Source organism: Aplidium turbinatum, chromosome 18 (genome assembly GCF_918807975.1).
Source record: "Aplidium turbinatum chromosome 18, kaAplTurb1.1, whole genome shotgun sequence".
In the NCBI taxonomy this organism is placed as follows: Eukaryota; Metazoa; Chordata; class Ascidiacea; order Aplousobranchia; family Polyclinidae; genus Aplidium; species Aplidium turbinatum.
In genome coordinates, this window is record NC_137489.1 from 14,493,919 (window position 1) to 14,638,097 (window position 144,179).

Consider the following 144,179-nt stretch of genomic DNA (forward strand, 5'->3'; position numbering starts at 1 on the left):
CCTTCAACTGAAATAACATCAAACCACCCTCAAACCTTCTAACGCCTTTTCTCGAACAGAGGAATCTTGAGAAAAACAAATTACGTCATAAAGACAATAAAATGTGCTTAATTCCAACTGTGGAGTTATTTTTAAAAATCCTTTTTTAATTTTGGAGAAAACAAGGGTGGTCCATCTCATGCGCTGGTCCAGGTTATGGCACTTTCCCCTATATAACCGACTTCCAATTTTTTTTGTTCTTGTAAGATCACTTCAGCAATAAGCATTGTTTTACAAACTCTAGAAATTTAATCAATGTGGCAAAAGAAATATTCCGCGATGGATAAACTACAACTGATTCATTATGATTTTACATCTTGCAAATAACGATGTTTTGGTAACCCTTCCACTTACTGCGTAGCCTATTCATCCATACAAGTTATTTATTCGGAGAGTTGAAGTGAGTCTGCACAGCTCGATTTCCTAATCACGGAAACGTATTTATATTGTAGACAAAGTGCATTTTTTTTTATTAACCGTTTATCGATGGATTAAAGCAATATGATGCTTGCATAAAGGAAATTAACCAAAGTATGAAACTTCAAATTTGTGGAGCTGTTTTCGTGCAATATGTAGGCTACATTGTCTGCGTAATAAAAGTTTTAGTTTGACCAAAAGCCTGAGAATGTTGTAAATTGAGCCAACCAGATGACTGGTGTTGGTTGGTTTTGAATCTTTGTCCTCGGTAAATTGAGCCAACCAGATGACTGGTGTTGGTTGGTTTTGAATCTTTGTCCTCGGACTGACAAAGCCTTGATTGGTTATTCCTGGTAGTTTCGCATACTTGTAGAGGCTTTTGACGCAAGGCCGGTTACCGAGATTGGCAGAGTAAAGTTTTCCGATTGTTGAAGTGTTGTTGCCGGGGAATTATTCCATTCACTAGGTGCCGCTGAATAGAGAGCAGTCCTGAAATGCGTTGCTCAAGCGCACACCCCGAGAGTCGAACAAACGCTGCTTGATCTTAAAGCTTCTTCGTTTACGAAGTCACGTACTGAGCTTTCTTTTCGTGTTAAATTTAAATTTTTAGTTGTCTTTATTTTGAAAGCGATGGCAACCCTGACTATACAGAAGACACCAGAATAGGCTACTATGATGTCACAAATTGCATGATCTTGCTTTAAACGCACACAGAGTCGATCTAGTCTGCGTTCGGGTTAAAAGTACTGTATTTTATTCGAATGTAACCAAAAAACGATGATCCAAATTATCTCCCCATGAGAATTACCTCTTTAAGGTTATTTACCCACCGCCACAGGTAAAAAACCAACTGCACTATAGCAGGTTGACAGGGGGTAGCCTACTTTTGAACCCGGGATGATTTTAGAGGCCCGGAAGCCTCTAGAAATCACGTATTGTTTGGATGCGGTGCGTTTTTCTTAGATGTGTATTGATTTGGGGCCCTGATTTATTTGGTACCGGGCCTAAAATATTCTCTCGACGGCCCTGAGCAGGCGCGGATTTATGGGGGGGGCCCGGGCCCCCCCCAAAATTTTGTGAAAAATTGTATGTTTCCGCATCAAATGGTTTGATATGCTTCTAAACAGCTGATATTAGTCCCTCGGCATCACAATTGATGAAAATGGTTGTTTTAATGTCTATTTTCTAGCATATCGTATATGTCGTAGTATCATTGTTCATATCTTCGTAGTATCATTGTTCATATCTGTTTAGCTTTTTCTTTCTTTTTAATTGATTTTCAAATTTTCTGGCCCCCCCCGAAAAAAACTCTTAGATTCGCGCCTGGCCCTGAGTATCACATTCGAGTAACCATTACCGTGCTTACACCAATACATTTTTAGTAGTTACGACAAACGCTGTCTATGTATTCTAGAAGCGTAGAATACAGGAGAATGAAGTGATCGAGTTTTGGGTATTTACCAAAATTAAGCGTTTAAAGTGCAGAGGATTTCCTAGACTGCCAGAAAAACCAATGTTTAAATCAAATCAATTACTGAGAATCTACTGAAAAATATCAAAGTAAAACAACTTCAATTTCTAGGACATGCGCAGCGAAAAGGAAAATTAGAACATTTCTCTCTCACAGGCAAAATGGACGGGAAGCGTACCGTACCCAAGGAAAAGATAATTAATTATGGCCCGGTAAAAAATTTTAACATTAACATTGGTAACACAAGCATTCAACAAAAAGATCAAATAAAATACCTTGGCGTTTACATAGATAACAAATTAACATGGAAATATCACATAGATAAAATTTGCGGAAAAGTAGCAAAAGGTTCATGGGCGTTGCTTAAACTGAGAAATTATGTCAACACAGACACTTTAAAAGATGTGTATCACGCTTTGATTTACTGTCATTTGCAATATTGTATTTCAAGCTGGGGAAAGGCCTGTGACAGTGCACTGGATCCATTAATAAAATTACAAAAAAAGGTTATAAGAATAATTACGAAACAAAATTACTATGCTTACACTAATTTTTTATTTTTCAAAATGAACATCTTGAAGCTAAAAGACATACATAACATTGAAATAAAAAAACATATGTACAAAGTTCATATGAATGAGTATCCGTCTACGTATTGTGATTTATTTACAAATGCTTCATCTATTCATCAGCATAACGCAAGATATCAAACAGGCAACAATTATTTTATAAACAGATCAAACACAGAATTTGGCAAGAAGTCCATGCAGGTATTGGGACCAATGCTTTGGTCAGAGGTTCCAAGTAGGCTAAAAAACTTATCATTTCATTGTTTCAAAAAAGAGATCAAAACGTTAATTTTACAAAGCTACAGTGCATCGTAAGTGATATGTTATGGAAACCAACTTGTCAGTTGCTTCGGAAACTTGATTATTCTCTGCTTGCTTCATGGAATTTTGTGTTTTGGCCTACGTTATCATCAATATGTTTTTTTTTGTGCGTATGCTGTTGTTGAAGCGCGGGAACGTTTCAATTATTATTTTTCTCTTGTAAGCTTATTTTAAATGGCAAAATCGTAATTTCCGTAGGGTGGCAATTGACTAGTAGACCGTATGGTCGTCTCGTTGTCTCCCTGTCGGTATGGGAACTTGTGTAACTTTTGTACTGTGTATATTGCATATTTCAAACATGTACCTATGTTCCTGTTACTGACAAATAAAACATTGATTGATTGATTGAATTAACCAAAATCAACATACACCCAATAGTAGGTACATACAGAAAAAGACCCAAAATCGTGGAAGTTTTTTTATACAAGAGCGTTGTCTGTCAACGCTTGGAATCAAGTACGACAATGAAAAAAGTTCTGTTTCAAGTTTTACAGACTGGCCAGTCCACAAAAACTTAAAGCATTGAAGTGAATTTTTGATTGAGACGAGAATGCTGGTAAGTGTCCTTTCATCCAAGACACGTAGATCTATATTTAGGGGTTGTGTGACGATGCTGTCGGTGATGATGTGGTCAATGCGAGGTCGGGCAAAAGAACCAGACAGTATGGGCATTGGGCATGGTGATTATTCTGTGAAATTGTAGCAGGTATCTAGGTTGTCCTAAAGTTCTACCACTTGTAGATATTGGAAGAAGTCGAAGCTGTCCATTTGTGGTGGCCACATTATCGCGGTTCAGCAAAGGTTACATTTTATGTAGTATCAACGTTGAAACCAATCTTAAAATGTTTTGCTGACTGTGACAAAGCTTCAATCAAAATGCCACGATTTCAAATTACAACCTTTTATTAATCATGAACACTTCACAGCGTAAAACACAAGTCCCAAAACTCTAAGGTGGAGTTTTAAGAAAAAGAGCGATGCATAGCGATACGAGAAATTCCCATACAAAAAAACCCGTCATTTTTACATTGTAAAAATCAATGTAAAAATGAGTAAATGGCGGGTTTTGCTGTCTGGGTTGGTGTTGATATGAATTTTTCAAAATTCTCATGCAAACTTTCTGGTGCTTGCAAAAAAATCGCAAATTACATTTCCAGAAGCATTCAGAATATGATCTTACTTGTTTGAAAGAATGTGACTAATCTTGAGTCTTTCATTTCACAAAGCCATCAGCACTAAGTCGTGTCACGTTGTGACAAAATAAAAAAAGTGTGATGTTAGTTGACCCGAACCAACAAAAATTATACCGTACCTTGTTTTCATTGACGCAACGTCTGCAGACGATGAATCAGCGTAAAAATGACGAAGTTGCAGACTGGGAACATACTAGTTAAAGCTTTGTAGCACCAAACCCAATACACGGGAAATGCTAAGAATCTCAACACAGCTATCCCAGACAGCAAAATCCGTCATGTTTACATTTTTACGGCAAACGTCTTTAAACGCTGAATCGTCTTTAAACGCTGAATCAATGTACAAATGACGGATTTTACTGTCTGAGTACTGTATCAGTTGTTCACAGTATACTACTATACTTACTGCTGGCAATTCAAGATGTAGTCTGAAGTAAAACACGTCTATATAATATATATAATGAAAAACTGGCGTTGTATAAACTATTATTCGCACACTGGAATCAACAATAAATCTTTGAACATTCGAATAGATTTTTCAATGTAACATTTCTCAGGAAAAGCAACAAGAACATTTAAATAGTTCATTGAACATGGAGAAGGCTACCCGAAAATAAATACATACAAGACTGCTAATTCGCTGCGAAAACTATTTAAAAATACACACAAGGGAATAATAAAGTTGAATCAATTAATTTACGCTTCAAAAAGAATTCAAACTACGTACAATTAGGCAAAGATGGTCGCCTTTTACTTTAACAAAGAATCTAGGCGTTTTGATTCGGCGAAAGATTACGAAAATTTCCGAAGTTCTCCGTTTCAGAATTGTGCAAGACACAACTGGCCGAGTGCGTAAGCTTTACCTGCTTATGCAATTGGATTGGACAAAGAGTTTATATGCGACTGAAATATCACTACAGATTTTGACTTTCAGTGCAGCATGTTTTCACGAGGAACCTTTGAAAGAGCATTTCACTTTAAGTAATGGAAAACGTAAGATACAAAAAAGCTTTTCTTGCATTGAAGTAATGTCACCTTTGGCGTTGTCCATGGCTGATACAGAAACCACTCTAACAAAATAAACCCCCGTCATTTGATGTCATACTATCACCTGCCAATCAAACGTTTTTCATTTGAAACATATTTTTTGAAAAAATTAAGATTCCTTTTCCAGACTATGCCAAGTGGCCATGGAGAGTTACGCCTGGGGAAAATAGCTTACTCCCGATAGTCATGTGTATGAACCAATGCTGCATTTCTGGCACAATAAATCAAAAGTGAGCGAAGTTAGCGGTTTACTCCAAGAGGTTGGAAATCGTGCGCGGACATTTTGCCGAAAGGACATTATGCCGAAGGACATTTTGCCGAATGGACAAATTGCCTAAAGGACTAATTGCCGAAAGGACTAATTGCCGAATGGACAAACTGCCGAAACAATTTGGAAAAAAAATACTTTGAAGTGACACAAAGTCTCGTTACTATGCAAGCAGTGCTTTTGAAATAGAATCACTTTGCTACTGTTTGTTTGCCTAAAAATACTTTGAAGCAACACCAAGTCTCGTTACTATGCAAGCAGTGCTTTTGAAATAGAATCACTTTGCTACTGTTTGTTTGCCTAAAAATACTTTGAAGCAACACCAAGTCTCGTTACTATGCAAGCAGTGCCTTTGAAATGGTAATTATTTTGAAGTGACACCAAGTCGCAAGTCTCATTGCTATGCAAGCAATGCCTTTGAACTGATAATTATTTTGAAGTGACACCAAGTCTCGTTACCATGCAAGCAGTGGCTTTGAAATACTGTAGTAATTACTTTGCTACTGTTGTTTGCCTAAAAATTGCTTTATATACAGTATCCACAGTTTTTGGAAATCAGTATTAGTTTGAAGTGACACCAAGTCTCATCTATAAGTATAGGCTATAGGCTATGCAGTCTCCACAGGCTTTGGAGATCAGTATTAGACGTTCGCTTATACATATAACACTTCTGTCGGATACTTACGCGCTGTCGCACATAATTTGTGAGTGAAATCTGTTTGTGAATGACATTTATGTGTTATTAGGTTATGATAATACATAAAATGCATTTGTATAATTTCGGCAATTTGTCCATTCGGCATTTAGTCCTTTCGGCAATTAGTCCTTTCGGCAAAATGAGTTTCGGCAAAATGTCCATTCGGCAAAATGTCTTTCGGCAAAATGGGTTTCGACAAAATGTCTTTCGGCAAAATGTCCGGGTACCTTGGAAATACAGGCGAGACAGTTGGAAGTCCAGTCTATATTCAAGTATGTCGTGAAGCCATTTCTTAACAAACGCCAAGGCATTCTTCTGCCTGCTCCGGATGGGTGCCGAACCGACAGCTTGATGATTTGAACCTTTTGTAAAAAAAAAACAACTTACAGGAACCACTGCTCTGGATTGCGAGTTAGTGTCAAAATAATGACGTAAAACTCACACATTCGATTCAAAAACTTAAAAAAAGCGCGGGAAATATTAGGTCCGTTCGAATCAAACCCAAGTTAGGCATTTTATCAACGTAAAAACTAACAAACAGAAAGGTACCGGCTCTTGAAAATAAAGCAAAAATAACGCACAAAAAAGAAACCAAATACAAAGTATTCGTCAATCGGTGACGTATGATGAATGAAAAAGATTCATTGTATGACGCAGTATTTCTTAAATTCAGAGTTGTAATCGTCATCCATGGATGCTGTGTCCACGGGGTCCAAGCCTCGGGTGTCAGGAAGGAATTCGTCGCAGTCCAGATCCTGTCGTTGATAGAAAAGCGTATATGCCGTCTCCACACTGATGCTTTCTGCTGGCACCTGTGACAGAAGATCGCCAGTCAAAAACTTGCAAAAGAAATAGTTGTACAGTTAGAATGCTATTGAACAACCAAGGGTGAAGTAATTTTCAAGTCGGCATTACTCATCAACTCACACGGGATGTAGAAGCGTCCCGGGGGCGAAAAATTTTTTCCCACGAGATTTCTGTCTCATTTACATATGTTGGTAAAAGTTTGGATTAAAACCGTGTGAATGCAACATTTTCTCGTTGGCACGGTTGGTTCAGTGGTTTCATCCTCGCCTAGTGATCGTGAGAACGAAGGTTCGACGCCCGACGAAGTCAAACTTTTTTTCTTCTTTAAATTAATTTTTGCGGTGCACAAAAGCTTTTCAAAAAAAGTAGGGTTAGGGAAAGCTTATATTTTATTATCATTGCAGAATTTGATTGGTAAATAGTTATTTCGCAATGTGAATCAACCAATCTCTTAACACTTTCGGAAAATCTTACTTTTAGAGTGACTAGAATCAATGATACAGAAATCTCGTGGGAAAAAAAATTTCGCGTCCCGGGGGAGCACAACCTTTTAAGGTCTGACCACACCATGTTGGCTGCATTGCCGAGTGGTGAAAGCTCTGACACGGACGTTCAAAAGTGCGCCGGTTCGACACCGCTCTAGAGCATGTGGCAGTATCTTTGGCAAGACATTTAAAGGCATGCCTGAAGGTGGTCACGAAGATTGGCTTCCTTGCCTTCCCGTCCACATAATCTAAATCTTCAACTACCAAGCGTAAGCCTGGATACGACAAAAAACACACAGCCTGATATTTATTAACCAGCAGCCAGCAGCAAACCGATCAGAACAAGTTACACCTCAGCCACATACCTCCTTGCAACTGCTGTCGTTGTAACAATACCATTTCTTTGTGTGATGGTTTTTGGCAAAAGCGACATAATGGCCGCCACCGAGTATACCGGAGTGACACTGAAACATACAGGTGGTGTTAAGTTACGCACCTCACAAAAGTGTTGCTAAGGTTGTTAGATCTGTGAAGAAGTGGAAATTCTTTCGTGATCAAGATATCGAAAATGATAGTTTTGATGTTGATTAATCGTAACCATTACCATAGACTCATTACTCATAGAGAATCATACTTAACAAGGTCTCAAGGTTGCAGAGAGTGCTTTAAAAAAAACGCAATGCAAAGTTATTACAATATCGTCTTGTCCAGAAACATTGATTTGAAGATGATCTATATCGCAATGTAAACTTAGCCTTGTAATGACAGGAGCATCACCTGGTGCAACAAAATTTCGTTTGAACCTTCCGCATGGTGGATTTACAAGGCATCACTCAATAGGTAAGACTGCCCACGCAGTGAGGTGGATTAGCCACCATTTTCCTAATATTATTTCACATTGTATCAATGCATAAGAAACATTACACAGTACACAGGTTTGGGTTCAGATCAATATAAAATATAAAATCCAGCACATCAATGACTTCACTCACCGAAACAGCAAAAAGATCGTACAGAGGAGCGGAGTTTTCCCGAAAAGAAGGTTTCCTTGTGCGAGCTGTGCCAACACCGTGGGCGGGTTTCGAACCTGGGTTTGAGGTACTACCTTGAGGTCGCGAATCGTTTGCCGTGCGTTTGGAGTTGCTCTCTTCGGCAGATGCGTCATCATCAATGACGTCATTGACAACGTCATCAAAGCTGATGTGGTTTTTGTTTTCTTTTTTCAACACTCCGTTGCTTTTTTGATCCCCATCGGCTCCTCCTTCTTCCGATATGGTGGCGGATTCCGTATCCTCGCAAGGAAGAGGAGTGGTGTCTGCGAAAGATGCAAAATCTAAAGAGGGATCAAAAAATGGCTCAAGATTAGCAACTCTTCACGAACGAATTAGGTCAACGACCGTCGCAAGTGTCGTTAATTTAACGTTGAGGATGGTGGAAATGACGTAAGTTACAATCAATGTCAGATCGAAAATCAAAAGCATCAAAATATCTCTAAAAGTTGAAAAATGATAATAAAGTTATTAAAATATTAGAAAAACCTGTTTTACAAACATTTGCATTGCATAGGAGCAAAATGGTCTGATTAATGGAATCAAAATGAGTTTAGTATCTACGTTTTGCATTGTATTTTTTTAATTTTCATAATTTTTTGATCATGAAAACATAAGTTTATTTTCACTGACCTTGCCCGTCGCGTTTGGTCATGAAGCTCGACGGATCGAAGTCGGTACGCGGGAAGTCGACGACTTTGTGAGACTTGATCCATCGCCCGTTCACGTACTGGAACCTCTTCAAGTGGATGATCTATAAGCAGAAAAACAAGTCAAGTAACTTTACCACTGATGCGAATGCATGAGCTTTGTATCTCGACCATGTGCGGCTGCCGCGATGGTTAGAGCTTTGGTAAAATACCGAAACTAAAGTAATAACTTATCCCAGATAACAAAATCCGTCATTTTTACGTTGATTCAACGTCTGCAGATTTCAATGTAAAAATGACGGATTTTCCTGTCTGGGATGGTAAGGTAACGTCAAGATCTAGGAATCATTCTTTCCACAATTCGGTGTCAAAACCGATGCCTGGGTAGCTTGCTGGAGTGGGCTTTCCCGTGTGAGAATACGTCTGCAGACGTTGAGTCAACGTAAAAGTGACATATTTTGCTACCTGGAGGAGTCACGTTTTCTACGCAAAAACTTGCAATTATAACGTCACTCCTGGAAAGTAAACGTCAGCACAAAGGTGCATGGATTGCTGCAATGAATCAAATGAAAATGGTGCAGGTATCACTGACAATGAGCAGAAGAAAATTAACCTAAAACCAAACGTAGACCTGAAGAAGTGGAGACTTTGAGATCACGCTATCATATTATACCAGGATTGGGGGCAGCCTCCAGATGTCCAATTTCTTCTTTGCAAGTTGCGGTTTCTTGCACTTCCCACAATGATACAACTCATCCTTTCCTAGCTCCTCCTCCTGAGTAAAGGCACGCAGGCAGTGATTGAGATCTATCCTCTGCTGCTGACCGCGGTGTCCCTCCTGAACGCTCGCATCATCTGTGACATCCTGATGAAAAAGATAATGGATAATTGCTGGTAAATAGTTTAAGCTAACATAAGTGGCTGCGAAGGTGCATGTAAATTACAAACAGTTTTTTTTTCAGAAGGATGTGAGGTAAGATTTATATACATTTGGTCTGAGACCTAGTAAAGATGTCACTGCTTTGGTGGGCAATGGTTGGTTCAAAATCAGATGCATTGTGTACAATATACGTTTTGTCTTGTTATGAACCAGCCATGGCCCATCCAAGCGTTGGCAGCATCGTTGTAACACAGATGCTAGACTTCTTAACAAGACCAAATACTTTGAACAGTTTCCTGCTTGCCAAACCAACAAGCGAACATGGAAGAACCGAAAAAATATAGAAGCGAACGTTTTCAAAGGCAGCTCGATAGAATACGGTTAAAGATATTACGCTTGATTGCTCGCCATCTATTCTCTATGTTGAAACCAGCTCTTTTCAAAACTAATTATTACTCAACGTTGCGAGATGTAATAAAAAATGAAGGCAATGCACCTTTTCAACAGAAGGTTGGTATCGTAAGTGCAGAGCGGTTGGGTCCCAGTCGATGGCGATATATTCGCATGGTTCATTCCACGGCTCGTCGTTGCACGGGATGAAGCAACCTTTGCAGAAGCGGAACCACGGACAATTGTTACCACAAGCCATGCCGCTCCGTGTGACGCTTTGCAATGTGAACGGATATTGCGAACCGAGGCTGTCGTCGCTGAAATATAAAATGCGGTTTGCAGTGAAACGCAAAGACAACGAAAATTGACATAAAGTTTGTAGTCACACATTCAGTTAACTGAGCCTCTGGGAAAGACAACAAATTTTTCATTTTACTCGGTCTTCAGCTATAACGAGAGTAGGATGGCCAGTTTCAGGGTAAATCTGAGCGTTTCTTTTTTTTTCAAAAGCCAGCTTCAGTCGGGAGCCGAACCAGGATTGCACGATTGGAAAGCGAGCGTCTACTCTTATCCGCTGCGACACGTAATAAACCGTAAAATGTTACATCAGATGTTTCGAATGAAAACTGACAAATTATTTTATCGCAAGCTTTTTTATTTAACTGAGCAATAACGACCTACCAGTCTTGAGCATGATTGACAGCGGCGACTTCTGCTGGTGGAAGAGGGCTCACAAATCTGGACACTAGTTTCCACACAGCGCTGTAGAGCATGCGCTTTGGTTGGCCCACCAGGTAAGGGACAACAATGGGGAGCCCAAACAAACTGGGGCGGTGTTTTTGCGAGGAAAGAAAATAAACATCCAGATGGAGCTGGAAAAAAGCAGAAGGATCTTGTTGAAACCGGTTGACGCAAAGAAACTACTTTGCTGCAAAACATGCCAACTGTTGTACCAGGTCTGCATTGCTGGACGTCAAGGGGCTAACCCACCAGGCTATCTTAAGAGATCAAACAAGCAATACAGTGCAGACGTATATGAAAATGGATCTACGGCTCATAGAAATTAATGCAATGTAATGTTGATTCAACACAAAACTTACTATCTTTCGATGAAAGGCGATGACGAAGCCTGGAAAGTTGTCGATATCAGAACAGTAGCTGGGAAAATCATCGGTGTCGGTGTCACCGGCGCCGAGGGGTCTGGAAAGGAGGTTGGTCAACTCAAGCTAACGTTAACATGACATCTTCGACTTAGAATTGCTTCATAAGAACATTTTGGATTTGATAGCAATTACGTTCATGGCACAACAGTTGCTGTTGTGCTGTGTTTGTTGAAAGCAAACACGGCACTGTGCAAAATCAAGTCAGCTATTTAAAAGCTGAGGTGTTAGAAATACTATAAACATTTTCTGCGATGAAAGAAAAGCTTCGACTAGAAAGTTTTAAGTTTGCACAAATACATTAACGTCAATTCTCCAGCAATAAAAAGGAAATATGACGAAGCCAAACGCATTTGGAAGACATGCTTCAAAAACGACAGTTCGTTACCAGTTAATTTAATCGGTAAGTTTAATCCAATACCTCGATGTAGAAACCAAACCTTGTTTTAAAAAGAGTGACAAGATGAAGAGACCAGGGTTCGACTCCCGGTGCATAACGAAACAAAACATTGGCGACAACTCATTTTCAAGAAAAGCTTTTAGATTTTCAGAAGTTTACATACAACTGACTGAATATACAAAAAAAGTAATTTACTTCATCGATGAAGATCTTGGAACGGCAGGATTTCTATTGTTTCCGTTGACACTGCTTGAAGAAAAACTCGAATCTCTTGCAACGTTCTGGGTGGCTTTGCTTCGGAAAGGCGCCGTACTGTTTCCTAATTCACTTTCTTTGTTGTCACTGGCCTCGGTTGACGATTCGATGACAGCCGGGCTACTTTGACTGGTGGGAATACTGGAAGGTTGGATGTGCAATGCAGAGTGATTCGTGATGGTACGTTTCGATGTTTCATGAACAGAAGAACCGATGTGTGATTTGAAGGACGTGGCCACTTCAGCGTTCGACGCTTTGACGTCAGAGGTCGCTAAAGGGTGGCTGACGAGGCCGTTAGATTTTTTATCGACATTCGGCGAACGGGATCCGAGGACTGCATTGGATCGTTGAGGAGGTGGTGGGATTTCGTAGGCGTAGAGGCTTCCAAGCGTAGAAGTACGAACTTTGAGATGGTCGGAGAGAAAAGTCTGAATAAACGAAACAGTTTTTTTTATATATACAAATAAAATCAGCTGTTTGAAAGGCAAAACAGGTGCATAACAATGTAGAGCTTATGACCTGACTTTCATATAGATTAAATAAAGAAGTACCGGTATGGCCACTGAAACTACGAATATGATCAATGATAACTACGGTATTACGTTAACACGTGGTGTCAGGTATGCCAGCCACAAGACTCGACTTCTGAAGTCTCTCACCATGTATCGTTCCAATGCTAACTATTATAGAACCTATAACGGCAATTGAGAGTTTTCTTCTTGCAAGATCAAGATATCCTGATGTTTATGAAGTGGCAATATTCAAAAAGCTTAACTTCTAGCATCAGACTAAAGCTGAAAGGGCAAATGTGTTACGGTTGACCCGCACAATAATAATAATGCTGATGATAATCCTCCATTGGATATTCTTTTTAAAACTACATGAAAAAAAACTAAACAAAGTGTTTATGTAAATAGAAATAAAACCATGTATTGCTTCTATGAAAAATTTATCCCTGTACCTTGATAGTGGCCCCCAGCACCTCTGTGAGGAGGATAGCTTCAATTGGCATGTCGCATTTGCTAGCGAGATGCTTACGCACCTCAAGGAAGGTGTCGTCCATGCTCAGTCGCAACCCATACCGGATGGGAGTCTGTCCATCGAGCCGTATGACTGAAAATAGATGGATTTTACGTTGCTATTAGATCGTGAATTATGACTCAAACTCAGATAGCAAAATCGGTCATTTTTACATTGATTCAACGTCTGCAGACGGATTTTGTTGTTCAGGAAAAGCCACTTCTAAAAGAGCATGAAGGGTTTGTAGTTTTTTTAAAGCATTTCGTAACCTGTGAACGAGAAACTGTTCACCAAGACTCACCGATGACGTCAAAGTACATGAGGTTGTCCATAGGGAGGGGAAGTGACAGGAACGTGAAAGGATCAAACCGGACACTAACGGCACCACACTCCATGCAGTGCACGCGGGAACGGATCTGGCCGTGGAACAGGTCGATGATGATGGACTGGTTGCGAGACAAGTGGTTCTCCCAAGCCTGCAAGACAAACGATGACAAGCTCATGGTTCAAAGTCACGTCATAATTTGTGTAGAAAAGAAGGACGGACCGTGCACCAGGCCTGTAGTATATTTTTCTTCATTGTTGATTGTACTGACATTTGCAAGCAGGGAAGAGAGAAGTTTTCTTCAAAACGCATTGACTTTAAAAGTAGATGGAAAGAGGACACGGGGACGAAAAAGAGCAGATGAAGAATGAGACAAGCAAAGTCGGACTGAAGGAAGATGTTCCTCTCTTTCCTGAACAGAACGAGATGGAGAATAAGAGTGGAGACAATCGCTGCAAGGAAAGAATCGGCCACTCCTACTAGTAGGAGCATAACCGAATTTGGATGATGATGCTCACGTCGCTAAGTTACTGTTGTTTCTATTGCACTGTTTTTCAACTGTGAAGTTTCCGAGAAGAAATTGAATGAAGATGTGGATCAAGCCTATGTACAATTACTGTAACTATAAATTCACTCAACATTCAACTATAAACGAAGGTTCCACAATAAATTTTCCATCTCTAATGTGATATCTATGTTAGAACAAACCTCTTGTGCCACTTCCTCATCGGGTCGTCCATCGCTGTCCTTCAACTCAACGTAAGGCTTCACGTGGACTCGATTTAGATCCTCGTGGAGCCCATCAAGTAAGAAGGCGAGAAGCTCTTGGGAGTCATGCTGGGAGAAGCCGTTGAAGCGAGGAGCGTATTTACTGATAGTCCACTGTGGAAAACCAACGATTTTTGATTAATCTAAGATCATGGAACAGAACTGCACAAATAGAATATTTTTCCATATTTGTTTTCATCCCTTTGATCCTCATCCATAATCGCATGCTCATAGCAAGTGTAAACTTAACAAAAATTGTAATAAGACTTTTTCAAATGCTAACTTGATGCAACTGAGTAATAACACTTTTCGGTTTTTGTGAACCAACCCAGCAAACTGTCCACTTGAACCGGTTGACTGTCTCGTATCATTACTATAAGACTTGTTACTCAACGCAACAAACAGTGTACCAGCCTCATTTTTTAATATATTTTAATAGTATTTTTTATTGATGCAACTGATGCTAACTTCAATCAATCTCTTACCCGAACTTTTAGTGGAGCAACTGTTTTGTTCGTTCCGCTCCATAGATCTTGAGCGAGATCGCTGTAGCGTTTTGCGATATGACCTTTCATGCCTGCAAATATTAGATTGTCTGTTATCACCGAACGACAATGTGGAAAATGTTCTATTTCAATCCACTCCTTAATTCTAGATTAATGGCATGAAAATAGGATATACATCTCATACAGTATGAATATTCAACTACGATAAAATTTGCCTCACAATTTCTTACCCAAGGGATTTGTTCTGTTCAGCTCAAACAAATGCTTGTTCTCGACGAAGTACTTGGTCAGGGGCTCTGTGTTGCTGATGCACTGCAGACTGGAGTTCATGAAGCAAGTGTTGCCGAGGTTGCTCAGCCCAGTTGTTCCCTTTGCTATCACCACTACCAATGCAATTTGTTTGTCGACAAAAGATCGTAGCAAGTGTTGGATATTGTTCATCAATCTTGTTATTCTTCTCGGCTGCCGATTGTAGAAAGAACGGACAGCGATAGACACCGTTTCACCTATCAGGTTGGGCTCGTCAGTATCGCACCATTAAGTCTGAGGCAGAATTAGTGGTGCGACACTGATGAGCCTAGCTTTATGGGCGAAGCACGGTGTCTATCGCTGTCAATTCTTGATACATTCGGCTGCCGAGAAACATAACGTGGATTGGATAGTCTAAATGGCTAGCGTGGAAGCTACGCCGTTATGTCCGTTATAGTTAGCGAATCACAATTGTTCGCTGTACTGGTGAGTGCTAAGCCTAAAGCTGATGGCCAGGAAAAACACTCCCTTCTTGTCAATCTTGTTATTTGAAACGTTTTATCGATATCGAAAGCGCGGGTTTTTGGTGAAATCAACAAGTAACTTCTGTAATGTTATTGCTAACAAAGTGATAGGGGAGGTTAGTCGAATTTACATACAATAGTTCACAAACGAAGTGAAACCGAAAGTGTCATATCTACATATAACAACGTAAATGACAATTCTCAGCTACTGCACAAAAATATTGGTCGAAGCTAAAGCGTGGTTGTTAGTTCGGTAGTCGGCATGCAAAACAGCTTTTTTGCATTGATTTCACGATTGAAAATTGAACACTCAGCTGCACAGTTTCATCAACTAAACTTACCTACTGAATAAAACTGTTATTCCATAAAATTAGGTCAAAATATTGAGTGAAATAAAATGTACCTTGATTGACCCCCGACTGTCCTTGCTTCAACTTTTGTTTGTGATTTCTCGCTATCTGCGACAATTCCTCAGGCCAGCTCATGTCCATGTTCCGTACTGATGAGTAGATAAAAAAAAAATACATATATAACTTTGCACAAGTTCTATCTTAATTCGGGTTGTAATGGTTTTCAAAATATTCTCTTGCTAAAATTTATTTTCACAAATCGAAGTTGTAGTGTCAAGAGAGCATTCAATACACAGGTCACAGCAGAAGACGTGTTCATTCCAATAATAAACTTCAAATCTGGTTTCATCCGGATTTAGCAAGCTCATAGCATAATCCGTCATTTCTACATTGATTCAACGTCTGCAGACGTTGAATCAATGCAAAAAATGCGGGTTTTGCCCTCTGGGTAACTGTCTTTACACTCACTAAATCCAAACTAAACTGTGGCAAGGGCATATCAACTTAAACATATCTTGCCCCAACTAAAAGTACATACCTTCTAATAAAATCTGCGAGTTATTACCAATGCCAATCGCTTCCAGCTTGACGTTTTCATCGTCCAGCAGGTTAGCGTTATTCTGTAAAGTGTAAACAAATATCTTTCACAGAGTTTCGATCGCTTAATCACAATGATAAACATAACGTTATTCCAACGTTTTCATTGCTTAATAATCTAATCAGAATAAAAAGAATCGATTACTCTCTAATAAGCTGATAGTTCACACCATGGCACTAGGTTCGGCACCAGCTCTAACATTTGTACACCAGGCCTATAAAAACATCTTCATGGTGATCAGGGTCGCCTTCTTTGTTTTTTAGCGTTGAAGAAGCATATCGTATGGTAAACAAAACGTAAGAATTTTAAAAACAGTAACTGAAACCAACCTGGTTGATGTATACCATCGCACTGACATAAGCGGCACAAAACCAGACAGGAAATCAGTGGGTTTTCACATTGATTCAACGTCTGCAGACGCAGACTGCAGGCACGTCTATAGACGTTGAATCAATGTGAAAAACGACTGATTTCATGTCTGGGTACGAAGCAGTTCTGAAGCGCAATCTGAATCTCAACTTGACAAACCTCATCTAAGAGATGCCAAAGCCGCATGTTGTCGATGGGAATCCTCAAGCGGTTTGAAAGAAAGGAACTGACTTGACCGACAGTGTGCCGCTTGCTGAAGGTTGCTCTGTGGGAGGGGACTCGTTTTGGGGTGCTGTTCAAGCCTGGATTGATAAAGAAATTGACATTGAATTAGGAGTACCGTCATGAGTGTGTGTGATTTTGTGATATCTAGACTAGCGCCATTGCTTGCGGTTAGGAGAGCATTTTAGATTAAGAAGTTAATACGCTGAAATAAAACCAGTGGTTGTATTTTAAGCTTTACAAACAGTTTTTATTATTGTAACTGTCTCCGCCGCCAGTGTAGCCAAATCGTTTGGCATCCGCTGGCTTCGATCAGTCTTTCAACAAGGTTGATAGGATCTCCATTCTGTTTTGTCCTTTGCGAAATTTTGCAATCGATGGAGATGTGGTGTGCTGAGCAGGGATCCCAGGCCAGCTTTTCTGATGTCAGATCTCAGCAGTTGTAATAAGTTGGTACGGTGACGTCCGGTTCGGCCTTGGTACTTTTTGCTGCCAATTATTGCAAATTCAAGGGCTTTCTGGGGAGGTGAGTCCTGGTGAAGTCTCAGAATGTGTCCAAACATGTTCCATCTCATGGTGGAGATCTTGCAAGACAATGGTTCACTGTTGCATATTTTGTAGAGGTTTTTGTTCGAGATAAGACTGTTTGGCCAAGTATGACCAGTTATGACACGTAAATGTCTTCGATGACAGGCATCCAATCTTTCAAGACTTGCTTTGGTAACAGACCAGCTATTAAAGTTGTAGATCATAATTGGGATGCAGTACGCGTTGTACAATCTTAGTCGCAACCGTAATGGGATTCTCGATCTCTTGCTCCATAGTTTCCAGTGTGATCTGAAAGCGACATTGCCTAAATTGCAGCGAGATTTGACATCGGCAGTGCTGCACAATGATGATCCCAAAAGTTTGTGTGTACGCCATTTTTCGTTTCCTCGAATCGGTAGGCTATCAGCATCAGTTTCATTTGTGTCTGCAAGAAATATGTGGGTGAATTCAGTTTTAGTCTCATTCATGAAAAGATTGTAGTTTTTCAGGTTCTTTGTAGCAATAGATTGTAGCATATCAAGTGGCTGTCTTTCCTCATCCAGAAACTCAACATCGTCTGCATACTCCATTTCCAAAGGCATGCATGTATCAGATATAGGGGGGTTTGGTCTGGAGGACTGCTCTCGCACTGAGCTCAATGCTGCAGATAGGTAGCAGGTGAAGAGTATTGGGGAGAGGCTGTCTCCTTGAGGGGAACCGATGGATGTCTCAAAGTTTGCGGACATTTCGTTGTTAATGCGCACATACAGTTTCGTGCCAGCTAGCAGGGTGCGGGTTAGTCGCAGTTCATCTTCATCACAGCCAGCTTGGTCTAAAATTTGAAGAATTTTTTTGCGTTTGATGGTGTCAAAGGCTTTGGACATATCTATTCCCATTTTGTGGAAGTCCCATTTTCTAGCCATCACCACTGAAACGAGCATACGTTGTGCCCAGACAATGTCAGCACAGCTTCTGCCACGTTTGAAACCGCTTTGGAAGGGTCCAGTGAAGCTGTCAATTTTGTCTCTAATCCGATGCAAAATGATGATGGAGTGGATTTTTCTGATGCTATTGAGGAGCACAATGGGTCGAAGATTAGCTGGTGGTCCTTTTGGTTTCTTGGGTTTTGGTATAGCACTTAGTATGCCTTCGCCGATGGTGTCTACTGGTTTGTGTTGTTTGAGAGATTCATTAATAGTCTGTGATATTAAACCGGAGGTTATGTCTTTGGAGAATTTGAAGAGTTCGTTGTTGACGTTATCAGGGCCAGCCGCACGACGGTTTTTCAAGGAAGAAATTGCTGCAGACACTTCCTCAGTGGTTATTGGTGTTTGCAAGGGTCTTGCTTCTCCGGTGAATGGTTGTATTGGTTCATCATCTGAATCTGTAATCTGTAGTTACAAACAGTTATGCATTGCAAAGTTAAATTTGTATTCGAGAAAGATATTGGTTGTTTAAAAGAGGGTGCGAAAATGAACTCCCTTGCATTCCCACCTACATAATCTAAAATTTTAATTGTCAGCCGCCCATCACCCTAAATTCGACATGAAAAAGAAAATAAGTTTAAAATGGTGAGATAATTCGTCGCTGTTATATAGTTGCCATAGATATTCACCAAGCTTGTGAAAAATATAATATTCCATTACCGGCAACATAGTTGATCGATTGCTTGAGCACCCCGAGAGTAGTGTTGCCAATTCCGGACATGGTACCACTGCCAGGGAAGGCGACTTGAGACAGTTGCTGTATAGAGGATGGCATCTGGAACGCAAATAAAGCGCTTATCGATGATGTTGAGAGATGAAAATTGTAGGTCGTTTTGGCAATGCACGTCTAACCAACGTTTTTAAAACACAATAGCCTGGTAGATAAATTTACTGAATTCATACCATTTACCATTTCAGAAAGGATACTTTCCTTTTATGAAGAGAAAAAACTTAATTAGGGAAATTTACTGAACAAAGTTTGGCATAAATATGAAAAAAAGTAGTATATAAACATATTCTCATAACACACAAACAACATCAGCTTCCATGTGCTGCACAACCAAAAATCTTTTTTTTGCAAAAACTAAGACGACACTGGCGAAAGGCGATAAACGGAAACTCGAAAGATGAAGATTTGCTCTCCACAGCGCAACAACAAATGAATAGTACCTGATGCCGCAACAGCACCACATGCAACCTGTGCAGTTCAAGCCATGGTTTTTCACCAGGATCAGGGGCGGGCACAATGCGTGGCAACTCAGGGGTGCCACCATACCTGCAATGCAAAACCATCAGTTTGAATAAAGCGAAAAAACAAGCTGCAAGAGAATGCTCTACACCGAAAATTGTGCTGCGGACTAGCTTACCCTTGGTGCTGGTGCCCACGCTTACTTTAAATGAACTCCATGATACTTTCTCGCGATAAACTAACTTTTCCGGTTGCTTTGGTAAAACTTGTCAACATCCCAAGTGCAAGCCAAGTAATGAGAGGTAAGATTGAACGCAGGAAGCAGTTCAATTAAATCAGGGGTTCCCGACCGTTTTTACACCGTGGCCCCCTTTGAAAATTTCAAAAAATAATGCCCCCCCTATTTTTTCAATCTTTTGGAGCAATTAAGAAACGTCATTTTAATTAAAAAAACTTGTTTATTTCATGAAGAGTTGGGAAAATGTACTAGTATTTTTATTAAATTTTAATTTATTTCTTTTTTTATATACTGTTGGAGTGGACTTGGAGACGATAAATTAAAAAAATTATTAATTTTCAAATTTTTCTATGGCCCCTTTGAAAAAGGCTCATAGCCCACTAGGGGGCCATGGCCCCCAGGTTGGGAACCCCTGAATTAAAAAGAAGTTTGGCGCAATTCGGACGTGCAGAACAGTTTGGAGTGAACCCACGTCATCAACAGCTTTTTGTAAATGTTAAAACTTCACACACGTCACTTGTGCGATACATTACCACAACAGACCCTGAGTAAAGGACCAAAATCTAAGGACAAGTTTTGTTCACGTTCTAAACAAGGACATACCACAGATGTAGGGCTTTCCATACGGGTTCGGGGAGGATGTCGAAGTCCACGCCTTCTCGAAGAGTCTGCTTCAACTTGCCCCCTTCGTCGGTCAACGTCAAGATCTGACCAGTGAGAAACGATCGTGTTTGTAACTTCATTACTTTTATGTTTGTATGGAATATGTAAGCTGTCTTTGCTAATTCTGATCTGAGAATGTGTAAATTGTAACACCTCACGTTAAAGTTTCGAAAACGAGAAACGACAACTAACTTTGGTGCTTTCTTCCACAAGAATCTCAGAGTTATTTATTGGGCCAGGGGAAGAGGAGGTGGCGATGTTGCCAGGCAACCGCTGTGCGCCTCCTGGTAGTTTGTTTCGGATCTTCACAGACTTGGAGGATGAGCCTGAAAAGTGCAATGGATTGGTTACTGATTAGGGATGGCAATAATTATGTAGGTGATTAAAGCACACATCATAGGAAGGAAATAAGGTAAATCAGTATTCCGCACAGTTCTTAATCAAATGGCCGCGTGTTCGATTCTCGGTCTCGTCACATCAACACGTCCATAACAAGGTCATTCGTTGTTTTTGTTTACTCAAGTAGTTGAAAAGCATGTGAGGGCTATTTGTCAGGGCACGATGAAAGACTTACTGTAGTTCAGAGCGAGAAAGTTAATTGTGGCAAAAATATGTCAAACCAAATTTACATCAACGTTAAACGCAAAAAAAATGTATTCTCTCTCAGCCGAAATGTTGCTCGTGTTGAAAATAAGCAGAAAGCTAAAGCGGTTGAATGAAGTTGTTTGGAAAAATAAATATTTTTGTTGTTAAATGCAAATGGCCGGACGTTTGTTAATATTATAGTTAAGGTTTTGTAGAATCCGATTAATAAACCGACGGATTATAAATCGACCCGTTTTTTAAATCCAATTTGCTTTTAGACAAAATTTTTAATATTTTAAAACATAGCATCAACCGCTTATTAAATCCAAAATCGCTTCTGATCGAGTTGGATTTATTAAGAGGATTCTACTGTAATTAACTAATAAAATAAAAATTCAACGCTAGTGAAATGGTTTCATAACATACAAACCTTTCTCACTCGTATGTGGCATGACCTCAGTGGCTTCGTGGGCAGAGCCGATGGTATCGGATGACAAGGACCTTGTGTTGTCTCGGTCAGTTTCCTCCCCAAAATGTTCCCAACGCGCGGTCATCGTCGGCGACAAGGTGGGCTGTTGTGATCGACACAGTTTCAATCACAAAACATTGAAAAGTAAAAAGATTTATCCAAATTTTCTCAAAAATTTTGATGCAGACTCCTTTGTAAACACTGAACAAGTTTCAGAAAAATTCTAAAATCCGTTGTGTTTTAATCGATTGAGACAAAGCTTAATTCCGATAATTTTTCAAATCTCAAAAAAAAGGAGTCTCTAATCACAAAAACGTGTAATTTTAATAACTGCGTTTTAGGTTAGCCTTTAAAGAATCAAACAGAACAATTTAAAAAAATATGTGTCCTGTTCGATAACCTCACCAACAAACTTGGAGCTGAAAGGAGATCTAGTTGAAAATTGAAATATTAAGCAGCAGAGTGTTAGGACACAACATCAGTAGACAACAAAACTGAAAGGTGTAGAATTAGAATTGCTCTCACATCGTAACTTGTGTGTTGCTTCCAGGCGTTCCACCATTTTCCAGATATGACGTACCAAGTATCGTTTACTTTATAGTCGCAGTTGCTCGCCCTGTGACGCAGAATTACATACAGGTTGAACCTAGATTTCATATATAAACCTCGCGTTAGTTTTCCATCACTATTCGTCTGAGTTGCTCAGATAACAGTAACACTATGATCTAGAAAAAGTTGCCTAATGTCCAGAGTCCGGCTTTATAAGTACTGTAAAAATAAAAGTTATAAGAAATATTGATTATTATAAATCTTTGAAAAACTTACGTTTCATCTATTTAAGAAATTGGGTTTAAACCGAGAGAAAATAATTAATTATAAAACGTTGAAGTATTAAATACATCGATCAAGTAATCCCTCCATTGACAAGTAATCATGGCGAAACAAAAGGAAAGGATAGATTACAAGTTCAGATTAAAAGATTATCCGCAGTTAACAAGGTAATTTTCAAGCTTTGTTGAATGCTAAAATGTGAAAGCTTCCAGTCTACGATGCAAAGAGAGCTAAGCTGTATTGTAAAGCAAAGCTGCCATGCAAACAAGGCACAAGATTTAACATTACTGCAATATCCACTGCACAGCAAAAGTATTTTAATGGAATAAAAAAAAGATAGTAAATAGTACTTTCTGAGCGATTAATTGCACCTAAACCATGAGAAGAATTAAAGCGTTGCAGTTTTCTTGAACCACTAAAACCAAAGCCATTGCTAAAAATAAGAAAACGCGTTTCCGTATCTTGTAATCAACTCCCATTAATTGGTGCCTGCAAAGAGACACAACACTTGACCAGTGCTGACATTATCATGACAAATAATCCGCTCGAAAGCCCATCCTGTTCAAGCAATTTTCCACAAACACAAATGCTATTTTGGGTGAGGTTTTAATATTGGCTGTAGAGGTACTACAAGAAGCTTTTTTTTAATTTCAAAATTGAATAATAATGAAGCGATCAGCATTCAGCAATCACCCTGTTTTACACTACTTTTTAACCCCATTCCTTTTTTTCTAAACAATCTATTACATCTACATCTTCATCCTGAATGTGTTCGTTTCAGCTAATGGTAGACGTTTATTCTCATCCTTCCAGTCCTCACCTGTGCATCCACCCACGGATGATGGCTCCTTCCTCGATGAGGGAAGACGGACGAAGCCCAAGAACAATGTGACAGATCTCAAACACCATGTTAAGAAGAATAGTCGGAAGAGGATCTTCCAAACTCCACAACTGATACTCCTCCAGAGTGATGCAATCGTTCTTTAATGGAACAAATTTTACCTTTTTTAATTTGGTAATAAACTATAGATCTAACAAGACTCTGAAATACAAAACAAACCTAATGGACAATAGGCTGTTGAAGATCAAAGTAAACTTCGGAGTAAGCATACAATCATCAAACAAAATAGCAGTTACAGTTTCATAAACACCATGTAGCTTTGCAGCATCGTATGTTTCTCACACGTGTAAAGAAGTTTAGCCTTGTGGGACAAGCTAATCCTCAACAGGATCTTTCTCTAGAAGCAGAGTTAAAAACACGAACCGGATCTTACAAAACTGGAGCATTTGAACAAGGACTCACCCCATCAATGGAGTGTTTTAATACGTGTGAGACGATGCTGTTCACGATACTTTCTGTGGTCTCTTCATTTTGCTCTATCATCTGAACTTCTCTGGAGCAGTTTGCCTTTTGAACTTCAAGCAGACCAAGAGCCATGGAACGGAGCTCCGTGTTGTTCAACCTGTTATCCTGGTCGGCGTCAAACATTTTGTAGCAAACTGAAACGACAAGCATTAGATGGAATGAAGGACTATCCTTTGCATGAGCAAATGAATGTCTACTTGTAACATCTGACCAGTTGGAAAGAATTTACTTAGTAGAATGACTCATCGTTGAAACACAACCTTTAAAGAAGACATGAATACAATGCGAAAAAAGCTTGAACCAATGACGTTCATTAAAGTTGACAGTTTGTAACTTTTATCATCATGCAAATAATGCTGCCAGCAACTACTTCAGGTACCAGGTTCAACTGAACAGCGAAGTGCTCTACAAGCAGCTTGTATAACAAGCTTAGATCGGAACCCACATTACCTGTTACTATCCTCTATGCTGCCGCGGTTATTTCACATACATTATAGAAAGGTAAGATTTTGCAATGTTATAATATCACGTGAAAATTCACTTAGTTGCTGAATCAGTGCAAGATGACTTACATTTCTGCCTTTCTGCCATGGGCCCTCGACAGCAGGCTGAAACTCCGCATGATATTTCCTTGAAATCTATATGGCCATCCTGGTTCTCATCGAAGGCATTAAATAAACCTGGAGATTTAAATAGGTTGATATACTTGACGCTTAGACAAGATGAATACTTTAGATTTCACTAAAAACAGCTTTACTTGTGTAGCCTACTCAGTACATAACCACTCAGTTGAGTTTCAGAAAACTTGTTTATATTACACAATGCTGTTTTCGGTAATGGAAATTATTTCCTTGCATGGCCTCTCACCTTGAAGCAAGGATTCAGGGAGAGGAGGACATACAAACGCTTTCAGGGTTGCCATGTCGAACTTTCCAGTTTTTGACTGATATTTTATATGCCAATATCTTTTCTCGAGCTCCGTTATATCTGATTCATCCACTGAAAAAAAAAATGAAAATTAGATATTGCAAGAGTGCGTGTAGAGATATAAACACATCAATTTTTTATGTGGATTGAAGAACATGTATATTTATAACAACTAAATTTACTGCATAGCTGATGGGTCTTGTGAGCTGCGGTTGGAATAATTCCGTTTCAGGTTAGGATTTTAGGTTTAGGAAAACAACATTTTTATTGCACTGAAATGACACTAAAAATAACACTGGGGAACAATTTTGAAAAATTTTTTTGTTGACTTTGATTTAGCACTTGATTTAGGCTAATTCCGGTGTGCTGATTTCAAAAATGCCGCCATTTTTCTTCTATCACGTCAAGTTTTTGCTCTACAGCATACATCCAAAATATGCAACTTTTCACGAGTTTAACTGTAGCCTATTGCTTTTCCATACGTAATAGGAATGCACAAGCTAGGCCTAATCATACAGTAGGTTATATACAAGGAGGGTCAACTGAATTATTAAGCAAAAAAGGCACAGGCATCGATTTAGGTCCATGATATTTCCCCCTTTTTTGGTTGGAGGATGCAAGCATCCAACGAAACTAGATTAGAATGGTAAAATTGAAGTTAGTTACTTTCCACTTTCAACCATGTATGTATAGGCTACTACATGTTTGTTTGTTAGAATACTATCTTGTCTGCGAATGCGTCTGCTGTTTTTCGTCGTCAGTGTCTAAATAGCCCGGATTCCTTTTGCTATATTTGTGGCAGTTTTACTATTCCTAGCCAAAAAAAAGACGTCAGTGCATTTGTCAAACAAACCTACTTTGCATATTTTAAAATAAAACATGGTGATCAAGATAAGTCTTGGGCACCCCACAAGGCATGCAAGCAATGTATCGAGAGTTTGCGGATGTAGACCAAGGGAAGACGTGAAAAATTGGCATTCGGTATAGCCTACACTGTAAATGAAAAAGGTTCGTTTAGGGTTCTTTTTTCGAGAAAAACCCTAGGCTTAGGGTTCTTTTAACAAAAAAGGTTCTTTATTGCAAAAAGAACCCTTTGCTTGCCAAAAGAACCCTAAGCCTCTAGGGTTCTTTTTCGAAACTTGTTTCGAAAAGAACCCTGCAGAAAGGTTCTTTTCGAAAAGTTTTTTTTAATACTCATGGTTTGGCGAGAGCCTAAAGATCGTTACACAGACTGTTACTTTTGCTTGGTGCAAACTTCAGGGTATAGGCTATAAAAAGAAAAACAAACGTAAAATTGAGTATCCAAGTCTTCCATCAGCTATACGTCCAGTGCCTCATTCAGTTGAAATCCCAGTTCCAGTTATCGTTCAAACACCTACGCTCGAAGATTTGGATCATGATGAATGTTTTAGTGATGGCAGGCCTAATGATGAAGATGATTCAGAACGTGGAGTATTCTATCAACATGAGTAGAATGATTTGGCACGAGATTTGGAACTAGGAAAAAAAGCTTCGGAACTCTTAGCATCCAGACTAAATGAGAAAAAATTACTTGGAATAAGAGCAAAGGTATCATACTTTCGATCGAAAGAAAGTGCGTTTTTACCGTACTTTCGAAGTGACAGTAGCTTTGTGACCGAAATCTGACCTTAAACCTGGTGATCCCAATATTTTACATAAGCCACTTGTTGACAGAGAAAATTATTTTCCCACCTCTGCATATAAAGCTCGGCCTAATGAAGCAATTCGTTATAGCATTGTCAACCGAAAGCAGCTGTTTCAATTCCCTCGTTTTGGCTTTTCCTGGCCTGTCAATACAAAAAACTAAGACTGGTGTATTTGATGGATCACAAATTCGGCAACTCATCAAAGATGAACGTTTCAGTGGTTCAATGTCAGAGTTGGAAGAAAATGCGTGGATATCATTTAAAAACTTTGTCAAGGGATTTATTGGGAATACACAGGCAGAGAATTATATCGAAATTGTTCAGAAGCTATTGGAAAGCTACAAAGAACTCGGCTGCAACATGAGCATCAAGATCCATTTTTTGCATAGCCATCTTGCTAATTTCCCGGAAAACCTTGGTGCGGTCAGCGATGAGCAAGGAGAAAGATTCCACCAAGATCTGAAGGTGATGGAGGAAAGACATCGGGGAAGATGGAACTTGCATATGCTGGCTGACTATTGTTGGAGTATTAAGCGAGACTGCCCATAGCTTGAACATGCCAGGAAAAGCTACAAGCGTAAATTTTTGCCCTAAAACTCGCTCTTTATTTGTCTTGCAGAAGCACTATCCGTTTTAAGGAACAAAATATTGCGGTACAAATGTTTATTTGAAAACCATGGAGTTACTTTCGATTGCTTGTAGTTCTTAAAACGTTTTATACAATAAACGCAGATGTCTCAAATGTTGTACTTTTTGTGGGTTATGAGTCAATTCAAAAACTTGACGTGATAGAGAAAAACTGATGTCATTTTTGGATTCAGCGCCCAAAAGTTAGTCAAAAACAATTGTTAGATCAAAGTCAACAAAAATTGTGTTCCCTTGTGTAATCTATGTCAATAAAATCTTTCTACTCCTAAAACGCAACTGTCTGCTTGAAGCAGTTGACTGATTAACCATCAGTACAACTACAACACGGAGCTCCGTCACTTTCAGTTACCATGGCTCATATTAACGAAAACTCTCTCTCGCTCTGAAATTAGAGTCCGACACTTCTAAACTAACTCAAGGAAATATTTTATACATCGGAAACTGACAATGCTCTAATTTTAGAGAAATATGTACTTTTCCAACCAAATTGGAGGCTCTGTAATTGATTACATCAGATTAGCAGCTTTCTATTTGAATAAGCCGCATTTACGGTGGCAAAAGTTTAATTATAAATTACGCAATTTCCTAACCTAACTAAGAATATTTGTGTAACTTTTAATTCGCATCTAGAAACAGAAGTTAAGGGACATCAGAGTTATTGCCTCTCCTTCTGAAGTGTGCGCAATAATCTAAAGTTCCCAAACGTATACGTATCACACAGCTGGGTCTGCTACTATTCGGTGAGTCCGATTCGGTGAGTTCCTAACCTCTAACCTTAACCCTAAAACGGCAATGATAATTAGGCTACGGTACCCGATAATTAAAAAAAAAAATGAAAAAATCCCCCGTTAAGGGATCGGACTCACCGAATCGGACTCACCGAAACGGGCCATTCCGCACACAGCTACACGTAAAATCTATTGTTAATCGGAAGTTGTGATTGAGGCTTGGCGGACGATTAAACCGGCACGCTAAGTAACAGCATTCAGAGTGACTGTCGAGAGACAAACCGCACCCGTGTGCCACTAAGACTAACTACAACATGCACTTGTTTCAAAACCATTATATGAAGTCGCACAATCGAATGACATTGACTTTGCATTGTTACGTAATCGAGTTTTAAACAATAGTTGAACAGTTCTTCTTTGCTATCAGCAACGCTATGAACACTGATTGGCCATCTGAAATACGCTTGCAAGTGTCTGTAACCCTAGGTCAGATAACGCGGTGAAGATGAAGCTTCATCAAGTGATTCACGTTTAGCTGCTTCTACCTCCACGGAATGGCCCGTTTCGGCTAGTCCGATTCGGCTGATCCGATTCGGCTAGTCCGATTCGGCTATTACCCTTTTCGGCTACAGCCCGATTCGGCTAGTCCGATTTGGCTGATCCGATTCGGCTAGTTCCCTATTGGGCTACAGTCTTTAGCGGTTAGTTCCCTATTCGGCAATTTTTTGAAAATCCAACGATAATCCTTCTGTAATCCAACAAAATCCAACATCGTTTCTTTTGCATTCCGACAAATTTAGCGAAAAATGTTTGAATAATTAAATTTTTTTTACAGTTGAAATTATCGAAGCTTTAGATGAGTGGGGTTTTGACCTAACCATTGAGATCTTAAAACTAAAAAGCGAATTAAATTTATTTTTGAACTATTACTGTTTGCTCAGATGAAATTGACATGTATCATGCGTCGCCGTCTGCATGCAAACTTAGAATATATTAGAATCCTCAACTATTACAAAATTCTAAATCCAACGACGCTTTCTGTTTATTTACTGTAGAGAATTTTGTATTTTGATCTCGAAGCTTTAGATGAGTGGAGTTTAGACCTAACCACTGAGATCATAAATCATATTTATGACACCGGTTACATCCCTAGTGATATGGTACGTTCCATATTCATAACTTTACCAAACCAAATCGGAGCAACAGAATGCTCACTCCACAGAACAATTAGCCTTGTGAATTACGTAACAAACAGCTTACTCCAAATCATGTTGATGCGATTGAGACCAAAACTACAATCGGAAATTTCAACAGCACAATTTTTATTTGTTCCAGACAAAGGGACCACAAAAGGAATTTTTACATTAAAAATGATAACAGAGAGATGTGTCCGATCTCCAGATCTTATCAACGCTTACAGTGAGATGATTTTGAGAGACATCGAACATATGAATGGAGTAAAGGTTGGGGTACAAAATGTAACAAGCTTGAGATACGCTGATGAATGATGATACAGTCCTGATAGCAGAATCTGCAAACGATCTACAGGACTTATTAAATTGTGCTGTCAATAACAGTACACGAATGGGTAAGAGTTAAATTCAAACACAGAATGTATGACCGTATCAAAAATGAAAACTTATCCAAATTGCAACCATACATTCAATGGTGTGTTGCACTCAATGGTGTGAAACAAGTTGATAAATTGAAATATCTTGGGTACACTATAACTTGCGATGGCAAAGTGACACTGAAATTAAAAAGAGAATCGCTATAGCAAAGGATACTTTCAGTAAAATGAGCGTAGTCTTCAGGAATCGCAACATGACAACAAAGACCAAAATTAAACTTTTGAAAGCATATGTAATATCAATTCTAACCTACGGATGTGAATGCTAGACAATAAGTAACGATATGATAATAAGAACAGTTAGAAGGCGCCAGATGCAATTTGTAGGTCATATTTACAGACAGGGAGATTTGGGATGGGAAAAAGAAGCAGTGGCCGTCAAAGATTAACTTATTTAAACAGATTGAATCAATGGGCCACAAACACAACAGTTAAAACGAACGATTTTATACGAATGGCAAATGACAGAAAAGATTGGAAGACCATGATCGCCAACGTCTGTATCAGATGAGACACATAATCATCATCAATCGTTTCTTTTGCATTCCGACAAAGAAAAATAAATTGAATTGAAATTTAGCGAAACATAAAAAGCGAATTGAATTTATTTTTGGACTATTAAATTAAAATGTTGCTCACATAAACTTGACATGTATCCTGCGTCACCGTCTGTATGCAAACTTAGAATATATTCGAATCCTCAACTATTACAAAATTCCAATCCCTAGTTTAACAAGTCAATACAATCAATACGGTACATAACAAGTAGGGTGGGTCGAAACGGACTTTTTCTCCGATTTCATTGCTACAAACTTTCTTTCTTGCGAATAATCATAAAACGACATTCCTGAAAGTTTGAGCTTGATCGAACATCGTCTTCATTTCTAAAAATGCTGATTCTTGCCAGTGTTCACTACCTGTGAAATAAGTAGGGCCAGTAAAAGTCATTAAAGTCATATTTTTTTGGTAATGCAGAAAGTTGTCAAACCGATAACAGTGAAACAACGACGTTTCTACGGTGTCTATTTAAGAAGTTATAAAGTCATAAAAAGTTATATTTTCTGTTTTGGATCATAAAATATGACTTCATTTTTACTTCAAAATACAAAGATTGAGCCGGAGTAACTTTGTAAATGCAGTTCAAACAGCTCCTGTAGACATTGAACTTTGATAATAATTTGTGGAAGGGAGGCAATGAGAGTTCTCACGCTGAGTCTCACTTAGCATTGGAAGCAACATTTTTATTACTTTCTGTAGCCTAGTAATAGCGCTTGCTGTTTGATGTTAATTTGCATTGTGACATCATCTTGACACATTATTTTGCAACACACAATCCAGTCTCTGAACATTATAAACACTTGCAGTAGGCCACTACGTCGCTAATAAGCTGAACCGTCGTAACTCCAAAAATGCAGTTTTGAGAAGTCAAGGGTACTTTTCGAGTACAGAGCTTTGACTCGTACTACTAAGTAGCTGGTTTGGTAGGTAGGCCTACACATAGGCGCCGACTTTTATTTTTGCACGGGGTGGCAGATAGCACAATATGGCAACCTATAAACTTTCAAACTGCATGTTTTTGTTTGATTTTTACTAAGCATTCGAAAATTGCATTTTTTTAATTTGAAAATAGATATTCATTTAGGGGGTGGAGCTAATTTTATTTCCGAGTATTTTATAGCTGTCATAATTTATAGCGATATTAAGCAGTTTAAAATTTTTCAAAAAAGATTTTTGGGAGAGGCAATGGAAAGATCGTATTTTATTGATTAATAAATCCCATTGTAAACCTAACAAATGTAACAATGACTTATGAAAAGTAACAAATAAAACGATCCCAACAACAAGGAAACAAATCGTAGCCACGTGTTGCGTAATCTTCACGTAGCTTGCTTGATGTTACGCAAGTATCATGCTTGTGACAAAAACAATCATTTTCTTCGCAATACTGTATTGGTTCACCTCTTGCTTTACGTTGACTTGAAGCGAAAACCAATAATCAAAAAAAGATTTAAACGTCCGTTCAAATTACATTTATTTGCAGTAAGTAATGTAACCTAAACGGGGTGGCTGCCATCATGCCATAGAGGTTATGGGGTGGCGTGGCTGGCCACCCCGCAAGTCGGCGCCAGTGGATGCATTAGACATTTGAATTTTTGTAGTGATTTTCAAGTGAAATAGAAGTGTTTTGTTAGTTGTTCGAGTGTGTTATTGTTCAAAATACATGTAAAAACTTACATACGAGTTATTAATTAGAGATTAGCATAAATTTGATGCTTAAAACAAAGTCATATATTATCATATATTTCAAAAAATAAAGTCATATTTTTCAATTTTTTAGGTAAAAAAATGGCCCTAGTAATAAGTAATAGCACAACGTCACTATCAAAGCAGTTGTTATTATTAGGGTAGGGCAGTCCGTGGTGCATTCCCAGGTCCAACGTCAATGCAGGTGAACAACGGTTGCAATTATTACAATTCAAGTACTTGACATTTCTTGGCACATTTTCTCAAATGATCAAAATATAGTCATCATAACACACATTATTACCTGATTTGTTGCCACACAAGTGTTGATGCGAGCCTTGCATTTCTCATCACGTCGGGAACAACGCCAGTATTTCTTAAGCCCGTCTGGACTATATTGAGCTAGTTGAAACATGTAGCCATCATGTAGAAAAACCTCACCTTTGCGCTGCGTACTAATCGATTCCTCTGCCATGATCAAGTAACATCAACTGAGAGTCTAACGAAGGAACTAACCAAAGGAATTTCAGGTCATGTAACGCCGAAACCCAGGTTTACTCTAAACTGCCACTTAGGTTTTAACTTCATCTTTTATTGCAAACGCTATTTGGCAACTGTCTTTTTTTCGTTGACACGTTTTCGCTGAGACTTTATCTCATTAACCCCTATTGGTAATCATGAAAACTGTTGTTTTCATGTAAAACACATATTTTGAACGAACCCAGACATCAAAACTCGTCATTTTTACATTGATTCAACGTCTGCAGACGTTAAATGAATGTAAAAATGACAGATTTTGCCGTCTGGGAAGGCACTCAAAGGTAAACACTGGATAAAATGCAAGAATGCAAAAGATACCATATTGTCGAATTAAAATACAAAATTCTCTAAATAAACAGAAGAACCGGACATACATTTCTCTGTTATCATTTTTAATGTAAAAAATTCCTTTTGTGGTCCCTTTGTCTGGAACAAATAAAAACTGTGCTGTTGAAATTTCCGATTGTAGTTTTGGTCTCAATCTCATCAACATGATTCGGAGTAAGCTGTTTGTTACGTAATTCACAAGGCTAATTGTTCTGTGGAGTGACCATTCTGTTGCTCCGGTTTTCTTTGGTAAAGTTATGAATATGGAACGTACCATATCACTAGGGATGTAACCGGTGTCATAAATATGATTTATGATCTCAGTGGTTAGGTCTAAACTCCACTCATCTAAAGCTTCGAGATCAAAATACAAAATTCTCTACAGTAAATAAACAGAAAGTGTCGTTGGATTTAGAATTTTGTAATAGTTGAGGATTCTAATATATTCTAAGTTTGCATGCAGACGGCGACGCATGATACATGTCAATTTTATCTGAGCAAACATTGATAGTTCAAAAATAAATTTAATTCGCTTTTTAGTTTTAAGATCTCAATGGTTAGGTCTAAACCCCACTCATCTAAAGCTTCGATGATTTCAACTATAAAAGAAGCGATATTACAACATTCTCTAAATAAACAGAAGACGTTGTCTATTCTATGTGAGCAAACAGTTCAATTTAATAGTTCAAACATTTTTCGCTAAATTTCATTTCAATTTGTTTTTCTTTGTCGGAATGCAAAAGAAACGATGTTGGATTACAGAAGGATTATCGTTGGATTTTCAAAAAATTGCCGAATAGGGAACTAACAGATAAAGACTGTAGCCCAATAGGGAACTAGCCGAATCGGATCAGCCAAATCGGACTAGCCGAATCGGGCTGTAGCCGAAAAGGGTAATAGCCGAATCGGACTAGCCGAATCGGATCAGCCGAATCGGACTAGCCGAATAGTAGCAGACCCCTACCTCCAATACCTATCTGAATCTTCCTTGCAATGTATATTTATGACCTCAAAACAAGTTTAATGCAACTTCAAGCGTTACTAAAGCGTGAAACAATATCACGAAAAGTGTGCATCCGAGAATGTAGAAAGATACGCTGCTAAAACTAAACTGATACCGACTCAGCACTCACAGTGTGTAACTCCAGCGAGGGTTTGATAGAAATTAGGCATTTCCATGTCATCAGTAAGGCTCACAGTGATGCCACTGGAGTTGACCAGCCATCGTGTCACTGATGTGATGTTTGGATAGTCCATGACCCAATTCCGAAATTGGTCGTAAGCCACGTTGTCATTCTGCAATTGAACGAAACTTTTCGATAATTGGGTTATTGAGTTAGATGGGAACAATTACAATGATATGTTTTCCGAATGTATATATAAATAGTTTTTTTTTGTAATTTCAGGTGAAATCACAACTTCATAATTCAAACCACTGTTTAACTATCAACTTCATTATTATTCTAACACATACATCTATAACATCTACAGTACCGTAACTTAAAGGAGCACTAACGTTGAAACAGAGCTTTCAAAGGCTTAGAGAAATACTGTATAATTTACTGGGATTTATTCAGCGCAAGTACAAGAAAAAAACCATTGTTCTGTAAAAAGTTTTTAATATGTAGGCCTACAAAGTTTCATTGCAACTGCAAGGCACAATACAGTGAGGTCCGATAAAATTAGACCACCTTTAAAAAGAAGTGTTCATAAATAATTCACAAAAGAAATCCTATTCCGTTCAATATCAGTTTATGTTCTTGGAAATCCAACTGGACTTCAATTAGATGCATTTCAATAAATCAATTATTAAAATGAGTGAAAGTCGGTCACCGATGGAAGGACATAAAAGTGGTGATACTACACAATTTTAATGCAAAAGCTAGAAATAAATGACATGCCACACTTAATTAAAGACGAGAGGTTAACAACTACTTAAGAACTAGTGACAACACAAATTTCCCAAACATGGGAGTGAAGTTACACAACGCTGGCTGCTGCTGCAAACCTTGTATGTACTGAATGATACGGTAGCCTATTGTTTGAACACGTAAGGCAAAACCAATGAACTTTATTGCAAAAGCTTTTACATTGAAACACGCTTTCACTTACAAAACGCCATTTTAGTCCGGTGTCATAATAAAATAAAAAATGGCTGTGTGGCCCAAGTAGTTAGCAGTAACCCAACTCATTCCATCTGATTTACTATACCACAGCGTTTCGGTTGTTTTCTCATACAGAATGCTTTCTTTCAGGTAAATAGAGAACGTAATAGATGTCGAAGTATTCCTGGATTTACTTTGCAAGTTTACTAAAAGTAAATTTATAACGCTGGCCATATCGAAATAATTTGTAAAAGTATTCTTCTTAACCATAATGACATGCAGACTAGGCTGTAATCATAGGAATTTTCCCATAAAGTTTCGAATGACCAACGACAAATTATGATACTTACTTGTTTAAACAATCTGTGTGCTTCATGTGGCAGGGCAGTTTTCTCACAAGCAAGCACCATGTTGGACATGCTTCTACTCGTAACAGAAGAATTGTGATCATCGCAGTACACCGCATATATTACTGAAATAAAATACAGTTTGGTATAACAAACAAAAAAAGCCATAAACACTTGCATCATTGAAACTACAAGTTTTAGTTAATAGCATTTGCGATTTATATATATACCTGTTTTTACAAATGTAGATATAACAGCCCTTTCTCGAATCGTTCTGCTTGAAAAAATGTCACACTCTGTAAAAATGACCACAACAGCAAAATAAAGCTTTGTTTGTATATAATTGATGAAAAAGATGAAATGAAAAAAAAATGAAATAAACATGAAAAAGACATTGACAACACGCAATATTAACATTAACACTCGAAAACAAATTATGAAATGCTATATATGGACTACGTTACTTTACAATGCAGAAACATGGACACTATCATCACAAATGGTTAAACGACTTGAGGCATTTGAAATGTGGATTTATAGAAGAATGCTTAAAATTTCATGGAAGGATAAAATCACAAAGATAGACTATCTAGAATACAAACCAACATGGAAATTCTACAAACAATTAAATCAAGAAAATTGAAATATTTTGGCCACATGATTCGCAATAACTCTATTCAAAGACAACTAGCCTACTAGAAGGAAAAATGAACGGCAAACGAAATTAGGGACAGACCACCAAGAGTTTGGACTAATGATATTTTGAAAACTGGTCAGAGCTTAATTACAAAACTGCAGTAAAAAATTTCACAACAGAGAAACTTGGCACCTCATTGCCTCCTACCCTCGACAAGAGGAAGGAACTTAATGATGATGATTGACACAAAACTCTTTGTTTAACAATGCCAAACAGATGCAAATAAAGCTGAAAATTGAATGAGGCTGTTCACCAGACATTAAATTAAATAATAGGAGATGTTCTACTGGTGCAAATTGAGCTAAACTATCACAAGATGTATACAGTGACAATATGCTTTTATTCCGACGTTTCGTCAATTCAGATGCAAATACGTCAGACGTTTCGTCGTCCGACGTTTCGTCAGATGCAAATAAAGTTTTGTCAATCAAAATGGCGCATATCACAAATAAACCTCTTCCACATCAGTTGCAAATCTTTTGCAAATGATGAGCTTGTTCCGACTAATTTGCTCACAATATTTAGCAGATTTCCTAGATCTTAACTAGGGCCTAGTTTTAAAAACATGCAGTGTTTTTAAACGGTCTTAATAAGATGTCATATGTAAACACACTTTAACAAATGCTATGTAGGCAAAGTTGCTGTAATATCTCAATATTTGATTTTTATTGAAAAGAAAATACTGACTACATATTGTAAATGTACATTATACAGTTTATGACTAAAGAATATCAGCTTACCATGCGCAAGAGTAATACAAGCAAATGAAGCTTTCAGTCACTAAATAACTGGCATACTAACATAAAACTGGAAAATGGTCACATAAACAGCAAAAGTACCAGTGCGTGTGGCTTTAATCTGAACCTGGACTGGTTAAAACCAACTGATACCTGTGTATTACATGTTAGGAATGAGACAGGTTACAAAATGCTAAATCCACAATAAATTTATTTTTTTTTTGCTTACTAAAGATACCTTGTTTAGGAGGAAAACTGCAGATACAGCAGCTAGCAGTATTCTACATAAGTCTCAATTTGTGGTTATTAGTTATATAGACTGGACAGGCAATCAGACTTACATTTACAATATATATAATTCAAAAACTTACATTTCAATCGCTCTTCACGTCTTCCTCGTGTTAAAACAACTAACGAAACAAGAAGATCACGAAATGTCATTCCTCTGGTGTGTGAAGACATTATTGCAAATATGCGCTAAAAAATACATTTTTCAGTTGACTAGCTTTAATGACTAGTGACCTGGGTTTTTTTTTTTCGCTGAGACTTTTCGGTCATTTGTCCGAAATGACTTGAAAAAATTTGGTCTTTTTTATTTATTTTGGTCATTTTTGGTCATATATATATAATCAATTGACTAACTGCAGACAGTGCACACCGTTTCGACCTTCCGGTCTCATTGACTATATATATACGCCAATTGAGCACTTTACTGGAGGCACCTTGCTATGCATTGCGCAAAGCTCACTGCTTGCAGTTTGAGCACTTTGGCAAGGTTGGCAGTAGTACCATTTTTGGTTACTGATTAGGTACCACAAATGGGAAAATGTCACATGGAGATATATATAGTTTCATTTTTAACCTTAATTCTAATCAGTTAGTGTTAAACTGTTTTATTTGCATCAACAGCGCACGGGTACAAATAATTGACACGACGAGAGAGCACAAACAAACATAGCCAGGTCGAAGACTTTAAGAAACCGGCCTGCCACACCCCGCGGCGTGATTTATGGGGTGACGATGCACCCGGAGGGTTAAGTCCACCAGCTTAGGTCGCGAGGGCCAGGCTGGGGAGTCGAGGTACCTGTGGAGGGAGAGTGTGGATCGAAAAACTATATGGCCCGTCCGCAAATTTAGAATGGCGGAGCGGGCCAGGGAGACAGGCTCTTTCTGCATAGCCCAGAAAGAAGCCCTGCGACGAACCGGGCGACCCGTCGTGTGTGGACGCTGGAACCGGCAGTAATTGACCGCCGGGCAGCGCCCACGTCTCCTTCACGCGTCCTCGCGCAGGTACTTTGACTCTTATACCCGGTCTGCCAGTAGGCAGAGCGGATAAAATTGGGGTCTCCCACGAGGAAGAGAGTCGAACCATTTAAGGATAATTTGGCTCTCGTGGCAGACGAATATTCAATAAAAATGTGGAGCAGAGGCTCGATGAATCAATATACTGTAATCAAAAAAAAAAAAAAATATATATATATATAGGTGGGAGTGTAATTAATACTCACTGGAGAAGAGTAAGCTTTCATTCGGCGAGCACGGATGTGCACTGGCCAGACGTTGAGGCAGGTTCGCCCAGCTGGGTCGGGGAGGCTAGCGATCGAAACCAGAGGCACTGATAGGCTGCATTACCGGTAAAAATAGAAAATTGGGGTAGAAGTTTTGAGGCTGCATCGAGTTGATCAGGGGATCGTGTTGATCAATGCATTGAAAGCGGAGCGATGTTGATCCGAGCGGGCAAGAACAGCGTTACAAGGTGAAAGCAGCGTATGACAGTTCGAAACAATTGATTGATTAGTACATAGAGAATCTAGTGAGGATTGAAATTGCTTAATTGCTATTAAACCAGTCTCAAGTCACAATGTACATGAGGTATTTTATTTCCTTCCTTTTTACTTTATCTTGCTACACAGTACGGTCGTAGATCATCTTTGAAGAAGTTTAGACAGCCAAGGGCGTAACAACCCACCTTTAACCCGTCCCTCTCACTCATCTGCAACGGCCTGATGCCGGAAGAGTGATTGCAGCGGGAGATCTTTAACCGTACCTCTCCGTTGTCCCACTCGCTCTGGGATGACAGGATTGCAGCGGCCCATTCCAAGACGACTCTGGGGTCAGCGAAAGCTAACCTCTCTCTGGCCGCTCCTCTCTGGCATCTCCGCCAAATGAGGTGTCAGACTGCAGTGGCCCGTTTCCCACAAGCAGGTGCCCTTCTTGAAGCGGGCAACAAGAAGATACACACACATAAACAATTACAAATAAAATTAAAATTAACTCTTTATCAAAACGCGCTAGTTCTTGAGCTTGACCCGCCATCTCCTAGTCTGCTCCAAGATCAGCAAGAGGAAAGTCGAGACAGGCAGATCAGCTTGAGGCAGCCACTAACCAAATATTTACATCCACAGATTACCATCTACCGCGGTGGGTCCCTTCGGTCGTAGTGAGTCCCTCGCCTCCCTGGTAGGTATCTTCCATGTAAGTATGGTGTGCCTGCTGAGTGTTTGGGTGTGTGGACGGCTCCCGGAGCGGACGCACTAATGATGAGACAGGAAACAAATCCATTTCATATGGACAATTTGTAAACCTGCAAGATGTAGTGGTATCCATCTTGAACTCTGAGCGTTGCGCGAAAAAAAAAAAAAAAAAAAAAATTAAATTAATTAATTCGTAGACTTGTGCCTCTATTGCAATAATAAATCCACTCGAAAATCCTTTTTTTACCCAATTTAAACACCCTTGTTCAGTTAATTTTCGAAATCTCGGCATTCAAACTCCTGCATTGGTAATCTAGTGTTGCCAGTTGTCTGCCAAATCTTCCTTTTCTTGCATCTGAAACACGCATCTTCCATAACTTCCTTTCTCCTTGAAGTGTTCACTTGAATCATAACCTTATCTTGTTAATATTCTATACCGTATAATTTGAACAATAATCCTCTCTTTATCTTTAAAGTCTTTTAAACAATTATTAATATCGATCCTAACTAATCGTACTTCAAATCAAAGGGTCACTCTATTTGTTGGTTTAAGTTTTCAGTAGTGACGTCACAATTGACTTTTTAGTCAATTGTTCTCAAAGCATTTTTTAACCTCCTAGCTCATCAAACTTATTTGCAGTACCGTAATTAACTGATATTCAAAGCCTAATTCTAATTGCATTTAGTAACGTTGAGTCTATGTAAAAAAAAATAATTATCAAATTTTAAGTAGTAACCTCTGATTCAACCCTCTTGTAACCCGCCAGTAGTTCTTTGTTTTTGTAATCCGTTACTTTCAATTTCTAAACTTTGAGCTGTCGCTGTAAACTCCGAAACATCTTAAACTTAACCAACTTTTTATATATTATATTTATACATTTTCTACTGAATATGTCACGCCATTTAAGTCGCACAGGTTCAAAGACTTTTCAAGATAACCTGGCCGGTGTTGATTTTACCTCCCCGTCTGCTGAGTCCACTAGTTTAGGCTGGCCGACGAGGAAGCAGGTTCCTGTGAGTGGGCACTCAGTCCCACTCAACCCAGATGGTGAAGCCTCACCGGTAGACTCTATTGCTTTCACGAACTCGTTGCTTCGTCGTGGCGACGAGTGTCCGATCCGTGATCCCACACCACACAGTGGCTTACCTGTCGCATGCCACGAGTCAGCTCCACTATATCTGAGGTCGAATAGACTGCAGTCCGTCTGCCCTATTCGCCTCACCCTCCCCAATCTATTCCCCCTTCTCTGTCCTTTCTCCACTTGCAGGAGGGCATCTCGACCTTACCGAGATGTGCAGGCGTATCAGGACCATATGCGAGCATTCCATGGTTCGCGCGCCGAGTTCCTGATCACCTGTAGCAGGTGCTGCCGTGTTCTCCCTCGAGCTTACAAGCTGGATGGGGCCTTAGAGCACTGGCGATCCTGCCCCAAGGGCCTTCAATTGCCAACCTGCCTTCCCTGGCCGAGCAATGACCCGACGCCGTCGGAGAGCCAAACCAGGCCTCCTATGATGACCAAGCCTGGGCCTTCCTACGCCTCTGTTGTTAGGCATGGAAGGCGCCGGCCCTCGACTGCAGGCGCATCGGTCGAGGGGTCATCCCTTCCTTCCTCTTCCTCTGTCATCCGCTCTCAAGTCTTCTGGCACCAAGACCTGGAAAGCACTTCCACTTTGCCCCCCCCACCTGACTTTATACCAGAACTTTTCCGTACTGTTCTATCCCATTCAGGCAAGACTTCGCTCAGCCCAGCTGATGCTGACAGCTTGCCTGATCTAGATGTGCTGTTTCTTCCTCGCCTGTCTTCGGCCGGACCTGGGTCGGAAAGTGGGGACTCTTCCGACTCGTCCGACTCGTCGAACAGCAAATCTCTTTCCTCTTCCTCCACTTCCTCGCCTGATAGCCCAACCACGGACGGTTACGGCCCTACTGTCAGTGCGAATCCTTTTCTATATGCACCTCTACGCAAGCCGACCTCCACCGGAGCCGTGGCAGTGGACTCGCTCGGTTTATCCAAGCCGGCTTCGCGCCCATCTTCTCTGCCTCGGACGGCTACCACCGGAGCTGAAGCTGGGGACTCAATCAGCTCTTCCAAGCCGCCCATGCAGACCTCTTCTTCCAAGTCTCTCCAACACTACCCATCTCACTCCTCCTTATCTTTTAATCCTGTTTCCATCTGTCCTATACAATCTTGTACCTCGACGCTGTCTGCCGAAGCCCGACCCTTTACCCCACCTACCCAAACCACCCACAATGAATTCCATTCCACTATCTCTTCCCAAACCTTGACTCGACCCCGAAGCGACACCATGGCATGCAACCAAGCCACGCATGACCCCGGACTCCCACAGACTACCCCAGGGATATCCATCACACCCAACACTCAACGATCCATCCAAGACCCTGTTGAACCGGTCAGGGAAAGTAAGACGAAGAGCTCCAGGCGGGCTCTTTGCAGTTTAGTGAACCTTACTTTAGCGGGTGGCATAAATTTCGACCAGTTCTGCATTGAATTGGAAGAGTGGACCGCTGGCACTTCGCCGCCCAAGAGGACACGTCCTCGCAAACCACGCTTCAATCGTGGCGCCCGGGCTCGCGCGGCTCGCCGTCGTTAGAACGGGGGTTCTCCTCGGTCGGACGGCGGGGGTTCGCGCGGGAACGGAGCCCGATATCGTAGGGGAGTGGAGTTGCGAGCCGCCTTCTCGCGGGACGCGAAGGGAACGGTCCGTCGGATCGTTGAAGGAAAAAACTGCGACCTTCACTGCGAAATTCCCCCTCAAGAAATTGAGGAGAGATTTCGACGTGACATGGCCGCTCCTAAAGCTGGGAGTTGCTCGCAGATACCTGAGTGGATGAACGCCCACCGTTACGAGTATGGCAATGTAAACCTCTCCCTCATCGATGACGGTGAAGGTCCCATTACGGCCCGGGAGGTGGAGGCGGTCCTCCAGTCGCTTGATGTCGGTTCCGCCCCTGGTTCTGACGGATTGTCCTACGGTTTCTGGAAGACCCTGGACCCAAGAGGGGGACTCTTGGCCAGCCTTTTCGAGACCTGCCGGATCAACCGTCGTGTACCGGACCAGTGGAGAACCAGCAGGATCACACTCATATGCAAAGACCCTGAGGGTGATCTGCACGACGTCAGCAACTGGCGGCCCATCTCCATCTGCCGAAACATATATAAGATTTACGCCGCCGTATTGGCCCGACGCCTGCAGCGATGGGCGGTGGAGGGGAATGTTATCAGCCGAGAGCAAAAGGGATTCATGCCCACGGAGGGCGTCTACGAGCATGTGTTCATGCTCGACACCATCCTCTCGGATGCACAGTCACGCAAAAGGCCTGTGTCGGTTGCGTTTCTGGACATTCGAAACGCCTTTGGCAGTGTCCGGCACGAATGCATAGCCGAGGTCCTGCGTCATTTCGACGCCCCCACAGACCTTATTGAGTGCATCTCCGACATATACGTCGCTAACACCTGCACCGTCCGCTGTGGCAATGGTGAAACCGACCGTATCCCTGTGGGGCGGGGAGTCCGTCAGGGCTGCCCGTTGTCTGGGCTGCTATTCAATTTGGTCATCGAGGTGCTCCTCAGGGGCGTCCGTGACAAAACGGATTGCGGCTACAACCTTCCTGCTAAAGAAGACATTAAAGTACGTTGTATGGCATATGCGGACGACATCTGTCTCGTTTCTTCCGATCGCGAGCAGATGATCTCCCTCTTATCTACTACTGATCCCTTCTCTTCCTGGTCCGGGCTACGGTTCAACCCACGCAAGTGTGGCACCTTATCCTATAGGAAAGCGTCGGCGTCCCGTCTGCGGGTCGACTCGGAACCTTTCTCCCTAGCCGGGGAGGAAATCCGAGTCATCCCCAAAGGCGAAACGTACAAGTATCTTGGCGCTCGAACCGGTTACGCCTCGGATGCGTCCCTTACCCAACCTTTCATCTCCACCCTGGAGAAACACATTTCCTCTTTAATGAAATCTTTCCTTACTCCAAGCCAGAAACTTCTGGCACTTAATTCTATCATTCTTCCGTCCGCGTCATACCATCTGCGAGTGCGGCGCTTCAGACAGTATGAGCTTCTGAAGCTCGATCGATTGGTATTGCAGTGTTTGAAGGTGGCGTGGCGTCTTCCCAGGTGGGCGTGCAGCGCTTTCTTTTACTGTAAGCCTGCATTGGGGGGCTTTGGTGTGTTGAATCTGTGTCGCGAAAGCGACACGCTTTCGATAGCCCAGGCCTTCAAGATGCTGACGTCTCCTGACGACCGTGTCTCTGCCATCGCTTTCGGGCAGCTTAGGCGTTGTGCCAGTCTGAGGTTCGGCACTCCAGATCCTACCCCGTGCCAGCTAGCCAGTTACTTGAATAAGGACCCCCCACCTGAAGGTGCCCGTTCTCGACCGTGCCCAACAGGCGAAAGCTTGTGGGGCCGCGTCCCGGCGGCTACCCGTCGTCTAAATGTACGTTGGTCCGCACGCCCGGATGGCGGTCTCGAGTTGACCGCGAGGAGCTCCAAAATCACCCCTCCCATAAGAAAAAAAGTGGTTCCGACCCTCCACCAACACAATGACTTGTGGTGGAGGAGACAGTGGGAATCCAAACCTGACCAAGGCAAGACGGTCAGTGCCCACTGTCTGTCCGGATTTTCGAATTCTTGGACTCGGCGCCCGGAGCTCCTGGATCACGCGAACCGTGCATTTGCTTATAAAGCCCGCCTAAACCTACTTCCCTTGAAATCAAAACCAAGCCATGGCCACCCATATAAACCTGCCATATGTCGCGCGTGTGGGAAAGCGGAAGAGACTCTCCCTCATATATTGAACCACTGCCCTACCGTGATGCCTGTTGTCACGGAACGACACAATTCAGTATTGTGGGAGATCGTGAAGCATGTACCTGCCGAATGGCAACCCTTGCTTACCATAGATAGTACGGTTCCACAACACGTGGAAGCGGGCGGTGCTGATCTGCGCCCTGACATTGTCCTGCAACGCCCTGACGGTGTCACGGTTGTATGTGACGTCACTTGCCCGTTCGACTACGGCGCGGATTCCCTTCGAAAAGCCGCCGACAGGAAACACGACAAGTACGGCGAGTTATGTGTAAACATATTGGAAGACAGGAAGCGCCCTTGCAGGGACGTCCTGTCACTTCCGTTCGTCGTAGGCTCCCTCGGGAGCTATGCTCCGTTGAGCTCTCGGGCTTTGGCGGCCTTGGGTGTTCCTGCTCGTGGGGTAGCAGAGGTGGCTAGAAAAGTGGCCTCCCTCTCAATCGAAGGTTCCCTCCGTGTCTGGAAAGCTTGGAACGCCGGGCTCACTCGTGGAGGGGCTACGTCATAGAAAAGACGATTCCAGCGATCAGAAGCTCAATTCCCCAACAGCAGAAGCTATGCAGTAAGCATCCGAGCGCGCAAGACAGCAAACCTCAAAACCCGCCAGTAATTGTGTGACGTCATAGTATGTTAAATCCATTGTTTCATTATCAATTTACCTGTAAACAATTGTCGTTTCATCAGCATGCTGCAGCTCAATGAAGAATACAATCATCATCAATAAAATAAAATAGCAATATATGAATTAAGTATATATTGCATATCGTGAATGGACTCATATCATCATCAATGACGTAATATCATTAACAACACTGGATCTGTATTTTCTAATTTCAATATTTTAGATTATCACACACTACCTTCTCCCGATATGCTGCTCTTTCCCGCTCGGATCAACCTTGCGTTGCTTTTAACTCATCGATAATCATGATTTCCCGATCAACTCGATGCAACCTCCAAAGTTTCATCTCACTATTCTATATTTTTCCTGGTAACGTAGCCTAGTCATATCTACGCTTCGATCGCTAGTCCCCCCGACCCATCTGGGCGAACCTGCCTCAACGTCTGGCCAGTGCACACCCGTGCTCGTTGGTTCAACGTCAACACTTTTTCGGTAGGTAAAGCATACAATATATTCCCACTTACCATCTTTTTTTTACACCAATTAATTGAGCCTTTGCTCCAGATTTTATATAATTTTCGTCTCCCACGAGTATTCAAATCGTCCTTGTAGCTAAGCTTCTCTTCCTCGTGGGAGACCCCAAAGTTTATCCGCTCTGCCTACGGGCAGACCGGGTATAGGAGTCAAACGTACCTGTGTTACGGTCACGTGATGGAGACGTGGGCGCTGCCTGGCTTTATAAAACTTCTGTCGCCCGGCCCGTCGTGAGCTGACCTTTTTGCGTTTGCAGAAAGCAAATCCCGTCTCCCTGGCCCGTTCCGCCATTCTAACTTTTGCGGACGAGTCACACAAAAATCTCGATCCACACTTTCCTTCCACAGGTACCTAGACTCCCCAGCCTGGCCCCCGCAACCTAAGCTGGTGGACTTCCCTTCCGGGTGCATCGCCACCCCATAATCACGCCGCTCCCCGCCTCCACGGGGCGTGGCAGGCCGGTTCTTTAAAGTCTCTGACCTGGCTATGTTTATTGTGTTCTTCTCGCCGTGTCAATTATTTTGTACTCGTGCGTCGTTGACCAAAATAAAACAGTTCATCATCTGCACTGATGAGACCGGGAGGTCGAAACGGTGTGCACTGTCTGCAGTTATATATATATATATATTTTTTCGGACATTTTGACCAAATTGACTATATTTGTTTTGGACATTTTGCTAAAAAATCGGTCAATGACCGATTAATGACCGAAAAAAAAACCCAGCTAGTGACTGAACAAATGTTAAAAGTTTGTACAATCTAGGCTCCCACCAGGCGCTTTCAGTCATTGCACAAATATCCAAGGCAAAAACCGTTAACATGCAGCACAAAAGAGCAACAATTGTTTGCAACATAAGTGGTATTTCAAGTCTGAAACACAACTTTGCAAAGTGCTCATACATATTTTATATTATGAGGGCTGCAGGACATCAGTGCTTTATATTAACCGATGGTAACCAAAAATAGAGGTTCTTGTGCTATGTAATGTGTATTACAATAGGCAACAGTGATATATTTTACAAGTAATTTTACCTCTTTAACATTACTAACAAAACAATTCTAAATGCAAACAGAAGCCAATTGAACAACTAAATCTACCATGCAAACACAACCTCAACACTCAACAGGTCAGCCACACAAGTGTGCGAATAATGGCAAACTTCAGTTAACAAATATAAAGATTTTGAAACATACTAATTGTAAATGTAATAGGTATATACTAGGTAGCTACACACATTGCATTTAAACAACACCAACTTGCTCAATTGCTAAATAATAAATGTTGATGTTCGATAATCGATATGTATATACAATATTTATGATACTACTGAGAGAACGTTTATCAAAAATTATTTTAAAATAGGAGTAAGTTATCCACTTTGCTTTTCGTAGTCTTTTCAAGATATTACCTGAGCAAGCTTTAATGGCACACTGTCACCAAGGACATCTCTTATGAAAACCATCTCTCTCATAACACCAGCAAACCCACATGCTCGTTTGTATGCCTCTTGGACTCGTTTCAACTCAGTTGTTGTAACTAAAATATAAATTAACATTAAAATAAAAAACTTTGAATAGACCTAGCAACTTGTTGAAGAATCTTTACATCTATTCAAATAGCTGCAAATTTTTGTACAATAGTTTAGATTGCAGTATCATTCACAACTGGAAAAATAGAACTGATATATATATATAAGATAAAAACAAAACAACTAAAAAATCCAAATTCTTAAAAATTACGGTGGAGATAGAGACAAAATTTTTCCACCACATAAATACAATCAGATATTTATAACAAAATATACAGCTGGTGTACAAGTCTTCGCCCTGGTAAAAAATTCTATGATGTCATAGATTAAAATTGACCAAAAAGGTAGGGTAAAGATAGTATAGGGCATAGGCCCCCACGCATATTTCTGCGTGGGAGCAACTTTTTATGCTGCATTGATACATAAAACAATAGATAAACTAGCGATCGGCAGTAGGAAAACACTTTTAAATGCAAACCGCAACAGCTTTGCAATAAATAATCACTAGAACGAGTAGCGATGCTACAATCCCACCCCAGACAAAAAAAAATCTGTCATTTTTACATTGATTTAACGTCTGCAGACGTTGAATCAATGTAAAATCACTGCATTTGCTGCCTGAGACATAGCAAAAATCTACCATTTTGCGTCGAATCAATGTCATCAGATGTTGAATGCACCCAAAAACAACATAATTTGCTACGTTGACGCAACGTGCATTTAGCTTAATGCGCTTGCAAACAGACTCGATGTCGCTTTCGTAAGTCGAAACCTCTGCAGAGAATTGTCGCGGCAGTGAATCGCTTGCTGTGAAAATAAACTTGAAGTCTCGGCCCGAAGTAACCTACAAGGACTGGTACAAACCGCATTGCGCACACGCGGCATAAGCAACACAACAATGGACTCGCACAAACTGCATGGCGCACACACGACCGTTGCCATAGAAACCCGATCAAAGGCAGAGAATATGCGCGTCTTTTGTTTCATCTGCAACACGAAAACGAGCGTATTACAGCAAATTGAAACTTGAAAGCTAGTCAGCCATAAGTTGTGATATTGTAACTATTTTCTCTCTCTCCGTAACTATTTTTCAAGGGCTGTTTTCGGATGTCAGCAACTTTTAAATTTATTCAAGGTGACGTGCTGTTGAATTGATGTAAACATGAATGATTTTGCTTTCAACAGGTATATTTTCAAGCATATGATCAAGTTAGTATTTGCATTCCATTTACAGTATACCTTTTAGTAAACCGTCTCTTGTTTCAAGCTAATAAATCTAGTTTGTTGCTAAACTTTATGTTGTGCTTAGCTTAAGAGTCGCAGTCCATCAACCGCTAGCCAACGCAGACGCATAGCATGTGTTTTGGTCGAGTTTTGTTTATAATAATCAACGGTAGGTCGAACGTAGCGATAACTCCGAGTGTGGCAATAAAAGCAATCCTAGTGTGACGACATAATTACGTCATCCATCTGCGTGACATTTCGCTGAATTTACGTTGCTGCTGATGAAACACGCTTTCGCCCCCACGGCCAAAAAAATAGTTAGGCGCCTATGGTATAGGGCAGGGATGGCGAACCTTTTTTAGTGCATGGGTCACAAAAGAGACCTTAATCCTTGAAAAAGCAAAAGTGGGTAATGCATTTAATTACATGTTAATGCGAAACTTGCTGCTGCATCTTCTCTGCAAGTCTTATTATCCTTGGTTGGTAATCCGTAGTTTTCAGCTTCACACATGCAGCACTCATATCTGAGCTGAGACGATTTCGTGTGCTTGATTGTATAAAATTCATGTGCGAAAATAAAGATTCGCACGAATATAAAGAACCAAACAACGTTAACAGAGCTATTGCAAATCTTTTAATAGTTTCAAACGAATTTGGCAGGGAGTTCCACTCTGTAAGAATTATATTTTCAGCATGGTTTTCAACAGCAGGAAAGTCACAACCATCCATATCCGTTTTCATTTCAATTTTTTTTCTAGGAGATGATTTAAGTCTACATTTCCATTTCCAAGTTGTAAAGACGAAGTCATTCGAAGTTTGATAATTCAAGATTTTCAAATTGAATTGCATGCGGGAAAAGAATGAACTGCAATGTAGTATCTAGCTTTCGGAACTGGGTAAACTTTTCTGACATTACATTTTTGGCCTCTTTCGTCAGTGAAACATATTTGTTGAGTGCAGTTTTCTTTTGTTCATAAGTTAAATTGGTGCTGGTAAAGTGCTTCAACAACTGAGGAAAATATTTCAGCTGACCTTGTTCAAGGTCTACAGAAAAAATAGCGAGTTTCTTCTCAAATGCTTTAATGTGCCCAAACATGGATAATACAATATTTCCACAGCCTTGCAATTTAGTATTTAACTTATTGTAATGCATTGTGAAATCAGCAAAAAAATGTAAATCATTCAACCACGTACTTTCGCTTAACTCTGGATATTTTTGATTTTTTTCAGCTAAAAAAAGTTGTAGGCTACTTCTTCCAACAATTCAACAAATCGCTGTAAAACATTATCACAACTTAAGTTGTGTCAGACGACTGCTATATGGCAATTCGGTACGGTACTAGATTAAAATAGGGTGGGGCCTTATTACAAATATTTAGTGAAACATTTATTCTTTGCTGAAATATTTGTTTAAATTTCATTATTTTAAAAAAGACAAGTGGGTCACTGAAAATCTGTGATGGGTCACTTCGTGACCCGCGGGCCAGTGGTTCGCCATCCCTGGTATAGGGTGATGTAGCTGTTTTCTGTTTTGTCTACTTTACCTTTGTTTTACTATATTTTAACCCCAACCAAAACCCTCACCTAATCCTGAAGGTGAGAGAAAATAGTGAAGCAAAGGACATGTTTTGTTTTCACAAACAGCTTTTGCTTGGTTAAATGCTGTTTAGTGTTCACACATTTCAACTTATACGTCTTGGGCAATTTTGAACCCTGGGCAGTCGCCATGGATTGTTACACCATGGGTCTCGGGGAACACTGGTCTTGATCACACACCAAACTAACAAGTGGGTCCAAGTCCCACCTCATGGGCAACAACCTCGACTGGTTGGCTAAAACTTGTTAGAAATCCTGCTGCCTTGCAGGAAATACTTTTTAAGTAAAGGCTAGGCCCACCGCCAATAACTGTGGTTAGCGTCAGGAAGGGCATCTGGCTGGAAAATCTATGCTCCAAAATATTATTTAAATGCAGCAAAGATCGGCCACCCCCACTAGTGGGGAACAAATCGACGATGGATTATGATGATGATGATGTATATTCACATTATAACATTTATGACCAGTGCAGAAACTTGTACACCAGCTCCAAAATATAATACATACAAGTATAAAAGCTCAAATGAAAGTTAGTTTTATTTTTCCAGATATTGAACAATAACTCACCACGTTTAACAGCTTCATCGTAAGACAAAATAGAAGCTCTTGATTCTCTAGCTCCCATTTTAAAAAAATGATTGTGGCTTTGTCACCACTTGAAATTGAGAACAATGTTAAACCAAATGCAAAGTGAGTCACTTGGTTACTCTAATTTTAAGATATTAAATTTTCAAACATAGCACAAGTCTCATATCTACAAAACTGTACAATTAAGATTATAAAATATCAAAGCTCACTGCTTGCAGTTTGAGCACTTTGGCAAGGTTGGCAGTAGTACTATTTTTGATGCTTACGTACCACAAATAGGAAAATGTCACATGGAGGTATATACCTTTATGGCCATTCCAGTGTAAACACTGCACTGACGAGACCGGAAGGTCGAAACGGTGTACGCTGTCTGCAGTTATCAGTAAATCAGATATTAAAATAATCTATTTCGCCGGAAAAATAATAGAACTTAGAGACCAAGAAAAGGCTAAAAATTCTTTGTACAACTCTTCAGATTTTTGGCTATTTTTTGTTATTTTAAAGGGGTACTAAAGGAAAAACCTGACTTGGCGATTTTCCACGTTCTTTGTGTTTAACATGCTACCATAAAACGATTTTCAATAAAATTTTGCCTCATTGCGGTCTGACCACCATTGTGCGTGTGCTTTTGTCAGAGCTTTCAAAATGAGATTGGGCCTGAGCAACGAAGCGTGCAACTGTACAGTCTACGTAACAAAAGACTAGCAATCAACAGATCACGCAATAATTGTTACCGCGGGCGATTTGACTGTAGGCTATGTATATATGTACATCAAAACAGCAGACAGTTTGCTCAAAACATCAGATGTGGTAACGTGGCTTTTGTTATTGCTGTCTTTTATTACGTATTCTCGAGCAGTGTTTGCACGTTTTGGTCATTTTGAAAAAAATGAAAATAAATGAAACACTGGACTTTGGGCCTTGCCAGCGCCATTGAAAACAATTTTTTTGGGTAATTGTTTTTGAAATGTATAAAGAATAAACAATAGGCCTAATGCAATAAAAATCACATGACATTTTGTTATGCAACTGTGGCCAGATTATTTTTGTTGATTAAAAATTTACTAAAATTACTTCTTTTAATGTAAAATGAAACAGTGTTAATATTATCTGATGTCCAATAATAACATACAGAGCACATAAAAATTCCATTTAATGAACAGCTGGAACCAGTAAATCAATCAATCAAGATTATTGTAAAAAAAACAACATCATTATGTGAGGTGGTGTAGCAATCCAAGAAATAACTTTCATCTAGCTTTTGTGGAAACTGCTGCACCGGTCAAATCTGGCAACTTTTGTTTGGTCACTTGTAATCTGGCAGTAACTTCTAGACCGCGTATCAGAAAGTTAGAATAACTTCCAGACTGCAGTAACTTCAGGACTGTAACGTAATATAATACGTCATAAAATGATTCCAAGGGAAATTTCAATGGATCACTGCTCCAGTGATTGTCAAGCCTCGCCTTGAATGCATAGCTAAATTTAGGATTTAGCTAAATGCATTCACGTGCTCTTGAAACCTATATGAGCTGATATCTAAAACTGTTCTAATAGAAAATTTGGTGCTCCTGTAGCAGGGTCATTCCACATCAAATCACCCAAAAAAAATGAAATTTTTAACACCACCATCTCCAATTTTCCTCAAATTTGGTTTGTGTGTGAGTTCTGGGTAAAAAAGCATGAATTTCAAATTTTATCAAAATCCGGCCAGTGGTTTTGGAGACATGGGCCTGTGAAATTTCGTATTTTGGGGAAAAATTGGGGTACCTGGCTTATTTCAAAATGCCATTTCTCAGCAACCACTGGGTGTATTTTAATGAAATTGGTGTCATTTTGCAGGAAATTGGTCAAGGATTTCATTTCTGTGGTTAATTTTCAAAAATAAGCATGTTTGGGGGTAATGACCTTTTGACCTTTGCTTTGACCTTGATTTTGACCCTGTGGATCACGTGATACAAAAATCTTGTCTACATGAAAAATATTCTTTGGCACTATCTCTATAACATATGAAAAAATGGGAGAGGTAATATTACTATTTTAGCCATAGTTTTCACTCAAAGTTTGCATGTCTCATGATTTTTCAACAAATTTTCTTAAAATCATCTTCAAAAATAGTATGACAAATGGAACGATATGCACATCGCATCATCAGAAAGAATGGGTCCAAAATGATGATGAGGGGTGTTTGTTTTTTTGTAAAATAAGCTTATAACATTGGGAAATGATGGCAAATGGGGGAAGTGGTAAAATATCTCAAATTCTGATGATGTAATACAGGGGTGTGCAACGTGCGGCCCGCGGGCCAAATGTGGCCGCGAAGAAAAATTGTGCGGCCCGCGAAGATGTACCAATTTTGAATTGTGTGCAGCCCGCGAAACGTGTTTATAATTTAGTTTAGTCTGGTACATGTGAACAATTCATTGTGGAGTGGATTATTGTAATTTCGCACCTTCTGTTAACCATTTTAGAAATTTCCCACCGGCCACCGCTAATCCGTTGTATTTAATTATTTGGAACGTCAGAAGATCAGAGGTGGAGCCCTGCTATTGTCTCTGGCTTTGTTGCCTTTTTATTTGATCTCTTGCTTTAGACCTTTTGTAGAGCCGGCTTGCGTCAAATTTAGCAGTTGCCTAATGTAGGCCTATTTGTAGGCCTATTCTATTTGTAATCAAGGTTATAGGGATGTTACTATTGGTGTAATATGTAACTGTAACTCTGACTGTGAAAAATGAATCCCCTATCAACTTGCACTGGACCAGCACGGCAGGGTAAGGCCCACTCTCCCCATCATCTGGATAAAAAGACTCGAAAAAGCCTAAAAATCGCTACATACAATGTCAGAACACTATCTGAAGAAGCTCACTTGGAAAACCTGTTGAAAGAAATCGAAAACATAAACTGGCATATAATTGGTCTTAGCGAAATGAGAAGAACTGGCGAAGGAACCATACAATTAAAACACCACCAGCACCTCCTGTATCACAAAGGCAAGGAAAACCCAGGCCTCGAAATTCATGGCGGACACGGCGGACATGTCCGCCGTCACAGCATGCAATGTCCGCGGGAAGTACCATCTAGATCGGTCATATTTGTCCTCCGAGATATAACACAGGAACTAGTGATACAAATCGTCATTGCATGGCACGAGCAATTGTTGCGAGAATATAATTTCCCGTGCATCTAGAAAATGTGAATACTGTATCTCTTAGCTTTCATTGAAGCAGGAAAACTTTCGATTTTTACGTTGCTTCAACGAATGGTGACATTGAATCAGCATAACAAAGGTGAATTCTTCGCTAAAAATCGATAGGAGTACCAGTACTTCTACACTAATCACGCGCAATTTAGTTCAAGTCTTACGTCACAATGTCTGGCTTTGATCTCCGAGTAATATTGATAAGGCAAGGTTGGTTACAAAATTAGATTATACGAGTAGGCTATTACAGCAAGATGCAGCAAAATTTGTTAAGTTTTTGTATTACAGTAACAGAAAAGACCCAGGAAAAAATTCACTTTAACCCTAAAACCTAGTGAAACCTTGCACAGCAGAAAATAAAAACGTTAGTGTAGAAGTTTTCCGACTCGTGCCCAGAGCATTGTGACGCAAGAAGCCACACGACCAAGAAGCCTTTCAGAGTGACTTTGCTGAAATTTTAAAAAGCCTTCTAAACCGTAGCTATAGTTTTCAAATGGAAAAGAATTATCAAGATAAACTGATTAAACATAACGATCGACGCTAAAACTGGTGTGTCCGCCGTGAAACTTAATTTGTCCGCCGAGATAGCTGCTCAGACCGGACATGTTTGTCCGCCGTCAACAAAAACGAATTTCGAGGCCTGAAAACCAAAAGCAAAGTGGTATCGGATTTCTTGTTCATTCAACTTAAACGAGGTGTTAGGCAAGGAGACACCATCTCTCCTAAGCTTTTCACAGCATGCTTAGAAGAAATTTTCAAAAATTTAAATTGGGAAGAAAAAGGTATCAAAGTAGATGGCGAATACCTATCCAATCTCAGGTTTGCTGATGACATTATTTTGATATCTTCAACACCCAGTGAACTCCAAACAATGTTGACTGAACTCGACGAAACAAGCAAAGAGGTCGGTCTCAAAATGAATTTGACTAAAACACAAGTTATGTTCAATCACCATGCCAAAGGAAACCAAAACATTACATTAGATGGAGCCAATCTCCAAAACGTACACAAATACACATACCTTGGCCAAATAGTAACCACATCACCTGAGAAAGAAGAAGAAATTAAAAGAAGAATTACACTTGGTTGGCAGGCATTTGGAAGAGCGAGTTCAATATTTAAAAGTAAATTACCGATCTCAATGAAAAGAAAAGTATATAATCAATGCATTCTCCCAACAATGACATACGGAGCAGAAACATGGAACTTATCGAAAGCACTCACACTCAAACTACGCACTGCACAAAGATCACATGAAAAAGTACTCTTAGGCATTACATGGAAAGACAGGAAACCAGCCAAATGGATACGACAACAAACACAAATCAAAGATATTATTGAAACAATAAAAAGTTTAAAGTGGAATTGGGCAGGACATATCATGCGAACAACCGACAATAGATGGACAAGAAGAGCTACTGACTGGATACCGCTTGACAGTAAACGCAAACGAGGGAAACAGAAAACAAGATGGCGAGACGAACTCTACCAATTCGACAAACACTGGACACAAACATGCAAAGACAGACAAAATTATAAAGATATGGGGAAGGCCTTCATCCTGCAGTGGAATAAAAATGGCTGACAATGATGATGATGAATGTAGGGCTTGTAGGCCTAGCCTATAGGCCTACAAGCAGTTGGATCAGAACTTCAGCCTAGCGGCCCATTCCTTGCCAAATTTGTTGAACCAGTCAAAATAGAAAATTTGTTAAAATTAGAAGTAAAAAAGTAGAGGCATTGGAAGAAAAAAAATTGAAAAAGTGGCAATTGAAAAGGGCAAAACAAAACAATTGAATGAACTCAATGCCAGACTGCAGCAAAAAAACAGTATGCGAATGAGATGTATGATCACATAAAAGGCTTTATGAACAAATTACGACTTTGGAAAGCCACATACAGACAGGAAATCTTTTCCACTTTCCAACTTTGAGAGACCATGGTATGCATCCTGAGAAGAAAACTGAATTTGCAGACCAACTTGAAAAATTGTTGTAGGCCTATGAATTTTTGGCTCGTTTCAAGGACTTTAAATCTCATGAACATTTGTTTGGTATATTCTCTTCGGCGTTCAACACAGACATTGACAAAGCACCAGGTGATATCCAACTTGAACTGATTGATCTTCAAGAGAAAACGGATTTAAAAGCAAAGTATTTAGAAATGAATCTTGGCGATTTTTACCGAAAACATCTCAACCAAGATGACTTTCCACATTTGAAAAAGTTCATGGCTTCAAAAATGGCTCTTTTTAGCTCAACGTAATTGTGCGAACAATTTTTTCTAAAATGGGCGTCATAAAATCTCCCTATCGATCGGTTCTGACAGACGAACACTTGAAAAATGGACTTCGAATAATTCGCTTTATTGCTAGCACTTCCATTGAAGTAAATTTAGAAAAATCCGTGGGGAAAAGAAGCCAGCTGCAAACTTCTCACTGAACTCGTTTAAAGACTGTGTGACAATAGATTTAAATAGCAGTTTTCTTCAGAAATTTATACGTCTTAACTTATTATTTCTGCAAGGAGATCCCCTAATAATACCATATGAATAACAAAAAACTACTTTTTTGTGCCTGCAACTACTAGAAATCATATGTCAAATAAACATGCGGCCCGCGGTTTCACCCAGTTGTTTATATCTGGCCCTCCTGTAAAAAAGGTTGCACACCCCTGATGTAATACATAAACGCTCCCAATTAATACTGCATAAAAATGAGTTAAATGACACAGTTTAGTCAAGACACAACAGACAAAATGTTAGGTTCTGAAAGTTTTCCATAGACAGCAATCACTGAGCTGACCAGTTTTTACACAACCTGTGAAGTTTAATTGTATCGTTTTTGGAAATAGTGTAACGACATCTGCCAGATGCAATCATGGAAGGAGTTTCAATGATACAAACAATGTTATTAATATCGATCCAGAATTTATCAGCAGAGGTAGGCCAGTAGAAGATTCTGGTTGGACTATGAGGATGCATAAAGTTTACATGATAGTCTCCAAACTCATCAGAAATGTCTTTCACCAAACCTATCCATCCACGGTTCATAATCATATATACAGCAGTCAGCACACATATGTCTGCTTTGCGATGTTGATAGGTTCATTCAATGCTTCAAGTGCAAGGTCTTCATATCACTGACACTATTTCAGGCAGATTTTTTTGAGCACTGAGTTTGTACGCGAATAACTTTGTTTCAAAAATTGGAACAAATCTATGGAATTTTAGTGTTCCTTTTATTGTCTTTGCCAATGAGAATCTTTTTTTCAATTTTTCTTTGCAAGCTTCAAAATCCGGTCAGGCTTGACATTGAAAAATTGAATTCCTTGTATGTTGGGCCTTACTAGACCTACTAATTAAGCGATTAGTTTTTGTCAATTATTGCTATTGTTACATTCATGCAACGTCAAACAACGTTGATTCGCCGTCAAAGGAGCAAAAGTGTCCAGCCGCGCCGTTTGTCTCCACTCTGCTACTGGTAGCCCAGTGCTATAAATCAAGTAAATTGCGCAAACCTGTGAGGAAGTTCATTTGCGGCAAAAGTCTGACCGCAATTTCCACTGCTTTTACATCGTTTTAACATCGCCAGATGTTAAATCGGTGTAAAAACTGTAGCATTGTTCTTCAAAGGAGTAATTTTCTCCCAAACAACGTTATCAATTAACTCTGCTGCCAAAATGCTCTAAATTTGTCGTTTCAATCATCACAGCTGCGTTTGTTACGTCAATGATATTAAACTCGCAAGTTTCGTCCCGCAACCCGCACATACCAATCACAAAAAATATGCGGAACTGAATTACCAGGACCAGACGTTGTTGCGTACCAATTATATTTATTACTTGTTTCCAAATCGTGTTAGAGGAGACATAGACTTAAATGTAAAACTAGGCTAGCCCAACAACCTAGCAAAATCACCCTTTTGTAAATCGCACAAAATAACCTTAATGACGTGACAGTATGTGTTCGCCAGCCCAGCTATTTTGAAAACTCGGCGCCTATGGATAACGATATACCTTATCAGACTGACCATGCTATAACAGTATGGCGAAATCAATTTCCCATATTAAAAATGAAGCTGGTACACTGTTGTTGCAAGAGCAGCAACAATTATTCTACAATATAAGGTTTAAGCTAACCGGATTTTATGAAAATTTCACAGATATCGTCCTCTTTGAATGAAAACTATGGCTAAACTAAAAATATTACCTCTCCCATTTTTTCATATGTTATAGAGATGGTATCAAGGAATATTTTTCATGTAGACAAGTTTTTTGTATCACGTGATCCACAGGGTCAAAATCAAGGTCAAAGCAAAGGTCAAAAGGTCATTACCCCCAAACATGCTTATTTTTGAAAATTAACCACAGAAATGAAATCCTTGACCAATTTCCTGCAAAATGACACCAATTTCATTAAAATACACCCAGTGGTTGCTGAGAAATGGCATTTTGAAATAAGCCGGGTACCCCAAGTTTTCCCCAAAATACGAAATTTCACAGGGCAATATCTCGAAAACCACTGGCCGGATTTTGATAAAATTTAAAATTTATGCGTTTTTGCCCAAAACCTAACCACAAACCAAATTTGAGGAAAATTGGAGATGGTGGTGTTAACAGCACTGGGTGAATTGAGCTGGAATGACCCAGCAGTGGTTTTCAAACTGGGGTCCGCGGTTCTTTTGGCGTCCGCAAGACAATTTTCTGGGACCGCAAAGCACCTTCCAAAAAAATTTTGTGAAAAGTAAAAATTTTCAAGCAACTTATTTTCCAAATCAAGGTTAAAAGATGTATTTTACTAAGCTGGCTTGGCATCCTCCTCCACACAGTTTTTTAAGCCTGACCTTTCCTTTCATTGTGATAGCTTTTGTTTGTTTCTATGTGACATCAAGGAGTTAGGAGTGCATAGTGGTGACTTACGGTACTCCTACAACACTCGTGTTTACCAGATCAAGAACAGAATTACGAAACATACTTAACTAAAAAGGAGTTAGGCGAAGTTGATTAAGGCTCGTTATTTTTGCTGACTTAGGTTTTGAATTAAATGCCTTTCCAAACTTTTAGATTTTTTAGCCTCAACCAAATTAGCCAAAAATTAATAACTTTTTAACTTTACTAATTGAATTTTTAACTTAAATTTGAATACAAAAAGTGAAATGCAGTACGTGCTATGCTGTAAAGTTTTAGCAAGTTCTACTCTAAACCCTATCAAGCTGAAAAGACATATGGTAACACATCATCCAGATTATCAAAACAAAGATGCAGATTAATGTTAAACGGTTTAGTTAGGTCAAGATTTGATAGCACTAGTGATGGAAGATGGAATGGAAGAAAAATACTGCAGGGTTAAAGGTCTCTTACGAAGTTGCAAGAAAAATAGCTATCGCTAAGAAGCCTCACACCATCGGAGAACAACTGATCTTGCCTTGTTGCTAAGTTATTTTATCAAACGTTTTGGGAGAATCTGAAGCTCAAAAGCTGAAGCAAGTGTCTCTGTCAAACTACACTGTGAGTAGGAGAATATCTGAGCTATCAGAAAACACTTTGTCGCAGGTGGTGTCAAAGATACAGAAGTCAATGTCACATTGATACCTAGCTCAAAACATGTTGAATGTAATGCATAATATGATAATATCAAGATCATATTGAACCAAACGGAACCAAACATAGAACTAATTACACCCAAGCAGGTGCACCCATTTCATTGACATGTGCATTTTAATTGCATGTAACAAATAAATTATTATGTACTGTTTTTGCGCTAATTTGCCTTATGTTTTTGGTGGACCGTGAGTCGTTGAAAAAATCGCAAAGGGACCGTTCAACAATTTTTTTGAAAAAGTTTGAGAACCACTGTTTTAGTGTCCCATAGAATGCGACTCCCTGGTCAATATGACGTCATCCAAACGGACGCAACTATTATTACAAGGGTGAAAAAAGCAACGTAAAAAGCGCCGGAATGGCGGTGATAAAGCAGAATGGATATGGATTTTTGACTAAAAACACTTCAATTTGCATGAATTCAACTAAAAAATTATCGATTTAAAATTTAACATTAAAAATATGAAACCTTTGCCACTATTTGCTGTAGTTTTCTCATACTGCTCAGATTTTAACATTTTTCCATCGTTGGGAAGCACGATTCTATACAAATCCAAAATAAATAGCCTACTATCTTTATCTTGTAATTAACTTAAACTTCACCAACTTGTACTAGTTTTCAGTAATTTACTTTTTACAATAAAATCATTAATCCTTTGCAAATTGAAAAAGTATGTCTTGCTTTATGCACCTGAAAAGTTTCATAGCTTTGGTAGAGAGGTACTTTTTACAAACCATAGACAGACAATCGATAACAACTTCAATAAACACATAAATAACATAAATAAACACATAAATAACATACTTCAAATAACAGACATCAATAAACACAATGCAATCAAAGACCACATTTATGACTGCAGTATTTGTTCCAACATCAAATTTACATTAGATTCATTCAAGATAATTCGCAAATGTCAATCAAAGTTTGAAACTAAAATTCATGAGGCACTCCAAATAAACAGCACAACCCCAGGCTCAACAAACAATTATTCGCTGGAGGGGCATCTTTTTTGTTGAATTTGTATTAGCTTACGTTTATTTTATGTTATGTTGTCCGCTCACTATCTTGTCTCATGACCACACTCCCGCATAATTATGACAGATTGCTACCACCTTTTGTGTTTGTTTGTCAGTTGTTGCTTGTACGCATGTCAGTGCAGTTTTATTGAATTTAGGTCATTTATTATTAACATTTCACGAATAATTGTTTTGTTTAGATGTATTAAGATATTTCCTGAAGAGGGCAGAAAGTTTTGCCGAAAACGTTTGAAATTATGTATTTATTTCATTTCTGTATTAATTTTGAATTATGCAATTCAATGTTATTAAGTTGTTATCGATTGTCTGTCTATGAAAAGTTTCAGGTTTATATCTCATGTGCCAAACGAGCAGTCGTCGTTCAAACTTAACCGCCCAGCGAAGCTTTTTTCCAATGCATTGTAAAGGCAAATCGATCCTTAATCAGTATAAGCCACCCCTGTTTGCAGTGATCGATAAATAGTGCTTCCACTAAACTTGCTGTAGTTTTCTCGTTTCTGCTCGGATTTTAACAATTTTTCCCTCGTTGGAAAGCACGATCATACATCTACACGAATTAATTGGCTACAAATCCAAAAAAAGGAATATCTTTATCTTGTAATAACTTAAACTTCACCAACATGTAGCCTACTGATTCTCAGCAATTTAATTTTTACAATAAAATCATTAATCCTTTGCAAATTGAAAGAATATGTCTTGCTTTATGCACCAGAAAACAACTCATTTCATGAGTCGTGACCCGTGTCAATCAGGGCTGCCACTCCTAGTGGTTTTCCACTAGATCAGTGGTTCTCAAACTTTTTGTTGTCACGGACCACTTTAGACAAATTATTAATTCTGCGGACCCCTACCTAAATTTTGCCTGAAACTCAATTAACATACTATTGACTATTATAATAATTATGCTACTCAACTACTGTAGGCTACTGTGTCATATTGCATTGCCTTATGACTCCTGCGGCAAATATCAGGTTAAACAGTTGCTCAAATAAGAAAATGAATAAATTGTTCAAGAAATGTCAGCAGTTTTTAAATATTAAGGTGACCCAAAATATCATGCCGAAATTTTTTCAACGTAAGCAAATTTAATGAGAGAAATGAAAGTAAAAAGATCCCTTTTCGTTTTTTTACTCCAAAATTCATCAAGGTAATCACGGACCACCAAATGCTTTCTCACGGACGCCCAAGGCGTCCGCGAACCCCAGGTTGGGAACCACTGGCTTAAACGATTAGCAGTTCTTGGTACGTGGCCTCTGGTGTTAATTCAATTGTATCGATGTCTTGGGGGCACCTTAACTTAGATATTCGCATGGTTTTTTCGGTGCCTCCATGGTGTAGTTTCCATATAAAAAAAGCTTTTTGTTATATCTCCTGATGTGTACATTGAAAATGAATGTGGAGCTATAGCCTATGCCGAAATAAACTTGATTGATTGATTGATGATTCCAATGGTAATCGATGCTTGAAATAAAACTGATGAACTCCATTTGCTCTAAATTCGAAAGATTCTCGGTCCTTTGTGAGAGATATCTCGATCTGAAAATGAATCAATGTAGCTCTGAACATCTCTTGATTAGTTGCATCTATTAGATAAAATAATTATCAGAAAACAACACTTCGACAGTCGGAAACTTCACTTTGCTAATATCAGTAACCGGGCTTGCATCAGTGTTTCAAAGCCTCTACAACCATACGAAACTGCTAGGAATAACCTATCAAGAGAGTTTTCTGTCAAAGGCTCGACCTGTGATCAGACAGCAAAATGGCCACGCCCTTCACTAGTTTTGAAATTTTATATAAAGGGTGTTTCATTAAGACTGATCGATAAAAACAGTAAATGAAACAATGTAGGCCTAGGCTTCAATAACTCTAAATCGTTGTTCGATTGTTAATCTTGTCATGGGTGAAATTGTCAAAGACTTGATTTGTTAAATCTGAAAAGAAGAGGTTAAAAATTATTTAACGTTTTTTTCTACCCCATTATTTCCGTGATTTCCTACCCAACGTCAATCCCCACCCTCCGGGAATGTCCCTCGCAAAACTTGCGTGGGTCCGGCTTAACCGCCTACGAACCGGCGTCGGTCGCTTTCGTTCAGACATGTGCAGATGGGGCCTGGTTCCCTCACCGGGATGCGAGTGTGGTGCCACAGACCAGACAGTGGACCATATCGTCCATGACTGCCCAATCCATCAACCACCACATGGAACGCTTGGACTGAAGCCCCTGGATGACGAGACCGTCGAGTGGCTGATGACTTCATGCTCAAACATATAGTCCGGAAGAAGACAGCTCATACGACAAAGAAGATTTAGCATCGTTCCATGTTATTGGAACACCCTTTAGAAGTAGCAGTGGGCAATAGCCTACTGGGGTGATTTTGACTTTTTTCAAGTAACACAACAGAACTAGAGTTTAAAAGGTGCCTATGGACATACCTAGGAACGTGCAAAAATAATTTTTGATTTTGTTCCAATTCCGGATGGACCCCGGACTTTATGTAGACAATACAAGATGTCTGCCATACAAATTGACGAATCTGCAATAAATTTTCTTCCAGTCAAGCTTTTGAGCTGATTTTGGTGTCAAAAAAGCAGTAAATTGAGCCTGTTACTTTGAAGAGCAACAAAACGCCCAGCATACTTGAAAGTTCCATAAAACATTGAAACTATTATATTTTGGTCATTATTTTTCACAATTTCTTCATTTTTGTTGATGCAACTTGAGATTAGCCTACTGGGTGCATACAAGAATAATATGACAATTTCAACACTATATACACTTAACTTGTCACCGGTATCTGAAATTTACATAAAAATGTCATGAAATACGCTAGATATTTGAGAAACATGTATGCACTTTAGTAATGACACAATGGTTGTCGTCACACCTTGGAACACCCATTTAGTGTCTACTGTGACAGGGACGATTTGAATAATGAACATGAATAACATCCTGAATGTCATCTCGTTTTGGTCTCCACCACATGGTATTGTTCTTATCGTTAACCTGCTGGTAGTAGTCACATTCTACAGTACCATCATCGTTTAAATGGCAGACCCTTGCCAGAAACCACTGACGTTGATTGTTTTCTCTGTCCTACACCACAGCCACGTTCGTTCCTAATCCTATTATACAACTTGTTCGCATCACGCGAATTGTACAATGTACATACATCGGTATGTCTACGCGGCATTTGGCCACGAGAGTGAGGGAGCACTTAGATTTAACTAATTTGAACAAACAAAGTGCCATTAAAGATCACATATTCGATTGCCAAACATGTTCAAATAACAAACCATCCTTGGAGTCGTTTAGAATTATACGTAAATGTTTCACCGAATTCGACACTAAAATCCACGAGGCTTTGCTAATAAAATCAGACAATCCTCGTCTTAATACACAGTTGTTTGCCTTAGGCGCTTCTTATTTACTCAACGTCTTTTCTTGATTCGTCATATGATGCGCCTTTGCCTCGCGTAATTTAAACGTCATGTGATGTGCCTGTCTCCTTTGCTCTGCCGTTTCATTTTATGCATTTCGTTTTCAATTCAGTGTTTAGATCAGTTATTCATTTTCATTGTAGATATGACAAGCAGTTATTTTTTTGTTACTTGATAAGGGCTAACGTGTGTATGGCCGAAAACGTTTTTAGCTTATAGTTTATGTTCAATTTTAATGGATTATGTTAAATGCTGTGTGGTTGCTTGGTTGTATATGTCTATTATATCGTATTCTTTAAGGATTGATTGATTGATTGAATCTTTATCCTCGAACTGAGAAAGCTTCTTGCAGAGCTTAATCCTGGCAGTTTCGCATACTTGTAGAGGCTTTGAATCACTGACGCAGGCCCGGTCACCGAGATTGACAGAGTGAAGTTTCCGATTCTTGAAGTCTTGTTGCCAGGGAACTATTCCATCCATTAGATGCCGCTGAATGGAGAGCAGTCCTTAACGTGCGTTGCTCAAGCGCACATCCCGAGAGTCGAACCAGCGCCGCTTGATCTTGAAGCTTCTTCGTTCCAGAAGTGACGCGCTAACCAATTGAGCTATCGGGGCGGAATTGCTGAGTTCAGGGCGGAGTTCAGGAATTGCTGCTGCAACACACATTTTCATTGTTTGATCTGTGTCACCAGAGGAAGCTGCAGCAGTAGAGGTTAAAATGGCATATACCATTATACCTCATCTTCTGTAGGGAAGATGGTCCCAACATCCTCATTCTCAGTTCCAAGAATCACAGCTAGGTCCAGCAGCATGGTATCAACATTCAAGCTGTTTACTTTGTAGAGTCTAGGATTTGCCTGGCTGTCGCGTGGATGAATCATCCGTTGGTACTGAATCTCCATGTGGAGAATTTTTTTCTGCGTGGATGGTGATGCTGTTGGCAGAGCTTGGAGCTCTTCCACTTTTGTAATTGGGCCTCCATGTCCCTTACATTGATCCACCAGGTGGTAGAGGAAATCTCTCTCCCTCCTGCTCTTTTTAATGCGTTTCTTCAGTTTAGTTTTCATCAATTCTTTTTGTGTTTCTGTCCATGCAATCTCCATTTCATTTAAATTCTTCATCACTTTGCGGGATGCTAGCTCACTGTCAATTAGTGCATCTTTAGCAAATATTAGATCATCTCTTATTCGTTTCGGTTTGAATATTATTTGAATTCTGATGTTGATTACTGAAACTCATTCTGCAATCAACTATTTTTTACATTGATTCAATCAGGGATATCTAGAGCAGGGGATACGAAGGCTTTTGTTACGTCTGACAATAAAAGGGATTCTATTTACCTTAAAGGGGACCTGAAATGAAAAATTAAAATTTTTTTGGTGATTCTTTAGTGTTTAAGTATTACATTTTTCAAAAATTTTTTTTGATATGCCTTTTTGTTTGGGAGATATAACCAAATGAAAATTGGGCACGTGATGGCGCTATGTGTCTTATGATGTCATCGGCTGGCAACCAAGTAAACAGCTTGATGCATTTGCCTTAGAAACGTCGCATTGGTCATTGTATATTGAGTAATAGAAGATCAGCATAAACAAGATGTCTGAAACAAGACAAGGATTTTTCTTTGAACCAAAAAGACGGCGACTTGACAGCGAAGAACATCATTCTGATTCGTGCTCTGACAACACCAGTTCGGACAGCAGTCGGATGAAAAATTTGCATTGAAAAAAATGCAGGAAAATAATTTGCTTGAACCAAGTGGTTTATATCAACTAAAAGTAGCCAATGCATTCAGAGTTGCCTACTATGCCTAATTGCCTACCCTGCCAATGTTTTACTGTCCTACTGACCTGTTTCAAAGTCTTGTTGTTTTCTCGCTAAGTTGCTATTCGATCCAAATGTCCGATCGTACTCACAGACCTGTACCTAGGTCGATCGAGTTTTGTGGGTACTGTATTGACAGTGTCTTTCACATATCTTGAGAAATCAAAGACAGAAGAAACAGCTTCAGGGATGAGCAGGTGTCTGGACTTGGTGCCTTGTTGCTCTGCCTGTAGATCACGTTGGTAATCGCTGGCCAGAAAATGATTGCTGCACACACGGTAGGGCTTGTTTACAGGTGGATTTTTTAGTTTCATTGCTGAGATCTATTTCTTCAGCTTGTCATTATTCAGAGGTAAACGATAAAAGGATACCCCTTTGACGATTCCCCGGTTAGTACAACCGGGATCCATACAAGAAGCCACCATTTTAAGGGCGTAAAAACTCCCTTAGCACAAAATTGTTCGCTGTTTCGGTAGCCTACGCGATTTGTTCCTTGTGTTTGCACGCAAAACAGTAGACCTTGGATGCGGCTTTGCCAGCCAATGACGTCATCAAAAATTTTGACCAATCAAAATCATTCAATTCAAAAAAGGTTATTTTAGGTTTTTTAATTAATGGTAACACAAAAAATAAAAAAATTGTTGAAAAACGTTTTATTTCAGAAAGATCTACAAATACAAAAGCCATGTATTTTCGTTGCAGTGCACCTTTAAATAATCTCTGTTTATGGTAAAATGACAATTGGCACATATACAAATTTAATAAACTTTGTTATGACAACCTGCATTGCACTATTACAACCGGGTATGGATATTCAATGAATGTTCATAATCACTTGTTAATTCAACTACCCGTATACTTGCTTTACACCTAGCCAACTGCAAAGGTTTTGTCAAAAAAACAGCTAACTGGTAACCTTTCAACTGCTTTTTTCAAACAAGTAAGCTTATTCTTTAAATATGTTCTACATAATACTTGCTAACTGTCTTGTGTAGCTAAGTGTACCAGCTGCACTACAAAAATTTCTGCAATTTTAAAAAGAACCGCATGTTTAACGCGGTACCAACTACCGCCCTTCTAGTGTCATGAGAATCAGCAAGCGCTCTGAGCCTTTGTATCCCCTTCTTTAGATATCCCTGGATTCAACGTCTGCAGCTGTTGAATCAATGTAACAAACGGCTGATGCCAGTCAGCAATTGAATAACTGAGGCGATAAAGTGTATCTGCCAAGTGCGAAGTTAAATTGCCTATCCAAAGCATTAGGGGAAGGTCGGGGCCTATGATCCCCCTTTTTGATTTAGCTCCATAACTTTTTTTATTTCTGAATATTTTCACTTCATATTTCATGCTAGCATAACTTGTGATATAACCTGTTGAATCACCAAAGAGAAAATTCGTATCTTTTCAGATTTTTAATGTGGAGCAAAAAATGTAAATTTGTTAAAGTGGCTCATAGGATCCAACGCGTGGGGTCCTATGAGCCACCAGTACAATCAAAAGAATAAACGTATTTACATGAATACATTGATGAATACATTTACATGAATACACAGCAACACATTTACAAGATAATGGGACGTGATAAGTTGAAAGTAGAGGCTTAAGTGATCATGAAACTGGAAGATTTCCACAATTTTTAAATAAAAAGATAATAATTTCTAATAATCACATTAGGCCTACATTTTATAAGTGACAGATCATATAGGCCTAGAAGGCTAGAAAATATGAAACAAATTAAGCATGCCACAACCGTGCCATCATTTTTATGATCACAAGCTTACAAAACCGATCCATCGAATATAGGCTATTAACAGGCTTATTACACAAGGTCAAAAGCAGAAAAGTCAATCGAAATTTTTCTAATTCCCTTCACTCTTTTTGTTGACCCAGTAGTGATGGGTGGACTACAAAGGAAACTGGAACAGCGATTTACCGCAATGATCTTTTTTAGCAGTTGTTTGAGGCATTATGGTCAGTTTTGTGAACTAATTTTTGAAATTTCTTATGTACAGTTCTACAAACGTATCTTAAACCGTTAAACAAAAATTGAAAAATACACATAAACAATTTACTATAATCTTAATTAGCTTAAATATAAAAAATTAATAAACAACTTTCTAACAATAACTAATTGTGATCTGAATTTCCACCAAGTAGGATCCTATGAGCCGGCCTCATAGGATCAGCACTAGGCTGGCGCAAAATCTCGAAAAAAAAAGTTTTTTCTTTTAAGTTTTTTATTAGTTTGTAATATTGTTCCTTTTGGTAAATGTATCTCCTATACCAAATTTCACAAAAAAATATTAACGTTTGACCCTGGTTCACCTGGTTTGAATTTTTTCAAAATATCAAAGTTTCGCTTATCCCTGAAATTGCTCACTCGCTATCTTCTAATGCACTCTAGCATCTTAATGGACACAATAAGAGGCAGTAACACAAACTTGTAGCAAGCAAAGTGGTTTAATTAGCAACTCCATGAACACTGACACGTGTATTACTTTCAAAATGTCGAATTCTACTACATTTCAGACATGATTTTCTTTGTGCACCGTTCACTGTAGTAAATACCTACTGCTTTCAGTTTCTTGAATCATTTGACGATGTTTATCGATTTTCACAGGCCAACAAAATATTTTTTTATAAAGGTAGGACATGCATGGGCTCTATCCAAGGGGGGGTGAGGGGGGTGATCACCCCCCCACTAATTGGAGTGGGGGGGTGATCAATGCAAAATCACCCCCCCACTCATTTGGCTTTGAAAAGGTTTTGTGATATTTTATTGATCAAATTTTAAAAAATATATTTTCGCTGTTAGCACATTTTGAATTTTTTATCAATATGAATATATATTTCATTTCAATATGATTTTTTGGTTTGGCAACCTTGAACTACAAGCCAGGCGTTTACACTGTGTTTTAACTTAGTTTGCTTGTAGCCACTTTAACAAGAACAAATTCTGCCACTGCAAATGACTAGAATGACACCGCCAACCAATCAGAACATGTTATAAGAGGCTACCGTCCAATTGTGACTTTTCTCGCACTTAGCCAGAGAGTTAATCTTTGTTTTGAATTTTATTTGGTAATTACAGAAGAAAAAAGAGCAATAGCAGTTGTGAGAATCGAACCCACGTCAATGAAATGACTACTTTCTAACCCTAACCCCTAAAAAGGCAACCAGCTGCCAACTTAGTCGGCAGCAGTGGCCGAGTGGTTAGCGCGTTTGGCTCGCAGTCGAGAGCCTGCATGTTCGACTCCACCCCCCGCACTTGCTGTTGTTTCTCTGGGGAAGAAACTTCACTATGAGTATAATTGCCTCTACTCAGTGATCGATTTCGAGTAATGGGTAGTACCAAATTTAAGTCATAAGTAGAGTAGACAACCGGAAACAGACATTGCCGTCGGCTGCAGCGTGGGTCAGGTGTACGTCAGAAGGCGTACAACGATGCATAAGCGCTCAAGTCCGCTTTCTCGCAATGCAGGGTAAAAATATGAAAAACAAATAAACAAACAAACAAACAGCTGATAGAAAATCCAGCACTTGATTTGCTTTGTATCATCTTCTTTTCGCCCTTTTTCACGTCACGGAAAACGTAGTTTATGATTGGTTTGAGTTTTCATTTGCAGTGCCAGAAATATTTCTTGTTAAGTGACTACCAGTTTGCTTACCCAAAAATGCCCTTTCCGAAACATACTTTGTGAAAGGACTTGGAAACCCTATGCTTCGATCAGAAAGAAGCTGATGCTGCAATGGGGGGTCTGGGGGGCACAGCTCCCCAGAAGTTGAAATGACTATGACGATTTTAGCCCACTGTCCAAAAATCACCCTCCCAAATTCTAAAAGTGGATAGAGCCCCTGAGGACATGTGAGAGTCATTTTAAGGTATTTCGAGGCCCCTGATTCTGAAAATGCACTAAGTTTTATCGAATTGGCTCTAGTTTTTGAGTTAGCCAAGATTCCAGTTACCACTTTTGATAACTAAATCTTTAACTACTACAGTAGGTGGTAGAAATGGTTTTGAGAAAAAAGCTTGACCTTGCTCCAAAACATTACTGAAGGTATTGAGGTTACTCTCAGACTCTGTCTCAGTCATGCCTGTTTTCCTATTGTTTCAAGCAAATCACCACTTGAAACAAGAGAGGGCAAACAAAAAACAGAAATAGCAACGTCCACGCAATGACTGCCTTGCCCATTCCATGTAAACATGATGTTGCAACTTCCTTCGAACATGCTCACCGTACAGAACAGAAGTATCAATTTTCATGGTGATTCCACGGCTCTCTTTATGCCATGGCACTCTGAACTTCTTAGCCTTGAGCCCAGAAACGGGTTTCAGTGCAATGTTTGCATACTTTAGGAGGAACCCAGGACTTATCTTGATCACCCAGCTTCATGTCAAAGTAATAATAATAATAATGCTTGTTTTTATATAGCGCTGTATCTATCGCAGAATGCGTTGCCTCATGCAGCAAAATATATTTGGGTTGTTTGTACAGCATCCTACTTGTCAAAGGCGTATTTTATTAGCCTATAGGTATGCCATTTATTTAGCCTATAGACCAGAAAAAAACTTCTTGCAGCAAAGACTTGGCCTTAGCAAAGGCTTAGAATAAAATTTCATTTGTACAGTAGCCTATCCATTTCAGTAGACCTACCTTTTCAATATAAAGCTGCATTCATAAACACATGACTTTCGGGATATTTTTCTTCTGATGTAGGCCTACTGATTCACAACTGTTTTCATTGAATATTTATGTCTCCCTTACATTAAACACAGTTCATTTCAACCTTTGCTTGCGTTTTGAACTTTCGTGCAATATGAACCAATTGAACTAGACAAGTGCAATTATGACTTCATAATGGTAAACAGGGCTGAAAATAAGTAATTTGCTAATTGAAAGCTTTTGAGTAACGATTTCAAAAATATGTTCATTGTCGAATATCTCGAAAACTAGAGATAATTCGAAAAAACTAAGTGCATTTTCGGAATCAGGGGCCCTGAAATACTCTAAAATGACTCTCATCTTTTGTGCCAAAAATTTTTGTTGGTCTATTATATGTTATAGATTCACTGACTGCGAAAAGGCTGTAAAATCAACTAAAATGACACTAAAAGCATGCACTATTAGTGACTCTCAGACTTGGAGTAGGGTGAAGATGTTCCACGTGGAAGTTAACAGAGGAAGTGACGTCAAAATCACGTGGTCAAATTTTGAGAAATCCCTTCTTCAAATACTGCTAAACCACTTCGAAATTCATTAATTTTTCAGAAAAATTCAGAATTTCTCCTTGGGTGAACCAGGGTCAAAGGTCAAAACCCAACAAAAATTTTTGGTTTGCAAATATCAGTGAGCAAAATGGAACATTATTCCAAACTGACAAAAATTTTAAAGAACATCAAGGAAAATGAGCCACCCTAATCAGCACACAAGGTAGCTCATAGGTTCCAACTCTCCATATTGACAAGTTCACGTTTATTGACTCTAAACTATTAACTTTAATAGTGCACTTCTTTCATTATTCCTTTAAAAAGGACACTACTTCTCACCAAATTAAACCATTTGAATATCTGTTGAAAAACTAGGAAGTTAAAGTAAAATTTAAGAACCCCTCAAAATTTACTTTTTCAACATAAAAACAAAGAAACTCGCTCTTCGCTTCGAATAGACCTTTTGCACATTCAAAATCACCAGAGCGTGACGTTTGAGTTACGCGGAGTCTGAGGGTTGATAATCGCTTGTTTACTACGGTTTATGAAGGCGTTTCTTGTTATTGCAAGCAAGCGTGAGGTCGGTGGCAGGTGAAAGTAAATTTTTTGTGTTTATGAATTGTTGTAGATTATCGGCACACTTCAATTCTTGTTCGTTTTAATCATAATGTTGGCTAACAGACTAGGAAAGGCAATTTAAGACGCCATTGTGAAGCGTGTGCATTTTGATATTTTTGACCGGGAATTATGGACCACGATAGTGGCACCTTGTCTTGCAACATTTTATTTTCATTCTGCATAACATAATATGCAAGCATCATGAAGTGCAGTTCATTAGCAGCTATTTTCTGCTTCAAAAGGTGAAAAAATCCACTCCTCTGATATATTTCTTTGTCACTCACATTACCAGTGTACAACTGAAATACAAACATATTACCCCCATTTGGATCAACTCCCACTAATGACTAATGCCTTTGCAGTGTTCGTACTTTTATAGTTCGAGTACGTTTGCGACTGACGGTGAAGTGAGGACAGTGTTTCGAGACGTAGGCCTACTTCAGTGCAGTCGATGATGATCATGCGGTGCTTGGGTAGTCCTTTTTGAAGTCTGGCTTCATGGTTGCTATGATAACGTCACGATGAGGGAATATGTTCAAACTAATCAACCTTAAATACATGAGGTGCATTCATGAATGAAAAATACGGTGTACAGTAGGCTACAGTACGAATGCAGAACTAATACCAAACCTTGTGCTTTAAGTCTGTATAAAACAAACACAGGCGAAGCTTCAACACCAGCAAAAATTCAATCTTCCACCGCTAATCTATGTAGATGCAGTGCTCCTGTAGCATTTTGAGGTATTTCGAAAGTAGCCTCGTCATTAAGTTCTGCATCAATATTTTGATTTGCATGCTTAGCTTTTGAAGCTGTATAATACAAGAAATTCTTCTTATCTTTGCCTGGCAAGATCGCTTCCAATACAGCAAAGAACTGGTCGAAGGTTTACACTCCTGTAGCCTAAGTTTACAACTTAAAAGAGTTTTATTTTCTGGCAAATTATACTGAAACACTGATACACGCCTGTAAAGACCACAAAACAACAGCTCAAGCAAACGTTAAACAATTTATTCGCCTGCAAACTACGCCACTAACCCTATCGCACAGCATTGTGAACAGCGGCTAGTCGTTCACGACTCCAACGTCACGCTCTGTTGGTTTGTTATGCAAAAGGTCTATTCTCACAGGAGATTGTCCCGGGAATTGTGAGAAATGCATTTAAGCATGAAGAAAAGATCTCGACTGAAACGAAGTGGAAAAACTTTTTATTTAAAAAAATAAAGGGGTGGATCATAGGACCTTATATGCTCATAGGCCCCGACCTTCCCCTACATTATTTTAACGTGGTAACATCAAACTTAGTTTCTAACATTTGACGAAGGCTAATTCAGCAGTTAAACACTTGAATTGCCAGTGGAAGTGTGGATTAGGGCAGGGGTTCCCAAACTTTTTTGGGCCACGGACAACTAATTTTTCCTAAACAACTTTTTAACTGCAACGAAGGTGCAACAAGTAAGATTTACGATACTGGATAGCAAAAGCTTTCGAAATCATTTAAAGTTGTAAAGTACTGCAGTAATTATCTGGGACAGGGTAAGTACTCTACAACGTAGGGGAAGGTGGGGTAAAGCGGACCAACCGGGTAAAGTGGAACCCCGCCATTTTTTTCTATTAAAGCTTCACTACTGTGCGGATACCATTAAGTTTAGTGAAGCATGACGAAAAGTAGCTACACACGCCATTATTCAAGGTTTCATGGTTTGGATTCCAAACAGATCTAGTGACTTGATCTAGTGGTTTTTGAAATAATCTAGTGGTCTAGTGGTTTTCTTGGAGAATCTAGTGTTTTTTATAATCTTGAAATCGCATAATATATTTTAATTAATTTCCTGGATAGGCTACCATTGTTAGAAATGGTTGCTTAATGAGAAATTCCTATTTTCAAACCAAATGTGGAAATTCAAAGAAAATGAAGGGGTGTACCAGCAAACATCTATAGGATTGGCCCATGATACTAGAGAAGGATCCACAGAGGATACAAACTGATATGAATGAATCAACAAGTGAATAAAAAAATAACAGTTAACCTCTCAAGTACATGTCGCTCCACACAGAGTGAAATTTACATGCCTTTTGACTCTTTTTTATTTCTTTAAAAGTTATATTATTGACCCAAAAAGAATGTCTAAAAAGACATTATGAAAAGTAACTACGGACAAAGGCCAGTGTTTCAATCTTCCAATCTCTTCAGCGTAGTAAAGTAAACGTAATTTTAACGAAACGTAATTTTACAGCCTATTGGAAGGTAAAATTTTTTAATTAATCAATTAATTTTTAATTATTTTACAATTTGGGTAGAGAGGTTACTCTTTTAAACCATAAACAGACATAACTAAGCAACAACACTACATTTAACATTATACATTGTTGTTTTTTTTTTATAATGTTAAATGTAGTGTTGTTGCTTAGTTATGTCTGTTTATGGTTTTAATTATTTAATTGGAAGGAAAAAATTTTGGGTCAATAATGTATTTTTAGACATTACTTTTAAAGAAATAAAAAAGAGTCAAAAGGCATGTAAATTTCACTCTGTGTGGAGCTACATGTACTTGAGAGGTTAACTGTTATTTTTTTATTCAAATGTGGAAACCCTGTTCATGTTTGGTGATCCATGATGGCTGGACTGGAGCTGGATGCTTGTTAAATGTTAATGACAATTGGCAAGACAAGTTGTTATAGGCCTACTGGATTACTGGTTACTGTCAGTAGTGTCAGTGACTCATTGTCAGGTAGTAGGGTTTATCTAGAAATTGCTACAGCCGCAGTGCTGCACGAAATCTGTAGGGTAGGCTAGGGATTGTAGATCATAGGGATGCGAAACTTCATCCGCTTTTGGCTTATCCGCAACACTAGAAGGGTTACGTTTTTTTCTAATTTACAAAATATTTTACTTTTTATGGGTTATATAAGAAGAGTTAAGTTGGTTTTAAAGTAATTTAAGGTTTTTAGTTGAAAGCAAGCCTGCAGTAAAGCGTAAAAAAAATGTCAAATTGGCAATTGACCCTTCTAATGTTGAAGGAACAACGGAGTTGCGCGTCCCGTAATGTACCATCCCTAGGTAGGCCTATTTAGCCACCGCTGGTCAACTAAAGGGAGAAGAGGGAAATGAGAGGAAGGAGCAGGTCTAGGGTACAGTTAATGCTGGAGAATTAGGAGGCAAAATAAAAACTGCCTTTCCAAAAAGTCGACCTCTTCGGAGAAATTTTTTTAAAATCTCTGACTAGGACCTCCAGGGTCAGTTATACGGTAATTATTTATAGTCAATAGAACTTCCCCCTGAGGCCCAAACCCAATTTTATGAACTAGACTCAACCATTTTATTCTACTTTACAGTTCGATTGATGTCATAGGCTATGTTAGATATATAGAAAAATTTGAGGATGTTGTAAGTGGTGACAGAACTCCACCACGAAAAAAAAAAGTTTTTATTGCCAACCTTTTAACTTGAGTTGGTTAAATGATGACAATTTTAAAGCTTGGCTGAAACCGAACAAGACTGATAGATATACAGCAATATGCCAAGTCTGCGATATAAAGTTAAAACAACCAAACAAAAGTGGCCTTTTAATGCACAAAGACAGTGTTAAAGGGGCAGACAACTCCATTTTCAAATGCAAATTGAGAGTTGAAATACATAAAGGGGATACTCAAAAACACGTTGCACTTGTTTTTATGAAAAAACACTCATTTGTTCTCGTGCAATCTTAAAACAAAGTTTTGGTTTTGCAATCCCAACACACACCGCACGAACTGTTGTCGAAATAAAATATTTGCTTACGTGACGTCATAACCAGAGTTCGGCAAAACATTTTGCTGGTTTAAGGTCTGCGGTATGCAGCTGTAGATAAGGTTTGAGGCGTTTGCAGCAGTAGATAAAATTATCACAAGTAACAATTTTAGCTCAGATTTAGTTTACTGTAGCCTTGATACTAGCTTACATCATTTTTTGCACATTTACACTAGGCCTTGCACTTCAGGAAACAAGCAAATGCCAGTATTTTCCTGTGCAGTGCTGGTCACAGCGGTAAACCATAATTTCTTCGTGGGAAAATTGTAACTTAAAGTTCCCTGATCCGTTCGTCTGCATATAATGACCGAAGAAACACACACTTGAACTTCTTTTCAAACAGTGTATTTCTGTAAAAATTAGCCCACGGCTACCGAAAACGAGGGGGTGCAACGCGTACACCACTTAAACTGTCACTACACAACAGATTACTTGGATAAAAGACGGAACCTTTGTCCAGCTAGCAAGCACTAAGCCAACAGTTAAATGTGCGGCCAACTTTCAAACAATCATTTTACGAATGACCAGAATAGATATCAATATCTCAAATTCACGTAGAAAGTAACTGTGACGCAATAAATGAAAGACAATTATGAAGTCATTCCAACAGGTGTTTAAAGCTGATGTAATATTTCCTGTTTAAACAGGCCCAAACAAGTCCAAACAAGTTTGACACAAGTCTATGAACGATGGTGCAATTTTGGCACATTTTCTAGCAACTTCCATGACGTAATATTCAGTAGACTTGAACGGTTTTATATGACGTTTGATTTGTACAGAGATTGGCCGTAACATAGCGGCCCCTAGTTATGACAGTCTAACATGGCATAACTAAAAAAGAATTGAAGGACAATCGTGAGCCAATGAATAAAAACACATGATACACAAATTGTTTGAATCACTCACGTTTAAGTTAATACGCAAATACAAAGGGCATGCAAAGAATGAACAGCAATACGAAATAATACACGATACATGAAATTGGTACCATAGGTACACGCTAAAATGACGCTATATACAATGGTTGCGCTAATAACCGACTGTTCCGGGCTCAGACAAGGGTCGGCCACCGCAGACAAAACCAAGCTCAAACCCTAACACTTAGGTGTTCTTTACGGGGGCGAGGCACGAAATATCCCTCAACACGTAGTCTACTTTTACTTTCCCCGTACTCTCATCATAGTTGCAGACGGCAACTTTGGCTCTACGAACCACAGGCTTCCCTTTCCTAATTTGTGGAACTACCTCATGCACCCTCCCAAGTTGATACTTCCCACGTTTACCAATGTCTTGGAGAGAACCTACCACTACAAGTTGACCAGGCTCCAAATTCTCGGCCATTTTTAGCCATTTTTTCCGGCCCTGAAGACCTGGCAAGTAAAAATCGATCCATTTACTCCAAAACTGCTGAGAAAGTGCCAAATTGAACCGATAATCCCTTCTTAATTGGTCACGATCATGTGGTTGCCCAACAGCACAGTATGGGTCTAAGTATGGGGTCAAAAGTGAGGCAGGGGTGATGACAGTAAAATCCCTAGGGTCGTCACTCAAAGGTACCAAAGGGCGTTCGTTCACGATCCGAACGGCACTGCCTGTGTACGTAAGCAGTTCAATAAAATTGGGCTTACTAATTGAAGAGTCCAAAATGTGAAAGAAGTAGTTGGTCATATCGGCCACGAAACCAAATCTTTCAAGCCGAAATCTAGCCAAGATATCTGCCAGAGGGTTTAACAAGTCAGACAAGTCAAGACAAGAAGACATTAAATCATTAACACAAGTTCCTCGAAATTCAGACTTGCCATCGTAAACAATACGCTTTTTTAATTGTGACGTCACAAAGTATGGTAAATACCATTCAAATCCCTTGACATTTCCTGCTTCACCCGCACGCTCAATATAGCCATTAGATTTAAGATCTTTCATGGTGTCAGTAAGAAAATCACGAAGTTCAGGTTGTTTTAAAGCTTTCTTTCTTAAAGCAGCAGCTCTATCTGACGCCAACACAAAATTGTTAGGTAGATCAATATCTTCCTTCAACGGAACAGGTATCTCAAATCGACCATCTTTCAACTCAATATTCGGTTCGACAAGTTCTCTAGCCAAAATATCATTGCGAGACAATTCACAGGTTTCATTTTGCAAAGTCAAATCCTGAATGACTTTATTCAGGTCTGCTATTTCCATATCGCGAGACTCAATTTTACGCTGAAAGCCAGAGATGACATCCGACTCTGAAGACGTCTGCACTCTGCACACTTTAGCAACGCTTTCAACTAAGGGTGACTTACCACCACAAGCCAACCAACCGAGAGGAGTGAGTAAAGCATGCGGTTCACTGCGATTTTCACCAACACGTTCTTCTTTTGCCCACATCAAATAAGCGTTGTCATTGCCAATCAGTACATCTACAGTACTACAATCATTCAAATGAAACATATTCACGTCATGAAAATGACGGAAACTACTTAAATCCTGCTTATGTGGTAAAGTCTTAACATCGTCAGCCCAAGCTGGGTTAACCACCGAGGTTATATCACAAAACAGTTCATCAGTCTCTAACGACTGGATGTTGAGTTTAACAAGGTCAGCACAAGTAGGTTTCTGACCAGCCAGAGTATCCATTTTAAACGACGCTTTATCATACGGTTTAAGACCAAGTTCGCACACCAAGTCACTCGAAACAAAGGTCAACTGCGAACCAGGATCATGCTGACAATACACCAACTTCGATTTGCCAGTCATTGGATTCAAAACACGAGCAGCAGTAACGCGGTTAAAGGCTGCTTTAACATTTCCAATCTTAACATTACGCACAGGAACTCTGGCACCAGCCTCATCTTTACCGACCAAATCCAGAGAATCACGTGACGTCACATAAAAATCATGCAGAAGAAAATAGTGTTTCCTATCGTTGGTAGGTCCATACTTACGACAGTTATTTGCATGATTACAGTCTCTAACCATATGCTGGCGCAAACAATTCAAGCATTTGCCAGCTTTCACAATGACATCTCTCCGATCTTTAGGTGTCAAGCGCAAAAATTCTTTACAATTAGACAAAAAATGATATTCAACTTGACCACGTGACGAACAACAAAAACACGCCGGTATGTCACTATGTCTGGCCACACCGCCGCGCGGTGCGCCAACAGCAGTCGAGTACTGCGAACTCCCTGAAATCACATTATCATGGGGTTTTACCGACGTCTGCCTAACCGGACATGAAGGCAATTTTCCTTTGCCAAACTTTTTAAAATGCTGCGACTCACCAGAATCGCCCATTAGCATAATGCTAAAATCAGTCGACTTGCGCGTTTCCTCCCGTACTACAAAATCAAACAAACTCTGAAAAGTAGGTTCCTCAGTGCTACCATACTGATCACCTAAAAAGTCAAGATAACGCTGCTTAGCGTCAAACGGGAGTCGCTTAGCCAAATCCAAAACAAAACGTCCTTCTAATTTATCACGCTGACCATAAGCTTTCGCGTAAAGCAAACACTGCGACAATTCATCTTTAAACTCTTTCAAATCACTGGAAGAGATAGAAGTCAATTTGCTACCATAGCGATACTTTCTAATTTCCGGTTCTGCGAAAAGACCTCCACGAACTCCAAAACGTTGGGACAAGCGAGCTAACGACATTTCTATCCTGTCTTCCTCTGACAAGCCAGGAGTGTCAGAAACCAAATTAGCAATCGTTTGTGCAGCTGTTCTAACACAAGCTGCTTGCAACAAAGTCAAACGAGTTCCCTTAAAGGGCGAAGCTGCCATCAAGGCCATAACACGATTTTTAAAGAAGACAAATGGCATATTATTACCGTCGTAACCAATCAAGGCCGCCTTATCGAAGAACGTCCTACTATTTTGGTATTCAAAAAAGCAATCCTGCTGTTGAGAACTCGATTTAGCGGGAGAAGACAAGCTATATCCCTTAAGGGGCTGGTGGGGCTCAGTCACATGCACAGCCCGATCACGATCCTCACACACGTTAAAATCAGGAGACGCGATACGCCTCTCACAACCACCCAAATTACATGTAGCTGGGCGATCAAAAACTAGCGGCGCTGAAAACTTTGAAGGGGGCAAAGCATTACTGCTAATGGCGGCCCCGTGACCTGTACGCTCTGGGGGAGGAGTTCGGTTGTAATTTGCAGGCCTTGGCTCTACAGCCTTCGGAAGACCCTTAGCCGCGGCCTCGAGACCTCCTGAAACAGCTGGAAAACATGTGGATTGTACAGGTCCACTTACGGATTGAACAGGCGTCTGGAAAAGGTTAGGTAAATTAAACTGTGATTGATGTTCACTTCTGGAATGCCTAGAAGAGCCCTTCCTAGAACTACGCCGGGAGCCCAACTCAGAACGATATTCAGCTAAAACTACCTCTTTACGTTGTTCGGCCCTCAACTGAGCGTCTTTGAGTGCGAACTCAGCAGCTCTCGCTTCGGCTCTCGCGGCGGCCTCAGCAGCTCTCGCTTCGGCCTCAGCTCTCGCGGCAGCCTCTGCTCGTGCGGCCTCAGCAGCTCTCGCGTCGGCCTCAGCTCTCGCGGCAGCCTCAGCTCGTATGGCTTCAGCAGCTCTCGCGTCGGCCTCAGCTCTCGCGGCAGCCTCAGCTTGTATGGCTTCAGCTCTTGCGATGGCCTCAGCAGCTCTTGCTTCGGCCTCAGCTTGGATCTGGAGCTCCTCTCGTCTTAACTGTATGTGCAACTATCCGTGACGAGCTCTCAGACATCCTAGTGCTTACATTTGAGGCGCTATCCTCAGGATGTATGTCAGCATCCAACCTATCTGAGAACTCACTTTCTTTTTGTTCGAAGTTATTTTTTAACGAGTTAAATTCGGGATCTACCCTATCACGAAGTTCTGCCAAGATTGCAGAGTTAACAATTTTACTCAAAAGAGCATGGAAATGCCGTAATTCCTCTTCTAAAGTAGATAACTTAGATCTAAAAATTAACAGTTCCTGCTTATCACTCAAAGAACCTAATGCTACAGAAAGTTTCCCAATTTGAGTCAAAATATCCCGTCTAAGATGCCGGGCCTCTCGAACTGACTTAGCCTCATCGTTAATGGGTCCCTCCCCAGAATGGCCTGCCCGACCGCAAAGAACATCATCAGGCTTAAACTCAGTCGAGTCGACGGCGGTCGAGTCCCTGTCACCACCGAGTGTAGACATATTAAATGTTAGGGCTAAATTTAACAATTAAAAAATTAAGTTACACAAACACACAAAATTACAGTAGTTATAAAAAACTTAACTGCAAAGACCGTAAAAATACAAAAAAGAATTTAAATGCACGATACCGTAGCTGTACGAGTATGTGAAGTCCAAACGTCCACAAAACTTGCTTGGATTCTTCCACTTGAATCTTCAAGCACAGATGGATTGCCTTTAATCTTCTTTCTTGCCAATGAATGTCAAAGTTATTTTTTTTCTGTACCAAACTGAGAAGAAATGTCTTTAATTTTCTTTGCTTCTTTAGACTACCAACCAACAAGATCTTCTTTTATTATTTCTTTGCTTCTAAGTGCTTCTTGGCCTACCAACTAACTAACTTCGTCTTTTATTTTTTTTTGCCTTCAAGTGCTTCTTGGCCTACCAGCTAACAAATTCGTCTTTTATTTTTTATGGTCACAGCGGTAAACCATAATTTCTTCGTGGGAAAATTGTAACTTAAAGTTCCCGGATCCGTTCGTCTGCATATAATGACCGAAGAAACACACACTTGAACTTCTTTTCAAACAGTGTATTTCTGTAAAAATTAGCCCACGGCTACCGAAAACGAGGGGGTGCAACGCGTACACCACTTAAACTGTCACTACACAACAGATTACTTGGATAAAAGACGGAACCTTTGTCCAGCTAGCAAGCACTAAGCCAACAGTTAAATGTGCGGCCAACTTTCAAACAATCATTTTACGAATGACCAGAATAGATATCAATATCTCAAATTCACGTAGAAAGTAACTGTGACGCAATAAATGAAAGACAATTATGAAGTCATTCCAACAGGTGTTTAAAGCTGATGTAATATTTCCTGTTTAAACAGGCCCAAACAAGTCCAAACAAGTTTGACACAAGTCTATGAACGATGGTGCAATTTTGGCACATTTTCTAGCAACTTCCATGACGTAATATTCAGTAGACTTGAACGGTTTTATATGACGTTTGATTTGTACAGAGATTGGCCGTAACAAGTGCTACAGTATGTATGGTTTTGATGGGATTTTAATAACAAGAGGTTTAGAGTTAGACAGTCAAGGGTTGTAGGGGTTTAAATTTATTTATTTTTCATGTTTAGTCATGTTTGTGTTCTCAACAGGCCTATCAGACAGGCTAAACTACCCAGACAGCAAAATCAGTCACTTTTACATTGATTGAACGTCTACAGACGTTGAATGAATGTAAAAATAACTGATTTTGGTGTCTGGGTAGGTAGTATGCCTACCACAATATATACAATTATACATGCTTTCCCAGTGCTATACTATTACTGACATCATATATACATAAATAGATTAAGCTAAACCTGTTACAGTTTTGTACTCATCATGACAAGTCGATGTGTTGTATTTGACTGTTCAGTGTTCATCTGGTGGTTCTTCTGTCGATAAAATTTCTTTGTTCAAATTTCCAAAAAATCATACAAGAAAATTGAAATGGGACAAGTTTGTAAACACCACATGAGTATGGCCAGGAGCAACAGAGACCAGCATAATAATGCCGACTCCATTTCAAGGAAACAGATTTTCAAAATCTTCTTCAATTTGACATGGGACTTGCAACACAGCTTAAATTAAACCGCAATGCATGCCCTTCAATGTTTTTCAAAAAAATCCATTTCAACAACTCTGCAACCTTTGGAGTCAAGGTCCAGTGATGAGACAACTCCACAACAAAATTCCAATCCATCCATACGACAGCCTGTCAGGAAACGTCAAGTTCTTGAAGTAATTTTGGCTTAACAATTATGTTACTACGTGTTTGTTATAAAGTACCGTTCATCAGTTGGGGAATGGGGACTCTGGAGAGTACTGTACCATCCTTGAGAATTTTTTTTTCATATAATTTAGAATATCTTCCGGCTAAGCCTATTACATTTTAGTTGCTGCCTGCTGGAATAGCGATGCCTAGCTACATGTAATTTTAAAATGACCCATCTATAACTCACCAAGTGTATTAACAAAAACAAGTCCTTGACCAACTGGTGTTTATTTCATTTACCGGGTAGAACTATATGCAACGGTAATGTTACAGTGCATAAATGGGATGCAACCTACTTCGTACCATGAACAGTTCGTACCATCAAGTCGTAGCCTACCCTGAGAAAATGGAAAAAAAAGGCCAAAATAGCACACGGATCGGAGTTTTCGCTTAACCCTAACTTTAAAATGTTTGCGTTCTCTCGATCTTTTCATGGTATGAAGTGATCGATTAGCGACTTCGGCTTTGTTGCTTTTGGCTTTGTGCTATTTTTTTCTCTCGATCTTTTCATGGTACGAAGTAGGTTGCGCCCGCATCAATGTGAGGCTCTTGACACAGGGCCGGTTACCGAGATTGGCAGAGTTGAAGTTGTCCGATTGTTGAAGTGTTGTTGCCAGGGAATTATTCCATTCACTAGGTGCCGCTGAATGGAGAGCAGTCCTGAAAGTGCGTCGCTCAAGCGCACACTCCGAGGGTCGAACTTGCGCCGTGTGATCTTGAGTCGGGCGTGTAACCACTGAGCTAACGGGGCGAGTGGGAAGGCCTATTATTGGTCAACATTTTTGTTATGGATTTGTTATAATGGATGTAATGAACACACCTACAGATAAGTTTTTATTGGCTTGTGAGTGCAAACATCACTTTGATTTGCATTTCTTTATAGACAACTTGTAACAGCTATTCATTCCGAGAATAGCAGCAGGTCTACCGCTGGTTTCGGATTGGCTATTCTCTAAAAACGTTCAAAGAAAACCCCACTTACTGTAAGTTATCTATACAGCATAATTTTGTGAAATTAACAATATTCCAAAACTGCTACTTTATAATATCATGTGTTGTGTAGTTGTAGTGTGATTACCCAGTCAGCAAAATCAGTCATTTTTACATTGATTCAACGTTTTGCAGATGTTGAATCAATGTAAACATGACGGATTTGACGTAAATTTTGTCATTTCTATTATTCATTTATTTGACGCAAAATCCGTCATTTTTACATTGATTCAACGTCTGCAAAACGTTGAATCAATGTAAAAAGGACTGATTTTGCTGACTGGGTAAGCATGTGCGGTAAAGTGAAATGTGTGCAGCAATCATTGTGACTACCATACATTTTTATTGATTTAAAATGCATTATCTTTTTTAAAGATCATGTCAAGAGCCTCTTGAAGATTGCATTGTGTGAAAGGGAAACATTGGCAGAACACCGAGAAGAATGGGAGAGCACACCTATTCCTATGCATTTATGTTTAGACGTTTGCATCCAGATGTTTCTGATGCAATTCAGCAATTGCATCTTGTTTTTCACGGTTTTCTAACCAAAACCCGTCTTAAATGATGTAGCAATACCTAAAAATGGGCAATCATGTTGTATTATATTCATGTAACCAAAAGTTGTTTTTAAATACGCTATAGGCACATTGTCTACAGACAGTTTGTTCCGTGGATCTGGGGTTACGTTGATCATTCAATCCGTGTGCCTCTGCCGTCATGCGCTGTTTCGGCCATTAGGTCGAAATTTTCAAGTGAAGATAGAAAATATGTTGGATTTAAATATCCTGATTTGAAATAAAAAGAAGTCACAATTCAAAGTCTGCTTCAAGAAAAGCTTTGCCGTGTGCATAGAGAGAGTGATTTTTGTACTTGTACAGTAAAGTATACCTATCAGAGTTCTTGAGAAAGTGTTCCTAGTTCTTTATAAACCAATATGGTGCTTGCCTGAAGCTAGTTGCTTTCGGTGTTCATTTTATCAACTACTAAGCTGCTTAAAATCGACATAAATAGTTCACTGCATTTGCTGGAAACGACACCATAAGCGATCTCTTACTCTGCATTTCAAATGCATCTTACGTAAACATACGAGCAGCTTGTACCGTTATGACGTCACGTCCGATAAACGCACGGTTCAGTGAGCACGCGTCGCTCTGAAACTAAGGACTAACTAAAACGGCCCTACAAAGGAAACGCAATGAAATTGAGGGAAAATTTCAACGCCAACCACTTATTATACATGTGTAGAGCACTTACAAACAAAAAAATCGAAAAGTATGGTTTAGGGTTTACTGCCCCTTTAAGCATAAAAAGAATAATGCTGCCAAACTCAAAACCGCTGATGTTTCTACATTTATTAAACTACATTAGTTAGTATCTTTTTTGTCCCGGACGTGTTAATGACGAAAAATAAAATGATTGATTGATTGATTACTCTATGGTTAGAATTAGGGTAAGGATTAGCAGAAACTGCGGAAAAATGTTTGCGGAAACTGCGATCAGCGAAGGTTAGGGTGAGAGCATAGATTACTCTATGGTTAGGGTTAGCGGAAACTGCGGAAAAAAATTAGCGGAAACTGCGATCAGCGGATTTCGGCTTTGAGCTAATTTTTCTCACGATCTTTTCAGGGGGAAAATTTTTAAATGATTGCGGAAACTGCGATCAGCGACTTTGGCATTTTTAATGTTTTCTCTTAATCTTTTCAAGGTACGAACTGAGGGTACGAGCTGTTCATGGTACGAACTAGGTTGCCTCCATTTGGCACACCGACCTATTTTGCCAACAAAAACTTGCATAAAGGGAACACTCCTCGTGAAACACAATAACGTTGAAACGCACACTAGTGTTTACATGACATTTAGAAACTTAAAATAAGCAACCCTATGCTCACAGTGTAGTTCGACATCGCACTGAAATAACTTTAAGCGACCCCCACCTATCCGCCCCCATAGCTCAATTGGTTAGCGCGTGACTTCTGAAACGAAGAAGCTTCAAGATCAAGCGGCGCTGGTTCGACTCTCGGGGTGTGCGCTTGAGCAACGCACGTTAAGGACTGTTCTCCATTCAGCGGCATCTAATGGATGGAATAGTTCCCCGGCAACAAGACTTCCACAAACGGAAGCTTCACTCTGTCAATCTCGGTGACCGGGCCTGCGTCAGTGATTCAATGCCTCTACAAGTATGCGAAACTGCCAGGATTAAGCTCTGCAAGAAGCTTTCCCAGTCCGAGGATAAAGATTCAATCAACCTAGAACTACAATCTGATTAATCGGTCGGTGAAATTATATGCAAAGCGAAAATATGCTTCATGGAAAGTATTTTTGCCTTCATGCTATTTAACTCTTCAAGAAAAGTATTTTTGGTTATATTTGTACGCTGGTAGTTTCGGTGGGCCGCACATAACAGCGTGGCGGGCCGCCAGTTGGTGACCCCTGCTTTAAGATATAAATCTTCGCTTTTTAACAATTTTTATTTATTACATTTTTGTGTAGACTTGCAAAACCACGACTTCTCTTCAGAAGGGCTCTTTTTTTGAAAAATCAAACTTTGAGTCTTACGACTGGTATTCAATTGATGTTTCTTTGGGCCAAAAACGAGCTACTTCAAAGAGGAATTCGTCACTACACTAGGGTTAGCCAGGCAACAGTGGTGCAGTGGATGGCTTTTCTACGTGAGGTTTGTTAATTTAATGTAGCGTAAAGGCTATATGTTGTGGTTTACAGGGAGGCTATCCATGCTTTGCTTTCATCTTAGGCGGTTTGCATTGGGAAATTGTTTTGACTAACGGGTTATTATTAGCAAAGGTGCGTTTTTTAATTCGTTTTTGTTTCTAAAAGTGTTTAAAATGCCCCTCCACCCCCTTGAGAAAATCCGGCATACGTCGCTGCATGTACGTTGGGAAAAGTGGGCCAAATAAAATGTTGGAAGAAACATTGGAATTTCTCACAAACTGATATAAACACTGCTACCACAAACGATCACGTTTGAAATTATCATGAGATACATTTATGTGTTGAGCGGTAGGTTGAGTGTACTGAGTTATGGAGGAATTTCCATTTTAGCATGCTGCTGTATAAGGAGACATGTTGAAAACGTGTCATTTTTTTAACCAACTTGAGCTATCAAAGTTTAAGTTGAATTTGAAGTATTTTTAAGGAGCACTTAAATGTAGGTTGAGCAGAGGTTTCGTTATTTTAGAAATTTTCACTTTTAGGCTATTTAGAATCACACTTTGGAGCAAAACGGAATATTACTGATTGGGCAAAGAGGAGCGCTGCTCCGCTATGCTGCTCGCAAGTTTTCAATGTAATAAAAGCTAGTTTCATTGAATAGCACATACTCGAATCAAATTAAGCAACGTTATTATCTATCTATGTTTTGCATTAGGTTATGAATTAAGTGCCCCAATGCGTTTTATAGGCAAATTTCAAATTTTAAAATTGCAATGAAAAAAACTCTGAAATAGCACAAAATACTGTAATTTAGTGATCAAATTCAAACATGAAAACTTTTTACAATTTTTTATACAGTTTTTACAAGGTTTTTAGAACACATCGGGGCACCTATTTTGAATATTGGACATGATTTCTTGATTCCCGAAGGTCATTTTCCTATTTTTATTTTTTCGAAACATCATCCCCTTTTCGGAGGGCACGCGCTTGAAATGGGTCACTTTTGAAATAAAATCCCAGTTTTGACCCATTTGCAAGTCCTTTTTGCTTAATTTGACCTCATTTTTGAATTCTACACCCCCAAAAATGGTACATTACCAGTTTTCGCCACATTCCTAGCATTGGAACTGCAAATTTTATCAATATTTGTGTTTTTACCTTATCGCACACAGCGCCTCTAGTGGTACAATTAAATCAGTGTAGCTCCTCCATTTCTTGATGGATTTCACTGAAATTTCTTTTATCAGATTTAGCTCATTCAAGTGCACCTTATATCAAAAATTCATAAGTTTTCGAGACATTGGGTTACACCCCTTGTTGAATTATAATGATTTGACCCTAAAAGCGAAAATTATATTATATAGGTTTTCGAAAAATTGTTCTGCTTTGCCCCACTTTCCCCTATTGCTACCTATTGTTTAATTATGACTGAATAAGGTTTTTAACGTTGCTCCTTAGACTACACCATAGTGCTTCAACTTGTCGGGTAAGATTTTTTGATTTACTGTATCAAATGCTTTTTTGAGATTTTTTATAGGTTGAAAATGCAAGTGATCCGTACTTGTAGGCTATGAGGAAACATGCTTTCTCACAAAAAGCGCTCATCAATTTCATGTAATGCCCCACACCAACAAAAATCCTGCGTAGCCTAGGCCACTGCCAAGGCGTTACGTTACTCAAGTTCCAAGGGGTTTGTAACCTAACACCCGATCACGCCTTTGAGGTTTCGTTTCAAAAGTGGTATATTTTGATAACATTGCAGGTCTGTTCTGAAGACTTAAGAAATGTCCATCAGATCGGTGGACCGGGTCATGTCGTAGCCATTGACGAATCCCTTGTCGCACGACGGAAACCTGGAAATACGCAAGGGCGTCCAGTGCCCCAACAGTGGATGTTCGGTGGAATTGATACCACAACAAAGTAAGTTACAGTACAAACATGTGAGGCTACGTACTTTCTTGATATGTTTGATTTATCCCAGTCCAAAACATTACCAACATCTTGGCATCGGGTAAGAATTAGCCTATCTTCTAACTACACAAATATATACAAAACAACAAATAAAGCAGTTGAGCACCTTAAGCTCTGAAATGTGCTTGGCCCAAAAAGACTTTACATTGCCTGGTTTGGTTATAGGCGAATTCTTCGTAAACAATTCTTCGTATAGCAATTCTTCGTAAGCAATTGTTCGTAAACAGTTGTTGGTGAAATGAAATCCGTAAAAGAATTTTTCGTAAAGCATTTCTTCGTATTACATCAAATCTCCATTGCATGCACGAATAAATGCTTTGGGAAGAATTGTTTTACAAAGAATTAACTTTACGAAGAATTGTTTTACGAAAAATTGCTTACGAAGAATTGCTTTACGAAGAGCTGTTTACGAAGAAAACGTCGGACACCGCCTGGTTTTGATTGGAAAGAAGAAAAATGTTACTCAGCCTGCTAAACTCTAAGTTATAATAACAGTTTTGGGTCGATTTCTTTCCGGTAAAAATCCTTCTTGGTAATTGCTTAGCGGTTAAGTCCAGCGAACGCAGTTAGTAGCTATAACAATTGGCCAATATCTTGTAGTCAATGTAGGCTACTTGTTGTTTGTAGACAATGAACTATGATATGTCAATAAACAGCCTGTTTACAAGGAGTTTAATTCCAGTGTTGTGTTAGGGAATGTTTCATCACACTGGTGCCGCGACCAAGCTACTTCCGAGGCTGAGATTGTATGCCACATTGCTCCTGGCACCGAAATCCATTCCGATGAATGGGGCGCATACTCGAATTTATCCAGTGAGTGTTTGTTGATTACTGTATGTTACTGTATGATGGAAAGAATCTGAAGAAGCGTTTATAACAGTAACCAACAACCATGGCCACCTGGAGATGTAGCCTGATTTGTCACATTTTGCAGATTTTGATTACAGCTACTGTTAGAGTTTGACTGACATTATCTGAGATTTTTTTTTACATTTTGGTGTCTCCTAATGATATAAAAACTTTTTGTTGCCTTGAGGAAGCAGTAGCAAATGAGAAAGAGTAAGTTGAAAAACGCTGAATCAGACTGTTAATTTTTCAATAACTAAAATCAAATTTTCTTCGTTTATTAACATCTGAGAACAACACCTATTGTGTCATCTAGGGAAAACAGTAAAGAAAGCGTAAGAATATAATTTTTAGAAAATTTTTTTTAAACATTGGTCAAAAGTTAGCAAAATGTTGAAATTTCTGCAAAATGTGACAAATCAGGCCGTATCTTTAGGTAGCCATGCAACAACCAATCAGTAACCCAGCTATTCATACGGGTTTATGGGTGTAAACGAATTATGTCAACACAATCATTTAGCATGCTAGTTTGCAAGTTTGGAGGTGAATGAAACGTTTTGTAGCCAATCCTTAAATTTTATTATACAGCACTTTATTTTGCATTTTTTAGATATTGGCTATCTGCACCAAACGGCAAACCACCGTTATCGTTACGAATCAGCTACAGGGGCTCACACCAATCGCATAGAAAACCTGTGGCTGAACAGCAAGAGGAAGATGAAAAGAATGGGGGGTACCAGCAGGGATGTGATTCCTGGTTATTTAGACGAATTTATGTGGAGACACCAATTCGCACGGGAACAGTACTTTCCAGAAGCTATTCGAGCCATAACGGAATCATACCCGCTGCTGTAGTATCCTCAGCGCTCATACATTCGAAAGCTCTTTTTAGGGCTACAAAAAAGTCCTTGTTAGGGCTACCGAAACAGTCCTTTTTAGGGCTACTCAACAACAAAAAGAGTAGTCCATGTTCTGGGATCACTTTAAAATTTAAAAAAGATAAAGCTTCCATAGCCATAACAGACACATGTGTTTTGTTTGTTTTGGTAGGAAGGCTATAAGCTACCCTCCAAACAATCCCAATTCAAAGGGTTTAAATTGTGTTGCGTGTTCTTTCAACTGGACGAGTGACGAAAAGGTCTAGCATCTTGCTCTTTTCTTAGATGTGAGATGTAGGCTATTAGTGTTGTCCAAATACGAACGACGATTGCTCGCTTTATAGATAAGACATAAATCTGAAACTTTTCAGTTGCATAAAGCAAGACCTACCCTTTCAATTTGCTAAGGTTTAATGATTTTATAGTAAAAATGTTACCCGAATTACTTTTATAGTAAAAACGTTACCTGATTTTATAGTTAGTATAAACGTTACCCGAATTACTTGAAACTTCATATTTATACTTCTTAAGCATAACCTCACCCATAGTAAAAAGTAATCTTGGTTTTATCAAGTTTTTATAATTTGGGGGGCACCAGCCGCACCCTAGTCTGAGTAGCCTGCCTATCTATCTCGGCGGACACACCAGTTTTAGCTTCGATCGTCATGGTTGATTGGTTTCGAATTTTTATCCTCGGGCTGACAAAGCCTTGATAGGTTATTCCGGGTAGTTTCGTATACTTGTAGAGCAGGAGATCTTAAACTGAGGTCAGTGGACCCACAAAGGGTACGCGGACTAGTTTTAGGGGGTTCATAAAGGCCTAATGGAAATCTTAGTGTAAGTTATTATTTCAAAAATGGAATAAAGTTTTCACAAGAAAGAAGATTAAGTTCAAACACGAAGCTACAATTTCATGTTCTTGTTGAAGACAAACAGCAGCATTCTTCACGTTAATGAAATTAAATCAAAGATATTGAAAATCAATCTGCATTATCTATTAAATTTTTTATTAAACATAAACTTTGTTACCAATTCATTTTAATGAGTTATGTCCAATTTATACTGATCAAAAAAGTTTCTCGGAATAGGCCACAAACCAATTTTTTTAAGGGGTCGGCATTAAAAAAAAGTTTAACAACTCCTGTTGTAGAGGCTTTTGACGCAGGGCCGGTTATCGAGATTGGCAGAGTGAAGTGTTGTTGCCGGAAAATTATTCCATTTATAAGGTGCTGCTTAATGGAGAGCAGTCCTGAAATGCGTTACTCAAGCAAGTCACTTTATCTTATACAGTAATTCTTCGCCATTTGAGAACTATAGCTAGCCTACGGTTATTTAAAAGGCTTTTTAAAATTTCAGCGAATTTACCTTTTCTTTCTTAGCCTACTGTAAAACCAAAATTTAACAAATGAATTAATTACAAATAAATTTAACAAATTTTGCTGCATCTTGATTCTTGCTGTAATAGCCTACTCGTATAATCTAATTTCGTAACGAACCTTACCTTATCAATATCACTCGGATATCAAAGCCAGACATTGTGACAATGTGACATAACATAAGACTTGAACCATACTTGAACTAAGTTGCGCGTGATTAGTGTACAACTGTATAAGTACCGGAACTCCCACCAATTCTTAGCGAAGAATTCACCTTTGTTACGCTGATTCAATTTCATCAATCGTTGAAGCAATGTAAAAATTTAGTTCCTGTGTTATTTCTCGGCGGACAAATATGACCGATCTAGATGGTAGCCTACTTTCCGCGGCCACCACATGCTGTGACGGCGAACATGTCCGCCGTGAATTTCGAGGCCTGGCAAATGAGATGTGCACATCATACGAGTCTATAACTACCAGTTAGAAAAACACAGTCGGAAATAGGCTATAGCCTACAGTAGCCTACCTAAACTCATTGAAATAGTAAGCTTTCTAAACGTGAAGCCACGTCAACAGTTCATTTATCTCCACTTAAATATGCTACAAACTACTTTTAGATAATCCAAAATACAAAGTAGACAAATTTGCATTTGCCAAATAAATTAAAAACTGTTTTACACACATTTAGCAACTTGGCTTGAATAAGCTCTGTTTAAAACCGTTTTGAAAAAAATCTAAATTAACTACTGCATCTTGCTGCATCACACATTTACAAAACTCGCTTTTCATAGCCTACTAAGTTACAAAAATGGACAGTAAAGAGTTTGAAACAGACAAAATTTTAAAAGGATTCCGAGACTATTCAAATGACAATAAGCTTAGTAGCCTACTAATTTTTAAAATAACGTCATTCCAATAAAACGCCCAGCCTTCTCTTCCTTATCAAATACGTCTTCTCAATGCGAACCAGTCCACGTGTGATCCATCGGTTGGTAAGAATCCCGGCTACTTCTTCTCCCCATCCGTTGGGGGAGACGGCTTCCGAGCAACAAATAAAGCGCAAGTGTACTCGTAGTTCAACATTGATTCTTTGTGGTTCGTGTAAAGTCCTTTCACCAATTCGTTTCTCTGGAAAAGCAAAACAAAGGTTGACACAAGGGATTGCATGACAGGGGGGACAAGAGGACTGAAGAGGGCGTCATTTCTTTTTTCTAACGTTTTTCTAACACCCTCTCAGAGGAAGTCCTATGACCTTTTAACAGCTCCTAATGTAGCGAAAAAATACCCATTTCAAAAGACAACTTTCATATTTAGTTCAAGCTGATTCTCCAATGCTTAAATCGTATGACTTAAATGCTACATGGAATAGCCCGGATAGCTCAGTTGGTTGAGCCCCTGGATTTATGAATTAAGAAACTTCAGTATCAAGCAGCGCTGATTTGGCACTTGGAGTGTGTGCTTGAGCAACACATCTTAAGACGTCTCTTCATTCAGCTGAACCCAGTGAATGGAATAATTCAGATAAGAAATCTGGAACAACAAGTTCAGAGGATAAAGGCTCTCACAACCAGTCAACAAATACAGTTATTAATTATTATGTCATACAGTTACCACAAAATAAAGAAAATCCCCACACTAACATAGAAGTCTGCTTTTCCATACTGTGTATAAATATTCTTTACTCAAAATTAAATGATACTGCTCACAAAAGGAATACTTTAAAAAAAAAGTCGTTACCATCATCGTCCAAATTCGGTTTTGTCCACACGAGTGCTACGTTGCGATATTTCGTTTCACATGATTAGCTGTTTGCAGCAACATAGTTCTCTGTTTGCCGTGTGTTTGAAAAATGATATTATGCAACCTAGATCCTCGAAGAAACCAGCCGTGTCTGATTGCCGAAACGTCGGAATAATTACAGATTATTATAAGCAACGTCTTGCATTCGTCTCGCTTTACAGTTTTACACCATAGTAGAACGTAAAGTTATTTTAAATACACTTTTGTAATCACAAAAGCGCTAAAATATATTTTCCTCACCAAAACCTGAAATCCAACTTGCTTGATGACAGAAATGACTTCTTCGTAAGATAACTCAATTGACGTTTGGTTTGCCATGCCGAAGAAATGATATAATAACGGGCCTAAATTGACAAACAGCCCCCCGGGCTTAAGGATATGATAGATGCGCTCGATGTAGCTGATAATGTTGTTGGCCGTGTCAACAAAAAAGCAGCAAGCCACGCAATCCCAGGTGCCTGTGAAACAGAAATTATGCATCAATCTGCAATAAGTCAATGAATATTGGAATAAGCGAGGCTGAGATACGTATCTGAAATATGCGACGATATCATAACTTTTAGAATACGCATCAGTTTTAGAATAATGGATTGAGAAACGTTTCCCAAGAGTGATGTTAGACAGGCACACGCGAAAGTAAAGCTCCACATTAAACATCCCTGGAAATCTTCCTGTGAACCCCAGGTTGAGAACATTGAACCAGGGCCCTCACAACTCAGCTTGCAGCCGACGGATAAAAGACGTTAAAAATACTTTACTTTCGTCTGTGTACACCTCCAAGAAGTCTCCAGCTGCCATTGAGAATAAGTTGCCCGGAGGCAACAAGGCTGGATTTACATCCGGGAACTTGACCGGTTTCAATACGTCGTCCCAGGATAAGTTGTTGCATCTCTTTCCAGCCCATGGATACACTGTGTACTGGTGGAAGTCCGATTTCGAATCCCCAGTAGTTCTGAAATCATTAAAGATTGTTACGTTTAGTTTAGAGACTCAAACCAACAAGGTCCAACATCAGAACAACATTTGGTATGAAATATTTCAATGGCATTTAGTTGCAGAATGAAACGTTCTGGTATTATTTCAACATTAGGCCTATTCACTTAACTCTACTTTTTAATGATGAAACACAATCAGCAAGAAATTTATTCATTAATAGCGCAGATGAATTCGTTAAATGATTTCTATACCACTTAAAGCTTAAGACTAACTTGTTAATGATGAAGTGTGATGTGAAAAGCATGTAAAAACTGAATTCGTTTCCTTGGCTACGATAACCAAGTTTGGCCAGTTCCCATGGCAACCGCCCTAAACCACACCCGGGAACAAGAACGTCATAGTTCTGATGAGCATCGCCACTTCCGGGTTTCTGTGAGCAATAAAAAAGATTTCAGCTTGTGAAATAGGCTACCGGTATTTTTTTTTAACCAAAATGACTTAATGTATGGTGAAGGAAGTTAGCCTATATTTAACATCAGTTCTCAGACTTTGAAAATCGAAAAAATGAAACACCCTAACATATAAAGTCAGACCACATCAGTTCTCAGACTTTAAAAATCAAAGATATGAAACATCCTAACAGGGATATCAAGAACATATCGGGAAGCGAAACTTACGCCATCTTGGTTCTCAAGTCTATATAATAGAGTGTGTTACGAAAAAGTGTTGACAAATTTTCTGCACATTTTCACACAAAAAAGCTAGTTTCAATCAAGTAGCTCAAAAGTCAGCAATGATTTCTAGTCAAGCCTCGATATAATATTTAGGCATTATCTAAATTTCCAATGTGATCGATTGTCAAATTATCAAATGCAGCCAAAATACTAAAAAAAAATAACTAATCAAAGTGCTGGTGTTGATAAATTTAAGCCAATTATCCTTAAAGAAACAACAACTCTAAAAGAAATCACAAAGGTTGTAAACTTTACACTCATTACTTGACTAATCCAGTTATGCTATCTTTAGATAAGCTGATGATGTTGCAAAACAGTATCTTATTTGATAAATTCATATTCTTTCAGGTTGAAGCCAAATTGCTTAAATTTCAACACTGTTGCAATGATTTGATAAATTTAATGTGGTAATCTTTTTGGAATTTTGTGTTTGCAAATTTTCTGAATTGATTTAACAAACAAGCATTGATTTACTTTTGAGCAAGAATAGGATTTTATATACTAAAATAAAAAGGCAACTCTATTATTTAACGCACCATACTCTAAGAAGGTGGTTTCGCATCCTGTACTTCTAGAAATCCTTGCACCCTAATTACATATAATAGTACTTGATTACAGTTAAGATTTTAGCTTTCATGTGATATCTCATTATTTAGCTTTAACCATAGGGTACCGGTAACTTAAAAGTTTTCATAACATACTTTTAGTTATATTTAGAAAGAAAAAGGCAAATCACCAATCACTTTATCAATCACTGGCATGTGTTTAGTGATTTCATCAATGAGGGGTTGATAGCATAATCTTCGCTCATCTGCGCCATCGAGTGACCAGTCACGCATGATTTGCTTCAGAGTAGACTTCACTTTATCAGTATCTATACTGGTATATTGCACATGCTCCGCAATCTGGGATAAAAGATCAGTTACAATTAAAGTTGCATTAAAAAAAAAAAATTAAGATTTAAAAATTATTTTCTTTCGTACCTCTTTGTATTTTCTATTCGCAAACATATCACTGCAGAAGTTGGTTATTTCTTTAATAACAGCAGCATTACAATCAACGCAAAGTTTTAACTTCTCCAAAACATCCAAGTGCTTAGGAATGAACGCTTTGTGATCATCTGACAATGAAGCATAATTCTTTTCACATTCTTGCAAAGCTCTGAGTGCTGTGTTTCTGCAAAATCATCTTGATTAAAGAATCTATTATTGGTTCAACTTTAAGTGATTAGCGGTTATAGTAGCTGCAATTGTAGCATTTTTCTGAGGTTTTAAGTAAATTTTAATGTTTGAAAATATAACCATTATGTAAAATCATGCATAAAAGTAAAACTTAGTAAAAAACAGAGTCCACAAAGAAGAAACATATGCCGGCAAATATCTCAACCACTGATGTTTTCACACCTTAAATCAATATTCGACAAAGTTCAACAGATTGATAATACAATGATATATATTTTTAAACCAACAACAACAATTTGTACATATCACCTATACGCTTTAAAGGCATTCAAAACTCGCATGTAATGAAGAATTTCTTCTTTTTCTTCAGTTGTTGCATTTATTGCAGTGCTAGTCATAATAACTGATAAATATTGTAGCCACTAGAAAAAAATCATCCATTTAGTTAAAGATCCCTCCTGTCTTGAAAGGTAAATATTTCTAATATTATCGATAGATAAAATTAGTTAATCACATGTTGATTCGACAATCACACCATGTCACACTGACATATCACAATTCTAGAATTGTCAGATTAGTTGTAGCCTTTCCTTCCAGATTGCATGTCAGTTTGATTCTAAATTATTCTAAAATCTATTCTTAACATTTCATTTTAAGTCTAAAACAAAATACCATTAAATACGCACTATGCAGTGCACGTTGTAAATATACAATATGTATAAGTAGTGGTAAGAATCTTTAAGTTAAAATGGGCCTCTAAGAATTTACTACTACGAATTATAGAATTTACTACAACGAATAGCATTGGCTGTGCAATTATTATTATTATTATTTATTTGTGTCAAACAAAGTTGTCCATATCCAACACAAAAACAACGAAATAATACACAAACTGCAAATGCATAAAGGTCACAGAGAGCCACTTTGGATGCCGTCGGTTTAAAAGCTCACTAGCCTAAATGGGCTAACTACTATTACAAATTTACATACAATGAGCGTTGGAAGAATTGAAAGTATTCAGAACGATAAAAACAATCAGATGACATCAAGTCTGATATAAAGCGATTTGAGGAGTGAATGCAACGGTTGATAAACGAAAACATGTTTTTCCTCAATAAAGCATCAAATGTTGTTATATTATTCATTACTTGATATTCACGGGCACTGACATAACGAGGCAAGTTGTGCAATATTCTAAAAGAATCATTGTAAGCAACACGTAATTGTTTTATACTGGAAGATCTAAACTTATTCCACAACTGGGATGCGTAAAAGGACATACAATAAGAGCGAAAAACAATGTTTTTTACAGCGGGTGAGCATTTAGCAAAATGAGATTTTGCACTGTTTGCAGCACAGTACTGAGAGCGTACCTGCCTTGAAATATCATTTTCATCTGAGAGAGAACTCTCAATAAATACACCCAGGTATTTTACAGAGTCTGTGAACACAATTTCAGATTTCCCTAGATGTAGCAGAGGAGCACGTGAAAGATAAAAGTTTTTTGGCGAAAATAACATACCAAATGACTTTTTAGAATTGAAAGTAATTTCATGTTCAATAGCATACTTCTGGCAAACATCTAACAAATTTAGTAAGCCACACAAACTAGGCGAGATGCAGCAAATGTCATCAGCAAACATAATATGATTTAGACAAGAGTTGCCAACATAGCAACCAACTTTTGTTTTATTGAGCTCATAAGAAAGCTGATCAATATATACTGCAAAAAGATAGGGGCTTAACACCCCACCTTGCCTGACTCCATTGGACACATTAAATGATTGGGACAGGTGACCTCCCCACCTCACTTGCATGGTTTGTTTACTATACCAGTATTTCAATAAGCAAACAAAATACATAGGCACGTTGCGTGTGATAAGCGTTTTAAACAATAAATGATGATTGACTTTGTCGAAGGCTTTTGAAGCATCCAAAAAGACAGAATATACAGGAGTGTCATGACTGATATAAGAGGACACTGCTTGTTTTAATACACTCATGTCAGTACTATGGCCAGACTTAAACCCAAATTGATTGTCACTGGTATTCAAAAAAGGCAATAGATGATTCAAAATAAAACATTCAAACAGTTTTGAGATTACTGTAGCTACAGCAATAGGTCTTAGGGTCAGTCCATCCTTAATCAACAACTTTTTTCCAATTTGTCAACCCACATTCTCCGAATTTTTCGAAACTTGGTACACTGATTCCAATAGCTAAAAAAATCATTTTCTCCAAATTTGAGCATCCTAGCTCGAGCGGTTTTGGAGATATCGCATTTTGAAATTTCCCACCACTAGGTGCAAATTGCATCACGCTTCAGCGAATTTGAGCTTCTACAGCTTCCCCCTTACAGTAAATCGATGGAGTAAAATGCTATTTCCCCATTTTTGAGAGTGCTGAATCTAAAAAACTGGGTTAGAACATTCTAAATAGTTGCCTTCATGGAGATTTTTGCTGTTTGAGGTGTCTCACTTTGTGCACATATTCCGAGCCGCTATGATACTTTATGAAAAAATGAAAAGTCATTTTTGGTAGTTGAAAGATGATATTATTTGAATTTAGTGAATTTAAGTTTTGCATATGGTTGAGTAAAAAGTTATCAGTAATTCGAAAACGAAGTGTCATATGTTCTACATTACAGGTGAAATTAAGCAATTATATATTCTATCTATCAGTTAGTCTATACTCTGTGTTTAATTTAGAATGGATAATATCCCTTGTTCAATTGGTGTGCACTTGAATGAAAATGATGAATGTCATAAACAAACTCAAATTCGCCAGAAAGGCTTTCTCTCATTTGAAGAAATTGGTAAAGAACAACTGCAAATCTTACAAATGCGTGCTGAACTGGACGATGACATTGTCTTGCAACATGGGAATATATGCTTTCACCGTGAAAAGATTTTATTGCACAACTATGCGGTTCGTTTTTCAAAATGTTGTGACATATTTAACACACATTCAAGACTTCGGTCTCATAAAAAGCCAAAGGGGTCTCATGAAATCAACCTTGCCCACGCTTTATTTCTGAAAAATAAAAACCTAAACGCTATGCCTGGACAAAAACTTTGTAGGAAATGCTGGACTCTTCTCAAATGATGACAAAATGATGATTCATCCAGCACATCCTCGATAAGTGACAAGTTATCTCAGATCTCATCATCTGAAAGTGAACTAGAAACAGAGCTCCATGGGAAATTGGAACATATGGATTCATTAAAGAGAACCAATACAGTTTTAGATGCAATCGGCACATCTCCCATTATATACATTAAAATCTAAAAATAAGCATCAAAAACTCTCTTACAGTACCGAGAAGCTTGGAAAAGTTACAAAACAATTGAATGAGACATTTGCACAAGCAGTTGGTGTATTGGCAGTGGATATTCAAAGTACTTCGCAGGATGAAACGATTGAAGATCATAAAATAAATGCAGTCAAAGCAAAAGATTTGGATCTCATAATGGATGAATTGAAAAATAAGCTTTACAATGCTGACCGTGATGATAAGTATTCTACTTTAACTTTAAAACCAAATTCTTGGACACAAAAGAAAGCACAACAATTCTTTAATGTGTCAGATTATTCTGTGAGGCAAGCCATGATGCTGAAGGAAAAAAAAGGGGTGTTGGGCAAACCTGCCACTGTAGGGAAAAAATACCAACTTTCAGAAGAAACTAAACAAACCATTCGTGAGTTTTATCTTGATGATGATCATTCCTTTTCACGAATCATGCCAGGTCAAAAAGATAAAGTGAGTGTGAAAAGGAATGTGCATGAACAGAAGAGGTTGTTACTGTGCAACGTTGATGAACTGTACTCCATATTCAAAAGGACACATCCTGATATTAAAGTTGGAAGAGCATCATTTTTTTCATTAAGGCCCAAACAGTGTGTCACAGTTTCTTCAGCTGGTACGCATACTGTCTGTGTATGCACACACCACCAAAATGCGATACTTATGACCAACAGCAGTAAGACAGATAAGGACTATAAAGATTTAATAAAGATGATTGTCTGCGACATTGAAAATAAGCAGTGCATGATGAATAGCTGCTCTAATTGTCCTGGTTTGAGAGTACTACAAGATTACTTGACATATTTATATGCTGCTGAAAGTATAAAAAATTTCACATACCGACAGTGGATATCAACAGACAAATGCATGCTACAAACACACACTTCCTCAGCTGAAGATTTTGTCCAATTGTTATCCGAAAAAATTCACAAGTTGAAAAAGCACTCCTTCACTGCTAAAGTTCAGGCATTGACTTTAAAAGATCATAAGGCAACGCTGAAGCAGGACGAAGTTATATGTTTACTTGACTTCACTGAGAATTACGGCTTCATCCTGCAAGATGAAGCGTTCATCCTGCAAGATGTTCGACTACCATTAAAAGGCTTAATGGGATAGTGCTAAATGACCTGACTTATATCCTTGTGATATAGCCTATCTTAATATGCCTATACTTTTTATAAACATATCCATGTTGGAAGTTTTTCAGACTTTGTTTATTTTGTGTGGAATCATCCAATTTTGATTAGTTGGGTTTTACACCCTTGCTCTTGCCATATACCCCCTTTCAGAGGATACAATGACACCTAATTGAATGATTCCAGCACTTTTTGAATAGGGAATCTTCCAAGGATTTGATGCATTATAAATCCAAGGATCCCTCCTGTACATTTTCAATTATGTATTATATATATATTTGATCGTATTCACCTGTTTTATTCTTACATGACTTTGGACGAAAATTTTATGAATTCATTAATATGGCATATATATATATGTATTTTAAACATTAACTTCAAGTTATCATTTAATGATATAGCCTAGCCTATTTAGAAAGCTAAGTCACAATTTCATTACAATTTAGGCTATGCTACAATTCGGGCAGCTACAGAATATGTAAGACAATGCACACTTAACCGGCAATGCAAATAATTTTAGAATAACTGATAACATTTTACTCAACCATATGCAAAACTTAAATTTAATAAATTCAAATAATATCATTTTTCAACTACTAAAAATGATTTTTAATTTTTTCATTAAGTATCATAGCGGCTTGGAATATGTGCACAAAGTGCGACACCCCAAACAGCAAAAATCTCCATGAAGGCATCTATTTAGAATGTTCTAACACAGTTTTTTGGATTCAGCACCCTCAAAGATGGGGAAATAGCATTTTACTTCATCGATTTACTGTAAGGGGGAAGCTGTAGAAGCTCAAATTCGCTGAAGCGTGACACAATTTGCACCTAGTGGCGGGAAATTTCAAAATGCGATATCTAAAAAAACGCTCGAGCTAGGTCCGCTAGGATGCTCAAATTTGGAGAAAATGATTTTTTAGCTATTGGAATCAGTGTACCAAGTTTCGTAAAATTCGGAGAACGTGGGTTGACAACCTTTGTTGATTAAGGATGGACTGACCCTCTATAGTTACATGAATCTTGAATGTCACCATTCAAATTCTTTACAATTGGGACTAAGACAGTGTCCAAGCAAGAATTTGGTACAATACCATGACTAAGACACATATTAAAAAGTACACTAACATAAAAACGAATAGAATAATCAGCATAAACAAGATGTTCAGCTGAAATTTTATCAGCACCAGCAGCGCGATTTATTGGCAGTTTGGCAAGCAGGGACCAACTGTGTCCATGTTTTAACGACATATTGAAAGATTATAATATTTATCCCTAGAAGAAATATACGAGTTAACAAATTCTTTTTCAGTGTTGGTTTTGCTGAAATTTAGCAAAGCACTATAATGATGCTTCCACATCTCAGCAATTGCTTCAGGACCTTTTGCTCCACCAATATTTACTGAAAGAGAACTCTTTTTGCAAGTAGACTTTTTTACCTTCTGCCAAAATGACTTTTGTGAGCTGTCCAAGTTGAGTGCTGAGGCAAGTGCATTAGCTCTATGTTGTTCAGAGGCATTTTTACAACGGCGAAAGGCTTTTTTAACCTCCTTTCGTTTGTTCTGCATCAACTCATCGAGATAACCACTTCGTTGTTTCCTATTTTTCACCCACATGATGAAAGTTTCTCTGGCAATAGCATGAGCCTGCTTAACATTATTATTCCAACCAGGGGCAGAAAATTTGTTGCATTTCTTATCAACAAAGATTTGATCAGAAGCTGCTTTGAGAGCAGCAGTTATGGTACTATTATAGAAAGAGTCTATTGAGGCAATATGAGAAGCATCTGAACAATGAGAATTATTGCATTCAATACTTTCAGTTGGCAAACAAATTTTAGATAGATATTTTTTAGATTCCAGACCAAAGACATATTTTGCTCAGAGGAGACACAGTTCCAATTGATCGTATTATAAGAAGAGACATTTGAAACTTCGTCAAAGAACAGGTAGCCTATGTTTGTACAAGAAAAGTACACCGAAAGTGGTCTATGATCCGAAGAGATGATGAAGTCATGCAGTATAGTCATTTTGGAAATTGGGTAAAACTTAAAGCACAAGATCCAAAGTAAAACCACAAGATCTTGTGCTAAAACACAAGTCGTGGCATCACTAATAATAATAATGTTATGGTTTTATTTATTGTCGCTCTACAACAGCTAAGGTCTTTTAGCGACAGGGCTCATTTTTAATTTATATCAGGTTTACGATGTTATCACATTATTACCCTACTCATTCTCACTGCGCTATGCAGGATAGAACACAATCGGTACCGTTTTTAAAGTCTTCGGTTTGACTCGACCTGGAATCGATCTCAGATCTACCAGCACCAGAGCCGAAGGCGAAACCACTCGGCCACTGAGCTGGTTCGTGGCATCACTGCGACTGACACAGTGACAAATTAAGTAATTAACCACCCTCATTCTGGCAGAATAGTTTTTCCGCTTTTCGCCTAAAAAAGTTATCCGTGAATAAGTGAGAGGCATAAAGTGCGACATGACATGCCTTCGAAAAATCTTAAATAAAACTATATTCCGCAACACGTGCCACTTAAATTTTGCAAGCATCGGATTCAGTATTAAATTACCTTTCCAGGGATGTGCATCAATAAGTGGGCATTTGGGAGGAACGTCCAGCAGAATGGTTCAAAAGTGGAGTATATTTTTACGATATTCAAGAAAATAATACGACTTTTGCATAAAAAACACCTCTCCAAACATCTTCGAATAGAACTATATTCCGCAACACGTGCCACTTAAATTTTACAAGCATCGGATTCAGTATTAAATTACCTTTCCAGGGATGTGCATCAATAGGTGGGCATTTGGGAGGAACGTCCAGCAGAACGGTTCAATGATGCTGGAGGATATTTCACGATGTTCAAGAAAATAATACGATTTTGCATAAAAAACACCTCTTCAAACATCTTCAAATAGAACTATATTTCGCAACACGTGCCACTTAAATTTTACATGCATCGGATTCAGTATTAAATTACCTTTCCAGGGATGTGCATCAATAGGTGGGAATTTAGGAGGAACGTCCAGCAGAACGGTTCAATGATGCTGGAAGATATTTTTAAGATATTCAAGAAAATAATACGATTTTGCATAAAAAATATCTCTCCAAACATCTTCAAATAGAACTATATTCCGCAACACGTGCCACTTAAATTTTGCATGCATCGGATTCAGTATTAACCCTTTGCTTTTCAACGTTTTTTTGGAAGTTAACTGCTCAAGGGGGGGCCGTTTTTGGATCAAATTCAATCAGCTGTTACGTGTTATCCGCTGGTGCTATTTCAACAAAAGTTGCACTGGTGTGAAAACAAATCATTTGTCTATAAGTTTGAAAAGTCATTATTTTAAAATTTTATATGTTAAACTTGATATTTCAATTTTTGCAAAGGTACCCAAAAACAACAATTTTGATTTATCTTGCCGCTATTTAATTACCATGCTAATCCGATTTCATGCAAAGTTCTGAATAACAAAGAGCTCCATCGACTGCACGAAGTGTGTGTGCGGTGTGCCGAATCATTGCATTGGTAAAGATTTGCGAGCAAATCTTATTGTAAGCTACTCACTGATTCTAAAATAGTTACAATCAGAGTAATATTGTTACACGAATTTGAAAAAAAACAAAACTGCGTTTGTTGTCTTACATTTTTGTCCTAAACTAATGCATTCCGAAACTCATGGCTAGCTTCTAGTTTTATGGAACCAAATTTCTCATAAGTAACACCTTAGCCTACTTGAATAGCTGTTTACATCTTCGTTTGTGTATTTTAGGTCTACAATTGAGTTTGTAGTATGAATATTTTTAGTAGAGAGAAGACAATTGAACAAGTTGTTGAAATTATCTGAAATTTCTAAGTTCAAATTAGGTGCTTTTGAAATTGTGGATTTGTGTCAAGTCGCATCACAAATATCACGCAGGCTACATCATAAGTCATTTCGCTTACGGGTGTTTATAAACATGACTCATAAATTACATCCACAAAAAATACAGCATTTACATCAACAAAGCTAAGTTCGAAGCCCACTTTTATTGAAGATTGCGTCAATCAATTTGAAAATACATGTTTAGTTCGCCAGCGTCGAAACAATGCAACAGCGAATTGAGCAACATGCGTAAACAAAGGAAATGTGAAATAACCCACAGTCAGCAAATCTACATAAATTTAACGTTTACAAATGTTGAATCAATGTAAATAGACTGGATTGCTGACTGGGCTCTTATTGTTTGAAGCACAAAAAATACGCGTAAAGGCGACAACATCAGCAAGGCAGTGATTATGTTTCTGGCCAAAAAAAATTAACTTTTGACTTCAAAGATAAAAATGATTATAACGAAGCTTCAAAGTTTGTCGTAAAACATTTTGCAGAGATACAATAAACATAATCACTTTGTGCCAGATTGTGAAAAGACTTCCTAGATTCTTTCCAACCATTTGCATGATTGCAAATTATTTTCTATAACTTTATACTGCCAAAAAATGACTTCTTTGTTGAAACAACGTGGCTACAATTCTATAAAAAATTCTGAGGCCTACTACATTGAAGCAATGAAAAATTTTTTTGTGATTTTGCTGATGATGTTTTACAATATCCGAGAAGTAAAAAATAATAATGATGAATTATTTTACAAAACCGTGGTTTGCAAGCGCTTCACAAAAAATTGTTGGGGGAAAATTTACTATTAGACGTAAAACGTTTGTAAAAGAAAATTGTCGGTTTACGTATTTATAATGTTTATTGCGCTGTTATCGAATTATAAACTGCCTGTGTTGTCTACCTTTGTGGTTGCCGGCCAGCTTAGAGCAGCATGCAAACTAAGCGTTTATGGTATTTGCATCGTGTTATGATTCTCGAAAATTTCCCACAAGGTCTTTATTTTTATCGTGATATTTTCTGCCTCTTCTGTCCTAAACTTGAAGTTATTGTGCAGCTCAATCCACATCGGTTTTTAGACTCAGTCTTCATTGAAAATCTTTTGTGTGGTGCATCATTTCAAGTAGTGTCTTCCCCTAAACTGTTACACAAACCGCCCAGAACCAGGTTGATTATGTATCTTACAGCCGTTGAGAGCCCGTTATTGTATGTGTGGAATTATTAGATGTCTGACTAAATTCATGCCAAAGTCGAGCAAATTCTGCTTTCGGGATCCTTGCCGTTATTTACGATATTTTTTGTTGATAAGCTTAGGCAGCATTTTTCCAAGATAAATGAAGACATCGGTATTGTTCGTCACTTAGATTTAGTTTTCTCAGCATTGTTTATTCATTCTTTGATTCACTAGTTTGTCCCACTTTTGGTATAATCGGATCGTTTATAAATGGCGGGTCTTCACAATAGCCGGCCTCTTATACATTGGGGCAACGTATTCAGATGTTGAATCAATGAAGAAGAAAGCTGATTTGTTGTTTGTCTTATGTGACGCCTAACTTTATGCCTCGTCTACATTACAAAATATTTTGTAATGTAGATGAGGCATTATCATCTTTATTTTGCGCTCTTTGGAACAAAACACAGTGCACTGTGAAACAAAAATACAGGACATAACAACAAGTAGGCGACATAAAGCAGGGAAGGGACGCCATCGAGTTAGCTGCTATACGTGTAAATGGAGCCTATCTCACAATTTTGAGTGTATCTCACAATTACTATTTGCAAAAACGCTATTTCTCCGGCTTCTCCAAAAAGCATTTGCAGTGATACATTTCCCCAATTGCAAGTTTTGTCAATGAGAGCATTTCCATAGAACGTTTATTTCGAAACCAGGTTTCGTGTCTTTACCCAAGAGAAGATTTCTTATTGTAACGTTTTTTATTTGTCAATGAATAGCCTATTATCTGCTTGAAACAACTGTTTTGAATAGTTTGTGGCCTCCATAGCCTACTATTTTGATCGTGGATTGCTATTCTTCTTTGTAGAGCTGATAACGCAAAAAACGTTTGCTATTATTGTTTCTAATTAACAGCTTTGCGATCACTGGCTTTTCTTTGTAGCATAAGAAATAACGCGCTTTGTATTATTGAGGTCAAACCAAACAAAGGAAAACAAGAGGATGCTTCTCTCTGCTCGCGCATATCGATGCACGAAGCAATTATGAGCTTATGGCTTGTTATCGCAATGTAATCCATTTCACGCTTTGCTGGAAGTTAGCTAGAAATAGCAAAAAATCACTAAAATCTTGAATTTACAAGAAAACTACACAACTTTTAGCATCAAATTTAATATCATCAGATCCGCCTGGCAATTTTAGGAAAAGTCAAGAAAAACCAAGTGCATGGCGTTACTGTGCTTCAAATAATTTAAGGAAATTTGAGGGGGGGGCCAAATCTGGCCTCCCTTTGAGGAGCAAAGTGTTAAATTACCTTTCCAGAGATGTGCATCAATAGGTGAGCATTTGGGAGGAACGTCCAGCAGAACGGGTAAATATCGTAAAAATATCCTCCATCTTTGAACCGTTCTGCTAGACGTTCCTCCCAAATGCCCACCTATTGATGCACATCTCTGGAAAGATAATTTAATACTCAATCCGATGCATGTAAAATTTAAGTGGCACGTGTTGCGGATTATAATTTTATTCGAAAATGTTTGGAGAGGTGTTTTTAATGCAAATGTCGTATTATTTTCTTGAATATCTTAAAAATATCCTCCAGCATCATTGAACCGTTCTGCTGGACGTTCCTCCCAAATGCCCACCTATTGATGCACATCCCTGGAAAGGTAATTTAATACTGAATCCGATGCATGCAAAATTTAAGTGGCACGTGTTGCAGAATGTAGTTCTATTCGAAGATGTTTGGAGAGGTATTCTTTATTCAAAATCGTATTTTTTTCTTGAATATCTTAAAAATATCCTCCAGCATCATTGAACCGTTCTGCTGGACGTTCTTCCCAAATGCCCACCTATTGATGCACATCCCTAGAAAGGTAATTTAATACTCAATCCGATGCATGTAAAATTTAAGTGGCACGTGTTGCGGATTATAATTTTATTCGAAGATGTTTGGAGAGGTGTTTTTAATGCAAATGTCGTATTATTTTCTTGAATATCTTAAAAATATCCTCCAGCATCATTGAACCGTTGTGCTGGACGTTCCTCCCAAATGCCCACCTATTGATGCACATCCCTGGAAAGGTAATGTAATACTGAATCCGATGCATGTAAAATTTAAGTGGCACGTGTTGCGGAATGTAGTTCTATTTGAAGATGTTTGGAGAGGTGTTTTTTATGCAAAATCGTATTATTTTCTTGAATATCGTAAAAATATCCTCCAGCATCATTGAACCGTTGTGCTGGACGTTCCTCCCAAATGCCCACCTATTAATGCACATCCCTGGAAAGGTAATTTAATAGACCGATCCATCGCCTAGAAACGTTCAGCCAATCAGAGCGCATGAGAGCAAGCTATCTTCGCTGGTCAATTATGTAGCATTGATTTTATGCAGTTTCTGTCACATTTATGCTGTGATTATTTAGAAGTAGAATTTTCTTCTGCGGTACTTGCAGGTTTGACAGCAAATACCTATTTGAGATGTCTTAAAAAACTTAAAATCGGAAACTTGCTGCAAATAGTGCTTTCTAAGACACGATTTAACTGGGTTGTTAGAGCCACAGCCATGCAGTGTTATCAATGTTTTGAATACGTAGTTGATCATATTTTTATAGAAGAAGTTACATAGCCTGGATAGTGTGCTGTGCTGCAACTGCTACCTTGTTTGTTTGATTTGTTACAATTCACTGGAGTGAAAAATTAAATCTAGGCTATAGGCCAAATCTTTTAAATGAAACCCATTTCTTAGCCTGCAAAGAGTCAAAAGTGGCTGATTTTACAAAGACAATTTCAAACATTTTTCTTTGCATTCTTTGTATTTAATGGCACTTGTGGCATTTTGCGTCAAAAAATCAAACAGGGTTTTAAACTGCACGTGACTTAAACCAGTACAATATGCAAACAATTCATTAACAGGAGAATTTAAAATGGAACTTACGGTACACTAAAAAATGACTCTTCTTGCAATTGTAGCAAAAGAAGAGATTGCGATTCATATTGCAATTTTAGAGCACAAAGTTCTTCTTTCAAAGCTTGATTTTCAGTTACGACCTTGCATGATTCTGCAATGAATAGCATATAGCCTGTAAACTATGGTTGTTTAAATTTAATGGTTGCATAAGATAAAAAAAGGAACCGAAACATAGCCTATAATACCAATCCCAATAGCCTAGTAGCTTACCGTAAGCTACCAGTAATTAATTCATACAAATCAAGAAATAAATCAGTTAGCCTAATCCATTGCAAAATGACTAATTGAGATGTCATGGATAATCATAACCTATCATTGTTTTGTGCTTCTGAAATACTTTTTTGCTTCTTTTGTACATGGTCTGGTCATGGTCATCTTGTTCACTGTTCATTGCATCATTGTCATGAGACATATCTGGCAGAACTCTTTTTCGGCTCTTTCGAGTTGTTCGTACTTTCATTCCACCAGGTGGAATTGGGTCTGGATGTAGGCTATGTCAGAAGGTTTTCCATCCACAAAATGCTAAAAATGGTAGCACTCCATGTATTCATTGTATTTTAATACATTGCAAAACCACCACCACAAATAAACATTAAAATCAGTTTATCAGTAGCCTACCCCCCAGCAGAGCTAGTAGATTGTTTAGGCAATTGATGCAGCATTGTAAGACGATTTCTGTTTTGATAAGATCGCAAACAATTTCAGATTCTAGATAGTATAGTTACCACCTACCTTTGAACAAACGTATGAATGAAGGTGAATTCTTGACACGTTTAGCTGTACATGAAGCCGACCATATGCTTTGATCCAACGTAAACAGTCTTCCAATCTTGTTTTTGGTTTAGGAAAGCAAATGAAAGTGATATCTTTGCATTTGTCTGGATATTTGTCGTCAAAATTGCAAGTGCCATAACTAAATCTCTTATTTACCACCACGAAAACAGCATAAACGTGACCGAAACTGCACAAAATCAATGCTACATGATTGACCAGCGAAGATAGCTTGCTCTCATGCGCTCTGATTGGCTGAACGTTGCTAGGCGATGGATCGGTCTATACTGAATCCGATGCATGCAAAATTTAAGTGGCACGTGTTGCGCAATATAGTTTTATTTAAGATTTTTCGAAGGTATGTCATGTCGCACTTTATGCCTCGCACTTATTCACGGATATCTTTTTTAGGCGGAAAGCGGAAAAACTATTCTGCCAGAATGATGGTGGTGACAAATTGGTATCCACTTTAACAAGTCGAAATTCTGCCACCGCGAATGACTACAATGCAACCGCCAACCAATCAGAACATGTTATAAGAGGCTACCGTCCAATTGTGACCCTTCTAGCACTCATCCAGAGAGTTAATGCTTGTTTTGAACTTCGTCGTCGTCGTCAGCGTATGCTCAAATTCTATGAATGGAGACAAAGGACCAGATGAACTTCAATTCGCTTTTAATTCCAATTCATACACAACATGAATTTGTTGTATATCCGGATTTCGAGCATTTAGCTCTCTTCAGTACAACTTTTAAATTGCGAATGAATAACACTACAAATGAACTGGTAGGCTATTTATAGCGAAAAAGGTTCCACGTTGACAGCGATGGCATTGCAAAACCAACGTCAATCACTGCCAACGTGGAGCAAACAATTTGGACAGTGGCGAAACAGTTGAACGAACAATGGATAATCGTAGGTTTTGAACTTTATTTGGTAATTACAGAAGAAAAAGAGCAATAGCAGTGGTGAAAATCGAACCCGCGTTAATGAAATGACTACTTTCTAGCCTTAATCCTAACCCCTAAGCCAACCAGCTGACAAAAAAAACATCATTTATTTTGCTTTCTATCATCTTCTTTTCGCCATTTTCTACGTCACTTAAACCGTGGCTTATGATTGGTTGGCGGTTTCATTCTAGTCAATTTCGGTAGGCACTTTAACATGCAGATATCCAATCCAGCACGAACCAATCAGAAGCTACGCTTTTCACGACGTCATCAAGATTGCGTTTGGGAAGAATACAGGAAAAACGCAAATTCTAGCTAAATTAAATCATCGCTTTGCCATCGGTTGGCTTGGCGCATTGGGTTAGGGCGGTAGTAGTCATTACAATGACGTGGGTTTGATTCCCACCTCTGTTATAGCTCTTTTTTCTTCTGTAATTACCAAACAAAGTTCAAAGTAATTATTAATTCTCTGGCTGAATGCTGGAATGGTCACAATAGCAGATAACGTAGATGAAGTACAGATAACCTAGCACCTCATTGGTTCGTGGTTGGATTGGATACGCGCGTGGATTATTAGAAATCTGCTTGTTAAAGTGCCTACCGTTAATTTCAGTGGCAAAATTTCGACTTGTTAAAGTGGCTACCTGACAAATTAGTTTAAAACCAAAAAATCCCCTAAATTCAAAATTAGTTGTGTTCAAGTTTAGTGCTTACAGTAAATAAATTCCAATATACGCCACAAAACCAACCAACTTTGGAAATTTATAGAGGAGCAAGGAGAACTTCAAATGGGCAATATTAGGTGCCCAAGGGAGAATTATTACATGTATGTATATGGTTTGCAGCTATGGTGTAACTATAAATCTTCTACTTTAAATCGCATACGAGTTGCTTACAACGACTCGTACAGAGTTATCCACAAGTTGTCGAGATGCGACAGTGCTAGAGTGTATCAGGTACAGAACGACGTGTTAACATTTGATGCTCTATTAAGAAAAAATTGCTATGCATTTGTAGAACGTTGCAAAAGATCAATTAATCCACTTTTGCGCAATATTATGTCTTCTGATTACTATTTTAATTTCACATTTTATATTCACTACCGTACAACAGTATTTTGTACCTTGATTGATGTAGCCTGCTTGATGTTGTGTTAGTCCGATATTTTGTGTGATGACTGTTAAAAATTTGAATTCTATGGACTTTGAGTCTGATTGCAAATAAATAAATAAATTATTAGTGACAATGGACGGATTTGGAAGTCCTTGGCACTTGAAGATTCAAGAATCTAATCCCAACTCATTGTTGTGTCGTAATAGTAGGTTTTAGTAATGAAAGGTTACCGTGATTGAGGACTGGGGTATAAGGGAAGAAACATAACTTCATCATAATTGGGGTTTCTGAAAAATTAATAAAGAGTTTGCGCAAACTCTCCAAATAGGCTATCATAATTGATAATAAGATGTAAAATGTAAACCAAGTCATATTTGTGTTGTCGTACAAAAACTATTCAACAAGTAATGTGCAACCTAAGGGCGGTAGGCACTTTAACATACTGATATCCCATTGAACCACGAACCATCAACCAATCAGAAGCTACGCTGTTCATGACGTCTTCAAGGTTGCGTTTCTCGGAACAAAGGAAAAATGCAACTTCCCACCACTGCTATTGCTCTTGTTTGTTGTGTAATTACCAAAAAAAGTTTAAAGTAATAATCGCCTCTCTGGCTGAATGCTGATATGGTCACAATTGGACGGACAACCTAACATCTGATGGTTCGTGTTCGTTCAATTGGATATCAGTATGTCAAAGGTCCTACCCCTAAGGGCGCTTGTCGTTTGGTTGAGAAGCTTTTGTCAGGCCAAGAGTAGTAAGTAGTACCCCATCTCGGACCCCCATACACCATGCTGTGACGTCAAAAAGGAACAAACCAAAAAACCACTCATGCATGACAATGAATTGTTGTTTGTTTCTATGATGATGCTAAGGTGTTGACATCATAAAAGGTGTTGAAGCGGAACAGTCCCACTTTTAGTGTAAATTTACCCGCCAAAATTCATATGTATAAAGAATAAACAAAGAAATGTGAGTATGATTCAAGCTGCAGGGTTGCCAGATGTATGGTAAATAAATCTCCAGGGTTGCCAGATCACTTTTTGTGAAAATTTGACGTCACAGAAGAAACAAACCAAAAACCACTCATGCATGACAATGAATTGTTGTTTGTTTCTATGATGATGCTAAGGTGTTGACGTCACAAAAGGTGTTGAAGCGGAACAATTCCACTTTTAGTGTAAATTTACCCGCCAAAATTCAACTGTATAAAGAATAAACAAAGAAATGTGAGTATGATTCAAGCTCCAGGGTTGCCAGATGTATGGTAAATAAATCTCCAGGGTTGCCAGATCACTTTTTGTGTAAATTTACCCGCCAAAAAAATTCAAATGTATAAAGAATAAACAAAGAAATGTGAGTTCTGCAGGGTTGCCAGATGTATAGTAAATAAATCTCCAGGGTTGCCAGATGTATGGTAAACATATTCCATATGAGTGTTCAAGTGTGACAAGAATCACTCATGTGTGACAATGAATTGTTGTTTGTTTTTATGATGACGCTCCAGGGTTGCCAGATGTATGGTAAACATGTTCCGCATGAGTGTTCAAGTGTGACAAGAACCACTCATGTGTGACAATGAATTGTTGTTTGCTTCTATGATGACGTCAAGGTGTTCAAGCTCCAGGGTTGCCAGAAGTCCCACTTTTTGTGTAAATTCACCCGTGATGAACGTATAAAACTGTTGATGAATTATGGTTCGTAGATGAACACTGACGATATTATTAAATATGAATTATGGTTCGTAGGATACGATTTCTACATGTTTCACTTCATGTAGGTCTAAGTTATATTTTAGGTTTTGTAGGAATGTATCCAGTACAGTTATATTAAGCTGAAAAGCAACCGCTTGTTGTACCTGGTCACAGAGGTAAACCATAATCTCTTCGTGGGAAAATTGTAACATAAAGTTCCCGGATCCGTTCGTCTGTATGTAATGACCGAAAAAGAAACACTCCTTCGAAACGTCTTTTCAAAATTGTATTTCTGTAAAAATAGCCTCAAAGCTGTCGAAAATGGGACGCAACACCGTACGCCTCTAAAAACTGTCACTACAATACAAACTACTTAGATAAAAGACGGAAAATTTGTCCAGCTAGCAAGCACCAAGCAAACAGTTAAACTTGCGACTGACTTCCAACAAACAATTTTACGAATGACCAGAATAGATAGCAATATCTCAAATGCACGTACACAGTAACTGTGACGCAATAATGAAAGACATTGTCACGCAATTCAAACCGGTGTTCAAAGGTAGTGATGCAATATTTCATCAGGTCTTACGACCGATGGTGCAATATTTGGACATTTTCTAGCAATTTCTATGACGTAAGATGCCAGCTAGGTTAAGTAGACCATAACGGTTTTATATGACGTTTGATTTGGTGAATAATTGTCGGGAACACCATTAGATGCGCTGATGAACACATACTTTTGTAATGCTAAGAATTTGTAAATATCTTTTAAACTTTGAATTTTATGAAGATTTTAACCTTACGACAGGGACGTGCAGTCAGGGAAGGCAGGTGAGGCAGTCCTGCCAACATCTGGCAAAGCAAAAGTTATATCAAAGAAATGGTTATCACAGAATAAATTATTTGTTAAAAAGTAGTAAATATTGCACGTTTTTAGGTGCTTTAATTTGTGTGAATTGCTGTAGTCGTGCCCCTTTTCCCCCAAATTTTACATTTCTACACCCAAACTGTGCTTTAATTTTTTCTGTTTTTGTGGCGATATTCGTATCGAGCGTTCACGTGGTCAAAGTTGTTGAAATACGCGAGGAGAGTCAGCGCCAAGCTGTGCCTCACTTCAGATCAGAAACCTTCCATACACTGCATTACGCGTGCCTTTGTCTTTCGCAAAGTCGCCCAGAAATCATCATGAACGATTTAGCTACGATTTGAGGCATGCCTCAAATGTGACGTCACAGCTATGAAACCTTTTTCGTCAAGCTGGAATGCCCGCATAGCACGTGGTATGTGACTTCTTACAGTGTAAAGGATTGTTTCTTATAAAATTTAACTAAAATGGAGGAAGATTTAGTATCAAATCTGAGAGATTTTTAAAAACTAAACTTTCAATCCAAAGTTGAAGTCATAAATAAAGGAAGACCTGTTCCAAATTTATAAGGTTTGCATCAGACGACTGAACAAAAAAACTAACTCGCAACTTTCAAAGAGATTGGTACGGTACTCAAAAAAGAAGTGGCTGTGTGGCTATGCTTTAAAATCGCCTTTTCTGCTTTCCTTGTCTCTTGTTTTCAATATCTAGTGATAATGTTTGAACTAAAGAAGGGTCTCTACAACAAAGTCACAGATGTTTTACTCCAAAAGGATAGGCGCATAGATTTTATTTTTAATAAATGTGAAAGCATGCTCCTAATTTTTTTGATTAGTATGATATCGTTATTGTTGTTAAAAAATTTATTGTAAAAGTGACTTGAAAAAATTAGTGTCTCACCATCTAGGATCCTCACCGCACGTCACTGCCTTACGATGATCATCTTGCCCCACCTTCCCCCTAAATCTCTACCTCAAGTTGAGATGGAAGAAGAAGTGTAGGCTACCTCGAACAAAACAATAACAAACTGATCATTGAAAGAAGTCAGCCTGTGAATGAAACACTGTCAGATAAAGATAAAACAGATGCTATCTATTATTTTTATAACGATGTCGCTACTTGGCCAGAAACCTTAACTCATAACATGAGAGTTGAGATGATCAAATTAGGGCCCGAAAGGTTTCAAAATAAAGAAGGACCATTCAAGCCAGCGATTACAGTAATTAAAGAAGACAAAGAATCCTTCAGCTGTCTGAGTAAGAAGTGGTTTTATTTTGAACTTTTAATAAAATTAAACAAAACTGCTTTGATTCTTCTGTTGTGTGGAATTTTGATCAGCTTTTACGACGGTGTCAAGGGGGAGTAGGGGCGGCGTTTCGTGCAAAAATCCAAGGACGGCATATTGCGTTGTTACGCCACTGTACAGTACAACCAAATATAAGGTGAAAATTACTGCTCATCAGAGTCATCGGTAAGATACAATTGCAAAACTTCAGAAAAATCTTCTTACTTTGTGATTACAACTTTCATACATTTATTGCTTAGTGAATAAATGTAGCATTTTTGGAGTAACAAGAATTACATTTTTAGAATAGGCTACACACCTTATGTGGCTACTGAGTAGCCTACTGGCTAACCTACTGGGATGGCTAACTTACTACAATCCATGCATTTAAGTACTGCGAAATGACTACACAAAGTTAACCAAACCAAAGTGCCAAACAATCAAGAAAATAGTCATTGAAAGAAAATAGTCATTGAAAACCAGAAAATAGTCATTGAAAACCAGTCATTGAAAAACATTTAGGTCGGGATTCAGAAAAATGATTAAAAACTCAATAAAACTCACACCGATTGACCCTGACAGCATTTTTTTTTTCTAAAAAAATTCGGGAAAGAAAAAATTAAGCCAAAAAAAGCCAAAATTATGTTGGCTTTTTTATTAATCTGAAAAAAATTGAAAAAACATGAAAAAAAGCCTTATTTTTCTGGCTTTTTTTATTTATAAAAAAAACATACGGAGTTGAAAAACAGCCAGATTTTCAAAATCTGGCTTCAAAAAAGCCAAGTTGGCAACCCTGGAATTAGGATTTTGGAATTGTGAAAAAAGGGTTGCCATTTCAAACTTGATTTTTAATAAATACTGCAACTAGACTTTTTAAACCTTTATTTAAAATGCTAAAAGATACTTCAAAAAACACCAAAAAAATGCAAACATGCCAGACCAAAATGGCTTGCTAAACACATTGCGTTTTGTGGTAAAGTATTTAAGCTAAGATAGCTACATTGCTCCATTAACACTTTGCTCCTCAAAGGGAGGCCAGATTTGGCCCCCCCCTCATATTTCCTTTAATTATTTGAAGCACAGTAACGCCATGCACTTGGTTTTTCTTGACTTTTCCTAAAATTGCCAGGCGGATCTGATGATATTAAATTTGATGCTAAAAGTTGTGTAGTTTTCTTGTAAATTCAAGATTTTGGTGAATTTTTACTATTTCTAGCTAACTTCCAGCAAAGCGTGAAATGGATTACATTGCGATGACAAGCCATAAGCTCATAATTGCTTCGTGTATCGATATGCGCGAGCAGAGAGAAGCATCCTCTTGCTTTCTTTTGTTTGGTTTGACCTCAATAATACAAAGCGCGTTATTTCTTATGCTACAAAGAAAAGCCAGTGATCGCAAAGCTGTTAATTAGAAACAATAATAGCAAGCTTTTTTGCGTTATCAGCTCTACAAAGAAGAATAGCAATCCACGATCAAAATAGTAGGCTATGGAGGCCACAAACTATTCAAAACAGTTGTTTCAAGCAGATAATATTCATTGACGAATAAAAAACGTTACAATAAGAAATCTTCTCTTGGATAAAGACACGAAAACCTGGTTTCGAAATAAACGTTCTATGGAAATGCTCTCATTGACAAAACTTGCAATTGAGGAAATGTATCACTGCAAATGCTTTTGGGAGAAGCCGGAGAAATAGCGTTTTTGCAAACAGTAATTGTGAGATACACTCAAAATTATGAGATAGGCTCCCTTTACACGTAGCAGCTAACTCGATGGCGTCCCTTCACTGCTTTATGTCGCCTACTTGTTGTTATGTCCTGTATTTTTGTTTCACAGTGCACTGTGTTTTGTTCCAAAGAGCGCAAAATAAAGATGATAATGCCTCATCTACATTACAAAATATTTTGTAATGTAGGCCTACAAACAAAATGTACAATGTACACAATGTACATTACAAAATATTTTGTACTGTAGACGAGGCATAAATTTAGGCGTCACATAAGACAAACAACAAATCAGCTTTCTTCATCATTGATTCAACATCTGAATACGTTGCGCCAATGTATAAGAGGCCGGCTATTGTGAAGACCCGCCATTTATAAACGATCCGATTATACCAAAAGTGGGACAAACTAGTGGATCAAAGAATGAATAAATAATGCTGAGAAAACTAAATCTAAGTGACGAACAATACCGATGTCTTCATTTATCTTGGAAAAATGCTGCCTAAACTTATCAACAAAAAATACAGTAAATAACGGCAAGGATCCCGAAAGCAGAATTTGCTCGACTTTGGCATGAATTTAGTCAGACATCTACAGTAATAATTCCACACATGATACATAATAATCAACCTGGTTCAAGGCGATTTGTGTAACAGTTTAGGGGAAGACACTACTTGAAATGATGCACCACACAAAAGATTTTCAATGAAGACTGAGTCTAAAAACCGATGTGGATAGTGCTGCACAATAACTTCAAGTTTAGGACAGAAGAGGCACAAAATATCACGATAAAAATAAAGACCTTGTGGGAAATTTTCGAGAATCATAACACGATGCAAATACCATAAACGCTTAGTTTGCATGCTGCTCTAAGCTGGCCGGCAACCACAAAGGTAGACAATAGCCTACAGGCAGTTTATAATTCGATAACAGCGCAATAAACATTATAAATACGTAAACCGACAATTTTCTTTTACAAACGTTTTACGTCTAATAGTAAATTTTCCCCCAACAATTTTTTGTGAAGCACTTGCAAACCACGGTTTTGTAAAATAATTCATCATTATTATTTTTTACTTCTCGGATATTGTAAAACGTCATCAGCAAAATCACAAAAAAAATTTCATTACTTCAATGTAGTAGGCCTAAGAATTTTTTATAGAATTGTAGCCACGTTGTTTCAACAAAGAAGACATTTTTTAGCAATGTAAAGTTATAGAAAATAATTTGCAATCATGCAAATGGTTGGAAAGAATCTAGGAAGTCTTCTCACAATCTGGCACAAAATGATTATGTTTATTGTATCTCAGTAAAATGTTTTTTTTTGGCCAGAAACATAATCACTGCCTTGCTGACGTTGTCACTTTTACGCGTATTTTTAGTGCTTCAAACAATAAGGACCCAGTCAGCAATCCAGTTCTTTTACATTGATTCAACATTTGTAAACGTTAAATTTATGTAGATTTGCTGACTGTGGGTTATTTCACATTTCCTTTGTTTACGCATGTTCCTCAATTCGCTGTTGCATTATTTCGACGCTGGCTGACTAAAAATGTATTTTCAAATTGATTGACACAATCTTCAATAAAAAGTGAGCTTCGAACTTAGCTTTGTTGATGTAAATGCTGTATTTTTTGTGGATGTAATTTATGAGTCATGTTTATAAACACCCGTAAGCGAAATGACTTATGATGTGGCCTGCATGATATTTGTGTTGCGACTTGACACAAATCCACAATTTCAAAAGCACCTAATTTGAACTTAGAAATTTCAGATTATTTCAACAACTTGTTCAATTGTCTTCTTTCTACTAAAAATATTCATTCTACAAACTCAATTGTAGACCTAAAATACACAAACGAAGATGTAAACAGCTATTCAAGCAGGCTAAGGTGTTACTTATGAGAAATTTGGTTCCATAAAACTAGAAGCTAGCCATGAGTTTCGGAATGCATTAGTTTAGGATAAAAATGTAAGACAACAAACGCAGTTTTGTTTTTTCAAATTCGTGTAACAATATTACTCTGATTGTAACTATTTTAGAATCAGTGAGTAGCTTACAATAAGATTTGCTCGCAAGTCGTAAATTCTAATCAATGCAATGATTCGGCACACCGCACACACACTTCGTGCGTTCGATCGAGCTCTTTGTTATTTAGAAGTTTGCATGAAATCGGATTAGCACGGTAATTAAATAGCGGCGAGTTAAATCAAAATTGTCGTTTTTGGGTACCTTTGCAAAAATTGAAATATCAAGTTTAACATATAAAATTTTAAAATAATGAGTTTTCAAACTTATAGACAAATGATTTGTTTTCACACCAGTGCAACTTCTGTTGAAATAGCATCAGCGGATAACTCGTAACAGCTGATTGAATTTGATCCAAAAACGGCCCCCCCTTGAGCAGTTAACTTCCAAAAAAACGTTGAAAAGCAAAGGGTTAACAATACTACAAACTTTACATAATATTTTGTTTCAAATTAAAATTCAATACTCGGATATAAACTGGGGAAGGACAAACTCTATACTACTTGCTCCAATTTAAGTGTCACAGAACAAGTTTTTCCGATCATCCGATCAAAGTTTTAAATATTTTCTGATATACCTAAACAACCCTTTAAATATTATTAAGAAACTTTCGATTCCGCCATTGCGATAGACTTGCTCAGCAGAGAATGTCATTTGCTTGCAGGCTACATGATAGTTTTCATCAGGCGGTCAGGTTCACACAGAGCTACCCCGTACTTCGTCCAGCAGCGTGTAGCGGACGCTGCTAATTAGCATGCCCGCCTATAGCCTACACAGCCGTCAGTAGGACGGCGACACTCCTGAGCATGATTGAATGGCGAGGAATCACCGGGACACGAGGTCTTCACTATTGATTCGTTCATTTAGTTATTTTAACTGAGTAGCGCTGAACGACAGAATCCAACAAGAACACCAAATGAAAACACCACAACAATCGACGATTCCACCACCAGAACTCAGTATAATGCTCTGTCGTTCTTCATGGTTAGCTTGACTTCAGAAATTAAAAATTCTTCTGAGTAATACTGAACCCAGCCAGCAAGCACATATTGGCCCCACATGGGGACCCATATTACCTCGGCGTAACCCTGGACAGGTCACTCACGTACCGACGACACCTGGAGTCACTGCGCAAAAAACTATCTGCGCGCGTTGCACTTTTGAGGCGACTGGCGAGTTCCGGCTGGGGAACTGACGCGAAAACCCTTCGCACAACTACCTTGGCCCTCGTCCATTCTACCGCCGAGTACTGCGCACCAGTGTGGTGCCGCAGCTCTCACACCCGCCACATTGACACCGCCATCAACGACGCACTACGCACTGTGACTAGATGTCTGTATCCCACTCCAACGGACTACCTTCCCATCCTTGCATGCATCCAACCTGCTGAGCTTCGCCGTAAAGGAGCCATGATTTCCCTTGCTCGTCGCGCGCTGGACCCCGACCACCTCCTCCACAGTACATTCCAGCGCCTACCTGGAGAACAGCAGCGACTGAAATCAAGACGCCCATTTGTGCCCGCCGCACGACAGCTTCTGAACAACGTTGAAGATCTTGGAATAAGTGCGGCACACTGGACGAACTACACATGGAACACGGAGTGGCAAACCAATACCTCCCGACTCCGTGATTTCCTACCCGACGTCAATCCCCACCCTCCGGGAATGTCCCTCGCAAGACTTGCGTGGGTCCGGCTTAACCGCCTACGAACCGGCGTCGGTCGCTTTCGTTCAGACATGTGCAGATTGGGCCTGGCTCCCTCATCGGGATGCGAGTGTGGTGCCACAGACCAGACAGTAGACCATGTCGTCAATGACTGCCCAATCCATCAACCACCACATGGAACGCTTGGACTGAAGGCCCTGGATGACGAGACCGTCGAGTGGCTGATGACATCATGCCCAAACATATAGTCCGGAAGAACAGCTCATACGACGAAGAGTAATTTTATGTGGCTAAATTTATTAAAATGCATTTATATGATCACGCATTTGAAGATTGGAGGTTTATATTCTACCTTGTCATTTAGCAACACATTCTGCAAGAAAGCCCATATTGGGCACATATGGCAAAAACACAAAAACCCACATAGAGCCCACATGCCCACAAGCCCATTAAAATAGTATATGGGGCCCATATGGGCTTGCTGGCTGGGAATACCGCTACAGACTAAGTAACAGAAGTTAGTCAGTAATCATGATTATAGTTGCTTAAAAAGGATCCTATAGTCTTGATTGGCCATTAAGCGCCATTGTGTGCATTGCAAATGCTGTACACAACCATACATGACTGTGTGATGACTGTTAAAAATTTAAATTCTATGGACTTTGAGTCTGATTGCAAATAAATAAATAAAAATAAATAAATGCAACATAATGGCAACTCTACGTGTCCTATGTATATGGGGTGGTAGCATATGGGGTGGAACACTGGGCTCTAAGTCTATCGACCGAGACCGTATCAATCTTGCCATTAATGCTTAGGGTGAAACTGAAATATTTATCGCTGCAGTTGAGAATGAGGTATGGTCGGTCAAGAGATAGTGGCACAAACAAAGTAAATAACTTACGAGAAGCACAAAGACGTGACAATTCAATCAAAAACTGTTAAAAGATACCCAGGTAGCAACAGTCGACGTGCAGCTGGCGTCATCAGGGCGGCGAGCGCTCACATTGGCGACATCGAAAATCGTTAGCGGTAAGCCAGCGCCTGGATGGTGAATCTCGTAATGACTTTTTTTTTTTAAAGTTTATCGCTTTCTGCTGGCTTCACGCCATCGACTTTCGCGCGAGAGACGCGCTTTCGATATTTGCTCGTTTTCCGCTGACAACGCGCCGTCGAGTTTCCTACGAAAGCCCTTGCTTCGCGCTTCATTAAAAAAATTCATCATACCGTTTTAGTTGCGCTTGATTGAAGTCACGTGCCATTTCAAACAAGCAGTTGATATGAGTTGAAGCCTGTTTGTCCTTTGTCTAACTGTCAGTGGTGCCACTCCTACTGTTTTTTCACCAGATCTAGTGATTTTGGATTGCATCTAGTGTTCTAATGTTTTTTTTTAGCGATTTAGCTTTATGTTTGTGTACATAAATTTGGACAGTGTTTAAAGTAGCCCCACCTATTTTTTGTTTGGCTGCATCAATGTGTTTGTAGTGCTTTTCAAAGTGGACAGCAAGTTTTTTTGTCTAGTTACCAGATTTGATAACCAGATTTGAGATATTTAGCATAAATACTTTAAAGAATACACACAAAATTTGTGTTCGATCTTAACGCTAGTCCGCTAGCCAACGGCTAGTGAAAATTTGCGCGGACTAGTAGAAATGTTGCAGTAGGCTATCTAGTCCGATTGGCTAGTAAAAATATTCGCCGGTGAAGAGTTTTGGTTTACAAAATGGCGGTTGGTGACGTCACTCTGAAATACTGCAAAAATTTGCTTGCCAGAGGCGAAATTCGACGAAGAAGGCTGTAAAGTGGGTCAATGAGCACGTGACTACTTTTTTCTCGCAACTTTGCTAGACACGACACGTGTTGAGGACTCCTGCACGCCACAGAGGTCAGAGAAGCCAGCAAGCCAAAACAGTGTAAAACCATGTACTTCTATACTACCTGTACTGGACACAGGTGACGTATTCATCACGTGACCATACCACAGTGGACCCAAAGGAATTGCGCTTTTTCAAATCAGTTTTTCAAAAACCAGACAGAACGAAGACAGAGAATTCAGTTCGTTTAAGATTTCTTATGAAAAAAATATATAGTTCAGTTTTAAACTTTGAAGGAAATTGTGTGCTTTGCAGAAAGGTAGGCTACCTTTTTTCAATGTTTGGTGTGCCTGAATGTGATGTTAGCACAGCAGTAGATATGGGAAAGCTTACAGTGAGAATGGAACCTATGGTTGGCTACTGCTCAGTACAAAAGTAGCCTAAGTACAACTTTACAAAGCATAAAACATTAGGCTATCAAGAAATACCACGTTTTTGATTGTTGACAGTGAATACAAGAAGGCTTGCATTGAGTAACATTGATAGCCTAACAGCACAGCACTAAGGTATGCAAGAAGTCAAGTTTTGGAAATAGCCTAGGCTATATAATAGTAGTAGGCTACTGTAAGCAGTTAGCTATGGTATTTTGTAACTTCCGTAAAACTAAAGCATACAGAGTTGAAATCAGTTAGAAAGTGATGTTTCCAATTCATCTCTCTTATCACAGCAGTTACATGTTAGACTAATTTAGTCATTCAATTTACAAATAAAGACACCTGATGAATTGTTGCAGGTTGTGTAGCTTGGTAAAAATTTCGACTTATGGGACGTTGCTCTGCTTATGGCTGTAAAAGTGGCTATGATAGCCAGGCATAAAACACCAAAAGGTGTGTCAATGCTCAGTTTTCCTTTTCAAAATGATGAACTGTTAGAAAAATGGATCTGCAAACTTTCTCGAAAAGATTTTGTTTCAAGCAAAAGTTCTAAGGTGTGTTCTTTGCATTTTACTGATGATTGCTTTGTGAGTTTAGCCTATCGGAAGATTCTAATGCAAGTCGAATTAAGAAGAAAGGAACTTCGGATCTCAAAAGAAAGTGAGCCTCAGATTGTATGTATACAGAAAAAAGCTAATGGTCTTTTTGTACTTTGAGATGTCCGTATTGAACATGGACGGCTTAAAGTACACAAGACCCAAAGCTTAGTTCAGTTCTGTTTATTGGTTTTGTTGATGAGAGAGAGGAAAAAAACAAAACATATATAATTATTCAAAACACAAATAAATTCAAACAAATAAATAAATTCTAGTTAATTGTCTTTTAAGATTTATGTTGCTGTGCTATTTCATATCTTATTTTCTCCATATAGGCCTAGTAGGCTGTTAAAAGTAGTGTTAATCATGTTGGGCCTACCAATTAGGCCTAGGCCCAATATGCAGCCCTAGGCTTATTGATTATGAAATTGAGACCTTCCATTGAATGTTTTGACTCGTAGAGTACCGGTATGTGTTGTTTATCATGAAACTCTAATCTTAAAAGAGATGCATAGCTTTTGTATTGTCACTTTTACAGAAAACTAAGGAATGGTGCATTGCCAACACTATTTCCCAACTGCCCAACTTACATGTCCAGTGAGCCACCACCCAAACGATCCAAAACTACTTTTGCCAGTGCCAGACACAAACAAGATACTGAAAATGTAGAGAAAATGAGCAAATTATTTTTAGAAAAAGACCAGGTGAGATCAATTGAAGATATATATGAGCGAATACAGACAGAACAAGCCATGCCATCTGAAATTACTGCGTTGTTGAAAGATGACATTTTATTTCTTTGTATTGTTGACATGACTGCTGAAATTCCATCTTTAAGCATGGGGTTGCAGATTTTTGTTGATTTGTCATACGAGTCCTTTTTGAGTAGTAAAAAAAGAAAGAACAATGTTAATACTGCAAATGGCACAATAACTCGTTTCAGTGAAGTTACAAACCTGCTTGCTGACCTAAAATGTCAATTACCGTCTTGTCACACAACTAGCTTTGATGATGTTCTTGATGATACGAATGAAATTAATCGAGGTGGATTTATTCCACCTAATGATATATCGTTTTCTTTGTGTCAACATTGCTACTGTATCTTCAATTCAATTCGCTCTGAACCTTTCCTGGAGCAAAAATTCTTAGCAATTGAAGAAAAAAAACATTTTTTTGTGGGACTTGTCACAGTTTCATTGACTGATCTTTGGCAAAAGTATAAAGATATTTCAAAGTGCACCATGGGCCATGATATCATCAATAATATGATCTGCAAGTTTTTTAATTGTTTTATATCCAATTATGTTCGTGATCTATCACAAAGCGGTAGATCAACGTCGTGCCGTAAAATTACGAAGTTGCGTGGTGGATACTAACAACTGGAGATGTGACTTTATATTTTCGCTTAACTGCTTACAAATGTGCTATTGAATTGGTTCAATATTGGTAGTCTATGTCTATTATCTTTCACGTGCTCCTCTGCTATATCTAGGTAAATCTGAAATTGTGTTCACAGACTCTGTAAAATATCTGGGTGTATTTATTGAGAGTTCTCTCTCAGATGAAAATGATATTTCAAGGCAAGTACGCTCTCAGGACTGTGCTGCAAACAATGCAAAATTTTATTTTGCTAAATGCTCACCCACCTAAAAAACAATTTATTTCGCTCTTACTGTATGTCGTTTTACGCATCCCAGTTGTGGAACAAGTTTAGATCTTCTAGAATAAAACGATTACGTGTTGCTTACAATGATTCTTTCAGAATATTGCACAATTTGCCTCGTTATGTCAGTGTCCGTGAATATCAAGTAATGAATAATATAACAACGTTTGATGCTTTATTGAGGAAAAACATGTTTTCGTTTATCAACCGTTGCATACACTCCTCAAATCGCTTTATATCAGACCTGATGTCATCTGATTGTTTTTATCGTTCTGAATACTTTCAACTCTTCCAACGCTCATTGTAGCCTATGTAAATTTGTAATAGTAGATATTTAGTGAACTCTTAAACTGACGACATCCAAAGTGGCTCTCTGTGACCTTTGCAGTGTGTGTATTATCTCGTTATTTTGGTTATGGACAGCTTTGTCTGACGCAAATAAATAATAATAATTAATGGACAACCGATATTTTGGCGTCGTCGTCAGTGGAATCGTACCTCAAACATTGAGAGATTAATTAAAGCTATACCAGCACAAAGTTTCAGCCAAGAATGCGATGAAAATAATTCAGTGATAACTCTGAGCGTTGCGCGAAGAGAAAAAAAAAAAAAAAAAAAAAACTTTCTTGGACATTGTTCCGCGTAGCCTACCTTGTTGTTTGTGTTGCATCAATGTCACACCTCTCCTTAAATTCACGTTGCATTACAACCTTCTGTGCTGCTTAATGTACTAGAATTAATAAACAAACATTTGCAGCTAACTCTTTGCTATATTCCACATAACTCACACCTAAAACAGTACTGCGGTGTTGTTTGTTCGGTAATTACGGTTTTCGTCGCATGGGGCCACTAGCGTATTCAATAAAAACCTGTGTCCAGTACAGGTAGTCTAGAAGTACATGGTAAAACACTTATCTTAATACGTCATCAGACAAGTGAAAAGTCAGTAGGCTAAACTGGTCGGACTAGTAAAAAAAAAGTTAAGATCGACTCCTTGAAATTTTCAAATGAATGTGAAAAGTGTTTAAAGTAGCTATAGCGTAGCCTACCGTACCTTATGGTAGGCTTACATTTGATGAGTATGGAGTTCTTAGACTACACTACCTCAGAGATTGTGAGTAATATTGTGCTATTGACAATATATTTGCAAAGGCCAAATTTGGGCAAATTTTTTTCGCTCCCCCAAAAATGTTTTACTCTCCTGCGGCTATGATTTCAGGGTTTTCTATATCAAGGAAATTCAGTTCTATTTCGAAATTTTAAGGACTTTTAACTCTCACTAACGCCATTGGCTGTCATTTTAGATTTAAGCTTTGTCTGTCTCCTGATTTATATTTTAGTGAAAAATTGCTCATGCGTCTGAATATCTACCTGGTGCATCAAAACGTGGAGCTGCTGCTTGCCTGCTACTTCAGAAAGTGAGTTAATGGTACATTACAGATGTTCATGTTTTTTTTTCGCTTTGCAGGTGGTAACTACGGCAAATCATACTTAAAAAAGATTAGAACCTTCTAATTATTCAACTGCTCAGTTTTAATTTTTAAAACTTCTTTGTTTTGCTCTAAACGCTTCCACATACATTTTGTGTGCAGAAATACTTTAGTTTGTAAAATAGAATCATGTTTATTAGACCAATTTATGATGATTTTTAAAGCATAACCTAATGATTAACCAATATATAGAACATGTAGTTGTTTGGTTTGAGTTCACGATCTGGACTTGGCTTGTTACCTTGTTCAGTTTTAAATTGACTATTGTGTAACGTGTGGATGTTCATTTAACAGCGATGGAAAATAACAGCGGTTGGAGGAAACGATTGTACGGAAACTGTGTGGAGAGTTATGCGACCTTTAGTGAATGACGATATGGCCGCTCAGTTTAATTGGACTGGAAAAAATGTAAAAACTGCCTTTCTTGATCTGAAAATAAAAAGTGTTATTTGGTAAGTTTGTAGTTATATAATTGTATATTTACGTAGTTTTACGAGCTATCGTCAGTAGGCTAATAAGTGCTGTGTTATTTGGTAAGTTTGTATTTATATAATTGTATATTTACACTACGTAGTTTTACGAGCTATCGTCAGTAGGCTAATAAGTGCTGCCAATGCTAACACCATGCATACTACAGAACGATGGTGGAAAATGCCAGGCCTCTTTGTTTTTATGAATGTAAGTTAAATATAAATCAAATCAACTGAGGATTAACAAATTGGAAGTTTCATCAGGGAATGGAATATTTTTCTGTACTATAAAGGTTAAAATGTGACAACGTCCAGTATTAGATCAGCTTCTACTATTTAGCCCTCCCTTTCTAATATCACATGCGTGGTTGTTGTTGCAGGATAAAACACGGGTTTCGGCAGCACCTTATCACAAAAGATATTTCAATAATGCTGAGTTTATCACTGATGAATTACCAGTATATTATACTGCATATATCACTTATATTATCGAAAGCGTTACGTAACGTTTGGCTTGAACCTCCTCTCCCCAATATGACGCTAACGTAACGCTTTGCATACCCCCCCGTCCAAGGCGTTACGTAATATTTGAACGTTCCCTAATTACAATTTTTTGACGTATTTTTTATATTATTACCCGTCTTGCATTGGATGTTTATACCAATATACAGTACATTTAATTGTAGTGAACCCCGCTCATGTCCAGATTAAGGACACTTGCCATCGGTTCGATCCCTAATAATGAGGTAGTAGTGTAATTAAGTTGTTGTGAGCGAAATTGTTTTCACAGGGAGCTCATTTTGTATTATTACAGATGTGATTCGAAGGCAAGCCAAGGCGACGGACAAAGATATCGAATCTGCAATGAAGCAATATTTGAAGGCGGCTGGTGACAGAAACGAAAAAAAAACAAAACCGGGCAAACAAAACTTCCGGCGCAAATAAAAATTCCGACAATGGCCTACATGAACGCTATCTGTTTTTTGATTGTTTGTTGACCTTTTAGTCTTCACTTTTAATATGTTTACTGTTGTTATTCAAACGTGTCTTCGGAGGGGTATTTTTCCGCCAGTCCTAATCCCTAACATTGCCCCGAACCCAAGCTCTTTGGCGTCAAAACGACCTGTTCCCAGTTTTTTTTTCATATTTACTTAATGGATGTCGAAACGCAATAATCACTCATGATTGTTGATATACTGCATATATCCTACGTGAGTTTACGTTTTTTTCTTGCAATGGTAGACTATGTTATGAGGGTTTGAATTTTGTGTTATCTGGCTTTGAAGGTTGCCAGCATGACAGCCACAACAAATGTGCAAACGAATATGCGTTGTTGTCGTCGTTCAGGCGGCTCTTCCCCATAATTGTGGTTGCCGTGCTGGCAACCATCAAAGCCAGATAGCACAAAAAACTTATTAATTTGAATTTCTCTGCTGGCTATGTCTTTCTTTATTACATCATAGAGTACAGTGGAAGCAATAAGTGTTCTTGATGTTGCTGTGTATTTTCTTCCAGTGCTGTGATTTTGACGTATTGGAATACCTACGATATATGCTTATTGCTTATTTGCAAAAACCCCACAGCTGTTAAGTGAATTTTGACAGTTTTCGCGCAAACAATAATTTTTAAGGAAGAAATTCTATTAAAAAAAACTTTCTTGGTTTTCGAAACTAGCTATATATATATTACTATACAGTATATAGTCATATATAACTAAATATAACTATATGCACTTATAGTTATATAACTAGTTATGATAGTGTAGTATGTAGTACACAATTGGTTTCTAATCGGGAGTAAACTTTACTTACCCTTACCCTAGGATAAATCTTGCAAGCAAAAATTTGAATCACACCCATTGTAGTTTCGAAAACCAAGAAAGTTTTTTTAATAGAATTTCTTCCTTAAAAATTATTGTTTGCGCGATAACTGTCAAAATTCACTTAACAGCTGTTGGGCTTTTATTAAATAACCTCATGTTTATAGTCTAGATTTGCTCTCACATGGCTTGGACGTGTAAATTGTTTTGTTATTTGTATTACAAATGATCATAAAAACCGCCATTCATTAATTACTGAATCATTTTTTAGCATTGTAGGCTATCACGAAAATGGAGCTGTGGGAAGACTGTGTATTAAAAATCTTCATTGTTTTCGTTGTTTTACATTCTTGAATTGCGTCTCGCTTTAATCACAAAAAGACTATTAATACACAAATGCTTCCAAAACTTTTACTGTTTTGTTTTGGTAATTTCGCAAAACAACAGCTGCTGATAGTGGCCGAAAAAAAGCGCTTCAGCAGGGCGGCATTCGTCAGCCAAGCGACAGCGCGCGCAGCCAGAAAAACGTGCCAGTAAGTTTAGCGAAATTCGTTGACGTACAGACAGCGCGCCGTTAACTGACTTGAGCGATTTTCACGTTCGGGGCGCTTACGCGCCGCTGACTTTATTGTCGATTTTCGTCAGCGTTACGCCGGTTAAACGATGAGCAGATCGGTGGCGGCTGGCTGGCGATTATCGCTGGCGCGTCGCCAATAACTTCGCTAGCGTGTAGCTGGCTAGACGCCAATCTTTGCTACTTGGGTAGGAGGCTCTGCCAGCAAATAAGTGCCTGTTGAGCCCTGGGTTGAAAGATTTGATGATCAATGCCTCGTTAATCTTAGTGTCGAACTCGGACAAACACGTAGGCTACGAACAATTTCGAAGGACTCGTGTTGTGCTTCTGTCCATCTTGCGTAATCTGCTTGAGTCCTTTTCTGAACAATTAATTAATTTTACCTCTCAATGCTTGACCCGTTGTGCTGGGTAATTGTTCAGTTATCATTTTGTGTGAGCTAGTAAAGCAAATTTCTCAAATGTTTAGATTTGACCATATATTTGCTGTGATAGTGTGTGATTCTTTAGTATTTCATTACAAAAAAGAAATTTTTATAGGCTTGAAAAGAGCTGTATAACTATCCGAACACGTTAGCTTATTGTTTTTTGTTTTGTTTTTATAATGTTAAATGTAGTGTTGTTGCTGAGTTATGCCTGTTTACGGTTTAAAAAAGTTACCTCACTACCCAAATTGCATTGTCATAGTTTTATTTAAAATCGACAAAAACGCTGCAGCCTGCACCAACTAAATATGAATATGGTGTACCCCCAAGCAGAGATGTAGGCCAATTAATCGACGTTTGGGCAGCGGTAGAGAGAGTCTTGGGTGATTTAAGTTATTGAATATCGAGCTTCTGTAGCAATACCCTATTCACATTTTTTCATTTCAAATAGCTAAAAAATAAACAAAGTGAAAGAAATGGGCCCTTGTCACGGTTTCTTTCTATTATCTCTTACCAGGAAAAAGACTTGGAAAGGTTCAATGACGTAGTTTAATGGGTTAAACAGAAAAGCAGTCAATTAAATTCACGGATAGTTCTACTAGTGAAATGATATATATGAAAACGCTTGAAGGACTCCAACGAATGGTTCACCACTTCCAGCAATTAATCAAAGTAACAGTAAACAGCAATAGATTCCAACGCTTGCGACTTTTGATTAGGCCTACCATATTTTCATCGCCTAAAAAGAGGACAAGTTTCGCCAGCGGATAAAATACAAGTAGAATGTTACGTATGAAGAATTTTTGACATCTTTTTGGATAATTATAAACCTATGCAGCAAAAGTTACAGTAAAAAAAACAGACACAAAAAAACAGGCAAGTTTGTTTGTTTCTCGAAAGCCGATTTGTTAGATTTGTGCGACAAAATAAAAATGTAATGGGACAAATCTGACAGTATCTGCAGGTAGCCATGCCTTAACTTTTTTTCGAAAAAAAATCAGCTTTAACGAAATCATAAATTACTTGCACGAAATGCAATTGCAGTTGCACCCGGCCGTTAATGAGATGCTAAGGACAGACACAACTCAAAGGCTGTTTCTTTTCTTGTACCATTGTGGCTGCATCATAGATTAAAGTCATTCTACATTTGCACCCACATAAGTTGTAAGTATCCATGCCACGATTTATTTTGAAATGGGCTATAGGCTATGTTATGCATAGTGCACTTTGGATTATTTTTTCGATTTGCTTTACTTGACAAATTAGCCAAACTATTAAGTTGGTAATCAGCAACGTTTACAAGCGCTGAATCAATACAAAATAGATCTGGGTAAAATAATAATTTATTGTAAAACTTTGAGAACCTTAAAATGTAATTATGTCAAACTCTTTTGCAAGAAGTAGTAATAAAAGGTTTCTGCAGACTCTAAACCTCAGTTCTGGCTTCTCGGTGTTATGGAAATTGCTAATCATAAATAATTGTAGGATCCATGTAAGAGGATTCAACCAAACGTATAATAATCAATAAAAAATCAACCAGGTTTGGTAACTACAAAAATTTATTGGTAGAGCTTTTGCAAGTATTTGCGTTATTTAATGTTTTATTTCTTTGTGGTTTACTCATTTTTTGATATTTACATTTTTTTTTTAGTTTGTCCCAGTTTTTCGTTTTCATTAATTTGTTGATCAGATCTCCTCAAATGAGGAAATTTCCTTACAAGTAAATTCGCAGTTCCGCTCGCACTCATCGCTGACCACTATTTGGCTACTTAAGACAATCGCAAAGCAATGTAGTATGTTTCAATGAACGTCTGAGATTGTTTAGAACAGCAGATCAAATAGTATGTCAATGTTTTTTTGAAAATCTATAAATCAGAATGTTGAACAGAAATAAAAAAAGAGGACATTTGAGCATTTTTGGGTGTCCTCGGAGGACAATTTATTTTTCTTCAAAAAAGAGGACAAATCCTCTTAAAAGAGGACATATGGTAGCCCTACTTTTGATCGAGTTTAACGTGATCCACTCACAGCTTCTCATACGATTCTAATTTCTAGCAGAAATTATATTAGCATCAACTTTGCTTTACTCGTTGGTCACAGCGGTAAACCATAATCTCTTCGTGGGAAAATTGTAACATAAGATTTCCGAATCCGTTCGTCTGCATGTAATGACCGAAAAAGAAACACTCCTTTGAAACGTCTATTCAAAATTGTATTTCTGTAAAATTAGCCACCTGGCTGTCGAAAATGGAATGCAACGCCGTACACCACTAAAACTTGTCACTACAGAACAGATTACTTGGATAAAAGACGGAAATTTTGTCCAGCTAGCAGCACTAAGCGAAACAGTTAAATTTGCGACTAACTTCAAGCAACAATTTTACGAATGATCAGAATAGATATCAATATCTCAAACTCACGTACGCAGTACTGTGACGTAATAGTGAAAGACATTGTCACGCAATTCAAACAGGTGTTCAAAGGTGATGATGCAATATTTCATGTTTAAACAGGTTTGACACAAGTCTTACGAACGATGGTGCAATTTTGGCTCATTTTTAGGAAAAATTCCATGACGTGAGATTCAGTAGACCTGAACGGTTTTATATGACGTTTGATTTGTATAGAGATTGGCCGTAACATAGCGGCCCCTAGTTATGACAGTCTGACATGGCATAACTAAAAAAGAATTGAAGGACAATCGTGAGCCAATGAATAAAACACACGATACACAAATTGTTTGAGTCACTCACGTTTAAGTTAATACGCAAATACAAAGGGCATGCAAAGAATGAACAACAATAAGAATAGTACACGACGATACATGAAATTGGTACCATAGGTACACGCTAAAATGACGCTATATACAATTGTTGCGATAATAACCGACTGTTCTGGGCTCAGACGAGTGTCGGCCACCGCAGACAAAACCAGGCTCAAACCTTAACACTTAGGTGTTCTTTACGGGGGCGAGGCACGAAATATCCCTCAACACGTAGTCTACTTTCACTTTCCCTGTACTCTCATCATAGTTGCAGACGGCAACTTTAGCTCTACGAACCACAGGCTTCCCTTTCCTAATTTGTGGGACCACCTCATGCACCCTCCCAAGTTGATACTTCCCACGTTTACCAATGTCTTGAAGAGAACCCACCACTACAAGTTGACCAGGCTCCAAATTTTCGGCCATTTTTAGCCATTTTTTCCGGCCCTGAAGCCCTGGCAAGTAAAAATCGATCCATTTACTCCAAAACTGCTGAGAAAGTGACAAATTGAACCGATAATCCCTTCTTAGTTGGTCACGATCACGTGGTTGCCCAACAGCACAGTATGGGTCTAAGTATGGGGTCAAAAGTGAGGCAGGGGTGATGACAGTAAAATCCCTAGGGTCGTCACTCAAAGGTACCAAAGGGCGTTCGTTCACGATCCGAACGGCACTGCCTGTGTATGTAAGCAGTTCAATAAAATTGGGCTTACGAATTGAAGAGTCCAAAATGTGAAAAAAGTATTTGGTCACATTGGCCATGAAACCAAACCTTTCAAGCCGAAATCTAGCCAAGACATCTGCCAAAGGGTTTAACAAATCAGGACACGAAAACATTACATCATTAACACAAGTTCCTCGAAATTCAGACTTGCCATCGTAAACAATGCGCTTTTTTAATTGTGACGTAACAAAGTATGGTAAATACCATTCAAATCCCTTGACATTTCCTGCTTCACCAGCACGCTCAATATGGCCATTAGATTTAAGATCTTTCATGGTGTCAGAAAGGAAATCACGAAGTTCGGGTTGTTTTAAAGCTTTCTTCCTTAAAGCAGCAGCTCTATCTGACGCCAACACAAAATTGTTAGGTAGATCAATATCTTCCTTCAACGGAACAGGTATCTCAAATCGACCATCTTTCAACTCAATATTCGGTTCGACAAGTTCTCTAGCCAAAATATCATTGCGAGACAATTCACAGGTTTCATTTTGCAAAGTCAAATCCTGAATGACTTTATTCAGGTCTGCTATTTCCATATCACGAGACTCAATTTTACGCTGAAAGCCAGAGATGACATCCGACTCTGAAGACGTCTGCACTCTGCACACTTTAGCAACGCTTTCAACTAAGGGTGACTTACCACCACAAGCCAACCAACCGAGAGGAGTGAGTAAAGCATGCGGTTCACCACGATTTTCACCAACACGTTCTTCTTTTGCCCCCATCGAATAAGCGTTGTCGTTGCCAATCAGTACATCTACAGTACTACAATCATTCAAATGAAACATATTCACGTCATGAAAAGGACGGAAACCACTTAAATCTTGTTTATGGGGTAAAGTTTTAACATCGTCAGCCCAAGCTGGATTAACCACCGAAGTTATATCACAAAACAGTTCATTCGTCTCTAACGACTGGATGTTGAGTTTAACAAGGTTAGCACAAGTAGGTTTCTGACCAGCCAGAGTATCCATTTTAAACGACGCTTGATCATACGGTTTAACGCCAAGTTCGCAGACCAAATCACTCGAAACAAATGTCAACTGCGAACCAGGATCATGCTGACAATACACCAACTTCGATTTGCCAGTCATTGGATTCAAAACACGAGCAGCAGTAATGCGGTTAATAGCTGCTTTAACATTTCCAATCTTAACATTACGCACAGGAACTCTGGCACCAGCATCATCTTTGCCAATCGAATCCAGAGAATCACGTGACGTCACATAAAAATCATGCAGAAGAAAATAGTGTTTCCTATCGTTGTTAGGGCCACATTGACGACAGTTGTTTGCATGAACGCAATCCCTAACCATATACTGGCGCAAACAATTCAAGCATTTGCCAGCTTTCACAATGACATCTCTCCGATCTTTAGGTGTCAAGCGCAAAAATTCTTTACAATTAGACAAAAAATGATATTCAACTTGACCACTTGACGAACAATAAAAACATGCCGGTATGTCACTACGTCTGGCCACACCACCACGCGGTGCGCCAACAGCAGTCGAGTACTGCGAACTCCCTGAAATCACATTATGATGGGGTTTTACCGACGTCTGCCTAACCGGACAAGAAGGCAATTTTCCTTTGCCAAACTTTTTAAAATGCTGCGACTCACCAGAATCGCCCATTAGCATAATGCTAAAATCAGTCGACTTGCGCGTTTCCTCCCGTACAACAAATTCAAACAAACTCTGAAAAGTAGGCTCATCAGTGCCACCATACTGATCACCTAAAAAGTCAAGATAACGCTGCTTAGCGTCAAACGGGAGTCGCTTAGCCAAATCCAAAACAAAACGTCCTTCTAATTTGTCACGCTGACCATAAGCTTGCGCGTAAAGCAAACACTGTGACAATTCATCTTTAAACTCTTTCAAATCACTGGAAGAGATCGAAGTCAATTTGCTACCATAGCGATACTTTCTAATTTCCGGTTCGGCGAAAAGACCTCCACGAACTCCAAAACGTTGGGACAAGCGAGCTAACGACATTTCTATCCTGTCTTCCTCTGACAAGCCAGGAGTGTCAGAAACCAAATTAGCAATCGTTTGCGCAGCTGTTCTAACTCAAGCTGCTTGTAACAAAGTCAAACGAGTCCCCTTTAAAGGGCGAAGCTGCCATCAAGGCCGTAACACGATTTTTAAAGAAGATAAATGGCATATTATTACCATCGTAACCAATCAAGGCCGCCTTATCGAAAAACGTCCTACTATTTTGGTATTCAAAAAAGCAATCCTGTTGTTGAGAACTCGATTTAGCGAGAGAAGACAAGCTATATCCCTTAAGGGGCTGATGGGGCTCACTCACATGCCCAGCCCGATCACGATCCTCACACATGTTAAAATCAGGAGACGCGACACGCCTCTCACAACCACCCAAATTACATGTAGCTGGGTGATCAAAAACTAACAGCGCAGAAAACTGTGAAGGGGGCAAAGCATTACTGCTAATGGCGGCCCCGTGACCTGTACGCTCTTGGGGAGAAGTTCGGCTATAATTCGCAGGCCTTGGCTCTACAGCCTTTGGAAGACCCTTAGCCGCGGCCCCGAGACCTCCTGAAACAGCTGGAAAACGTGTGGATTGCACTGGTCCACTCACGGACTGAACAGGCGTCTGGAAAAGGTTATGTAAATTAAACTGCGATTGATGTTCACTTCTGGAATGGCTAGAAGAGCCCTTCTTAGAACTACGCCGGGAGCCCACCTCTGATCGATATTCAGCCAAAGCTATCTCTTTACGTTGTTCAGCCCTCAACTGTGCGTCTTTGAGTGCGAACTCAGCAGCTCTCGCTTCAGCTTTCGCGGCGGCCTCAGCAGCTTTTGCCTCAGCTCGTATGGCCTCAGCTCTCGCGGCGGCCTCAGCAGCTCTCGCTTCGGCCTCAGTTTGGATCTGGAGCTCCTCTCGTCTTAGGTGTAGGTTAATTTGTGCAACTATCCGAGATGAAGTCCTAGACATCCTAGTGCTTACATTTGAGGCGCTATGCTCAGGATGTATGTCAGCATCCAACATATCTGAGAACTCACTTACTTTTTGTTCGAAGTTATTTTTTAACGAGTTAAATTCGGGATCTACCCTATCACGAAGTTCTGCCAAGATTGCAGAGTTAAAAATTTTACTCAAAAGAGCATGGAAATGCCGTAAATCCTTTTCCAAAGTAGATAAGTGAAATCGAAAAATTAACAGTTCCTGCTTATCACTCAAAGAACCTAGGGCTACAGAAAGTTCCCCAATTTGAGTCAAAATATCCCTTCTAAGATGCCGGGCCTCTCGAACTGACTTAGCCTCATCGTTACTGGGTTCCTCCCCAGAATGGCCTGCCCGACCGCAAAGAACATCATCAGGCTTAAACTCAGTCGAGTCTACGGCGGTCGAGTCCTTGTCGCCACCGAGTGTAGACATATTAAATGTTGGGGCTAAATTAACAATTAAAAAAATTAAGTTACACAAACACACAAAATTGTTACAGTAGTTATAAAAAACTTAACTGCAATGACCGTAAAAATACAAAAAAGAATTTAAATGCACAATACCGTAGTTGTACGGGTATATGAAGTCCTAGAGTTCCACAAAACTTGCTTGGATTCGTTCACTTGAATCTTCAAGCACAGATGGATTGTCTTTAATCTTCTTTCTTGCCAATGAATGTCAAAGTTGTTTTCCTTCAGAACCAACAAAGAAACGCCTTTAATTTTTAGCTTGAAGTTCTTCAGTACCAACTGAGAAGAAATGTTTTTAATTTTCTTTTGCTTCTGCACCAAACACTAGACAGAGTAACGTCTTTTATTCTTTATGTGCTTCTAGTGCTTCTTGGCCTACCAGCTAACAAGTCACGTCTTTTATTTTTTTATGTGCTTCTAGTGCTTCTTGGCCTACCAGCTAACAAGTCACGTCTTTTATTTTTATTTTTTCAGTACCAAACACTAGACAGAGTAACGTCTTTTATTTTTTATGGTCACAGCGGTAAACCATAATCTCTTCGTGGGAAAATTGTAACGTAAGTTTCCCGAATCCGTTCGTCTGCATGTAATGACCGAAAAAGAAACACTCCTTTGAAACGTCTATTCAAAATTGTATTTCTGTAAAATTAGCCACCTGGCTGTCGAAAATGGAATGCAACACCGTACACCACTAAAACTTGTCACTACAGAACAGATTACTTGGATAAAAGACGGAAATTTTGTCCAGCTAGCAGCACTAAGCGAAACAGTTAAATTTGCGACTAACTTCAAGCAACAATTTTACGAATGATCAGAATAGATATCAATATCTCAAACTCACGTACGCAGTACTGTGACGTAATAGTGAAAGACATTGTCACGCAATTCAAACAGGTGTTCAAAGGTGATGATGCAATATTTCATGTTTAAACAGGTTTGACACAAGTCTTACGAACGATGGTGCAATTTTGGCTCATTTTTAAGAAAAATTCCATGACGTAAGATTCAGTAGACCTGAACGGTTTTATATGACGTTTGATTTGTATAGAGATTGGCCGTAACACTCGTATTCAATACTTCAACTCTCGATCAACAATAATCCTTGCGTCTATTAACAGCTGCTACTACTACAACAATAATCTCTCATCACCAACTCATAATAATAATCAACTCATCATAATTTCATCATGATAAACTCTCAGAATAAAATGAATACGCAAATTACACCACTATTTATAAAAGGTTTGTTCGGTCTAGTAACTTCGAGAAGGTTACGTAATGTTGCATCACACGAACTCATCGTTCGGTCACGTTGCACTGAGCGGCGTAAACAAGCAAGTTTAAAGAAGACTCTAGATCTGCACGTAGCAATTGAATGATCTAGAATACACGTTACGTAATACAGATTTCGTAATCAGAGGTTACTTCAGGACAATGACCGATGATAACTTATAGCATAAGAATTTTACAATCAAACAACACGCTCGATCGAGATACAAGCAGCCCGTCGCAAGACCTCGCACATTGATTGTGACAGCCCTAAACAGCCGTGACTCCACCAGAGTTCAAAGGGCGGTTGATACGTCCTTGCTACACATGACCACTCTTCAAATAACATGTTTGCACAACACAATCACAGCAACGAAAGAAAAATCAACTTTTTTATAAGGGGGTCCATGACCCAATGCCTCCACCCGTGCGTACGCCATTGGACATGAGTATTCAAATCAAGACCTCAGTTTCATCCTTCACATCAACACAGCTGTAGGCCTATTTTACAAAGATTCTGAATGTTTCAATCGATGTCTTAGTGAGATAGTAGCCTAAGTGAACTCACTATATCTCCGGTTTCAATTTATAATGAAAAAGCTGATAACTTATAACTAGGGCGATTTTTTGTTACTAAAGTTACTTTTTTTGGTTGTATAGGCTACCCATTAATAAAAGAAATGTAGAACCAAAATTTCATGGTTGTGGGGTCAATATTTAAGAAGTTATACAATTACCAAAAGTCCTTTTTTGTGTTTTTAGGTTACTTTTCATTTATTAGGTCACTTTATTTTGCATACTTTTTTGCCTATTTCCTTATTTATTTATCTTTCATCGCTTCTGTAAAGATTAATTTACATTTTATGTAGGCCTAATGCCAAGACTTTTAATATATCGTCTACTATGGTACGGATTTTAGGTTTGCACGAGCCCATGCTTGTTCGTATCGCGTGTATTCCCGAAAACTCGTAAAGTAATTTTTTTGATGAAACAATTTGTATTAATTGATTGAGTTTCGCTTTTAGCAGCATGACCGTAGCTTACTTCACAAGGTAGATTTAAACGATCTGTCTTAGCCTGATGCTGCGAGTTTGCTGTGGCAATAGTAAGTTGCGCAAGCTTTCGGAACACAGTTCCCTAGTCATGTGCTATGATGAATGGTGTTGAAGTCAGTGAGTGGTTCTTTAACCACACTAAACTACACTAAAGAACCACTTTAAAGCCACTTTGAACCACACTAGAGAACCACTCACTGACTTCAACACCATTCATCATAGCACATAACTAGGGAACTGTGTTCCAAAAGCTTGCGCAACTTACTATTGCCACAGCAAACTCGCAGCATCAGGCTAAGACAGATCGTTTAAATCTACCTTGTGAAATTTGTATTAACTATATTTAACCACTTTGTTTTCCCTGCAACAGCCAAAGTGTTTGATTGACAGAAACTTTCTTCCAGAGAATGTAAAACGTTACATATGTGTAATTTAGGCCAGGGCTTCCCAAACTGGGGGTCGCGACCCCTTGAGGGGTCGCGTAACGAACTTCGGGGGTCGCAGAAAGTATACAAATTTTACACAAAGCACTGCATATTAACACTTATGTGCAAGATGCTGTGAAAGTTATTAACTTTATTAAGAGTCGTGCACTCAATAGGCTACCCGTATTTTGTAAATTAATATAGTGACATATGGAATAGGAGTTTGAAACCCTCTTTGCTGCATTGTAAACGTGGATTTCAAAACTAAAGCCAATGCTTTAAAAAGTTATTAGTGTTAAACAATTAAGTCGTGATTTTTCCAACGGAAAAAAGTTTAGACTGTCCGCCGTTTTTGTAAAGACGATTTTAGAAAGGGTTTTCAAATTATGCTATTTGTCAGGTTTGCTTGAAAAAGAGGAACGAATTTAATTTGTTCTTCCAAGGAGAAAACATCTATGTTGTTACATTGAAACCTAGAGTTGGAGTGTTTATCAAAAAATTAAACATCTAGAAAAAAAAGATTGAAAATGATTTAGTTGAAATATTCTCATTTACTGAAAAGTTTTTGGCTAACAATGGCGTGGAATCAAAAGTTATTAAGCTTCTGGTTATCGACACTGGTCAAGACTGTTGAAAGAGTTTAAAAAAGTATTTTCTTCTAAAATTGGACAGTATCAATTTAGATTGGATCCAAAACCTATTTGCAAAGCAAAAACAAAGTAGGCTATCGAGCACCTCTCATTTAAATCTCAGAAAAGAAAAATTTGCAGATCTATCTTTTGACTCTAAGTTGTGGCTTGAATTATCTGGAAAAAGTTTCACACTTTTTGGCTTAGCCTAACATTAGACCGGATTATTCACCATTATCTGGCTTAGCAGTAACCACACTCCTGCCGCTTGTCTCTACGTATATGTGCATGTCAGTGTTTTCAATGTTGATATAATACCGTTCAAACGGGAGAAACATTGAAACCGCCTTGAGACCAGCATTGACAAACATTGAGCGACGGCTAGACTTGCTTTGTAGCGGAGAGCAGTCGCACCCATCACACTGAATAAATGTGTTAATTTTTGGGTTTGTTTCCAGCAGGCTACAAGTGGTAAAGTAGTAGGCTTCGAGTACGGATAGCTTATTTTTAGTTTTCGTTTATATTTAACCTTTCAATATATATCACAAACGTACATTTCGCATTATTTATCCTTTTAACCGTAAAGGGTCGCGGAGAATTTTACGAGATTAAAAGGGGTCGCGAGCAAAAAAGCTTGGGAAATCCTGATTTAGGCTAAATGTGCAACTAAGCACAAATTGAAGCTACTTTAAATGTGTTTTTTTTATGTTGAATTGCTGCTTTTTCTTTCGCTTTCTTGTTTTTGTTAAATGAAGATACTTTTTGGCAAAAATAAAGTCACTTTTTTTGAATTTTTTAGGTTACAAAAAATCGCCCTGCTTATAACCTAACTTATCAGAAAGCCACATTGACATGAAGAAATTCTGCGAGACCCCAATGACTCCGCCAACCAATCAGAACATGTTATAAGAGGCTACCGTTCAACTGTGACCCTTCTAGCACTCAGGCAGAGAGTTAATCCTTGTTTTGAGCTTTATTTGGTAGTTGCAGAGATAAAAAGAGTACGGTAGCCTAATGGTAGGGGTGATAATCGAACTCATGTCATGGAAACGACTACTTTCTAGCCCTAATCCTAATCCCTAAGGCCTAAGCCAACAGGCTGGCAGAGAATTCATCACTTGATTTGCTTTGTACCTATCATTTTTCTTTTCGCCCTTTTTACGTCACGGAAAACGTAGCTTATGATTGGTTGATTGGTTTGAGGTTTCAATGGCTGTGGCAGAATCTTGTCCTGTTGAATTGGCTACCAACTTATCACATCCCATGATGTGTAACTTATTTAACAAGTTACTTAAAACTGCACAGACTGTTGCTTTTTTGTATGAAAATGATATTAATCAACACAATATAGTGCAGGTCTTTATAGGGGCAAAAATGAGCATCTTTAGGCTAAACGTGTTAAAAGTTGTTGTTTTGCATTTTTTTGTAGTTGATGAATCTAACTTCAATTTTAGTGGGTGCCGCAACTTTTTGGGTCACGTGATCACCCCCAAATCGGTGGTTCCCCCCAAATCAATTTTGAGCTCTTCTTACGGCATTTCTATGCAATTAGATGCGTTATTATTTCTATTTAGATTGACTGCCAGTACAAAATACACGAGATAAAAATCACGCAAAATTATGTTATTAATGACGTCATTGTGACGTCATAACATTAATTTTTTGCTTGTTTTTTTTTCTTATTGTAGTCGCCTGTTTGTTGTTGGTGTTACTTTTTAGGTTACAATAAGTTACCAATGCTAAAATAATTCCCTCTTCAAAAATGACGTCAGCATTGCTTCATGAATGCAAATGACGAAACTACTTTTGGGAATTGTAAAATGGTTTTAGTAATCGGCAGGGCCTGATTAAGGCTCACGGGGGCCCGAGGCACAGCTAAGTTTAGGGCCCCTATTGGCAATCGCTTTCGATGCAAAGCAGGAGTGCTCAACTGTTACTGCAAAATCGTTCCACAATTTGAAATTGTTACTCAAAAATAACAAGTGTGCACACACTGGCACAACAACTTTCACTACCTACGCCTACGGTAGGGGAAAGTGCTATAAAGTGGACCGGCTGATAATTTGAACCACTGCTGTTTTTTCAATGACTGAAGTAAATAATTTCATGGTTTGTGAACAGCTTGAATTAACCTTTCTTACTGACCTAGTTTTTACTATTTCAGATTCAAAGGATTGAGTTGGTTCTTTGTTGCTACTAGAGGTTTGCAATGTTATTTTGCTGGTCTAAACTATTGAGAATTTTTCAAATATTGCTACAGTTACAAAAGATTATACAAAAGTAATCTGCAGGAGAGGAATTGCTAAAGACTATCTGCCAAAATCTTGAAGAAATGTCCACTGTCTAATCTAATTCTAAATGACACCAAGCAACATAAAATTATGCTAACTGTCTGTACTATGGACCACATAACTGTTTGGTAATATGGACCAGTGGTCCAGGTTATGGTCAATTGGTAGAAATTTGTTTCTCAGTAATGAAGACAGGCGTAGAAATGAAGTTCCATGAGATTTATGCAATTTTTTCAAACTTTCTAGAGTGCATCATAAAATATACTTGTAACTTGCTTTCTTATAGTGATAAAAGCTACTACCAGTAATTTGCATAATCACTTTGATATTATAAACAATTTGATTAAGTTCTGACGACATGTTTAAGCATGGAAATTGGATTTAAAATGAATTTAAAAAAGCAGGAATTTACCCCATTAATCCTCTTGTATTTGATGAAAGTGATTTTCACTCAGCTGAAGTTACTGACAAGCCTCATAAAGTAGACACCTCTCCAAACAATGTATCACCACTGATAATTGATGATCAAGATATGTCTACTCAAGATGCAATTTCTCGAAACATTTCACCTTTGTCACAAGATGTGGTAAACATTGAGAAAGTGGCAAAAAATTCTATCATGTCGTCAGAATTAAATGCTGGAACTTTAGCTGATGCACCGTATGAAGCAATCTCACAAGCAACAGGACCATCGTCATTGAGTGTTAAGAACTTACAACCTTGTTCAGTTAGCATTTCATGCAGGGTACCTGTCGAGGATACAAGCTCACTTCCAAAACAAGTGACGAAGGGAAGAAAACGTAAAAAAAACTACAAAGGCTACTGTGCTGACAGGTACGCCACACAAACATAAAATCAAGTTCAAAGAAAAAGCTAAACCAGCAAAACAAGTGAGAAAAGGCTTTAATATTTAACTCTTCAAAAAAGAGTTATTCCAAGCAATGCTGCTTCTGCATGCACTTGTCTTGTGTGTGACGAGTCCACTGATGAGGATTGGATTCAGTGTTGTCAGTGCAAGAAATTGGCCCATGAAAGTTGTGCTGATATATTAAATGCTCATTTTTACTATTGTGACAACTGTGCCAACGATCATTGATTTGAAACTTGGCTGAGATGACTATCATGAACGTTTCAGACTATTTTTATTTATTGAGTGTTTGTGTTCTATTTCATGCCTTTGAAGTTTGACTTCCTTGATATATTTACTTTCACATGACAACGGTTTATATTACAGTATGGTGGTCCATATTATGAAACAGGGTGGTCCATTTTAGAAACTGAGTTGATAATATGGACCACTATATAAAAAAAATAATAATGTTGTTTTCTTTGTTTGTGTTATATTTTTTTGATTGGAATTGTTTTTGCAAACCAACTAGCCTATAGCTAATCAAATAAAGTTAGTTGCACCCCAATGTTGTGGATCTTTTTAAAAATATTAAGATTTTTCATTAGGTGGTCCAAATTATAGTACTTTTCCTACTAATGTAAAAAAATGGGGGCTCCCAAAGCCAAGGGGCCTGAGGCCTGTGCCTCATGTGCCTCATGGTTAATCGGGCCCTGGTAATCGGTACTCCAACTAAAACCAACAGCAAACGACCAAAATAGGTTAAAAAAGCAAAAAAAATGATGACGTCACAATGAAATCATCAATCAAATTATTTTGTGTTTGTTTTGTTTCACTTGTTTGTGTGTGCTTTTTAAGTTAAAACATGCAAAAATCAAATATATGTAATTGCACAAAAATGCCGTAAAAAGAGCTGAAACGTGATTTCTGGGGAAATCCCCGATTTGGGGGTAATCACGTGACCCAAAAAGTTGCGGCACCCAATAAAATCAAAGTTGGGTTGACCAACTGCAAAAACATACAAAAAAAACAACGTGTAACACGTTTAGCCTAAAGATTTCCCTAAGGGCCTGGACTAATAGTCCATTACATAATTCACCACTTTTCGAGCAAAACAGGCTTTTTAGAGATTGTTGGCCCACAGGCACTTCCGCATTATCAAAGTTGGCCATCCTGGAAAAACGTTTAGACACCCTTGCGTTAAGACAAGGAAATTGATTTTTAATAGTTGGCACAGTTTTGTGTTTTTCAGTTTGGAATGGATATTGAACAAAGACGGTTATTTTTCTTGAATGTATTAACAAAAGAAAAATGATCGAATCGCAATTTCTGCAACAAAATACACAACGTAAGATTGTTAAACTCAACACTAGAACTAGAACAAAAGAAGCTGTTGTTCGCTAGCCTGCCAGAATGAAATGATACGAATAAAACAGAGTACTGCCTCGCGGAGTACACGTGACAAAAGGAGTGCAGAAGTAATCAAGGAAGCATGCTAACTGCAGGCATTTGTGCATCCCCCCCAGCTCGTAAGGCGAAACTGTAGACTTACGAGCTCGACCCCTTGATTACCCATTGACCAGAGGATGCGTCTAAATCCAATGCCGGCCGTCGGGACCGCGTGGAACGGCGCAAAACAGGCGATTTTTCAATGTGAGGGACTCCACTTGTAGGTTCGGTTGGTTCCACTGAATCGAAAGGTAGCGGCTGCTTTGGAGGTTCAGGTGAGTGCTGTGGCTCACAAAGCTTCGGGCTTGAGGCTGGTGTCGGGCAGGTGAGTGCGGGCGGACTGTGATCTGCATCGAGAAGCAACATCGGAGATTCTCCAATTTCTGGGCTAGGGCCTATTTCGTGATGCGGAGGGTGGGGAGGGCAGTAGTCCGTTTCAGGAGGCTGGGCAAAAGAAGATGATG

At 38.7% G+C, this 144,179-nt stretch overlaps 3 protein-coding genes across 3 annotated transcripts; 1 reads left to right on the top strand and 2 right to left on the bottom strand.

Annotated features, from left to right (window-relative positions):
• Positions 1 to 3,708: 3,708 nt before the first annotated feature.
• LOC145787318 (ubiquitin carboxyl-terminal hydrolase 32-like) lies at positions 3,709 to 50,031 on the bottom strand. The gene is made up of 32 exons (XM_082599040.1): positions 49,860 to 50,031; positions 46,353 to 46,480; positions 36,853 to 36,958; positions 35,051 to 35,172; positions 33,729 to 33,891; positions 24,752 to 24,883; positions 24,457 to 24,564; positions 23,822 to 24,018; positions 23,339 to 23,499; positions 22,213 to 22,303; positions 21,649 to 21,790; positions 20,826 to 20,959; positions 20,574 to 20,677; positions 19,714 to 19,819; positions 19,204 to 19,318; positions 16,967 to 17,109; positions 16,379 to 16,460; positions 15,894 to 15,989; positions 14,948 to 15,100; positions 14,697 to 14,788; positions 14,152 to 14,325; positions 13,420 to 13,594; positions 13,060 to 13,211; positions 12,039 to 12,526; positions 11,384 to 11,483; positions 10,965 to 11,155; positions 10,390 to 10,600; positions 9,687 to 9,878; positions 8,997 to 9,117; positions 8,307 to 8,629; positions 7,680 to 7,778; positions 3,709 to 6,834 (listed from the first exon to the last, which is right to left on the bottom strand). Exons 1-32 carry the CDS (start codon positions 49,915 to 49,917, stop codon positions 6,664 to 6,666), a joined length of 4,830 nt encoding a protein of 1,609 aa, XP_082455166.1. The 5' UTR covers positions 49,918 to 50,031; the 3' UTR covers positions 3,709 to 6,663.
• A 34,815-nt stretch (positions 50,032 to 84,846) lies between these two features.
• Positions 84,847 to 89,280, top strand: LOC145787203 (uncharacterized). The gene is made up of 4 exons (XM_082598926.1): positions 84,847 to 85,246; positions 87,005 to 87,162; positions 87,896 to 88,026; positions 88,670 to 89,280. Exons 1-4 carry the CDS (start codon positions 85,145 to 85,147, stop codon positions 88,912 to 88,914), a joined length of 636 nt encoding a protein of 211 aa, XP_082455052.1. The 5' UTR covers positions 84,847 to 85,144; the 3' UTR covers positions 88,915 to 89,280.
• A 1,597-nt stretch (positions 89,281 to 90,877) lies between these two features.
• On the bottom strand, positions 90,878 to 97,789 carry LOC145787634 (carnosine N-methyltransferase-like). The gene is made up of 7 exons (XM_082599415.1): positions 95,274 to 97,789; positions 94,767 to 94,959; positions 94,527 to 94,688; positions 93,322 to 93,479; positions 92,872 to 93,065; positions 92,354 to 92,571; positions 90,878 to 91,441 (listed from the first exon to the last, which is right to left on the bottom strand). Exons 1-7 carry the CDS (start codon positions 95,360 to 95,362, stop codon positions 91,319 to 91,321), a joined length of 1,137 nt encoding a protein of 378 aa, XP_082455541.1. The 5' UTR covers positions 95,363 to 97,789; the 3' UTR covers positions 90,878 to 91,318.
• Between the last annotated feature and the right edge of the window lie 46,390 nt (positions 97,790 to 144,179).

Coding starts and splice junctions, on each gene's coding strand:
- LOC145787318 (XM_082599040.1), bottom strand. CDS start 49,917: ATGGGAGCTAGAGAATCAAGAGCTTCTATTTTGTCTTACGATGAAGCT. Junction 33,892..35,050: donor CACACAGATTGTTTAAACAA/GTAAGTATCATA, acceptor GTTCAATTGCAG/AATGACAACGTGGCTTACGA. Junction 6,835..7,679: donor ACGACAGCAGTTGCAAGGAG/GTATGTGGCTGA, acceptor CTTCTGTCACAG/GTGCCAGCAGAAAGCATCAG.
- LOC145787203 (XM_082598926.1), top strand. CDS start 85,145: ATGTTTCTTTGGGCCAAAAACGAGCTACTTCAAAGAGGAATTCGTCAC. Junction 85,247..87,004: donor GGATGGCTTTTCTACGTGAG/GTTTGTTAATTT, acceptor ATAACATTGCAG/GTCTGTTCTGAAGACTTAAG. Junction 88,027..88,669: donor CGCATACTCGAATTTATCCA/GTGAGTGTTTGT, acceptor TGCATTTTTTAG/ATATTGGCTATCTGCACCAA.
- LOC145787634 (XM_082599415.1), bottom strand. CDS start 95,362: ATGACTAGCACTGCAATAAATGCAACAACTGAAGAAAAAGAAGAAATT. Junction 94,960..95,273: donor AATGCCTTTAAAGCGTATAG/GTGATATGTACA, acceptor ATGATTTTGCAG/AAACACAGCACTCAGAGCTT. Junction 92,572..92,871: donor GGAGGTGTACACAGACGAAA/GTAAAGTATTTT, acceptor TCTGTTTCACAG/GCACCTGGGATTGCGTGGCT.